Here is a 144,179-nt window from a genome sequence, read left to right as displayed (position 1 = left end):
TGCATACTAGAGGCCCGGTGCATGGGTCCCTTGGCCTGGCCTACACCCTCTCGCAATCCGAGACCCCTCAGGGGATGTCAGAGAGCCGGTTTCAGCCTGATTCCCACAGGCCAGGCTGAGGGACCCTGTGCACTGGGCCTCTAGTTAGTCCATAAAACCCCTATATGTCAGTGTTCACACAGCACATCTTTCATAATTGTTGAAAAAAGTTTAGATTTTGGAAGGTTTCTGCTGTGAAGGCCAAAATAAATAAAACTTGCAAAGGGCATTTGGTGCCCGTGGAGGTGGCCAAGCCCCCAGTGCACCTCCTAGGAGACGCCTCCCAGTGCCTTGTCACTGAACAAGGCTAATGTGCCTGCAGAAGTGGACACTCTCTGACCTCAGCTGCCAATTGGAAACTGGCTATAAATCGCCCCTCTAGGTCCTCACGCACAGGATGTTTCTACTTGGGGAAAATGCACGGGCTGCAGTTTTCAGCAATACATCCTCAAAAAGTCAATTTCGCCTCTTGGCAGCTCTGAGAGAATCCAGATTACTTTAAGTATAATAGCTCTGAATAGGGGCAATATTTAAGGGATGGGGAGGAAAGGAGCGCGAAGGAGTGACAAGCAGTTGTTTTTAATAACGGGAAAGTAACATCTACGGGAAAAGAATCCCCCGGTGTTATATTTATAGCAAAGTGATTAAAAGTTTGGTTGTTGTTGTTTTTTTAGTTCTAATTCTTTAGAAAAGAGCCATAGTGCTCCGTGATGAAAAATTGAAACAGCACAATGCCCTGCTGACTTCGAGATAAATGAAACATCAAAACTGCGGTAAATATTTAAGGTGCTCTGACAGGTTATCTTGGCATTAAAACCTCCTGATATTCTGCTTCTCTCCACTCCTTGTCTCTATCTTTGAGTCTCTCTGTCTCCGAATCTGTCTCTGAGTTTCTCTCTCCCTGAATCTCTTAAAAAACATCCCATATATAAAAACATTTTCCCTAAATATTCAATGATAGGGAACCAATGAAAAAAAATAATTGAGGCCAATTTGTAGAGAGAAATTGTAAGTGGGAGTTAATGTTGAGAAGGGAGCAATGGGGACACAGAGAGCATTTCAATTTTCCTCATGGAGAAGAGGCACTGAAATTATAAATAAACCATAAGGAAAGGACCTCAGACACTAAATCCTCGACTATAGGTTTTGAAATATAATTCCCAAGATGACTTTGCATTTACAAATAAATTTGACTCTGGTTTAGTGGAACTTTCTTCAGAGAGATAATTATATCCAGCACACTTATGCAATTTGGATTGAGGCTATTGAGCTGGCGGGGGGAGTCAGCAACGCATTGCTGGAAATTGATCTAAATAAACCAGGTGAACATTCTGATTTGAAACCCAGAACAGACCCTTGCACAGCGGCCGCTGCCTGAGTGCTGAGTTTTGCAATCAATTTCTATTCAAAAGAAAATACCATCGTGGTATGAGGTGAAAAGGTCTGTGTATGCACATCTCAGAATATTTAGGTAGAGTTGTGTGTCTTTATTTTTGATTTGGAAGGGTGGTATGTGTATTGTGTGAACTACTCAGCCATCATAGGATACCTACCAGATGATAAGTGAGCTCGAAGAAGGCATTCGAACGAACACCCAGCCCCACAAGGACCTACTCTCTTCTCCTTCAGTAATTAAGCATTCAAACCAGTAAACAGCTTGGTCGGAATGATTTTATGACAAATGACCGAGAGCATATCAACCGGAAAACTCAGCTCGGCAAAAATCCCTCAAGCCCAGAGAGCTCAATCAATGTGGGGCAGACAGCAGCCTCGGCGGTGGCTGTGCGCTCACTCTGAGCCGCATAAATCCAGCCAGGCCAGAACTGCTCCACTAACTTTGACACAAGAAATGAGTGAGGAGGAGGAGGAGGAGGGCGAGCAGGCTTGGGGTGGGAGGAACGAAAAAGGGGAAAGAAAAGAAATGCATTTCTCTTTCTCCCTTTTGATCTGCTGCTGCTTCTACTTATATGAGTTGATGAAGAGCCCACATCACACTGTTTTTGTTAAGACAGATACAACACATATCCAAAGGAAAGAAGCAAAAGGCAAAGAAATGGGACACGGGATAGAAGGGGAGATGTGGGTGATGCAAGATGATCCTGCGACAAATTTGGTTCCTAAAGCATCCTTGAGTAGAAGAATAGATGCTAAAGGCAAGCACACAATTTTTAACTCAGTCTATAAACTGTCAATGTGATTGCTAACTTTTATACGGTACTTTCCCAATGTTTTATTGTGAACCTTTTCAAACATGCAGCAAATAGCCATACTCCCACCACCTATATTCTACTATTAGCATTTTACTATATTTGCTTTATCCCAGATCTTTCCATCTGTGCATTCCCCTATCCATCCATCAACCCATCTTATTTTTGGTGCATTTCAAAGTAAATTTCAGACATCACCATTCCTCCCACATAAGTTGGAATGTATAATATTAACTCAAGATTAATATTGGTATTTTTATGGCGCTGCTTGCTGAAACTCTTTTGAGACAACTTTTAAATAATTAAAATAAAGTTTGAAACGTGGACAAATTTCCAAAAAGAATACATATTTAATTCAAATATGCATTTTTCCCTCTCCAAAGCAACCAAATTTAATTGATACATACCCACTACTTCTGAATACATTGCCAAGAGTGAGATAAAGGTTCTCTGGGAGAGCAAAGAAAGGAAACTATCTGATTCTATAAAATAATGAACAGAGCAGCTGAAAGTAAAGATCTTTAGCCCAGCCAGTGCGGCTCAGTGGTTGAGACTTGACCTATGAATTAGCAGGTCACAGTTTGATTCCGGGCCAGAGCACATACCCGGGTTGCAGGCTCCACCCCTCCAGTAGGGGGCGCGCAGGAGACAGCCGATCCATGATTCTCTCTCATTATTGATGTTTCTATCTCTCTCTCCCTCTCCCTTCCTCTCTGAAATCATTAAAATATATGTTTTAAAAAGAAAGAATATTTAATCCAAAAGTGAAGAAAAAACTTGGAGTAGAAACAAAGTGTGATGATTTCATTACCAGCACGAACAGGTGAACATAGGAAGCAATAGGTGAAGAGGGTAGTAGCAAAGAATCAGATCAAGATGGACGCCTGCCTTGGATGAAATGGACACGCAAAGGACTGTGAACTACAGATGTCACTTGTATTCCAGGGCAGGGGCCTGGAGGAACATTATGGTGAGCTGACCTGAAAAGCCTCAAGTTTATAAAGTTCAAATAAGAGTGTCTCCCTTGTCATAAGCAAACATGGGAAAGAACAGCGCTTCTCGCTGACAGCAGGACCAGCGATGGAGAGTGTCATCTTGGACCTCAAAACATACTTGGAAAACATAAATTTTTGTGAAAAATCGTGGCCAGTTCTTGCTTCGTGCTCCTGACTGTTCTCGCATGGACATAGCATATTAATGAGACGGAGACCATTCCGTTTCATCCAATAATGTCAAAGTTAGTGGAGGTTTGGCATGCGTCCAAATTTCATTTCAATCTATCACTTCAATGTAATAGATGACAAATCAATATTTTTAATACTTCTCCATCTTAATGTTTTTGGATGGAACGCGGCCAGCACATCCTGCAAGAAATATGCAGATTGCTAAAGCTACCCTCTGAACATAATGGAATGCAAAACACGGGTTTTATGGTCCAGGCAGGTGGTGGGTCACTGGAGTAGATGGACGCCCAGCGGGAGCTGGAGAAATTAACACCTTTCTGATGTGGGAAGCAGTGGTAACTTGTTACGGAGTCACCTATTCCAACTGGGATCCTATTAAAGTGCTTGATTTGAGGGCAGGGACATAAAATCTCAATTAAAAATATTGTTTGCTAACTCCTGGACTCACGCTGGCTCCCGTGGAAATTTCATATAAACCAGCAGCGCTTCTCCATCGAAAATTCAATTATGTAAGTCCAAGATTGTACCTGGTTGGAGACAGCTTCATTATAAAAATAATAATAACAAGTGGGCCACAATAATCACCCATTCTTCATAAGATCACGCGGGTACTAAATGGTGCGGGCTCCCCAGCCAGGATGGCCACCCCGGGCTTTATCAGCTCATACATTTTATGTATCCAGCCGATGAGAGCCTCCTATTGTCTGTCTTTGACATTGTGTGTAGTCAAAGAAAAATAAACTTCAAAACTCCCAAATCAGGTGATGGAGGAAGTATGGTATGTTCTACCTTTGTAGTGCTCTATCCAGCTAGTGACTCCATTACCATTTCATTAAAGATGTGGCAAACAGTTATTAGACATTGATCTATGTTATAAAGTGATCTCCTGATAAGTCTAGTACTCACCTGGCACCATACATAGTTATTACAATATTACCGACTGTATTCCCTGTGCTGTACTTTACGTCCCCATGATTATTTTGTAACTGCCAATTTGTACTTTGTGTGTGTGTGTGTGTGTGTGTGTGTGTGTGTGTGTGTGTGTGTGTTTCCATTGGGTGAGGATGTTTTTCCATTGATTTTTAGAGAGTGGAAGGGAGAGGGAGAGACACAGAGAGAAAAACATCAATGTGAGAGAGACACATTGATTGGTTGCCTCCTGCATGTGCCCCAACCAGGGCCAGGGATAAAGCCTGCAACTAAAGTACATGGCCTTGATGCGAATCAAATCTGGTACCCTTCAGTCCAGGGGCTGATGCTCTATCCACTGAGCCAAGCTGGCTAGGGCCAATTTGGACTTCTGATCTGGCAACGATCAGTTTGTTCCCTGTTCCTAAGAGTTGGCTTTTGTTTTGAATGTTCATTTCTTTTAGATTCTACATACAAGTGAAATCACACTGTATTTGTCTTTCTTTGTCTGATTTATTTCATGTAGTAAAATAGCTTCTAACTCCACCTATGCTGTCACAAATGGCAAGACTTTATTTTTATGGCCCAGTAATATTCCATTGTATATATGTACTACATCTTCTTTATCAAAGTGTATGTCAATAACCACTATGCTGTACAGTGGAAAGTAATAAAATATTGAATGGCAAATGTAATAGAAAAATAAGGAAACAATTTAAAAATTAGAAATAAAGGTCCAAAAAAATGAGGCAAATAGCTGCTTCAGATGGAACTAGATGTGGACGATCAGAATATAAAGTTATCAGTGTATAAAGGTTCCAAGAATATGGACCACATTCCTTCAGGACACTTCTGACTTATTTTTCTTTGGTAGCACTCTTCTGAATACATCTTCAGTCAGGCCACCCATTTCTCTGGTTTGGCCGCTGCTATTTCTCTTCTATACGACTGAAGAGAAACCTACCCCTCATCCATTCTACAGTCAGCGAAAGTGATCTTCTGATATTGTATATCAGAATCTGATACCCTCCATCTTAAAACTCTTCTCTTCTTCCCACTGTATTATGAATATCATGTAAACTCCTAACCTTAACATGCCCTTAAAGGCCCAATGTTTGCCTTTCTATTCAACTCCATTTCCCAACACCTCCCATGACTCATCCCCTATAATTAATGGCACTGGTTCCTTTTTGTTGTTTCCCACAGCAGGGCCTTTGCACGTGCTGTTTCTGTTTCTAAAATGATTTGTCTTCTATTTGATCAGCTGCACCTCTGCTTCATTAGTGCTTCCCAAGGAGGCCTTCCCTGGCCAACTGCTCTGAGAATTAGACTCGCTGTACCTTCCACCAGGGTTCACTATTTTAGCTCTCTGGTGTCTTCATGACACATATACCCTCTGGCATTATATACTGCTATTATTTGTTTGCTTATGTTTTTTCTGTGTCTGCTACTGAAGTAATTAGCCCATGAAAGCAAAGGCCAATCTCTAACACACCATTCTATCCCCCATGCATAGAGTAGACCCTCACCAATATCAATAAGTAATTGATGAATAAATGAATGCCTATGTTCTAGAGCAATTATCACTTTTATATCTATTGTTATGTTCATATCTATTACAGTGATGGATAAGGCATACCTTTAGCTGCTGGACTCCGGTCACCAGTTTATTTTAAGGCTCTTCCATCTCTGATAAAGTGCTGGTAACACCACACCAAGAAACATATGTCAAGAAATATCAAATTTGAACAAAAAACAGAGTGTTTTCTGCAAACACAAATTATGCTCAAGCTGGCCCAGTTTCAGCTCCTGCTGCTATTTTAAGCCCAGTTACAATTAAGTTTCTAAATGCCATAATATCACATCCATCACTGAGTTCCTCTCTCTGACCCACTAATAAAACTAAGAAGTGCTATGAATCTGTTTCTATTTTGTTTGTTAGTTTATTCTGTTCATTACATTCCACATATAAATGAAATCATATGATATAGACACAGAGAACAGATTGACAGCTGTTAGGGGAGAGAGTTTGGGGGGCTGGGTGAAGAAGTGGAAGGGATTAAGCAAAAAAGACACTCATAGACACAGACAACAGAATGGTAATTATCAGATGGAAAGAGGGGGTGGGGATGGAGAAGATGATAAAAGGGGGATACATGGTGATGGAAGGAAACTTGACTTGGGATGGTGAACACAATACAATATCTAGATAACATATTATAGAATTGAACACCTGAAAAAAAAACACACACAAGAGGTATTGTGAGTCTATGGGAATTAGTCAATGCAAATGACTTAACAGATATTGATAAATCTACCTTTAACAAATGCCCTCAGGTAGAGCCCATGATTCAATAGGTTTTCTTCTTGTTTTTCCTGGGATCTCAGTTTGCTTTGTCCAGCATGTCTCTCAATGCAAATACACCAGCCTCAGTTCTGACAGCAAAAGAAAGATCATAACCCTATACACCTCTGCTGAAATCTTAATGTTAGCCCCTGGGTGATAGCTACATCAATTTCAAAGATGTCCTTCCAACCCAGGACTGTTAGAGAGAAAAATTCATAAAACTCTGAGAGCACCTTCTTTTTATTTGTGTATCTACTAACTCCCAATAGCCGGAGACAGTTAGCTTGGGCCTTATTATATTCTGAGGATGTAGAGGAAGAGAAGTCTTTCAGCAATGTGTTTCTGCTGACTATTATTCCAAGGGAGACAGGAAGCAAGGGAAAATGAAAACATTGTACATTGCATTCTTCAGTGATTTTAACCATCAGGCTGATCTGTTGACACTGAAAAACTTTCCAAGCCGCTGTTATTCTTAAATAAGAATCTGTGCCCGGCAACTTCGTGGGATCATTATTCAATGAGGTCACTTAGATTTGTTCCCCGGGTAGACTGATCAGGAAAGAGACAAAGAACATCTAGGAGGTCGATAAACTATGCAAGGAAAGCAAAGAGAAGGAGCTTTGAAATCAGCCTGGCTCCTCGTAGGTGCACTCGTGGTCCGGCTACACTCCCCTGAACCTCTGTGTCCTCAATGAGGAAGACATAAGCCTTGCCTCCCAGGACAATCATGAGTATGAAGCACCTGAGTAACAGAAACAACAGCAAGAACCTGCATCCATCTCCTGATTCTTGGGAAAATCACGATAACACTCATGTACTGAGAGCTGGCTTGGAACCAGGCCCTGTGTGGAGTGCTTCAAATTTGCCTCCATTCCCTCATTTAACCAGGTTGAAGCCATCGCTGACTTTACTACAGAGGAACCCAGACTTAGGGGAGATGGGCAACTTGCCTGAACAAGGTCTTACATCTAATCCTTAGTAGACCTAGGACTCGTATTCAGATCTGTTGGAGGCCACACCTGTGCTCTTGAACACTATGTGGCTTCCTGGGTAGTTGCTCAGTAAATGGTGGCTCCCAATACCAACAGAGGACAGACTGTCAGACTTCTCATGAATACTCACAATAGCTCCACCTGCCATACCATGCATGATTTTTTATTCTCCCCTTTCACATACATTTCTCTCACTCACACTGTTCTTATGAGGTCTGTGTTCTTCCTTAGATAAAGCCAGAGAGTTCCGGTCTTACTGCTGACTACCCAGCATCTTGTAGGTGTTCATCTAAGATAAGCAATAACCTCTGGAAAGTTGTAGTACACCAAAGCCAAGTTCAAATGCTATACACTCCAAATGATGTATGTGCAGTAGCCGCCCCTTATTTGCGAGGGATATGTTTGAGCACTCCCAATGGAAGCCTGAAACCTGGGAATAGTGCCGAACCCTATTAACACTCCCTCCCCTCCACTTGCATGCATACCTTTTCACTTAAAGAAAGCACTTTACACATTTCCTTTGGCAGATCCAAATTGCCAGCATCACTACTCCTACTTAGGGGGCCATTATTAAGTAAAATAAGGATTACTGGAACACAAACACAGTGATACCTCAACAATCAGTCTGATAACTTAGATGGCTGATAAGTGGCAAAAGGGTGGGAAGTGTCTACAGTGTGGAGACACTGAACAAAGGAATGATTCACATCTGGGAAGGACTAGGTGAGACAAGGCAAGATTTCATCACGCCACTCAAAACAACATGCAATTTAAAACTTATGAATTGTTACTGTGGATAACAGGGACTACTGTATATACTGTAAAAGCATGTGTGTGAGTCTATCTATCTATCTATCTATCTATCTATCTATCTATCTATCTAGAGAGGGGGTGGAGGAGAAGGGAGAAAAAGGAGAAGGAGGAAGAGAAGGATGGAAGGCTGGGCAAATATATCTCTGGGTTTACCCACATTGTGGCACTGATCCTATACTAGTAATCAAAGATGCATTCATTGCCTAATTGAGTTATTTAGTAAATTACACCATTAGAAAAATAACTTCAGAAAAAATTATCTTACCAGATAAAAATTAGATATACAAGTTCAGTTAATACAAAAACGTATCAGAAAGATGGCACAACAAACATGCCACTATTGGTGAAAAATCCCCCGAGGCACGCTGCCTACGTCTTGTATATAACAAGCGTCTTTTAAAAGGGGAGGGCCTTAGCAAACGGCCTCCTCCGTGTGATGAAGATGTTGACAAGCTGCTGTGTTTCCACCAGCTTTGCACTTGTGAGGCTAGACAGAATGGGTTGCCCATGAAAGTTTTTTGTGGGGAGAATGACTTTGGATGGTGGGTCAGGGCTGAGAATAAATCATGATTCCAAGGCACCCTGGCGTGCAGGTTAACAACACCCAGGATCCTCTTTGCAGGAGTTGCCATCCAGGCGGTAGACTGTGCCCAGATGTGATTCCGAAAAAGAGGGAGTGATTGGAGGGAGTGGCATGGCACAGAGACTATTCTATTTAACAAGAGACAATGTCTGAGATGCTTAAAGACCAGAGCCTCAGAAGACACTGCAAATATGGCTTTTAAGAGGGGTTCCCTGTACATTCCATCAACAGGGCTTCTCACATGCCAGGTGACACAGTACAGCTTGCTAACGTCCTTTAACAGTCTCCCCAAAGTAGCATGAGGAGTACAGCAGAGGTCTCACACAACACTGGTGAGCTCACTGATGTCTCAGAAGCCTTGTGGAGAGGGAATGCCTGCTGAGTAGTAGAGCTAGCTCCAGAGGAAGAGACCAGATTAGAGTTTTCACACAAATAGGACACCTGCTGGTGTCTCCCTAATACTTAGATCCTATGGGCTAAATATCAACATTTGAGTAATTATGCTTAATAAGACCTCATGTTCACTTGCAGACTGGTAAGCACTCTATTTATTTATTTATGTCTTTCAAGGAATTTGTCACTGCATCCAAAAATTCAAATTCAATGGCATAAAGTTGTTTATAATATTCCCTTTTACCATGCAATATCTATAGTGATGTCACTTCTTTTCTGGCTATCTATTCTCTCAACTATTGAGAAACTAGTGCTGAAATTTATGTCTATTTATCCATACACTTTCATCTGTTTTAGTTTCATTTATTTTGAAGTTCTATTAATGAGGTGCATAAATAATTAAGGTTGTTATATCTTTTAATTAATTGACCATTTGTCATCATGAAACAACTATTTTTATCCCTAGGAGTAATCTTTTTTGCTATATATCACCTATTTGTCTGATATTAAGATAACTACTCCAGAATTCTTTAGGTTAATGTTAGCATGACAAACCTTTTTTTTTTTTTTATCAACTTACTTGTGTTTTTACATTTAAAGTCTTTCACCTTTCAGTACAATATTAACTTTAGGTGTTTTGCACATGTTCATTACCAAGTTAAAAAGAGAAGTACCCTCTGTTCTTACTTGTCTGAGAATTTTAAATGGGTCTTCAGTTTTGTCACAACCTTTTTCTGCATTGACTTATAAGATCATATGATTTTTCTCCTTTAGCCTATCAAGATGGAGAATTACACTGATTGACTTTTGAGTATTGAACCAGTGTTGCACCCCTAATATATTTTCCACTATGTCGGGAGCAGGATTCTCTTATGCATTGTCAAATTCTATTTGCAAATATTTTGATTACTGGCTTATGTCTATATTCATGTGGAGTACTGGTTTTGGCATCAGGGTATAATGGTTTCATAAAATAAATTCCATACTCTTTTATTTTCTGTAAGATATTGTGTCTAATTGGTGTTATTATTTAAAATTAGTAGAATTCTCCAGTGAAACAATCTAAACCTGAAAATTATTTTTGGGAAAATTTTAAATTTATAAATCCAATTTCCTTAATAGTTATAGGATTATTCAAATTATCTCTTGCATATTGGGCGAGTTGTGGTACTCTGTGCTTTTCAAGGAATTGGTCTATTTCATTTAAGTTGTCAAATTTATGTGTGCAGAGTCATTCATAGCATCCCTTTATTCTCCTTTTAATGTCTGCAGTAATATCCCTTGTTTCATTTCTGATATTGCTAATAATTGTCTTTTTTTCCTCTGTCTCTCTTGCTAGAGGTTTGTAATTTGTGTGTGTGTGTGTGTTGTGTGTGTGTGTGTGTGTGTGTGTTTTAATATATTTTACTGATTTCAGAGAGAAAGGTAGAGGGAGAGATAGAAACATCAATGATGAGAGAGAATCACTGATCAGCTGCCTCCTGCATGCCCCCCACTGGGGATCAAGCCAGCAACCTGGGCATGTGCCCTTGACCAGAATCAAACCTGGCACCCTTCAGTCCACAGGCCGACACTCTATCCACTGAGCCAAATGGGCTAGGGCAAGAGGTTTGTAGTTTTTAAAATCTGTTTAGAGAACTAGTTTTTCTCTATTATTTTTCTGTTTTTAATTTCATTTACTTTTACTGCAGTATTTATTATTTTTTGCCTCTACTTTCTATGGGCTTATGCAGTTCTCAATTTTCTTGAAGTGGAATTTTATATCATTGATTTTAGACTCTCCACTTTTTTATTGAAAGCATTTAACACTATACTTTTCACTCTCAGCACTGCTTTAGCTGTGTCTCATAAGTTTTAATAAGTTGTATGTTTATTTTCACTAAGTTCAATGTATTTCTAACTTTTTTCTTTTTCTTGAGACTTTTTAGACGCATGGTTACCTAGAAGTTTGTTCTTTAGTTTCCAAGTGTTGGGAGATTTTTCTGTTATCTTTATGTCAGGACATGGTCAATTTTGCTATATAATCCATTGGCTCCTGATAATAATGTGAATGGGGCTGTTTGGGGTGGCTTTCTATAAAAGTTTGTTACAACTGTTGGTTGATGGTGCTGTTCAGTTGTTTTCTATTCTTGCTGCTATACTATTGAGTTGCTCTAAATTATTGCAAGAGGGATATCTAAGTCTCCATTTATAATTATGGATTTTTCTATTTATTTTTTTAGTTCTATCTAGCTGTGCTTCACATATTTATAGCACTTTTTATTAGGTACATACACTTTTAGGATTGCTATAAATCCTATCCTGGGCTCTGGCACTCCTCTCTAGCACTTCGTCTTAAGTACGATAGGTGCCTTGGGCCCTGGACAACCAGCTCTGATTCATCAGGGCAGGGGGTTCACCAGACTTCCCTTGGGTTCCTCTTCTCTCTGCAGGGAAACTCTCTTAAGGCCATAAGCTGGCGCAACTGTAAGGCTCAGCTCCTTTGTCTCCTGTCTTTTAAGGCTCACTGTCTGTCATGCCTGGTGTACAGTGCCACAGACTGAACGTTTGAATCTCCTCAAAATTCAAACCCCCATCATAACGATATGATGAGGTGGGTGGGACCTTGGTGAGGTAAACAGGTCATGAGAGAACTCGCTCACCCCTTGAACCACATGAGGACACAATGAAAAAAGACGGCCCTATGAGCCAGCAAGCGGGTTCTCACCAGACACTGGAGTCTGCTGGTGTCTTGATCATGGACTTCCAGCCTCCAGAACGGTGAGAAATAGATGTCAGTTTCTTTGTAAGCTACCCGGTCTACTGTACTTTTTATAGCAGCCAAAATAGACTAAGATATACAGTCAAACAAACCACTGTTTCATGTATATCGCCTATTACATGGACATTTAAGATGATGGATTAAATCTCTGATTCTGTCTTGGCGGGAAGTAAAAGCCCAACCTCTCTTTTTAGAATTATGGAAAGAAAGAAATACTAATGTCCTTTGTGGTTTTCGTTTTCCATTGTGAAGACACATTATTATACATACTGGCAGTAGTTTGCATTTATTTAACACTTTGCTCTGGGCCAGGCACTCTGCTAAGGGATGTTCACTCATTAGCTTACTTAATAAATATTTTTAATTACATCGAGGCCTCATAGCCTCTCCCATGCTTAAGAAATACAGTGCATTTTGTTCAGGGAAAGTCTGAAATATCCTAAGTGAAAGGAGTTACTAACTGAATTATAAATAGCCTTGGCAGAAGACATTTTCCCTCTTATTAAAAATGGATTGTTGCTTAAATCCCACATTTCACTTGTCTATCTAGACACACAACCACGTTGCTGAGACATTTTGGGGAAAGAGACCAGCCCATCTTGAACCTGATTAACATTCCGCTCTCTTCCAAGCTGTGTTTCTTTTCTAAGCCCTCATGTCACTTACGCCTGGGGTGAGACAATGGATCCTGGAAGCAGAGTTCAGTTTGGAACAGGAATTCAGCAGGAATGACTACTGAGAAACTCATGGGCACCCGGCAGTAGCTTTTTTAGCCAACTGGGCAGGACAAGAAGCATCACGGTTGTTCTTCAAACTTACACATATCCCCATTCTGTTTCAATACTGTGATGCAAGCTTACAGGCACAGCCACGATCTCTCCCAGTCTCTGCCTGGTAATTTAAATCACAGGTCAACAGAGTTAACTTTTAGACTTCTAAAAAGAAATGCATAATAAATAAGAGCAGGGGAAATATAAATCGAATTTTCATGAGAAAACAAACAAACATGGGGGGGGGATGTACAAATAGTATAACTCCCTACCCATGAAAACTCTATTGCCTTATTATTTGCTTGTCCTGCCAAATATCTCTAATTCTTGTCAATATTCTTTCAAGCTTTGCCTCTCGTTTCCTCTATCACAAGCCCTGTGAGGGGAAAATGATGCCCGCCTCATAGACTCCTGATTCTTCAGTGCTGACCACAGTGTCTGACACATGAATACTCTTTAACTGAAATTACTTCTCAGACAGTCTGCAGGCCAGGGATATGAGGCAGATGGAGTCTGTGCAGGCAGCTACTCTTCTATGCTTCCCCAAGGCAGACATCACTAATCGATCCTGGCACACCTCCCTGCTGAATCTATACCCAGGCTCCGGATCCATTGCTTCAAACTCTAAGTAGCCCACTGGACACTTTTTTTTTTTTCCTTTCTGATAAAATCCAGAGCACAGGAATAAATTATTCCACACATGGTCTAAAGAAGGTAGAGAACAACAGAGACACGATATAAATACCAACCTCTCCTTCCAAACTGATTTTCTATGATAACAATGTGGGAGGGGATTCTATTTGCTCAGGCCCCATTCCATGGCTAACATAATTTGAAGCAGCCCAGGGACACTTAGACAGGTCGGGACATATTTGGATAATCGGGTTGAAGTTTGCCCCCACTCTCTTTCAATGAACAACTTAATCCACCTGAACAGCCCAACTGGAAACAGAAAAAATAATTATTCCAAAAATCAAAGCCAAAAAAAGAACCCTTGTTCTTCAACCATCTGCTTATTCCAAGTGGTCACAGGAGGAGGGCCTCTGAATTATGTAACTAATGATCCAGTTCCAGAATTCATTTCCTCATATTTCTGCTCTGCACAGTGGGAGAGGGCCACCACCCCTGGCTCAACCCCCTCCCTCTCGACCCTCTCGGGAGCCATTATAGCAGAATTCTTTACTGGGGCTTGAGCTTCTGGGGTAAATGCAGCCCAGAGGGGCAAGAAATAGTTAAAGAGCAAACAGCTCCTGCCATGCAGAGAGCTCTGAATACATGACGGTTGAATAATATCCATTTCCTGATATGAAGGGTATTCTATAACTTTCTCATCCTAAAGAAAAGCCTTGCATAGTAGGTGCAGTTTCCCCAATTGACAGGATTGAGTAACCACATCAGAGTTTAAGTAACTCCCCAAATCCACCCTATTGTTGATGGCTGAGTTGAGATTGGAACTCAGGTTTATTTAACTCCCAAATCCACATCCTCTTGCCCCGAGAAAGTAGAGACCATGTTCATAATTGCATCTAGCAATGTCACCGATTTTTAAAAACACTGTCTAATAACATTCACACGGCAATCAAAAATGATTGAAAAATTATTCTTCCTTTCGTTGTTGCAGCTGTTTGGTTTTATGTATCTAGGTTTTTTAAGAAATGTTTTGCACATAACGTATTTTAAGTGAAAAAGAAAGAGGAAGAAAACCCGAGTCTAGTACCTCCTGCAGACTCCTCCCTTGCAAAGGAGATATTTATATACAGAGAGAAGAGGACCATCAGAGAGAAGAGAACATCGGGGTGCTAGAGACTCTATCCTAAGTGCTGACGGAGAACACAACCTCATGACTCACTTGGACTGAACTCCAGTTGGGCCACTTACTCTGTGGGGCAATCTGAATAAGTTACTTAACTTCCTGCACCCAGGTCCTCCTCTGTACTGGGGGATATTAATACCTTCATCTCTAGGTTTATCGCCAGGATTAAATGAGATAATCCATGTAAAGGAAATGGCTACATAATCCCAAGTGTGCAGTAAATTGGAGCTGCTATGATCAGTGATTAGCAAACGTCTGAATTCAAAACTCAGCCCAGAGATATTCCTTTCTTCCTCTTGAACAAAGCAAACACATCTATACAAGCCTTCCCGGCTCAGTGCTCAACAAAGGGCACTTATAGACATTCAATGAGGGTTGAACGGAGGGGTCAGACTTCACACAACTGCCAAGCTGCATGGATGTGGGCCGGGATCCAAGGCACAAAAAGCCTTGAAATAAAGCTTTTGGACTCCGTGCAATTCTGGCAGAAGCCCGCACAATCGGTAATAAGATTGGAGCTTCGCATGCAAGTGGACTGTGTGGAAGTTCTTTAAAACAACCGCTGTGAGCAGAAACACAGCCTGTGCTGCAGCCTAAGGAAGCCAGGCCTAAGCACCAGGCCTCACACTCTCTCAGGTAGACCTGGCTTCATTGCAACCCTCTGGGAAGACAAAGATGCTATTCAGACTATGTAACAACCAGTCCTGCGTGCAGCCCCGCACTCAGAGCAGACTCTGGCCGTGAACCCTGCCGAGCATTGGCTCTGGAGTGAGGTCCTACTCCTCTGACCACCAGAAGGTCCCAGAGATGGGATTAGAACCCAGCGCTGTCAGATTCCAGGGCTCAGTTTGTTGTGGGGTTTTGTTTTTTGTTTGTTTTTTAATTTGCTCGTTGGTTTGCTTGGTTGGTTGTTTGGGGGCAAGTTGTTTTTTTAAGACTATTTCACATTACACTTGAGCATTTGAATCTAGGTCCTCTAGGATCTGGCCTTCGTTGCTTCCCTGAAGCCTTGTCCCCTTCAGCAACTCTAACGCCCTCAGCACCCCTCCAGCATCACTCTCTAAGCTAGGATGGCCCAGGAAGGGCCATAACGAGTCTTCCTCAAATAGGAACCTCGAGTCTGGCATCGCAAGCTCTGGGTTGCAAGATATCACCTCTCTTTCCTGATTGGTAACATAAAAGCTTCCAACCAGGCCGGTGGTTCCTGGATCACTATAGGGCTAGCTGGAAAGGCTGTCAAAAATAGGAACCCCCTGACCCTATACTTGGGGGTTCTGATTCAGCGAGACAGGCATTTGGAATTCTGGGCACCTTGAGTCTAGTCCACTGTGATTCTGCTCCTCAGCAGGTGTGAGAAAGCCCTAAGAAATGATATCTAAGGTGCCTTCACCTCTAGAATTCCATAATTCACTTGGATCTTGTTGTCCTTAATGATGACCCTGAAAATGGTTTGGGGCTCTAGAAGAGTCCTCACACTTAATCACTGGTAGAGCTTTGCCTCAAAATGACCAGTCTCTCTGTTAACCAAGGACATCACTTCCATCCCTCATCCAAAAGCTTCTTCAGGATTGAAAATACGGATCCCACATAGTAACTGCTTCCTAGATGATGTGTCTCATGGTCTAAAATTAACACAGTGAGATGGAGTGGGTTCTCATCATCCATTGCCCCCCGTATCCTGGTGCACAATCCTACCATCTCCCCAAACAAACACTTTCTATTTTTTCAGGTTTTGTTCCCATACCCCCTCCTCCTGTCCAGATAATTAAAGAGTTATAATTATTTCAGGCTTCTTCTAGCACAGCAAATGCTTACAGCACGCAGGGTTGCGGAGGTGGAGAAATGTATTTTTAACACGCAGCCCAGGCTTTTCCAAAGTGCATCAAGATGATCTCCTCAGTTATTTCAAAGCCCTCCAAGTGATTTCCTGGAGGCAAATGCTCAAGAAGTCGAAGCACCTGTCAACCACTAGGCCCTGAAATGTTGATAAGCCTTTCTCTCTCCTTAAAGCGAAGCTCCTGTATAAGTTTTAGGAAGGTCCCATCATGGGCCATTTTCTCTTCTAAATGGCCTTCTCCAAACCCTCATTTGTCCTACAAGTATTTTAGCACTTACCTTGATAAGGATCACTCCTTCCCAGAGCCAGAAACAAACTTGCCCCAACTTAACCCAGAAGGTGACTTCAAAATCCAACTTGCAGGTTAAGGTAGAATTCAGCTCTCACATATACCCCTCCCTTCCAACACCCAAATCTGTGATCATATGTTAGATTCATAGGTCCTCACTTAGAACAGAACGAGGTGATAAGCTCCACAGATAGCCAGGGCCCCTTTAGAAACCCATTCCTCTCTCAGTTTGAAAAATATTCCTGGAAGCAAACATATTAGACTTCCCAGGAAGCATGTATACACATTGCCTTTGACTCTGCAGTCTAAATCCCGTTTTTAAACCTTCCATTGGCTTTGTTTGAAAGTTCCTGGAGACTTCCTTGTTCATCTCGTTGGCCAGCAGAACACCTGTACAACTGCAGAGCGTGGCAGGTGCTTGATGAGCAAGTTTTGAATAAATGAGTGAATGAGTGAGTGAGTGAAGAGGATTCATCATGGTATCACTCCAGGCTGTGCATCAGAGTCAGTTAGGAAGCTTTTGGGAAACCCCAATTCTCAGGCCCCAATCTCAGAGCAAGTAAATCAAAACTTTTGGAGCTTAATGACTATATATATATATATATATATATATATATATATATAATCTCCCAGGTTATTCTGTTATGCAATTTTGGCTGAGAGCCAGAAAGAAGATATCAGAAGAATCATATAAAAAGCTAAGCTTTTAAGTGTAGTATTTCCATTTCAACAAAAGCTATTCATAGCCCAGGCCATTGGGAATATCTGAGAAACATGATCAAATAAATTAAAGTTATCCCCATATGACTTAGTGATTGTGTTAAATGAAATGAATGCTGCTAAAGCGACACTACATTGACCAAGTATGTGTGTGCCTAATACATATACATGTACTTAGATGCATACCTAGATACGTATGTATGGCATTGACTAAAATGCCATCAGTTCTCTTCTCCAATGTTTTGAATGGTATATGAATTAGATTCACTATCCCAATTATGCAGAGAAATTTAGCTTAATGGCCTACGATTACTTTAATGACTTTGAAATTCCGAAGGTAAGAAGACAACGTGTCTCTTCCATTGAGCATTAAGTATAAAATGCCTCTGATTGACTGTCATGAAAACCCAATTTTATTGCTATTTGAATTATTCAGAATCAATATCCGACATTAGGCAGCACGGGGAAGCTCAGATGCAAGGCAGTGTCTGCAAGCCGCGTTTCCCATGTTGAGTAATTGTGCTTTGTGTGGGGGATAATGAGCTGCTTGCAGCATGTCACCACTTCAGATGCATCAAGAATTAACAACTTTATCTTCCCTTTATATTATGTAATAAAAGGGACTACTTTGTGGAGATGAACCATTTTCAAGGTTATGAAACATTCAAAATACAGTTGGGCTCAAGCAAATCTTGCCTTCTCTCTAAGGAGAGACAGAGAACAAGACAGTGGATTTAAACTGTTTACACGAGAGAGAAATTTGCTCAAGTTATGTTTTCAGTTATTTGATGAGTAAACTGCAACCTTGTATTTCCCCAAGCTGAAATTGCTTAAAGGCACAAATACTACACCATAGCGGTCTCGCAGACGCTCCTCTTAAGAAGATACCGTGACCGCAAGAGATGGCGCTGCTTGAGGAATTTCCCTAAAAGCATAATGAAAGGGTCTGAGCACACTAGTGAAATAATCATAAACAGTAAAATGTTAGACATTTGTCATATGTTTACTATTTTCCTGGTCCTTTGCTATGAACCTTATCACACTGTGCATATGCATCTCACAAGCCTGGGGAGGCAGACTGTTCTGCTCCCCCAATCCAACAGGTGAGGATGGTGGAGAGACCCTAAAAGAACGTCCTTCCCACCGTCCCCAAGAGCATCAGTGGGATCGCAAACAGGCGGGATGATTTCAAAATGAAATCAGGTCAATACCCCAAGAAGCAACCCGCTAACATGCCACTAACATGCCATAGGGGAGGAAGAGAGATACAGAATAACTTCTAAGGGGAAATCTAAGGACTCCCAATGCCTTTCAAAGCAAAGACGTTTGGGTTCTATTGAAACCAAGGGGGTGCTCCCTGGAGGTGCTCACACGTGGCCACCTGTCGGATAAGGGTACCAGGGGCATCGGTGAGTGAGCAGGTTCCTCATTCCCACCACGAGGGAGAACACCCCAGCCCAAATTCATCCTGAAACTCTACATCTGCAAACTCCGCTCAAACAGAGCCCCCAGAGCCTTTCATCCTGCTTCCTCTCCCTTCATTAACGTCCTGGCTCGAGCTAATAAATCAGGGTACACATTGTTTATAACCTAATTTTTGCCTTGGGCTTCGTCTGGTGTGGGTGGAAGCAGGGGGGAAATGAAAAAAAGAAAGAAAGAAAGAAAGCAAAACAACTATAAAATGAAGACTAATGAGAAGCTGGATCCTTAAGAAAATGGCCTTTACTAGTAGACATGCCCAGAAATGTCCAATCTGCAGTTTGGGTTGTGAGAATTGCAGGGGGAAAAAATGAGCCTGACCTCTTCCTTCTGTGGAATTGTGACTGTGAGGGCAGATTTTCTATATGTGCGTATCTCCAATACATATACATGCAGAGACCGTCATGGTGCGTTCTCACTGGATGCGGTTATTTCTCCGGGCCTGCACTGCCTCTGGTCTCTGGGTAGCGCAGGCTCTGCGACATTAGGAGGTGTTAACTGAGTCCTGGGGGTGTCCCTTATTTCCCTTCCCAGGCATTTATAGCACAGCCAATAATAATTCCAAAGCCACCCCCAAATCATCCCACAGAGAAAACTTAGTGTTCCTTAAAACCAGCCAGATATATTAGGTGCCTGGGTAGGGAACATCGCAATTACATAAGTTAATGGTATGCAAATCTATACGTGGAAGGAGGAAGCAGCTACAGAGAAAGAAAAGGAAAGTGCCTTTGCCAAGGGTTCCAGTCCGGAGAGGCATCAGTAAGCCTGTGCTTGGGGCGGGCACACGTGCTGGAAACCCGGGTGTTTGCAGAAGCAGTGGTGTGTTACAAGGAAAGTGGTGGAATCCTTCAGAGGCTCTATGATGTCCTCTCATTTTTCACAAGGACCTGAACACACCCAAAGCTTGTACTTGGACGTCAGGTTATCTGATCACAAGTCCGCCTTCACCTGCCTCTGAACCTGAAGAGCAAGATGGGCCTCAAGAGAAGTCATTCATTCACCTCATTTACAAAGTGAAAACAAAAAGACTTTTTTTTTTTTTTTTTTTGCAAATGCAAAATGTGTGTTTGTCCATTTACAGGAAGTAGTTTAAAGGGACACTAATTAAAATCTAATGGGACTGTTTCAGAAATTTTCCTCAGTGGGGGAAAAAACATTGGTCAAATTCTAGAGAAAACCGGTGAGATCTTGCCTAGGAAACACAGGATTCATTTTTAATAGCAGTAAAAAAAAAAAAAAGGCAATTTACTGCCCCCTCCTGGTTCTGTAAAACCAAGTTCTATTATATGTAACGCTGAATAACATAATTACTTAGGAGTCAACGCTGAACAAGGCTTAGTTCCTCTCTCTGAGCTGAGAGGGCAAGGTTGATTTGCAATTCTGAAAGAATAACAAAAGGACCAGTGTTATTATTTAATACAAAAAAATAGATTTCTCGGTTTCTCTCAAGTGTTTATCATTGGATACAGGGAACAATATCAACCTGAATTACCAAGTATCATCTATGATAAATCAAATGAAGAAAACACCACTGGAGAAGGGAGCTGTGTGTGCCACCCGATGCCTGAAGAGAATAAGCAATCCCATAAAACAGCTTAAAACGATGGGATTTTCAACGTGTGCGGCTCCTTTACATAGGCAAGAGAGAGAAATATGCCCTGGCTGTGGAATTTTGGAACTGATGGCTAAACTGAGCTCTTAAATGTTGACTTTGAGGGAAATACCCACTTCTCCCAAATTGCCTTCAGCCAAGGGCCACTGGGGGACCTTCCTGACACCCCCCCACCCCCCGCTTCTCCTTGGGTTATGACTGGGTGAGTGCTCTTTGCTCAGTCAGAGAGTGGGGCTCAGAAACAAAGGCGGGAACCTAGTGCAGGACCCCGGTCCCTCAGCTGAGACCTAAAGGCCCTCAGAAGCAGCAGGTCCAGGTGAGACCCAGAGTCTCGGTTCAACTGCAAAAATGTAGCTTCACCTGGGACAGAGCACATTTCTTATATTATTATTTGTTTTTAAAAATGAAACTTTTTCCTTAAAAATGTTTCTAAAGGTATACAAGAAAATAAAAATAATGCCACAATATGAAACAGTAAGCAAGACCCCCCACCCCCACTGCCACTCACTTCCCTGGAGGAAACCAGTTACTTCTGAATGTAGAATCTTCCAGAAATGCTACATATATGCAAACAGTACAGCTATAATTATAGTAATTTATTCTACTCAAGTAGGGACCTACTATGTTGCATTTTGCCCTTCGTATTTTCATCAATAATGTATGTTTAAATTCACTTCATAGAGATACCTCTAAATCTTCATCTTATTTATCCACAGTGGCATAATACTCCATTTCATGGCCCACATATTCTCAATGAATTGTCATCACCATTTTGCACAGTAGGTACCTACATTACATCATGGACCAGATGAGGAACATGAGGACTTGCCCAGTTATGTACTACTTAGTAGGGGAGCCAGGAATTCAGCCGCTACACCCTGCCTTCACTTTTACCAACTGTCTTAGTCTAGTCAGGCTGCTATAACAAAAAATACCATAAATAGGTGACTTACAAACAATCATTTATTTATCGCAATTCTGGAGGCTGGGCAGTCCAAGATGAAGGTGCCAGCAGATCCCGTGAGGATTTGTAGACCACTGTCTTCTCCTTACACCTCACAGTGCAGCAGAGGCTAGGAAGCTCTTCCAGGTCTTTATAATAAGGCCACTAATCCCATTCATGAGGCCTCCATCCTCATGGTCTAATCACCTCCCCACACCCTAGCTCCTTATCTATCACATTGGGAATTAGGTTTCCATATATGAATTTTGGGGGAACAACAGACATTTGTATCATATCACCTACTGTATTTTACTGCTTTCCTAAATATTAGTTCTTGCTAGTGTGATAATTTTATATTAGCATTAAAAACAAGATGAGTGGGCTGTGAAAATATGTCACTATCACCACTCAGAAGACTGTATCCTTCCCCAAAGCCTGGGCATCTCTCAGATCCTCTCTACTCTGCTCTGATGGGAGCTACTTAGGGGTGACTAATCAAGTGTCAAACAACAAAACTCGAAGCACTCCTGAATCGCCTCGAAGCAGAGGGCCCCTTGTCCCCAACTACAAATATGCACGCTAGCCCCGGGTGGACAGACCCCGCACAGATGTCAGTGTGCCGAAACTGCATTTGGATTTCTTACTGATGAATATTACAGCCAACATACCCATCTGGCCACCGAGATAAATAATGTAAAAATGAAGACATGCCCACATAATTCATGCAGTATTGATGAACGGGGACCTTCATTCAGACTGCTCCTACAAATCATTTAATTATGGGCTGTGCAACTCAAAGAGAGAAACAGCATTTTAGCCATGTTTAAATGGATATGGTTGGATATTTTCAAGTTCACAAGACAGAAACTCAAAGCCCCCTTGATTATTCTAGAGAAATCTGTGGATTCTCACAAATACCAAACGCAGTATTGAGTACAAGAGACTATTTTTGTAGGCAAAATGCCACATTTTTACCCAGATGGTAAGAATTTCATCAATGGCATATGCCAATTTCATCAGGAAGGTGCGGATGGAAGGAAATTAAATGTTGCCGGCTGCTCTACAATGACATATTCCCAAAAGAGATAGCCAAATTCACATCAAGCAAATACCTCATGCCCATTAGGGTAGCTATTAAAATTTTTAAAAGGAAAACAATTGTTGGTGAAGATGGGAGGAATTATAATAATAGTGCACTGTTGGTGGGAATGTAAAATGGTAAAGTCACTGTGGAGAGTAAGATCAAGGTTCTTCAAAAAATTAAGAATAGAGCTAGCATATGATCCAGAACCCCACTTTTGTGTGTATACCCACCAAAATTAAAAGCAAGGTTTAGCCCTAACCAGTCTGGCTCAGTGGATAGAGCATCGGCCTTCGGACTCAAGGGTCCCAGGTTTGATTCTGGTCAAGGGCATGTACCTGGGTTGCGGGCACATACCCAGTAGGGAGTGTGCAGGAGGCAGCTGGTTGATGTTTCTTTCTTATTGATGTTTCTAACTCTCTATCCCTCTCCCTTTTTCTCTGTAAAAAAAATCAATAAAATATATTTAAAAACAAAAAAAAAAGTAAAACAAGGTTTAGAAGAGATATTTATACACCCATGCTCATAGCAGCATTTTACTCATAATAGACAAAAAGTAGAAGCAACCTATGTGTCCATGTAGAGGTGAGTGAATACACAAAACGCGGTATACACATACAATGGAATATTATTCAACCTTAAAAAGAAAGAACATTCTGACATGTGTTACAACATGAAAGAATGTTGAGGATATTATGCTAAGTAAATAAGCCAATCACAAAAGGGTAAGTACTGCATGATTCCACTTATATGAGTTACTCGGAGTCCTCAAACTCCTGGACCCACAAAGTAGAATGGTGGGTGCTAGGGGGTGGGAGAGAGGAAGTGGGGAGTTGTTTTTAATGAGGATATATTTTCAGTTTTGCAAGGTGAAGAAGTTCTTGGAATTGGTTACATAATACTGTAAATATACTTAACATAACTGAATTGTACACTTTTAAATGGTTAGGATGATAAATTTTATGTTATGTATATTTTATCAGAATTTAAAATTTGGAGGAAAAAGGATTACATGAAGTGGAGACTGCACAGTCCATGGGGGAAATCACATTGTTTATCAGGCACTGACTTTGCCTGACACTCAGCTAAATTGATGACCTCATTTTAACCCTCATGATAGTTATAATAAATTGTCATTCAGAGGCGTTTCCCCATGTTCTACTGGATCCGTCTGTGGCTTAGGAACCACATGGTGGCACCCGTTCAGGGTGAAGGTGATGGATCCTGCAAAGAGAACTATGTAGTGAATCATTGTTTTGCTGCCCATGAATGGTATGGCCTTTAGCAAAATCCTTCATTCTTCAGGAGTACCTAGGTCATCCACCTATATTAAGAGCAAAGAAAGTAGGCACTCACGAATGAAGCCCAAGTTTCCTATCATTCTCATGGTTCATGGCCTGACTCCACCTATCTCTCTAGTCCTCACCCGATAGACTATTGAAGTACATACTGACCATTTCTGTTCCATCACCAAGCCCTTTCCAGCCTCGGGGACTTTGTCTTAGCTCTTCTTCCTGCCTGAAACATCCTTTCTAGAACTGTCCTTGCTCCTCCTCTACCTGTACAAAGTTCCCTTCTCAGAGATGGATTCACTTTGAAACTAATGTTCTAAAGACGGGCCTCTCCTACCACCAACAATCACCATCATCAATCACTCTTTTTAACACCTCACCCTCTGGGTTCCTTCTGATCACTTATCAAAACCTATAGTTATCTTGTTCCCATATTGGCTTACTTCTTTATCATCCATCTATTCCACTAAAAATACACATTTTATGAGGATAGGTCAGGAGTACTGGCATTCCTGCCAATGGAAAGAACCAATAAATAAACATTAGCTGCTGTTATCTGGGAGGGAAGGCAGGGGAAGGTGGGTGGGTGGTAGGTAATCAACCAAGGACCTTGTATGCATATATGCATGGCCCATGGACACAGACAATGGGGCAGAGAGGTACTGGGGTGGGGAGCAGGGGCGGGCTGGAGGGGGTCAATGGGGGAAACAGGGGGACATATGTAATTCTTTCAACAATAAAGATTTATTTTTTTAAATATATATATTATATATATGCACACATATATATATGTATATATATATATATACTAGTAGCCCGTTTGCACGAAGATTCGTGCAATAGACCTTCATTCACCTGGCTGCCTGCACCAGTTTTCTGCCGGCACCGGGGACCCAGGCCTTGGCTGTGGCCACCGCCTTCTACCTTCTTTCAGGGTCCCGGTGCCGGCAGAAAACTGGTGCAGGTGAAAACTGCACCCTAGTGTCCCTGTGACCCGATCGCAGGAGCGAGCCGACCCCCAGGTCGGCTCGCTCCTGCAATCGGAGCACGCACCCGGCTGGCGCCCAAGGCCCGAGAAGCCGCCCGGGGCTTCCCGGGCTTTGGGCCCCGCCCGCACCCCAGCGTTCCTGCGATCGGAGCACGCACCCGGCTGGCGCCCAAGGCCGGAAAGCCCCGGGCGGCTTCCCGGGCCTTGGGCTCCGCCCGCACCCCAGCGTCCCTGCGACCCGATCGCAGGAGCGGGTTCAGCTGGCTCCTGTGATCGGAGCAGGTGCTTCCCTGCAACAGTTTCCTGGTGGGCGTGGTTGATGGGCGTGGCTTGGTTGGTGGGCGTGGCTTGGGCGTAGCGAAGGTGCGGTCAATTTGCATATTTGTCTATTATAAGGTAAGATATATATATTAGCTGCTGTTATAATTTTATATGGTGACTCTGTACTGATAAGCCAACAGATGTGAAGGACTGAGAAGTCTTAGCAAGAAACTCTATGAGTAGGTTTTCTGCAGAAAATATCACCGGCTGGGTGAGAACTAGTCACTTGCTCTGAAAGAAGACAAGGACATAAATTCTCATGCCTTCAACTCCAGGAGTCCTCTGGGCAGAAGCCATTCTCCCTCTGGGTGAATCAAGGGAACGGCTGAAAACCCCAGTCTTTTCTTTGGCTCCATGAACAGACTCACAGCCCCCAAAGCACATGGTAATGACACATCCCTGGTCCAGCAGCATCATCAATAACCAAGCAACTGGCTTATCACTTGTCAGCTCAGAAGACACTCGCTGAGCTGACAGAGTTGATCAAGATGTGACATAAAAATCACTATATTTCTGGGTAAAAAATGACTATGTGTCTCAGGCTCATGGGCTATCTTAATTCATCAGGTTACTATGCATGGTTTTCGTTTGTTAAATCTCTGCCTCTGAACTCTGAGTTTGGCACTTCTGAATTTGACTTATTGAGTGCCAAAACGGATCATGCACATCCCCCATCCTGCCCCCAAACACACCGTGCTCTCTGCGGTAGAGGGGACTCTGCTGGAGGGTACACAGTTCAGTGCTTCATTTGAAAGTGCTTTATACACAAAAACGTGGGAGGGGGATCTGATTTCTCACAAAACTGAGAAGTTCAGGGCTTCAGGCTCAATTAGATGCAGATGTGGATATGCAAATGATTTCAGAAATTAATATCTTTTCAACATTTTGCTTTGTGTTCAGACTCAATTTTCCCATTGTCTTAGTCCATTCAAGCTTCTATAATGAATTACCCTAGACCCATGGTCAGCAAACTGCGGCTCGCGAGCCACATGCGGCTCTTTGGCCCCTTGAGTGTGGCTCTTCCACAAAATACCACGGCCTGGGCGAGTCTATTTTGAAGAAGTGGCGTTAGAATAAGTTTAAGTTTAAAAAAATTTGGCTCTCAAAAGAAATTTCAATCGTTGTACTGTTGATATTTGGCTCTGTTGACTAATGAGTTTGCAGACCACTGCCCTAGACTGAGTGGCTTAAAGAACTAACACTTAGTTTTCACAATTCTGAAGATGGGAAGTCCAAGATAAAGCACCAGAAGAACTGATATCCGGTGAGAGTACACCTCTTGGTTTGCATATGACCATCTTATCGCCGTGTCCTCCCATAGAGGGTGGGATGGAAGGAGGGAGAGAGGAGAGAGCAAGAAGAGAGGAGAGGAGAGAGAAAAATCTGTCTCTTATTAAAAGGGCACTAATCCTACTCATGAGGGCTCTACCCTTATAACCTAATCACCTCCCAAAGCCCCATTTTCTAATATGAAAACATTGGGGGTTAGGATTTCAACATAATGGAAGGGTGGGGACAAACATTCAGTATGACACCCATGTACTTCAACATGGCCATCAGATAAGCCTATATCATATTAGTTTTGTAACTTGAGGAAAAAGGAGGCTTTTCCAGAAAAAAATGTCTCATTGGATGGAGCCAGTCACACGCCCATTGGTGAACCAATCAATCACTATGTCCAGAGGAACAGAAAAGGCTGATTGGACAGCCTGAGTCACAGGCAGATACCTGGAGTCAGAGGGAATCTTCAGTCCCATCAGAATGACAAGGACTGTGACAGCAGGGAGGTGCAGGTGCTCCATTAATTCCGAGATGGTCCCATTCCCAGAAGATGCAAGAGTCAGGCAAGCACGCACACAAAGAGATTTAGCTATAGCAATGGGAATGTAAAATTTTAATTGGTGACAAAATATGAAAAATGCAGTGAAACAAAATGGGAAAAAATATCTCCTCTTTTATGGCACTTCCAATCTTCCAGTGGTATATGTACATTCAGAGAGAGTAAAGAAAAGAGAGGGGAGGAGGTTAGCCATAGAGCAATACCAAGAAGATTGCAAAGGATATGGGTTATGAAACATGAGGAGATATTTGCCCAGGTGAGCAGTCTAGGCAAAGGAAAAGCATATGCCAAGGGAATTTCTTACATCATTTCTAACAGCAATGCTATGAAGAAGATATTGTTACAATCTCCATTTTAGAAATGAAGAAACCTGCCCAACATCACTCTTTTTGTTTTTGTTGTTAATCCTCACCCGAGGATATTTTTCCATTGATTTTTAGGGAGAGTGGAAAGAGAGGGAAAGACAGAGAGAAATATCCATGTGAGAGAAACAACAGCGATTGGTTGCCTCCCCCACAAGTCCCGACCACAGGGCCCGGGCCAGGGAGGAACCTGCAACTGAGGTATGTGCCCTTGACCAGTATCAAACCCTTTGGTCTGCAGGCCAAGCCTCTATCCATCAAGCCAAACCAGCTAGGGCCCGATATCACTCTTTTTGTGTGTGATTTGCCTCAGGCCAATATAACTCCCCAAACTCATCTTTTCACCAGGACCACCTCATACAATCCAGCTGGGTGAGCTCACACAAAGGTAGTGGCTCCATTCACCCAGGCTGTGAGGTCAGTGGTGCCCCCTAGAGGTGGGCACTGCTCATGTGGCCAACTGTGCATGCTGGCTCATTGAACAGAGGAAAGAGGTGCAGCATACTTCAAATAGTAGGCAGAAACTCGATCCCAAAGGACCCTGCTAAGAAACCCAGACAGGACTAGTTAATGTTCTCATGAAACACCTTTTTATTTTCTGTTTTCTTGCAGCCCACGAGGATTTAAAATGAATCCTGCAATGCAATGCACTTCTTTCCAACTTTCAGGATAAAAGCCACCCACAAACAACAAACCAGGCATCACTGGGCCAGGTGAGCAGCTGCATTTTAAAGAACTGGGTTTTTCCAGCGTCTTATCTGGGTGACAGATGAAGCCCCAGAGAAAAATTCACTAGACGAACCAACCTCAGCCAATCTGGGCGGTTAGCTCTTAAGACTCCTCAGGAGTTTTCTCGACAGAGACAATGAAGTTCTGTGAGAGAATAAATTGGCTGGGACACAAAGCTCCTTATAGATTATAACCTCATTCCTTGCCCATTACAAATGTGGCCATCATTTGTTGATTAATCCGATGGCTTGCTACGTTAAATAGCATCACATATTTATAACGCTCGGAGCGAGATAAGCTGCAGTGTTCCAAATCACTAACCCCACCTTCCTTCCTCACCCTGGTCCCACACACTCACAAGCACTTTTGAAGGTAATTCAGTAGAGCAGGGTTTTTTAAAGTTTAAAACTTTCTCCTGCATTGCCTCAGGGAAAGGTTTCCTGTTACATGCGGGTGTAGGTTTAGCCCCTTAAATTCATTCTGAGGAACATTTGTTAAGATATTTGGAAATGCTATGGCTTAGTCCTCAGTGGTCATCCTCACTGCATTCCCCACTGCCCGCTGCCGCACGCAGATGTGAGCAGAAGGACCAAAGCTAATCTTGAATGCAAATTCTTCTCCAGTTACTCCTGCCCCTTATACTCCCAACCCTTCTGACCACCTCACCCATCTTCAGAGCTTGACTACCCTCCCCACAGAGCTGTCTCCTCCGCTAGATTCCTTGACCTCAGCCTGTCTCCACTCCTGGCTTCCCCATGTCCAGTTGCCTTCCAGACACCTCCATCTGCCTGCCAGTAGACCTCACAGGCAGCCTCTCCGGGATGCAGCACTTAGAAAAACCAAGAAATAGTCCAGCTTCTCCAGAGGAGTTCTGCTGTTCTGAAGTGAGTTGAAAAAAAGGCAAGATCGGGGAGAACATGAGACGGGTGAGGGGGATACTGTACAGATCAGCTGGGTGATGGAGTCCTGGACTAAGGCTGTGGGAAAAGGAGGTGGAGAGAAGTGAACAGCTTGCTCCAGCAGAGGAATAGACAATTCAAAGATCTTGAAGGAGACCAAATCTGGCACTAGGGGGCCATTGTGGCAGGGACTGGATCAGTGAGGAGTAAAACACAACAGACAAGGTGAGAACGCTGGTAGGGACCATAACGTGGGGGCCTTTGGGGAACTGGCAAGGATGTTGGCTGCCATTCTCTGTGAGATGGAAGCCATGGGGGAGGGGAGGTTTCCTACAGTGAAAGTACAGTTAGGAGGTCATGTCAGGAATCCAGGTAAGAGGGGATGGGACCTGAACCAGAGTGATAGTCGCAGTGGTGGGAAGGAACACATTTCTGGATACGTTGTGAAATCAGCTGGATGTCCTGGGGGAAGAACCAGGTGCGCAGTATTTAAGAGATAAAGGCATCCAGAATGCCTTCGAAGCTTTGACCTGAGCAACCCTCATGACACCTTCACAGTGGACTGTGTCGTTCCGTTGGCAGTGGGCGTGTCGTTTTTGCTCACTAGCGGCCCTTTCAGGGGATGTCCACGGTATGCTGCCTTGATGGACTGGCCGTCATCTGCTTTCCTGTCTTCTGGAGGGAGGTCTCCCTGGACCATGACGAGCTAAGCGCCCATCCATTTCCCACTGAATTTGTCTCTGCTAGAACTATGGGGGAAGATGATGCTCATTCCTTGGAGTCACGAAGGTAAGAGCATAGAGGGGTGGGGCTGCCAATCTAATGGTCCGCATAGGAGCAACCAGAGCCTACACATCCAGATGCTCCTGAAGCAACATTTGGGTCTTCAGTCCCAGTCGTACTTGCAACAAAGGGTCCTTTCTTTCTGAAGCTAAGTAGAACCTACTTCCCCTGTCTTGCAACTGGAATATCCTGACCATGCAGCAGCCAGATTCACGCCACCCCATATGGTAGCCGTCACCATGCAAGGTGACTACTGAGCCCGGGAACATGGCTGGTCCATTGGGGAAGGGTCGTAAGTGTAAAAAGTGGATCTCAAGGGATTCCTGTAAAAACAAGAACGCAGCATATTTCCTCAATGTTTATATTGGTGACAAGCTGAGAGGACAATACTCTGGATACAGTGAGGGAAGTAAAATATGTTATTTAATGAATTTCACCTGTTTCTTTTCATGTTTTAATGTGGCTACTGGAAAAACTAAAATGACATGTGCAGCATGAAGCGTGTTCTCTGAGACTGGGTTGCTATAGATAAGAACCGGGGTTTTGAGAATTTCAACCCTAGTCAGTCCAACTCAAAACCCATGGTACTTCTGCTCTGCTTCCTCCCCGGACACCCTACTATTAGGCAAATCGCCTCTTGCATCGCTGTGCATCTCTCAAAGGATGAGGAGCATATTCCAGACTAGTAGGTTGCCTGTATCTCATTTCACATTGAGCACAGGTGGCTGTACCGTCTGCCAACTCACAGAACTGCCAAGCGATTCACCTTAAAGGGCCCCCTTAGAACAGCCATCCATGTGGCCAGCCCCCCAGGCCATGCCCTCTCCAGTGGTCCCTTGCCTTCCGGCTGAGCACTAGCCAGCATCCTGCTCTGGCCTGTGAGCTCCCTGCCTCAGAGATATTTGCTGCACTATCTCCAGGGCTGAGCGAGCTTCCAGAGAGTCAAATCCACACTTAAGGTACCAGGGAGCTGTTCCACCGAAACCCACAACTATAATTACCATAAACCCTTCAGCACCACTGGCTCTGAGAGGTGAAAGAAATTAAATCAATGGGCACAGATCGAATCAGGAGCAATCTTATGGGAAATTCATGTAAATGCACAATCTTACATTGGAAATGAGTTTTAAGATTAATACCCTTCACAAATGGAAACGTATAAAGAAGTTCGGAGAGAATGTGCTGTTGCAACAATAGGTCAACCCTTCCTTTTACGAGCCGCCGGCTATATTGTATGAAGAACTCATGAAGCTTAACATTCTCAGTCCTTTTTTTTTTTTAAACCCTGTAATGCAAATTCTTCAAGAGAATAACAAGTGATGCGTGCTTGAAATTTATTTTTAAATCCAGAGCAAAATGAAACCCTTTAATTAATCTCAGAGAATTTAGCTCCTTCCCTCTCAGATCTGTCTTTTGCACAGTTAGATGCTTAAAATAATTGCACCCGCTCGTGTGAAACTGCAGCCGTATTTCCGCGGGTTTATACTTGTGCAACTTTTTCAAAACAGGCCTTAAAACATTCATCTGTTGAACCAATTTACCAGCTTTCAATAAAGCATCTTTAAGATACTTTCTGCTACATTTATATGACATAAGCTATATTATTTTAATAATCTGTGCTTCAGATATATGGTGATGAGGGAATTATCGCTCACCTGGGGAGATGGTGTAATTAGAAAAGAGACACAGTCGGGAAATAAAAATGATTAAAAAAAAAAAAAACTTGCTGAAATTAACCAGCCACTGCTCCTAGAATGCTCCAACGTTGGCTTAAGTTGTTGGGAGAGCATTGGAGTGAGAAGCAGAGTAGAGGGAAACCAAGCAAACTTCTGTTGCCTGAAATAATTACAGTTTCTTACCCATCATTTCTCAAGGCTCGCGGCGAGCGAGGATGCGCACCCGGCCAGGGCAGACAAATGAGCCCTTCCCCACAGCCAGTCCAGGGGCTGCCGGAGCTGAGCTAATGTGCTGGGGCAAGACGACGGGGACAGGTGTAATTATACTAATGATTTATTGAATGTTTGATTAATTGGAAATTAAGTGAATGCATAGTGGCAGAATTGTCATAGCAAATCGCTCAGCTGTTGGCTGAAAGGGTGTTTTATTTCCCTCCGGTAAAGCAATTAAGAGCATCTTAAATCATTGCGGGGAGGGGGCGGATATTCCTAGGGAACTGCCCACCACAGGGGTGAGAGGAACCTGGAGAAAAGATCTCCATGGACCCTCCTTGGATGGTGTGTGAAGAAAAAAAACATTTTCTGCAAAAATGTTAGCTATAAAAGCCTACCGTTTCAGATGTTAACTCCCACGTCATTTAAGACAAGAGACGGAAAGTAAGAAAATAGACTGTGGGCTGAAGGTAGCTGGGACCAGGGTGGGTTTTGTTAGTCTGTGGCTAACAAATGTGGCTCTTTAGGGAGGATCAACCCCGAGAGCGCAGTTGCTTGGTGAGAAAAGACAGGCTCGACCTTCAGCCCCAACACGCATGCGCAGCCAGGTGTGCATGGGTGGGAAACATGCAAAATCTCACAGCCTTTCCTACGCCCCTGCAAGAGGAAGTCAAGATGAGGAATGATAACGGGTGTCCCTCCTGAACCCAGGGTTGGAGATAGTACCTCACATGATCCTCAAGAGCTTGAGCTGGTTATTAGCTGATCATTATTCCTAGACGTTACTTTGCAGTGCCTCATGATCCTTCCATCCCACACCATTTATCCATTCTCCCCAGAACCGCCCTTGCCCCTCTGTCAGAGGAACACAGCTAAGAATTACAAGTTCAATGATCTCCGTGCAGTGCCTTGAGCTTGGGGAAGGAAAAAGGCAGATGCAAATTGAATCCATAAATAAGAATTTAATAAACTTTCTCTTCGGGTCTCCTACATCATCACCAAAGTTGCAGAATCTGGAATTAAAAATGTACTTCAAGGCAGAAAAGGGGTGGGGGTGGTCTTACAGGTGCCTCGTGGGTCTGTAAATGCATGTGCGCTTTTGCAGACGGTCATTCACCTGGGCTGGTCCCGAACCGTAAAATATGCATGCGCTGTGACCTCTGGGTCTTCTACAAATTAATTCCAATAAACTATTAGATATGCAGAAAGAAGTATATGTAAGGATGTTCACTGCAGTGATATTTACAATAGCAAAACAAAATAAAACAAGAACGGAAAGCTGGTTAGATGTTCAGGCCCGTTTTCCCAAGTACAGCTTAAAGGAGAGGTTGCCTGGATTCTTATCTTGTAATGAAGGGGAACAATAGCAATTTCCCCAAATGATGTTTTTAATGTTTCAACCAAAATCTTCAATGCAGGCATGGTCATTGTATGCTCCCAAGAGGGAGAGAAAAATGCATTGCGTCTCAGCTTAATTCTCAGAGCACAGATCAGCGACAAGCTTCAGAGGACGATTTTAGAAAACCTGGTGTAGACCTGGTTCCAAATCCATTGCTGAGATCAAACAACCTGTTCATAAAATAGTCTGCACCTACAATCCCAGTATTATAAATAGAAACCCCACCTGTGTGCATGTGTGTGTATGCATGTGTGTATGTGTGTGTATGTGTGTGTGTATGTAACTGGAAAGATATCATACCAAAATAATAGTGTTTATCACTCAAAGGATGAATAGGGATTGACTGTTCTTTCTTCTCTGTGTTTCTGTATGTGTTTTTTTGTTTGTTTGTTTTGTAAAAATAGCACACCTCATGTTTCCTGGTTTTGTTTTCTGTGACCATGCAGGTTGCACACTCATCTAGCATTTTATTGTAAAAAGCAGGGGTGCCCTGGGACACAGGAGGAAGTAGGTCCCTATGCATTATTGCAGATACAGGAAAGAGAACAATTTCCTGTTGTTCCTAAGAGCATGCCAATTCTGGCCATATGTCTTGGAAGAAGGGAACTCTGCTATTCAGACTATCAGAAAAAAAGGCTACCTTGTAGCCACTACAACAACTCAGTCAATTAAAGAAATCTCTAACGTGTAGCAGTGGGAGAAGTTCTTCATGGACCTTTCAAAAGGCCGGTGTTGGCAAGACCAGAAAACAAGCACAAGGCTATTAGATTAGTGCCACCTCCCAGCCTCTAGAAACAGGCGAATCTGTTTTGCCCCCTGCACAGAAAGATACAATTAACACGGCTGCAAAGTGAGTGATACTGCCTCATTACCAGCATCAGGCCGTCCTGCCGGGGCCTCCATCCAAAGCGGGGAGGGGAGGTTACTAATTATCATGCCAAATTAAGCCTTGATTATTCCCCGAGAGACACCTGTTAATTGGGCTGCTACATTACATAACAGTTCTGCACATTAATAATTGAGTTGCAACGACTTGATTTTCTCCGTGGAAATGTGATTTATTTTCCACTCTCCTCATTTCTAGTTGCCCTGTCTTCAAAATTGGGCTGTGGACGCCCAGGGAGTCGCTGGGGTTGTGAACAGGAGAGGAGGCCAGGTGTCACCAGCTCACAGGAGCAGCAGGAAGAGGACTGGCCTACACCCTGTCCCAGCAAAGAGCGTCTGAAGTCTGCCATCCGGGCCAAGCGCCCAGGTCTTAATAAGAGTGGTCAATGAGCGGCTGCCCATCTAACTCGGGTTAAGCCTCTTCATTCCTCATTGATGAGCCATACTGCACTATGTGCTTTCGTTGCTGTTGTTTAGAATACTTCTTCTCTCTCTCAAACTGTTCAGTACCAGGTTCATCTGGCACATTTCATGCCCAATCCTAAAGCAGCCATTTCTCTAAGGGGCTCTTGTTCCCTTGACTGGCTCATGGTATTAGAAACCACGACCGGGGTGCTAGGTGTGCTCACTGCTGCTGGGGTATCGCTGCTGCTAGTTCCTCGGACAGAGCAAGATGAGATCTGAGCATACTAACCCATATATGCCTGCCTATAACTATGACTTCATACTGATGTCCAACTTCCACTCTTTGCATCATGGGTCATTCTGGAGTTCTTCCTTTGCCTATCTGAAACCACCCCCCCAACACACACACACACACACACACACACACACACACACACACACACAGAAACCTTTGCTTAGAGTGTTCTCGGTAACCTCACTGGAGTTGCACTCCCATTAGATGAGTGCCAACCCATTTGTCCCTTTAAATGGACTTTGGATCTGTGTGGCAATGCCCCAGCTTGCTCCACCAGGCTCATCTCTCAGAAGCATCCCAGCAAGGCCCTGCCAAGAAGCCCAAAGACCACAGGGCCCTCCCGCTTCCTCATTACTGACCATCAAGCTGGTCGGTGCATCTGGTTGGAGCGTTAAAAACAACAACACACGCACCACTCCAAGTTTCCAGATGAAGGTTAAAAAACACGGTCAGGAGGCAGCGGCATGCCAGATACAGAATCTGGCACAAGTCTGACTACTGAGAGCTGGTATTTCTTTTTAAAAACTAGAGCCCAGAAACAGCTAAAGGAGCAAGAAACTGAAGGCAAAACAAACCCAAAAAATGCAGCCAAGAAAAGATGATGGAAAGCACAAAAAGGTTGAGAAAGGAACACAACCAAATTAAATGAAGCCACAGTTCTTGGGAAGGTTCTCAGAGAACAGATGGCAAAAGGAGTGATTTATCCCTTTGCATATTTCTGCAATACTGCATGTTCCAAAATAATATATGGATTTGGGATAAATACAGAGGCAGTAGGCATTCATTCTCTCTCTCTCTCTCTCTCTCTCTCTCTCTCTCTCTCTCTCTCTCTCTCTCTCTCTCTCTCTTCTCCCCCCTCACCCCATCCCCTGGCTTCAGCTCTGTGGAAGGGAAAGCTGCCATATTACAAATGGGCTGGTGTTCCCGCCTCCAACAGCTTCCAGGCCCAGGAGGGCAGTAGAATGGCGAGGCAGCTGCAGTGGCCTCAGGGTGTGCTGCTCAGCCTGCTGCGAATACGGAGACCTGGGCCCAGCTGGAGCGCGAGGCAGAGATGGCGAGCAGCAGGCTCAGGTGGATAGAACTTGCAACTCTGCGTTTGTCTGGGCCTGGCTGCAGGGTCATTTCTTAACTCGGAGATGTTGTGTCTATAAGCGGACCTAAATCTGTGAGACCATGCAGGAGGCAGGGCTGTAGCCTGGTGTGGACCACAGACGGCCTGTGCTCAATCCTGCCAATTATTAGCTGCCAACCTTGGGCAAGTCTTTAACTTCCACAACTCCACTGCCTGAGGCACAACACGGGATGGTAATAATAACCCCTGCCCCATTGAGATAAATGCATTAGGAATTTAGAAGAGTAAGAGTAGTGCCTGGTAATGCTGGTTCCCTCAGTGGGAAGGAACTCAACAAGGAGGAGGAAGCAGATGAGGGGCAGTGGGATGGAAGTCAGAGGAGAAAGACAGACAGAGAGGGTTCAATGGGAGGTGGGCAACACAGCCTTGCAGAGCTCTCTATGCTGGAGGGGAGCCCAAGCATCTTCCATAGGAGAGAGCAATGGCCTGTGGGGCCTTGGGTACCACAGAGCCTGATTAGGAGACCGGTCTTGTCAAAGAAGGGACTCTGGTGACAGGGATCACAGTCAGGAGCTTGGACGTGGATGGATGTGTGTTAGGTTGCTGGCCCTTTACCTCTTGATTTGTCTGAGTTTTCAATTTCTTATCTAGAAAATGGGATTAAGAATATATTATGTATTATATATAATTATATATATATATGCATCATATGCATATATATTATATGTAAGATTTTATATATTATATTTACATGTATGTTGATTTCTATTTATATATTCGTATACATGAATACATACACACATAGATATGTATTAGATTTAAATCTCACGGAATGTTTTTCAGCCATGAGAAGGAAGGAAATTCTGCTGTTTACAACCACTTGAGTGAAGCCGGGGGGAATATGCTAAGCGAAGGAAGCCAGGCAGAGGAAGACAAATGCTGCAGGATATCACTTGTATGTGGAATCTGAAAGAGCTGAACCCAGAGAAACAGAATAGCATGGTGGCTGGGGGAGCCTCTGGTAGGGGCGGGGAAATGGGGAGATACTGGTCAAAGGGTACAAACGTCCGGTTATAAAATTAACAGTTGTGGGGATCTAATGTTCAGCATGGTGATTATAGCTAATAACACTGTAGTGTATATTTGGAAATTGCTAAGAGAGTAAATCTTAAATGTTCTCACCACAAAGAATATGGTAATTACGACAGAATGAAGGTGTTAGCTAATGCTAGGGTGGTGATCAATTGGCTATATATAAAAGCATCACAACAAGAAGTTGTACCTTGAACATACACAATGTTATATGTCAATCAAATTGCGATAAAGTTGGAATTTTAAAAAAAATAATATTATCTGTTTATACACCAATGCTCAAAGCTGCATTATTTACAATTGCCAAAAGGTAGAAGCAACTCAACTGCCCAGGGACAGATAAATGAAGAACAAAATGTGCTACCTACAAACAATGGATTTTATTCAGCCTTAGAAAAGGAAAAAAGAAAAATCCTGACTCATGCGACAATGTGGATGAACCCTGAAGACATTGTGCTCAGTAAAATAATCCAGTCATAAAACGATATTATATGATTCCACTTGTAAGAGGTACCATATATTATTAGAATGCTTATTATATGAGTAGTCAAGTTCACAGTGACAGAGAGTAGAATGGTTGTTGCCAGGGGCTGGAAGGGGGGTCGGGTGGGAGAAAAGGGAGTTAGTGTTTAATGGTAGGGAGTTTTCATTTGGAAAGAAGAAACAATCTGGGAAAGATGGTGGTAATAGCCACACAACAACAATATGACTGCACTTAATGCCACTGAACCGTACACTTAAAAATGGTTAACATGGTACATTTTATGTTATGAATATTTAGCACAATAAAAAATAATTTAAAAATGTAGAGGCTGGGAAAATAAAAACACACACACAGAGAACAGTATCTGCTCTCTATCCTTAAATAAAAGGATCATTGAGCAATTATTCCCTTCAGTCACTGGGCTGAGTATCTTAAATGGATAATCTTGTTTAGGCCTCGCAACTCCTCAGGCATAGAGATGGCTGTGGGCTGTCTTCCACTTTAAGGAGTGAGTAACATGGAGACGCAACACTCAGGTACCCCTTCATGGCAGGACAAGCTGCCCAGCTGCGGAGGGAGGTCTGCAGGCAACCCCAGCTGCCACAGCTTCCTTGCTCAAGGTCAGGCCCTTCCTATATCCAATGACTGAGAGGAGAGGGGGATAAAGGCCTGTGTATTTCTACTCAATGTGGAGAACCTGATGGGATATTCACTCTAGAACTCCCCAGTGGCTTTGCCATGTTCACACCACGGCCCCACCTCTCCCTCTACCCAAACCTGCTTCCTAGTTCTTTCTTTCATAGGTATGAGTCCCCAATAAGCCCCCGCACCCAAGTGCTTTCTGCTCATCTGCTTCTGAAGTACCCAACTGGCAACACTGATTATGTAGTCTAAAAATTTGGCCAGTATGGGGAAAGAAGACATTTGGTATATATATATGTATGTATATACACACACACACACACACACACACACACATACACACACACACACTAGAGGCCTGGTGCACGAATCTGTGCACCAGTGGGGTCCCTCAGCCTTGCCTGCGGGGTCAGGCCAAAACCAGCTCTCCAACTTCCCCCAAGGGGTCTCAGATTGCGAGAGGGCGCAGGCCAGGCTGAGAGACCCCATTGGTGCATGATCAGGGCCAGGGAGGGACTCGGGAGTTTGGCCAGCTGGGGAGGGACTGCAGGAGAGCTCCAGGGCATGTCCTGCCCATCTCACTCAGTCCTGATAGGTCAGACCCCAACTGCAAGCTAACCTAGTGGTTGCAGCATATGCCCCCTGGTGGTCAGGGCATGTCATAGCGAGTGATTGAGCAGCCTTAGCATATCATTAGCATATTATGCATTGATTGGTTGAACAGACAACCGGATGACCGGACACTTAGCATATTAGGCTTTTATTATATAGGATACACATATTAGAGGCCTGATGCATGAAATTCATGCAAGAGTACAAGAGTAGGCCTTCCTTCCCCTGGCTGCCGGCACCAACTTCCCTCTGGCACCCGGGACCCAGGTTTCCCTTGAAGCCCCAGCTTCATCTGGAAGGTCGTCTGGAAGGACGTCCGGTCTAATTAGCATATTATGCATATATATATATATATATATATATATATATATATACACACACACACACACATTTTATATATAAAATCTAGTTGAAGTGCTCATCACAGTGCTAGGTGCATCATACATCCTCAATGTTGTTAATGATTACTTTTTATCACTTATTGAGATATTGTATAGAAAATATGACATATGTAATATTAGTGAAACTTTGTGTTTCAAGATCTTCACTAGCTTCAGAAATCCACTAACGGGCATTTTGAAGAGTAAGTCTTTGATGGCCATGCTCATTTCTCATTTCAAGGAGCCTTGGGTTCATCTACTGAGACGAAGGCCTGAATCAGGCTGATGATGAGATATGGGCTCTTCCAACTTCCCCCAACCAAATGGGAAAACTGAGTGAGTCCCCAACTCTGACTTTGATTACAAAACAAATTACTTTGGGGGAACGCCTCCACCAGCTCCAGGTGCCTGCCTGGCTTGTGCAGGACTGCTGCAGTGAGGGGCAGAGAGTTGTTTAATGAGAGAGAAGTCTTAGGTTTTTCTTGCCAACCATAGAGAAGTAAGGATACCCTATAGCATTCACAACAGCTCCTTCACTCCACGTACCACAGCAAATTGTTTTGACTCAATAACGCAGAACAATCTGTAGCTGTCCACCAATCTGACATTGCCTTTGAGCAAGAATTGAAGAACCTAGAGCAGAAATGGCTACACATAGTGCCTGGCCCACTCATCAGGCACGTGTACACAGCTAACTGTCACTGTGTCTGTAAGTGTTCACATCTTCAAGCTTCATTTTCCCAACTTGGTCATAACTCCTTCAGGGCAAGGGCCATGTCTTATGGTCCATTTAATATCCCCCGACATCAACCCAAAGCCCTGTCCATAATTAGAGCGGGACAAAGGCCAACAGGCAGGTACGTACCCATGTCAATGAAAACACTCTTCCCACTGTCTAGTTTTAAAAGCCCATCTGTCTGTTATGGCATATAGCTTGCTTGATGTCTGTTCCCTGAGTGCCTGACCAGTGGGCATGTACAGCCCCCTCCCCTCCCACATTATATAATGTGCTATATCAGTTAACATAGCCAAATGGCTTGGCTTTTCAAGTCAGTCTTCTCCTGCAAAGACAGGCAGCACAGTTTTGACTCTGAGAAAAAGTCTTTGCTTCTATGTAGAAAAATACTTACATACCATGACCACTATTGAGAATCTTATTTTAGCAGATAATTCTTACTGCAATTTTAAAAGAAGTAATAGAAGGAGGATGATAACTTAGGAGAGGAGGGGGACTGAATGTAATAAACTTGAAAAGAGTGCAAAGCCAAGGTCCACCAGAACAGGAGTTGGTATTCTGATAAAAAATGTTTTACAAATGACATGACAGGGGTTCCTGGATGTGCTTTTGAAATGGGTTGAAGATGCTGCTGCTAATGGTGACGCTGGCTGCCTGTTCATTGTGTTTGTCACTCACCTGCCCATTCTAATCCATAGGTGACATCAGAAGTGTCCGTTTTTTAGCACTAACTATGTGCCAAGAGCTATGCCACACTCTCTAGCTCTAACCTCATTTAATTTTCAAAAACCATCCAAGTCTCTAGAATCTGCATACCATGTTGACATGCATATATCTTTTTTATGGGAAAGGATGAAAAATGTCAGAAAGGTCCCAAAAGTCTCCCAAGGTCATATAACCTAGAAAGTGGTGGAGCTGGAATTCAATATCCGAGTATGAGAGCTAAAGTTTTCACCATTGCATAATGCTGGGAAAGTCAAATGATGGAGGAGGACAGCAGGGAAGAACAGAGAGGTGGGATTTGAGAATGCTTGGAGGACCAGGTGGGAGATGCTGAAAATAGCATAGAATAATAATGTGATTCAAACCAAAAAGGGGTGGGACCCCCATACCTGTATTGGTGAATAACAGATGGAGAAGTGACATGTTAGACCCTATGGGCCACAGGCAAATATTAATTGATGGTGATGACTTCAGAGGAGCAAACAAAAATTTGAAGAGACAAAAGAAAGAGTTAAGTGCACACGGGGAAAGGCAGGGGCCAGCCAGGGGAGAGATTCTGACGGAATTGATTTGGGTCATGGCAGCCACAAAAGGACTTCACAGGAATGCTCTTCCTTAAGCATCTCAAGTTTTCTGTAGCCGAAACATCCGTTACCTCAAAAAAAGTTGCACTTGAGGACTGATGCCGGTTTTCCCCCATTCTTTTACATCTTAGAGAAATGAATTGGCTTATATGTAGGAATAGATCGCTCCACACTCTCTGTTTAGGTCCTCAAGCTGTGTTCTTCTGCCTAATGATATTGACATGAGCCAATTGGCAAACTGGAACATGAGGAAAAATAAAATTTTAAGTGAGTTGGAAGAATGTAAGTAGATTTCTGGCTTCCAGCTCCTAATCCATGAGTACCAGAATGCATATTTTATGACCTCCAAAGAGCTGAAATAGCTCCAAATTCTCAGACAGTGTGCTGTGGGACAAGAGACAATCCTAGTTAGTTCAATTACTGAGGAAGGTGATCAATCAGGACATAGTTATTGAGTACCTATCCTGGGCCAATTGACTCTCTGGTTGGTTCCTTAATAGAAATAGAACGGATATAAATAATAGACTTTTGGTCGTTGGGCCACATCCTGCACTCGATTAGAATTGCTTTTCGAGTATCAATCTGGCACCCCGGAGCAGGCTGAAGGCGGTCCCTAAGGATATCATCCAATACCAAGGTTGGGTCTTCTATTAGACATCTGTTGTTTTGGTTTCTCCAGGATCTATTTCCCTCCTGCTGTTGACAACACTCTGTTTGTTTAGTGAACGATCATCCCAAACTCCATTTGTTAAAGATGACTCACCCCTGTTCCTTTAGCTCCAATGTGAACAAATGACCTTGGCTTGGTGCTTCAACATACTCCATCCACCCATCATAACAGTAGGTTCAGGGACAAGCTGGTTCAGTGTGAAAATCAAGTGGCTGCACAGAGGACAATGGCTTTACAAGAAGGAGGTGCTAGATTGTGTACAACACTGAGTTTCTGGATTATTCTCTTCCTGCAGTCAGTACATCCCTGGACTTTTCATATAAACCACAGATTTCTCTTTTATGTTTAAGTTAGTTTGAATTGGGTTTCTGTCACTTATACCCAAAAGGTTCCTGATTGGGAGAATGTTTAATATTAATTTCCCTGGAAAGTACAATGAGCAATGTCAAGGGTCACAAATAATGTGGGAGGAAAAGGGCCAAGTATGTGGCTATATTAAGAACATAGTGTCTGGCTGGTGTGGCTCAGTACTTAAACATCAACCCGTGAACCAAGACGTCACTGCTCCAACTCCCAGTCAAGGCACAAGCCAGCATTTAGGGCTTGATACCCAGTAGGGGGCATGCAGGAGGCAGCCAACCAGTGATGGTTCTCTCTCATAGATATTTCCATCACTCTATCCCTTTCACTTCCTCTCTCTCTAAAAATCAATAAAAACATTTTTTTAAAAGAGCATGGTGTACTGTTGTAGCCACTGCTCTGGTGACCAGTGTTATCACCACCATAGTAGCCTGATTTGTTTAGTAAACTCCTAAATACATATGAATTAAAATTTAATTAAATATTAATTTTAATTGTAATGATTTAAAAGTAGGTATTATGAAAAAACATACTACATGTGAGTATATCATATACATTTTCCATATGTATAATATATGTGTGTATATGTGTATATATATATTTTTTCATTACCTGGAGGAAACTCTGAAGGGAAAGGAAGGAAGAATCTTGCATTGGACAAGCAATAGTTTGAAATTCCTAAGCTTTTCTTATGGAAGTTTTTAGATGCAGTCACTTTTGATTTAGTACAGAATTATAATCAACTAGAGGCTATAGGCATTTTAAGCTGCTGGAGTTTATTTTGGGAGTTTTGCAAGACAGCAATCTCCATTTCTTAAACATGTGCTTTAGTAAGACAAAATACTACTTCTCGGTAGAGCATATCCTTAAAGAAAATCAATGTAAATGTTATTCTACTTCTCACCTCTTTTCCCCTATAAAACTAAACACTCCAAAACACGGGCACAGCAAACTCCATTTCTAAAGGTTTTTTAAGTTAAACAATCCAAGTCAGTTACATGAAAAAAAAATCCCCTTTGAGATATAAAAGTGTTCATATTGGAACAAGACTGCACAGATAGCAAAAGGGAATACAGTAGAACATTTGATGAAGAGAAGTAATTATCCTTTATGAATGAGGAAGCTCAATGTTTTCCTAAATTACTCAAATTAAACCTCAAATAAATATTTGAAGTTCTCCATTTAATTCGTCTACAATGAAAAATTGAATCTCATTACCTTTGGATTTACATCAACCCTAATTTCAAAGATTATAGTTATTTCAGAAAGGATGACAAAGCATTTTTTCAGTAGGAGGAAAATGAATTGGAGTTCCAATATAAAACCATGCTCATTGCATATTATAAAGAAAGTGCCATTCTAAAACTTTCTCCCAAAGATGTCTAAGAAAAAGTCATGGATATTTCCCTTAGCTCAGAGATTAAAACAGATAATGTAAATATCAGTTGTTCAATGAATTATCATTAAGTGCATATAATGATGGTACATATAGATACTGCACGCCTCACTTTTAGCTGACCTATTATATAAACTAGACACTATTATTCACTTTGCAAAATAATCCCCCCTCTACAAAAATACTCAGAATAGGATTTCATTTAATAATGAGTTCCCCAATGTATTCAACCTGTAATTCAAGTCAATTTCCACAGTTTTCTAGATACAACAATTGCCTCCAGGAAGGTAAATTTCTTTGCCAGTGTTGGTGCACTTACAGTAAAAAAATCAGAACACTGTATGTAAGTCCAAACCTCTCTTTAAAAGCATATGCAATGTGATTATCAAAAGAATAGTCAATTGGTCACCATTTCCAACACATCCAATCTCCTGCCATTGTTTCGCAGCCAGAAGGAGATGTTCACTGGAAAGCCGCCTTAAATTTCAAGCAGGGAAAACAAAGAAAAAACAAAATAGGACCTCCCAATACAAACAAAAGAAGACATGTTATTTATTTTTGCCATAAGACATAGAGAGAAGATTTGTGATTATTAAACTACATCTCCCAAAGTAAGCAATAGTTATTCATTTATCGAACAAATATGGATTGAGTACCAATTATACGACAGACACTATGCCAGTCTCCTGCCAGGGAATTCGCCCTGAAGACAGGGGGAAACAGAAGAGGCCAAGGGGAAATATTTAGAGCGCGCATCATTCTATATCCCTTCTTGGGAATTCAGAATAGTTTTGTTGATCTCTTAAGGGCTCTGAGAAATTTTGCAGTAAAGAAACTTCTCTCATCCAACAGTTACCAAACATATTTAATTGTGCTACTCTATTTTTCTTTTTAATAATACCCATTAATATTCACTGTGACAATGGTTTTCTAAAATATCAGTCATCTAAAAGTTATATATATATATGTTACCTTTGGATTTACATCAACCCTAATTTCAAAGATTATAGTTATTTCAGAAAGGATGACAAAGCATTTTTTCAGTAGGAGGAAAATGAATTGGAGTTCCACAGTACAGATGTTACCACTGTATCTGTACTTATATATATATAATTTAAAATATTTTTTCAATTATAGTTGACATACAATATTGTATTAGTTTCAGGTGTACATCCAAGTGATTAAACATTACATAACTTCTAAGTAATCATCCTGATAAATCTCGTACCCATCTGACACCAGGCACAGTTATTAGAATATTATTGACTATATTCATATGCTGTACTTTACATCCCCATAGTTATTCTGGCATGTTCATCATAGCCTGCCTGATTTAATACAAAATCTCTTCATGCATCTCTTGGAATGCCTAGATATTATTTTGTTGTGTTTTTTTTTTTCCCCTCTCCACCAAATACTTCTACTTGAGTGACACCTGTGGTTTCAATCCTATTCCCCAAAAGTGCCTAATTTCCCATCCTGCCTTGGGGTTCCCAGGCTCCAGGAGTGCGAACATAGACCAGGTGTGTCCAATCAGTGTATTCAATCACAGTGATTGACACAGAGGAAGGTCCATGTCCCAAAGTAGTCAAATGAGAGGCAATTCCAGAAAGTCATTTCTATGACTGTAGCCAATGTAGTTGCCAGGATGGAGCCTTTGGCTCCTGGTGGCCATCTTGCTGTTATGTAGAAAAACAAGAGCAGTTACAAAGCCAACACAGAGAAAAGCAGGGACAAGATATAGAGTGAGACTCTGTGGGTCACTCTATCTTAGTACAGATGCCTTTAAGGACAATCAAAATGTCTAAGGGAACAACTTTAAAGAGATGTAACTAAAATATTTTGGAATTTCCATGGGCCAGGTAGTCTTTGATAACATTTCCCATTTGCATCCAAAATAATTTTTTTATATAATGAGAAAAGTCAGTCATCTCTTCTCTTTATAATGGAATTCGGATGAGGACTCAGGGCATAATATACATAATTAATATGTGCCAACTCCAAATGGTGGATAATTTCTTAATTTTTTGTCAAGATAGATAGGATAGAATTTGGATTCATGCCCCAGCCTCTGCTCTAATTTACCAGACACTGGAGAATTGTACAATAGATAGAATATTGACAATGTAATATAATAATAGCAGCCAAGACAAAAAGGGATTATTTAATAGGGGCACAAATCTCAATAGACAGTAGATAATTAAAGTTGCATCTCTAGCACTGGCCGGTGTTTCTCAGTGGTTAGAGCACTGGCCTGCCTACAAAAGGGTCTCAGGTTCGATTCCTTAATCAAGGGCACATACCTGGGTTGCAGGTTCAATCACCAATTCCTGGTCCCAGTTAAGGCGAGTGCAGGAGACAACCAATCACTCTCTCTCTCTCTCTCTCTCTCTCTCTCTCTCTCTCTCTTCTCTCTCTCTCTCTCTGTCTCTCCCACACAGTGCTTTCTACTCTCTCTAAAAATCAATGGGAAAGTAACACCCTTGGGTGAGGATTAACAAAATAAAGTTGCATTCCCATGACAATATCTGTTGTCACACCCTCCCCCCCTCACCATAACAAGGGAAGGTTCTCAGCTTTTAAGGACTCTTGTGCTTGCACTGGGTCCACTTGAATAATGATGAATAATTTCCCCGTCTCCAGGTCCTAACTGAACCATAACTGCAAAGTCCTCTTTGTCACGGCAGGTGAGTTGTACACAGGTTCCAGGGATCAGAAGGACATCTGGGGGTGGATTATTCTGCCTGCCACAGTCATCTCATATTTGTCATGGGGTCATCTTGGATAGTGGGGACACACATTCTTACTTCCTAGGGTTGATATAGATGATGTGAAATGTTGTATGTATTGTAGATAATGTGATATCTGCTGCACAGCATTTACTTAGTATATGTTTTTCCAGACTTAGGTGGCATCCATAAAAAAAATAAAAAGAATATGGATGCCAGATGTAGCAAGGAAGTAGAATGAATAGGTCTTGAAAGTGACAAGTAGGGATCTGAGGACAGGGGAAAGTAGAAGGGGAGAGAGGGTGACAGCCAAATGAGCATTCTTAAGATATCTGCCACACTTATTATGTGCCTGAAGTTACCCTCTCCCCTCCCTTCCCCAGTCCCAGCATGCGCGCGCGCGCACACACACACACACACACACACACACACACACACAGTTCTGGGAACCACAGGAATAAATTCATAGGGGCAGGAAATCATCTTTTGGTGGGAGTGACATCTAGCTCCCACACAGCAAATAGCAGACTGTTTTTGATACAAAAGACATGGTTGGGAGATTTCTATCCGGAGCTCTATAATTCCATTTCACTTCTCCTAACATACATCAAGGCAAAGTGACATCTCTGTGTTAACAATCAGAACGAGCATGATGTAACGTGAATAACAAAACGACCGGACGTTGCACGGGCTGGTACCTGTTTCCACCCTACAAATACGAAAACATTTCGCTTCATGATGATCCCCAACCAACCTCATCACAGGTTGACAGATGTAGCCGGAGGTGAAAATGAAAAGCCAACCTTGCCAATTTTGTTTCAGAGCCCAAAGGGGGAGGTAGCCGGTAATGTGAATTTATAGGCAGCACAAGCATGGCCTCAAGACAGTGCATTTCTTAGCTCATGGTACTTCTAAAGTCAAGAAAAACAAACCTGAAATATCTTGGGGTTGGAAATACCATTTTTGGTTCAACCCATTCCTTACCAGATGATAATTGGTTAAAAACAGAGGTTTATGGGTCACAACCAATCAGTCAATGAATCTCTGCCTGGTCTTGGTTAATAATGATGCATCAGATCATCTTAGTATCTCATGATTATAGTTTTGAAATGATGATTTTTGAGGTTTCATCTGTCTTTCATTACATACCATTTTTAAAACAAATGGGTTGATTTTTCTTCTCTTTAATGTTAAACTATCTCAGGCAATATCATTCTGCATTTTAAATAGCTCTAGTTTTTTTTAAAGTGTGATGGTTTTCTCATATCAATTTATCCCAATAAAACAGATTTGTGAATTACCTTCTATAGGAAGACATATTGAATGGGTGATGTTATCACTGTATCTGTACTTAAAAACATGCATATTATCATTATTTCTCCACATTGCAGACTTCCAATAAAACAAAATAAAATATCTTGTTAGAGAGTAATGTTATTTAAAGTAAACTGCTGATGAATTACCCATGTTTTAAGCCATGGGTAATATAATATGTATTGAAATCTTTATAAGCTCAAACCTAAGAATGCCTCCTAAGCATTTTTATTTCAGTCATGGATAATTCCCCACAGAAAAAAAAAAAAAAAGATGATATTAATAAATAAATAAAGCAAGCTTTATTTTCAAAAGATTACCCAAAGAAGATTAACTTGTGTATAATCAATACCCAAAACTAATTTTCTATCAGCTTGCCCATATGCTCTGGGGACCAGTCAAGTCTGACACACCATAGTTGCTGATTCTTAATTGACAAACATAGGCACACACTCAAAAGCACAGCACACACAAAAGAAACAGCCTTCAGAATCGAATCGCCTTGTACGAGATGAAGTGTGCTGCCCTCGCTCAGGAGTTATGTGAAGCGAGTCTCCCTCTAGGAAGGCAGAGAAATAAAACAGCTGGGCTCTCTGTGCATGTCCATGTGGGGGGAGTGGCAGAGAGGAGCCAAACAGAACATGAATGATGGACATGCCACCAAAGCACTTCCAGAGACTTTTCGTGACAACTGTCCCCAGCGAATGTGTCCACATCCAGGCAGATATCAACCACAGAAACCCTTTGATGTCATTTAAATAGACATGGCTGTGGACAGGTTGGGGCACTTTTATGAAAGATACATCCCTGATAAGCATCTCTTACATCATAGTGCAATTATTTGGTGCTTAAATAAAATGTATAGAAATGCATGAGTGTAAGTTGCCACTTAAAAAGTTTATTTTTTCTTGTTGTAAAAGAATTACCCATTATCCACATCTAATAAATCTAGATTTTCCATTATAACAAATGTAGAGGCTAACACTTAAGAGAAACATCTTTCTTATATTTCAATCTATTTTATTACCTCATGTGAGTCATAAACACCTATAATAAAAGGAGAACAATTCAAGCTAGAGATACTATAACCAGTTTGTATAACAACTTCAGAACAATCAACCTCAGAGCGTGAGTCTGGGGTCTTTCAACTCTCTAATAAGCACCCAAAGATGGAATGGCTGGGTGGAAAATGACACAGGCTTGGCCTTTGGCAGAGCTGGGTTTGATCTCAGTGTTCCCAATACATGTGTCCAAAAGTTATCTGGAGAAAATGATCACCACCACTGCTATTGCCATGGGGTTTAAATGGATAATGCAGGTAAAGTGTGTAGCAAGCACAGTGCAAGGCACATAGTGTTTTCAAAGAATATTTTTGTTAACATGTGGCACCTTCTATTTTTAAAGCTTATACTCAGGAGACCCATTTTGGTAATGTGGCAGAGATCAATGATAGATGTTTACTGAGTCTCAGTTCATTCCACACATTTTCAGACTCCCTTGCAGCTACGTTGGGCTCAAGCAATTTGTTCTGGCCAATAGGGAGTGGGAGTGTCATGTGACAACTCTACCCTGACAAATAAAGAGTAGGTGTGAGCTCTCCATGGTCTTTCCTTCCCTTACTACAACCCTGCAAAGTAATTTAGGATATAAATATAGCTACAGAAAATAGAAGCACCCTGAATCCTCGCATTTTCTCTTGGAAGCTAACTGCCTTGGGAAGGAGATACAGAATATGCAGTGGACTTTGTGTGGAAATAACACATTTGCAACTGATAAGCCTCTGACATATCAGGGTGTGCTGTTACTGTAGCACAAACTAACCTATCCTGACGAATATAGATTACCCCCTGACTTTAAACCAGGAATTCAAAGGGTTCATATGAATGTCCCAAGTCACAGAAGTGTCTTTCTTCTATAAGCGCAATTCTTTTAGGAACCCAATACCTGCTAGTCTTATCCTATATAATAAAAGCCTAAAATGCAAATTGTTTGACCAGGAGTTTGACCACTCGCTGTGACATGCGCTGACCACCAGAGGTAGGCGTGGAACATGGTGGACATTGGCAATGCAGCACTGGCAGTGGAGGCGCTGCTGGCCCCGATGGTCCCTGATGAGAACTGGACCACGGCGGGATGGTAGAGCAGGTGAGCGGGCGGTGCCAGGCCAAGGCAAGTGCGAGTGGGGACCCAAGTGCCCCACTGATTGCCCTGTAGACAGCGACCAGCGGCAGTGGTGGGGGGCGGGGCCACCGCCTGGCTCCCAGGCATTGAGGGAGCTGGATGGGCACCCCAACCCCTGGCCCTGATAGATCGCCCCTCAGGCAGGATGGTGGAACAGGTGAGGGGGCGGCGCCAGGCCACAGCAGAGTGCCAGGCGGGGCTGTGGGCCTGCGAGGCTGGAGCATGAGCTGGGGCTGCAAGTCTGGTCCACCCTGAGGGACCCCACCCATGCACAAATTCATGCACTGGGCTTCTAGTATGTTAATATGGAGATTTGTGACATGAATTTAGCCAACTTTCTCCATGATGTCATCTAATATTGGTTTGTGTTTACATATTGAATATTTTAAAAACATATCATCATGAGCAGAATCTGCACACACACACATACACACTCAGTGTAAATCAGTTACATAAAATTATTCAATCAAAAGCATTTCTTGGAAGATCATTTATCATTGTCACAGGCACTCAAAACACAAGAGAGTAACCACAGTCTAGAGAATGTTTGGAAAGAACATGAAATCTGTATTACCAATAATTTCTTTGGGTTTCTTGATGTGTGAAGAGGGGGAAGGAAACGTATGTGATGGGGGAGACAGGGGAAAAAGGAATGAGTCACTGCTGGGTACATTACAGGAAGCTTACACTTGCATTTTAGTTGCCTTAGAATTCAAAGAGCAAACGCCTGCCTCTGTGTCAGAGGAGCAAGGAGGGAGCGGCGCTGTGTGGGGTGAGCTCTATCTAGTCCGGCTGCCTCGCCCTCTGAAGAATGCCTTCACCCTGTAGGAACTGGAAATGTTCCCAAGATGTACATAATTTCATGGATGGGAGAACACCAATTTCACAGAACTTAAACGGCAAAACCACGTAGTGCTTAAATTATGCAAAAACAAGCGGCATCCCAGCACCAGGGAGGCCTGGGCAGAGAGGTCCTTGGGAACCTTCTCAGCTACGTGCAACCCACGGCCCGCAGGGCTTCCAGGAGCATCTGCAGAGTGCAAGGGGAGGGACGAAGGCTCAGAGTAAGCCGGTGTGATTCTGCAACGTTTCCCTGAGGCCTGGGATTGCTGGGAAAGGCCCGGACCTTAGGGTAGTGAGACAACTACCCGAGGGACCACCCATCTCAGACCTGAAAAGGCAGGTCTGAGACGGGTGGGAACCAGCCTGTTTCTGCTGACGGGATCTGTCCCTCATTCTCTCCGTTCATTGTGTGGAGGGAGCGATCGCACCCAGGGCTGTTGCTTTTGGATTTAAATGAGATAATGCAGGTAAAGGACACAGCCCGGTGCATAGCATGTGACACATTTTCAAAGCACATTTTATTGAGAAGTGACATCTGTTTTTCAAAAGTCAGAGAGAACCTACTTCTCCCAAGTTGGAATCCACCTAAGTGTGCACAAATAGAGAAATCCTTTTTTAAGTAGGAAATAGTCGTATAATGAAAGAAGATATGATGCCATTTAAAAAAATAGTGGCTTTTAAGATATTTATTGAGGCAGGATATGCTTTTGTGGTCTAATACAAACACAACAATGAGTTAATGCTGTTTGTTAAAATTACAGGTTGGTTAGGGGGAAACGGTTACAGTTGTTATTCCTGTGGGCCCAGACCAACTTACTTTCCTGTACTTTTCCATACTTTTCCAATGTTCTGCAATGAGCTTATATTATGTTTGTGTAACTAGAAATGCTATCTGGGCTGGATTTATTTTTAAAGTGTGAGTAGAATAGCCCGAAGCGCTCCCTCTATCGGTAGCGAATTCAGACCATTCATTGCCAATGTAATAATCACCAGCACGTCCTGCCCCATTCCATCCCGTACAGGAAGGAGGCTCAGCAGAAAAATAAGGACGAAGGAGCCAGCTTTGCGCCTCACCCCTAACTATTTTCATCATCGTGCAATGTTAGGCCATTTAGCCACTGTTCCTGAGGCTCAGTTTTCCTCCGCTCTAAGGTGGTACTCACTTACCAGGCACATAGGTTAATTTGAAGAGTACCCTACACACAAGCAGGAAATGTACAAAGTGGGTCTGGCACTCCGTATGGACTGAGAAGGTACTAGCTCCTTTCATATCTAGCTTTTCTCACTGGAAGGACAAAGGAAGCAAGCAGAGGAGAAATCATGCTTTAAGGAGTGTTTCTTTCCCCCCAGCCTCTCATGTTGCAATTGCTTTGCGACCAGTTAATGGTAATTCATTACATTACAGGGGGTTTAGGCATCATGTACACCTTTAAGGCGATCTTTAATTTCCTCCTCTAGGGCCCCAGACCAACGCCCAGGACAGTGATACAGAACCCGCCTCCCATCTCCAGGACTGTCCCCTGATCCCACCCACAGAGCCAGCTGGCCTCCTTTTCAAGGACGAGGAGGATCCGGCCCCAGAAGTAATTGATAGCTCCCTGCCTCCTTCCACTGCAGCAATTTCTAAGATGGCACAAGCTGATGATGTTTGCAAGACTGCAGTTCAGGGGGCTGCCGAGGCCAGCCATCGATTGCATCTTGATATTCTCTCTCCTCTGCTACTTCAGCCCGGGGGAAAGGATGAAAACATCTGCCCTCGATGGCTGCTCAGGAAAATTACAAAATCAAAAACTGTATCAATGCCTACCTGTCTTGCTTTTAGCTAATTACCAATCCGGTGGCCAGCTTTTTCTTTGTCGTGCACTGCCATCTTCTGGCCACAGGAGCCTCTACACCAGCAACCCGCAGGTTACATGCCGGAGACTATTGATGGACTGCGCAGGTGAGTTTAAAATCAGATCTTGCAGTTGAACTCTACAAACACACTGAGAGCCCCCAAAACCATAAGGAAACTCAGCCACTGTCTCTGTGTTTAAACATACAGTGCACACACAAGAGAAATGCTAACAAGTTTAAAGTGCCCAGCGGGAGTGGGTACTAACTGGGTCCCATTCATTATCTCCCCCAACACTGGAACCCGGCCCCCTAACCTGGAGGAAAAGAGGGGGTGGGTCTGAGCAGACACCTACCTGCTACATGACAGGTGCTTTCATGCACGTTACCTCCTTTCTTTCTTATGGCCATCCGTGTAAGGGCAAGTGTGACTGCCCTCTTACTGAGGCTTCAAACTAAGAAACCCATCAGGAGGCAACTAGCTGTTAGCGGATGACAGGAGGGTTAGAATCCAGGTGTGTCTGGCCACGAAGACAGGAGGGTTAGAATCCAGGTGTGTCTGGCCACGAAGCTCAAACTCTGATGGGCATTACCTGAGCCTCTGCACCCCTCATGCCCTAGGCCTGAGTATGCACACCTGAGGGTTTATTCTCACCTGAGACCTGATACAATCCTCTTGGTTTGTGAGCTTGCACACACACACACATACATACACACACAATGTGTGTGGATACATAGATATATTTGTGTATGCAATAAATATGTACACACATATATAGGTACATATATGTACCCATGTGTATCTATCTCTACTTATCTTTTTTTTTTTCGAAGCCATTTGCAGGTAAGTTGTAAGTATTTCACCTCTAAATATATCAGCATGCATGTCCTTAATAAGAAGTCTCCTATATTACCACCATTCTATTATCACAGTTAGAAAACAAATTTTAATTCAAAATCATTATCAGACTGGGGGGGGGGAGGGTTAAGGGGGGTGTCCCTCAGCCCAGCCTGCATCCTCTCCAATCTGGGATCCCTCTCACAATCCAGGACTGCTGGCTCCCAACTGCTCCCCTGCCTGATTGCCCCTAACCACTCCCCTGCCAACACCTAACTGCTCCCCTGCCAGCCCGATTGCCCCTAACTGCCCTCCCCTGCTGTCCTGATCACCCACAACTACCCTCCCCTGTCGCGGCCATCTTGTGTCCACATGAGGGTGGCCATCGTGTGTGTTGGAGTGATGGTCAATTAGCATATCCCCTCTTTATTATATAGGATATCTCATATCTAGTGTCCTATGTAAATGGCCATTTAGAGCCATTCTGAAATTAACCTTGGCATTCATTCGATTGTTATGCCCTCTTTATTTAATTTAGATCACACCCACCCATCCCCCAGTTTGCCTGTTTATTTTCATAACATTTTAACATAAGTCTTCTGGGTAATGTCCTGTGAGAACTAATGATTTGCTAGTCATTAAATAAATAAGTATTAAGTTGGAGTGGAGTCTCCAGTATCACCTATGCCCATTCCTCTCCTACAGGCAGCCCTCACACACCTGCAGTTTACACCAGAGCATCTGAGTGGGGGCTTGGCCACCACACTGGGCCTGATGTGACTTGTAGGCAAGTGAAATTTAGCCCTTATAATTTGTATATGTATGTATGTGTGTGTGTGTGTGTGTGTGTGTGTGTGTATATGTGTGTATATATATTCCTTTTCTTTTTTAAATTGTGATACCTCCCCCCCTTTCTTTTCCTTTATGGTTTTGCCTTTATTTTACCTTTTTGTTTGTTTGCTTGTTAAACCATTTGAAAGTTGTAGAAATTTCACCCTGAAATGCTTTGCTATGAATCTATTTATTACTTATTGAAACACTAGTAGCCCGTTTGCACGAAGATTCGTGCAATAGACCTTCATTTACCTGGCTGCCTGCATGCACCAGTTTTCTGCCGGCACCGGGGACCCAGGCCTTGGCTGTGGCCACCGCCTTCTACCTTCTTTCAGGGTACCGGCTTGGCCCTAGGCAGTGGCCTTGGGCTCGGCTGCACCCAGCGTCCCTGCGACCCGATCACAGGAGCGAGCCGAACCCCCAGGTCGGCTCCCTCCTGCGATCGGAGCAGGCACCCTGGCTGGCGCCCAAGGCCCGGAAAGCCCCGGGCGGCTTTCCTGGCCTTGGGCTCTGCCGCACCCCAGCTTCCCTGCAACGGTTTCCTGGTGGGCGTGGTTGATGGGCGTGGCTTGGTTGGTGGGCGTGGCTTGGGTGTAGCGAAGGTGCGGTCAATTTGCATATTTGTCTATTATAAGGTAAGATTCTCTTACAACCAGGGACAACTTTGTCCCCCAGGGAACATCTGACTCAAGTCTCTGGTGAAATTTTTAGTTGTCAAGACTTGAGGAGAGGGCATGCTGCGTGAATCTAGCGGGTGGAGACCCAGGATGCTGCTAAACATCCTACAGGGCACAGAACAGACACCTACAACAAAGATCTGGTCCAAAATGGAAATAATGCCACGGCCCCTGGGAAGCCCTGTTCTAAAAACACACAAAATCATTATTAAACACATGAATGATAAATACATTAAAAATGCAACCATCATTAAATACATTTCTAATTTCCTTTTTCTATAAAATGTAACACACTTTCCAGTTCATAATTCCACACACAAAAAAAAGGGCAACCAGCTGCAAAGTTTGAAAATAACTGTGAAGGGTGCCCCTAGTGGCCAGCTTGGGGACCTGCACCTGAAAGCTCCCTTCCTCCTGTGGAGACAGGGCTGAGAACTCCAACATCTGAAAACACAAGAAGAAAGCCCTGAATCTGCTGTGCTGTTATTTGCTGTCTTTGTTTCTTAATTACCCTAGTCCAGACGCACCAATGATGCAATTTATATGCAAAAAAATCCACACCCAAGGCACAGGGATTTCACTATTCCCCAGGAAGAACCGTAAAAGGATTATAATATTTGCTCTGCAGAGAAAAACATACTCGATCTAGAAAATAGGTCACAGTGAGAAGATTTCTGAGTCAGGGGAAACTCGACATCTTCTTCAGATAAGGGCAAAATCTGGGAGAAGAAATAAGGGTTAAATAAAGTAGAAATATAGTAATATCAATACTGTTGTTAAGGAGCATATTTACTTTTCTAAGCGTAATCCTAGTGAATTACACAAAGGACTCAATAAATGCTTACAAGATTGATCATCAAAGCAGCTCACCCTGTCTTCTGAACAACCTGGTTAAGTAGAAAGGGCAACTAGTACCTCCACTTCACATATGTGAGAACTGAATTACAAAGACAGAGGTTATTTTATGACTTCAATATGATCAGATAAAAATTGAATACTTAGCCCTGGCTGGTGTGGCTCAGTTGGTTGGGTGTTGTCCCATGCACCAAAAGGTTGCCAGTTCAATTCCCAGTCAGGGCACATGACGGGTTTCAGGCTCCATCCCCAGTAGGGGGCGTGCAGGGGACAGCCAATACATGTTCCACTCTTACATTGATGTTTCTCTCTCTCTCCATTTCCCTTCCTTTCTCTCTACAAACCCACAAAATATATATATTTTAAACTGAACCTTTAATCCATTAGGCCGAGATTCTATTTGTTGTTAAAATGATTTGATTCTCTGTGTGTGTGAGTGTGTGTGTGTGTGTGTGTGTGTGTGTGTGTGTGTGTGTGTGTGTGTAGGACATGGGCATTGTGATTGTGTTTTTTGTTTCTTTGCTTTTGCCTCAAACTAATGAGTTAAATTAAGTTTGTTATTTTGATTATTGTCTCAACTTACTGTATTTTATGGATGGAAACTATCTGTATATGTCACAAATTAATCTCAGAACTACTTCTGCTAAACCTGGTTATATCTCTGAATCCTTCTCAACATGGTTTGCTAAGTAAAAATTACTGTGTGATTAAAGTTTGCTGTGAAGAAAAGAAGCACAGTTTTGTGTGTTTCTTAACCAAGATAGGATGAAAATTAGACTTCTACTTACTCTGAGACCAAGACAGAAACGTGAAGTTTTCTATAAACTATGTTAAAAGTTACTCAGGCCCATTTGCATTTATATTGTGATCTCTGGGTAAGCACTGAGCGAATCCTGTGCTCACCATGGTGGCTGAAACAGCGGAAGGCACTTCATTAATGCTTTGATCAGGAAGCTTCTAATATTGGAATGTTTGCTCAATGAATAGCTTGGGAAGTTAGGTGGCCACCTACCATCCTTTCTGCCTTATAAATATTAAACAAAGATTGAAATCATAGCCACAGCAGTCATTCTGGTTACACCTCTACAGCCTGATAATGATCAACTTGATTTTTACATTAGAAAAGTACAGTAAGAGGATAAAGCCCCAATGTTATATTAGAATAGAACCTAAATCACACTATCCACTAGAACAGTGGTTCTCAACCTTTCTAATGCCGCGACCCTTTGATACAGTTCCTCATGTTGTGGTGACCCCCAACCATAAAATTATTTTTGTTGCTACTTCATCACTGTAATTTTGCTACTGTTATGAATCGTAATTTAAATATCTGTGTTTTCCGATGGTCTTAGGCTCTACTGCAGTGGTTCTCAACCTGTGGGTCGTGACCCACAGGTTGAGAACCACTGCTGTAGAGCCTAAGACCATCGGAAAACACAGATATTTACATTACGATTCATTACAGTAGCAAAATTACAGTTATGAAGTAGCAACGAAAATAATTTTACGGTTGGGGGTCACCACAACATGAGGAACTGTATTAAAGGGTCGCAGCATTAGAAAGGTTGAGAACCACTGCACTAGAAGGTCAAAGAAATGAATGAAGTGAGTAGTAATAATTATAATTCTACCACTTATTGAGTATTTACACTGATTCATACTGAACACTATCCTGTTTTAATGATTAAGCACAATCCAGTGTGATCCTATCTTATCAGCCCATTTTACAGATAAGGAAAATGAAGTTCAGAGAAGTGAAATCACTTCCTCAAGACCACATTGTTATGAAACAGCAAAACGGGGTTGAACTCCATCATAGTCAGGAGTCTAAATGTTTAATCACCCTGTCTTGCCTCTCAGGCAGAAAGCAAACATACTGATTTAATAAACTCCAGGAGAGTAAGAAGTAAATCTCAGAAAAATATGAAAGGAAATAAACAGCTAAAACCTGTGGTTTTCTGAAGAAATCTGTAGTATTTGTATAGCCTCTCTCTGATGAGTTAACCATTAACAAATAGAACTAGAAAGCAGAAAGGAAAGGAAGAAGTTGCCCATAAAAAGACATCTTTTCTTCCTCACAGAACACACTGGGGTCCTGTTAGATGGCTAATTTGGGCTCATTCGAGTCCACTCTTTGTGTAAGCATTTTAAATTTGTGAGCAAAGGAAATCCTCCAAATGTATTCCTCCCTTTTGCAATCCATGAGTACTTAGCATAAGAAGATGAAGAGCCCACTGACTGGAAGGGGGGAACCATGGTCAATATTCTCCCATTAGTAGCAAAGGGTCTCAAGCCCTCTTCCCACAGGTCCCTCGTAACCAGGAAGCATCATTTGTGGAAACTGGCCAGGGCTAGGAAGGGAAACTGAGGCCCAGAAGTGAAGCAATGCAATGATGTCTGGAACAAGCAGAGAAAAATCTCCTTTTGCATCATGATTACAGATGAGTATTTCCCCAACTTCAGTTCATTGGCTTATCAACTTCACTGTTTTGGCATTATGCATGGGTCACCTTAACAATGATTAAGTGATTTTCTTTAAAGTAACTCTTTTATGCTTCAATAAAATGTAAAACACTATTTTATATCACCACCCAAACTGAAAACCAGTCTAATTTGCCATAAATAGATGGAGACTATCAGACTAAATGAGTTGAAAACACAGCAAATGCACCTCAATTGTTAAATTCCAGCTGGATATTTTGTCTGCTGAAAATTCTCTCTATTGAAAAAAATTAGCAAGGGTTAGAGAGGTGTTACAGACATACTGGTAACACAGAGAGATTGTTCTCTTTGACATTCAAAAAACTAAAATGGATTTGAAAGGATAATTATGTCCTTGCTCTATGATTCCATTACATTAAATGACAAATCTATGCACCACCCAAAATGACTTCATCCAGGAATGGTGGGGTATCCTATATAATAAAATGCTAATATGCAAATCGACCAAACAGCAGAATGATCAGTCACTATGATGTGCACTGACCACCAGGGGGCAGACGCTCAACAGAGGAGCTGCTCCCTGGTGTTCAGTGCATTCCCACAGGGAGAGCGCTGCTCAGCCAGAAGCAGGGCCCTGGGAGACTCTCCAGCCTCCACGGCAGCACTAGGATGTCCTACTGTCGCCATAGGCCCACAGGAAGTGGGCCTAAGCTGGCAGTCGGACATCCCCTGAAGACTCCCAGACTGCGAGAGGGTGCTGGCCAGGCTGAGGGACCCCTCTCCCCCGAGTGCACAAATTTCATGCACTGGGCCTCTAGTATGCTATATACACTTAGAAACTCTATGTAAACCACTCATCTACCAACCCCCCTGGATGAACTACGTAACAAACCCTATCAATTATTCAGTCAGTGAGTCACCTGAAAATCTTAAAGTGGGGGAGATGCTATCACTTCTTGAAATCAATTGGTCTGAGCCTCTTATTCTGAGATACACTGGGCTTGAAGGATTCCTACCTCAGTTCGGCATAGCTTGTGTCTTAGAAACACTGTTTCCCAAAAGCACATCACTACGGGAAAATCTAGTACACAACTGCTTCTCAAAAGGGAAAGTCTTCTGTTATAGGGAAACCTCTAAAGAGACCTCTCAGATCCGTGGTTTCTCTTTTAAATGACAGGAGTGCCTCCTACCTGTGCTGCCCAATAGAAAAGTTACCTGTGGCTACTGAGCACTTGGGATGGTGCCAGCCCAATGTGAGAGACATCCTGCAAGAGCTAAATGCACACCGCCTATTGAGGACGTAGTACATATATATAACAGATCATCAATAATTTTATATTGATTACATGTTGAAGTGATAACATTGCATGAATGTTAAATAAAAAAACAGTATTAAATTTAATTTCATCTGTTCATTTTACCTTTTTTATTGTGGCTACTTGCACGTGTGACATTATATGTGCGGTTGGCATTCATTTTCTGCTGGGTTAGATGGGAGATGTCGATTGTGTTAGTGCAAAGTTAGATGCTCTCTGTGGTTCCTTGCTGATGCCCAGCCTAGTAACATATAAAAATGATCCCCTAAAATGGCAACAGACTATAAAAGCAGGCCCTTTAATTTTAGGAGGTAAAAGTCACTGGCAGGTATTTAAAAAGCTTTTCCATCTCTGTTCAGTCTTCCTCACTATTAATAACCTTGATACTAATGTCTGAGATAAACAGCCCACTGCCTTTAAACTTAGAAAAGAGGAAGTTTTCAGAGCTCATATGTGTATGGATAAAGCGAGCCAATCAATTCTAGACAGTCTAAACTTGTTCCCTAATCAAAAGCACAATCTTCATGAGATTTTATCTTTGCTTGAAAATGTAAGGCTGCAATGAACCGCCGGGTCATTACTCTGCTTCTGGGCTTAATTTGTATTTATCCATGCTCCCTGATGTTTTTGATATAGAGCGCTTAGTTTATGCTAGAGATTTAAAACTTTCTTTTTGGGATCTTTTGATGTGGGTCCCCTTTGAGGGCAATAAGTCTGTTTTGAACTTATAGTAACAAAATAAAGATGTTTAGTCTCCATAGAAATATGTCATATACATCAGTGTCTTCATAGGTGCTTATACAGGTCAAATGTTACAACACGGCCTCAAGTATGTTGTTCCCTCTTAATTATGGGGCAGCTGGGAGTAGCTTGAGAAATGAATGGTCTTTGGGGTTAAGGGACCGTCAGCTGTAATTATGGCCCTGCTCCCTAACCATTGTGAAGGCTTAGAGCTTTCATGCAATACTTCTGGAATGCCATTTCATCATCTGAACAAAGGTAGGCATTTAAAAAGCTATCTACTTTAGTTGGGCATGCAGATTAAATGAATCATGCTTATAAAACACACAGCAATGGTCTTGTACGTTGGAAATATTTAGTGCTCGAAAGAGGTGGTTATTCTTTTTGAAGTCTTTCCTCTTCTGGTTCTGTGCAGGAAAACAACTAATCTGGAGCCTTCCCAGGTGTGTTCACCGCCAAGGGCATGGGTCCGGGTCAGGCCTTCGCACTTTCCCCGTGGGGTGCTCTGACACCTTTATTTACTACTAGAGGCCCTGTGCACGACATTCCTACACAGGGGGATGGCGGGTCCCTCAGCCTGCACCCTCTCACAGTCCTGGACCCCTTGGGGGCTATCCACCTGCTGGCTTAGGCCTGCTCCGGAGGGATCCTTAGCACTGCTGCGGAGGCGGGAGAAGCTCCCACCACTGCTGCTGTGCTCACCAGCTGTGAGCCAGGCTTCTGGGTGAGTGGTGCTCCCCCTGTGGGAGCACACTGACCACCAGGAGACAGCTCCTGTATTGAGCATCTGGCCCTGTTGGTCAGTGCGTGTCATAGCAATCGGTCATTCTGCCGTTTGGTCGATTTGCATGTTAGCCTTTTATTATATAGGATTGCAACCTTGCCTGGGGCTACCACATGGGGAAGTGCTATAGTTGCAAACAGGAGGGCTCAGAACTTCCCAGATTTGTAGGAAGGAAGGAGGGTATTCTGTCTCTAATGCATCTTCTCCCCAGACCTTTCAGATCATGATAGGCCTTCCTCAGAACTCCCAGTAATGCTACTTCTCACCTCGTGGGCCATTGTTCTCAAGTACCTGATAACTTTCCTGCCTGCGCTCACGGCTCTCTATAATCTGATCCCAGTTGACCTAGGGAAGGAACTGTGTATGCATGCATGTGTGTATGCATGTGCATGTGTGTATATGTATGTTTATGTGCAAGTGTGTGTGTGTTCTCTCATGTTCTCAGCTACTTCTGATGAAAACATCCCCTCTCCTCCTTGCTTGTCTTCAGTTTTCTGCTTGGAAACCTCTCTCCTCCCATTTCTCTTGGAATCCTTTTGAGTGGACACTTGGTCCAAGTTCCAGGGATGCACATGGGACTCAGGCGTAGCCACAGACAGCATTCCATACCAACAGTGTCAGGAGCTGGTGTCAGCAATGAACACAGGACGCACGCCTGACTAAGCCAAGGACTCTTTCACTCCAACTGGTCAAAGGTAAGTCTGGAATCAATCTTTGGAGCCATCTTTCTTCACTTGGGAAGAGCCTGCCTGAAATTAAGTCAACTTCAAGATAAACAGAGTCCAGAGATGGAGACAGGCATCTTCCTGCTGACATGTTATGAGCACCCGGATCTAGCCAAGCCTGAAGCCAGATGCCCTGGATTTTCAGAGGTGGGAGTGTCTTAGTTCCTAGGGCTGCTGTAACAAATCATCACAATCTGGGTGGCACAAAACCACACAAAGGTATTTTCTCCCAGTTATGGAGACTAGACATCTAAAATCAAGGTGTCAGGAGATCCATGTTCCCTATGAAGGATCTAGGGAAGAATCCTTCCTTGCCTCTCCCATCTTCCTGTGGTTGCCATCAACCTTTGGCTCTCCTTGGCTTGTAGTCTCATCACTCCTATCTCTGCCTCTGATTTCACACTGCCCCATCCTCTGTGTCTCTCATCAAAATCTTCTTCTCCTTTGTTTTATAAAAACGCTATAATTGGATTAGTGCCCTGGCCCCCAATCCCACATGACCTCATCTTAACTTGATTAGGTCTACAAAGACCCTATGTCCAAATAAGGTCATGTCCATAGTTCCTGGGGACTGGGACTTCCAACATATTTTTTGAAGGTTATCATTCAACCCATTATATGAAGTTAATCTATTATATTTTTAGCTTGAGGCACTTTGGATTGCATTTCTATTACAATCATAAGAGAGTTGAATTTCTCTCACTTCTGTCCTATAATAATAATAATGCTAACATACTCTTCCCTTAATATATCCCGAAAGGAAGGGATTGTGCTCAGACTGGATTCCTTTTCCTTCATTCTTTCCAGCCGGGCTAGTCTTTCAGGGCCCATCTGCTGTGGCACTCCTCCAAATTCTACACCTCGTTTTACCTCTATCACTGACTTGGCTATTATCATTCCCTGTCCATGGCTGCATGTTGGCCCTCTATGTACATATGAATATCTCATCTCCTGGATTGACCATAAATTTCTGTCTTTGCATTCATTCATTGCCTCTTCTCTGCCTCAGACAGGGAAAAAAACAAAACAAAACAAAACAAAAAAAAAACAACACCCAAATTCCTCCTTCTTCGGACTTTTGTTCTATTCAGACCCTCGATGGGTTGAATGATGCCCACCCACATTGGAGAGAGCAATCTACTTTACTGAATGCACTGGGCCACACGAATCTCATCTGGAAACACCCTCATAGACACATGAAGAAATAAGGTATCATCCCTTGGCCAGTCCAGTTGACACAACATTAACCATCAGCATGAGTTACTTTCTAATTCTCAAATCACAAATTAATGAAATTATGTTTGAATACAGAAAAATAAATATTTATCTTTACCCATGCAACTTTTACACATGATCATAATCAGGAGCACTTGCTATCTTATGGAATGTATTTTTATTTGACATCATATCTATTACTAGTCCTTGACCTCTGACATACACATATTAATCATTTTTAACAGCATGTACACTCCATCAGGTTCTGTACTCAAGCCATTCCCTAAATATTGGACATTTAAATTATAGTCAATCTTTTTATATTGCAAATAAAAAATGATGGTGTCTCTGTTTAGGTGACCTTTTATTTCAATTAAAACAATATATTCATAGGATTAATTCATAATAATTCATGGGTTTAAGATTGGGATCAAAAGAATAATTATCTACATGGTTATTCATAGGCATGGGAACTCTGGTTTTTAACTGATTTCACCAAGTTGCAACAAAACCAGAAAAAAAATGTGGGAGCCAGTGTCAGGGCAACCTAGCCAAATGGGAAGAGGTAATATTCTCACTTTATGCTAATGTGGCTAATTTAGTAGGCAGAAATTAGTAGCTCACAGTGGCTTTAATTTGCATTTTGATCAGCTACCAAGGACAGGTGTTCACCATGTGTCTGATTCTACTTATGATTTCCCTTGCATGAATTTTCTATTGGCTCCTTAGTGATCACTCTCAGGCTTTTATGATTTCCCCATGAAAACATTCCTATCATAGGGGCACAATTAATATTTGTTCATGTGTGAATCAATAAATTGGTTCAACAGAAAAATTCAATCTGAATAGATCAAATTAAAAATTATATTTTTCTGTTGTTGCAAGTTAGGATGCTATTTTGAGGAGATGCAGAGATGCACTTAAATTTTGCAATTACTTCTTTGACTTGATTCTCTATGAACCATGGGAACCAGTTATTTAACGGGCTCAGATGACTGAGAGAAGCTGTGAGGCGCCCTGGCTGAGTCAGATCCTGCAAGCCAGGCTCATGGCAGGCATTTATTCCCTGCCCCCAAAGCTAGAACAACTGGAGCTTGAGATGTTTTCTCTTCTCAAGGATCTGTCCTTCAATCCACCCAGAAAACATTTTGGTTAAAAAGAAAATATGAAAAACTTCAGGTCGACCAGAAGATTCTGAAAGCTTTTAATTTGCAATGGCCACAGTAAAAGGTAATGCATTTTTTATGTCTTCATGCAAAAACAAAATCTAACCTACAATTGGCCCCCCAAAAAGCCCTAGTAAAATAACAATTCAGTATAAAATGTGCATAGCCTTGTTTGTGTGTGCACATGTGTATACATACACATGCTTGAATGTATGTATGCATGTTTCCTTCACTCACCCTGGGATTCTGCTGCTGTGGCATCAAGTTCCATCAACAATTACTTCAGCAGTCTGGCTGCTGAGATGGATGGCACAATCCCTGGGTTTTCTGACCTTGATCAACACGAAGAAAATTTCAGCTGAACTGTGCAAAAGTGCCAGGACGACATAAATCACACTTGGACAGGGCATGCTTTCTATCTAAAGCATAAAGTCGCCCATCACATATCAAGAAGTGGGATCATAAAATACACCAACTGGAGAGCAAAAATTAATTAACGCTCACTCCACCCATCACAAAAGAACTAATGGTCATTTTTTTTTTTTTTTCTGAGAAGAGGTGACAGGACTTTCCTAGAAAACTGGCTCTGCATTCAATTAAGCATTTTCTAAATACATTTTAATTTAGAGTTTAAAGAAAGAAGTGTCACTAAAAATTAGACAAAAAGAATAGACTTCTTTTGTGAAATAAATGACAAATGAAAACAATAGCTATAATTAATGGTATTAAAATGTAAGGAATTCTGTCCAATTAATACATAACTGCAGAGAGATGACAAATATCATTATGAATAAATCACATTTTTTAAATTCAAATTTTAATTATCAAGAACATAACCCTACCTAACGGAGGCTGAAGTCAGGTAAGTTATCACTGAAAATGTAATCGACAGAGTAGACTGCTCATAAGGCCCTTCTGTGGTAAATTGCTTCCAATCCATGCACTGTCTATAAAACACCAGTGCCTTGATAGACACATACCCATAACGTAATAGGAGAAACAGGTGGGCCTAAACATAAAGACCAAGGAGTGAATGCAACAGAAGCATGAAGTCCCTGTCTTCTCTTCACCTCTGGGCTTCAATACAGAGATTTGGAGTTTGTTTCTCTCAACAGTTGCCAGATTCAGTGCCAGGAACCACCTACTCCTGGCACACTCACTCTAACTCACCTCATTCACCCTTGGCAGGCATCACCAATCAATCACACACTCTCTAGTAGAACTCACATGGCAGACTCCTCATTAACACCGCATTCTATGCAGCCACTATCAATCTACATTGACACCAGAGATTGAATCGCTTCCCAATCACAGGCTTACAGGTTTAGCTGTTTCCAACCCTCTCTATGCACCTTTTTCCAGATTGATAAACACCTGCAGAGACACCAAACCCTAGACTTGTCATTGGAGACCTGGTATCCAGTCTCAGCTTTGTTCCTTACTTTGCTGTTTACTTCTTTGATCACACCAGAGATCTAAGAAACTGAGACAAGGATTGAAGAAGAGTAGGAGGGAAGCAAATATAAGAATGGCATAATAAGGCCGCTTGCATTGACTATGCCAAGCCAGGATGCTAAATTCCCAAAGTGTATTAGCTCATTGAGTTGCACTGTGACCCCAGAAATTATCTCCTCTCATCCTTTCCATTTTATATGAGACCTTAAGCATCTGAGAGGTTAAATAACCAGGAAGCGAGCAAGCTGGGATTCAAACCCAGGCCTTTGAGAACCCTGAGCTAAAGCACTTAGCCACTCTGTGGCACCTGTGATTTATTCCATGCGCTTCCCACAGCCAACTTCAAGGCCGATGGGAGGGTTACCAGACAAAGGGCCTGATCTAGCTCAGCAGCTCTCCACTGACTCCCTCTCTCACATTTCCGTCCACGGCACTGCCAGCCCCCTCATCACCGTCATGGGCTAATTGAACTCCACACCAAGTCTGTTTCAGAAGCTCTTCCACGTGTATGCGCTTTCCCCAGGCCCCGGCCCACCACCACCTTCAAATTTTCCTAAAATAAATCAAACAGGAAAAGTACGACGAACACCTCATTTTCAAAGTTTCATAAAAGAGGAGAGCGTCAGTTAACCTGCAGATAAAATATAAAAGGCCAGCGCAGAGACCCGTCCTGGAGTAAGAAGCCCTGGTCTACGAAGATAACTCCATCACGCAGAGCCGCGAGGCCCTGGCTGGAGCAGGAGCATTTTGATCATCTGGAGAGCAGACTACTGGGGACCCCGCTTAATACCTTACGGTGAGTGATTAAGGGGCAATTAAATGCAGGCACGTCGCAGAGGGCCGTTCAGCATTGGCCCAGCTTATGTCTGTTCTGGTGAGGCCTCCGTAGCAGTCATTCCCATAAAGAGAGCTGGCTTTTCCTTGTGGGCCAGGCACTGAGCGTGTGCCATGCGCAGGCCCACCTATTGCCTTCCCCTGAGCAACATCCTCAGTGAAAGGGGCATAGCCTACTGGTGAAGACTCAGACCCAGATCCCCTGGACTTGAATGCCAGCCTACACTTACCGCCCGGTGATCTCAGGCACATTAGCTAACACCTCTCTCCCTGGGTGTTCTTCTCTATAAAATAGGGATATAAATTGTATGTACCTTAAAGGATCTTTATAAGGATTCAGTAAGAGAATGGCCGTGCCTGGCATATAGTACATGCTCATTGCATGCCGGTTGCAATTACTGTTGACCATTTTCTCTTCCAGAAAAACAATCAATTATGGTTACCTTTAGGGACTCCACTTTTAGTCCATTTAAGTTTTTCAGCTGGGCCCATCCTACTTTTTGGTTGTGGGTGAAGGCAGAGGACTGCTATGCACAGCTAAGTGACTTGAGCTAAGCCAACGAGCGTCAGCCCCAGGAATTGTACTAAAACTACTGAAAAGGAAACTCTCTTTTCACGGGTAGGATTTCAGCCTACAGCTAGTGGTCACCTCATTTACATTTTAAACACTGGGATCAAGCAATACCAGAAGGCAGACCGATTTTACTGTCATTTCACTCAGCAGCTGTCTTTTTCTCTCTGTCTTGAAGCTGGTCCAACCCGGTTTCCTATTGAAGATACCCTGACTCATCCAGCCCACAAAATATGCATGGCATGTGTTGTCTAGCCCCATGTTACAGCTGTGTGTCTGTGACTCGGAAAGCTAATGTGAGTTCCCCAAGATCTCTCAGTTTATAAAGGGCAGAACCAGGATTCAAACCCAGGTCTACCGCACTGTCATTTGAAATAAATTGTGTAGATGTGGACAAAATGCTGATGAATTTTTGGCAGCAACCAATTTGTTGACTTCCATCCCCTTCAACTTGAGGCTCCACACACATATTTCCAGACACTGGGATATATCACCTCTACTCTTGGCTACATAAAAATAATGTTGAGTCTGGCCGTCGGTGGCTGCGTGTGCAGCTCTCTCTCTGATGATGCCCTGTTTCCTAGCAGAAAACAGGGTGCACAGCAAATCTCACCCAGATCTCTGCCACAGTCCTTGCTGAACAAAGGAGTGGATGCAAGTCTGCAAATGTGAGCGGCTTGCAGGCACTGAGAGGCACCGTTCTGTGGCTGGAGGTGGTGGGAGGGAGAGTGAGCACTGCTCTGCACACAGCCCAACCACAGGCTGGCGAATGGCTGTGAATTCACTTGGAATGAGTGTCTTGCCGCCAGGAATGATGGTTAATAATCTCAACAGGATTCACAGTCCTGAGGAGTTTGCAAGAGATGTAGTCCATTGGCACAAACAGCATAGCCAAGCAACACAAACAAAGGCTTTGCTGGTGTTAAATGGCCAGGACAGTGGGGCCATGGGTGACTTGCTGAAGTTGTTACTGGCCAAGCATGGACTATGCGCAAGTGGACAGCGTAAGGCAATGGGTCTGTCTGCATGCGTCTGGCTATTCCATAGGATCAGATCCCATTCCAGGTACAACAGATTCCATTCTATGTTAAAGGACAAAACACTGCTCTGCTCATAAGGCTTCAGGTGACGTGGCCCTCGCCTGCTTCCCAGCCTCCTCTCAAGCCACACAGCTCTATTCAGTTCACAAACCATGCCATGCCTCCTTCAGACCTCCATCTCTGGACCCGGCTCAGGCGTGTCTCCTTGCTTCCCCCTCCAAATACAACTCAAATACCATTCCTCGGGGATACTTTCATTTTCATTTCCACAGCTTTGGGGAATCTCGGAGAATTTTCCCATTTAATGCACACATATAATTGGCCTCAAACAAAGGACATTTGGAGCAAAAAAGAAACCCAATGCCCAGGTGAATTCTGTGAGGCTCACCAATGGTGCTCACTGCAGGCTTTGCCCCTGTCTGCCTTGATGATCTCATTTTGATCTTTAATGAGACACTGGTCCATGAACGCGCCCCATCCCTGGGAGAGGCCCTCTGAGCAAGGAGCATGCCTCTTCCTTCATCTCTGTTCTGCCTGTCAGAGCCCAAAGGACTAACTCACTCCCATCCCCACAGCAAGAGAGCACTGTAATAGGAAACCAACTCTTTTCAACTTCACCGGCATCCAAGCCTCTAAAATCCAGGAGATTAATTTATTGTCCACGCTTATCAACTCATCAACTTGTCTCCTCAGGGCATCAGTGGTACACTGACCCTTAAACTGAGCAGTGTCTGACATGTTCCTGGGAGGAGCTGCCCATGACCCATGGAAGAGTTGCCAGACCACATGGATAGGACTGACTCACTCCCTCCCAAGCCTAGAGCTTACTCTGCACCTCCTGCGTGGCTCTAGGTCCGGCCCATGCCCTCTTGTCTGCAGTCTAGCCCAGGCCCTGATTCCATCCATCCTGTCTCCTTCCAGTCCCCCTTGCAGATGAGTAGATCTTGAAACTTCCCAAATGCAAACCCAAGTCTCTCTTCCGATGGCAAACCCACCATTAGAAAACAGTGTTTCTTAAACTCCAGTTATTTACAATCCATGTACACAATTTTTTTCTATATCAATCTGACTTTCATTTAATGAACACTTTTGTTCTTGATGAATGTGTTAAAATTGTACAAATAAGCCTTAAGTGGGATGTTTTAAAAGGAGGTAGTTATTGAAGTCAATGGAAAGAGCAGTATCCTTTGTCATTCATAGAATATAACCCTAATCAAAACTAAAACAATGTTAATAAATTATACTGACAGAGTGGAATTGTCTGTCAAAGTTTTAGGTCTCTTGGTTAAAAAGGTAGAGTAGCATCTGTTTGATACCTTTTGGTTTGTTAAACAAAATCCCAAATTATTTCTTTTTGATATAATCCCACCTTTGGAAAACAATTGACAAGAGAATGACTTCAGCTTGTCACTAAGTGGTTTGATGCCATGTCCATGAGCCACCTGAAGGCACCTCCTTTATGGGCAATGCTGGCCTGCAGGAAACCACGGTCCTCCTGTGTCACAAAGCGGATGCCTGGCTGGCAATCCAGCCCCACTATTTCTCAGAGTCCTGGTCGACTTCACTGTGTAGCCAAAGCCTTCATCTTCACTCCTGCACTCCACCAAGCCAGCTTCTGCCCCCACCTCCGTGCTGTGCCCCCACCTCCGTGCTCTGCCCCCACCTCCGTGCTGTGCCCCCCCTCCGTGCTGTGCGCCCCCTCCGTGCTCTTCCCCCACCTCCGTGCTGTGCCCCCCCCTCCGTGCTGTGCCCCCCTCCGTGCTCTGCCCCCCTCCGTGCTGTGCCCCCCCCTCCGTGCTCTGCCCCCCCCTCCGTGCTCTGCCCCCACCTCCGTGCTCTGCCCCCCCTCCGTGCTCCGCCCCCCCTCCGTTCTCCGCCCCCCCTCCGTGCTCTGCCCCCACCTCCGTGCTCTGCTCCCCCTCCGTGCTCTGCCCCCCCTCCGTGCTCTGCCCCCACCTCCGTGCTGTGCCCCCACCTCCGTGCTCTGCCCCCACCTCCGTGCTCCGCCCCCCCTCCGTGCTCTGCCCCCCCTCCGTGCTGTTCCCCCCCTCCGTGCTCAGCCCCCATCTCCGTGCTCTGCCCCCACCTCCATGCTGTGCCCCCCCCTCCGTGCTCTGCCCCCACCTCCGTGCTGTGCCCCCACCTCCGTGCACTGCCCCAGTCCTTCTTTCTCATGACTCTCTCTTTGGCTGCTTTAGTCACAGTTTCATCTCCGGTTCCATACAGGTCCGGCCCCACCCAGTAAGGACCTGCACTTCCACTGGGAGAGGAGATGGATGCAAAGCCCCAACCCACTGGCATGGCAAACACTACCCTTCACACCTTCTGTCTCCCCCAGGGCCACTGGAATGTGCACACTGGACCCTTGTCTGCCTTAAACATTGGGTCCGCATCTCCATGCATCTGCCCATGCTGTTCCCTCTGCCAGGAGGGCCTTCCTTCCCTACACACAGACCCTGGAATCAGGCCCAGGAGAGCTCTTCCTAATCCATCGAGTCACCAGGCTTGAGAGCCTATTGACCCACTTCTGCACACGTGTTTGGTTGGCACAGTGTTTTAAATACCAGCGGTTTTACATTAAAGTCCAGATTTTCAGATCGGCTCAGAAAATGGCCACACTGCACCTACGTTCCACGTGGCAACAGGCAGCTGTACACCGCCCGGCAGGTGGGGCCGTTTCTCTGGAGTCCATGGCTGCCCCGCCATGTCACCTCACCCTGCAGCGGCCTCCGTCTCCCTCAACTAATGCGTGATGTCTGCCTGAGCCTGGCAGACAGGTGAGTGTTGTTTCCTGACTTTGGCCAAGCACCTCTTTCTCTCTAAGATACTCCAGAGTTCTCCTAGGTCTCATCGCGTGTCCAATTCTTGGAACCCCCAGGACACTTTCTTTGTAAAGGTATTTCCTTATAGATGACACGGAATGCCTGTCAGTGAGGCCATTAGCAGAAACGCAAACAAAAGTAGCTATTGTTGGTTATTTTGTGGCAGGCATCACATGGACTGTTTTGCAGTGTTATCTTCTCAATCCCTCAAATCAACTTTTCAAGAGGATTTTTTTTTATCTCCAAGTCACAGACAGGCAAGTGGAGACTGGGGCAAGGGAAGAAAGCTGTCCAGGCCACGGAGCTGCTAAGGAGGCGCAGCAGGACAACAGCCCAGGACATCCTGGCTCCCACCTGTGGGTGTAACTGCATCTTGTTGACTCCTTTGCTTTGAGCGTGGAACTTCTTCCAACTCTTGTAGGACACCCTGCTGGCAACGCACAGGCTAGGAACCGAATCAGGTCTTTGGGAAACTGAAGCCAGAACTGTGCTCTGAAGCCACTATCGCTTGTCCTCAAGACCAGAGCCAGCGGCCACCCCCCAGGCAGGCGCCAGGGGCTCAGCAGAGGGTCTGGGGATGGTGAATCTACAGCAAGCCAGCCAGAGCCAGGACATCAGGGGCTGAAAGGTTGCCCCTAACTGAAAAACAGATTCTTTACTTGGCAATGGGGGGAGAGACTCACCTCCGTGCAAATTCTCCCATCGGAAAGGGCAATTCTCATATCCTACACATTTAATCATCTTTGTATATACATGTGTGTGCATGTTATGTGCATGCATGTGCATGCATGTGTAAGGCATTAGAGCTAAGAGCATAGCCTCTGAAAGAAAAAAATCTCAGAATCCAAATCCTGACCTATGACGCAACTTGAGAGATCTCGGGCAAGTCACTTAACCTCACCTGTGCAGTGAGGTGTGTTGGTGCCTCCGCGCACAGCTGTTCTAAGTACCTGCAGGTGCATGTGATGACTGAGCTAGAGGGAGTGTTGCAAGAGGAAAAGCGCAGAACTTTCTGTGTTACCCACGGGGTCTACCTCCCGGGCAGGATCCCGTTCAATCAGACCCAATCTGAGAGTCGCCATCACTTGGCAAACCATTCAGACCCCGTACCTGCCATTTCACCGCGGCTCTGAAACTGCTTAGCTGCACCAGGCCAGTCAGCAAGCGAGGAGAGGGAGCCTGCCTGTGTTTACCGCCTTTGACAAATGGGCGCTCATCTCCTCCTGACAGATTCTCCCCCTGACTGATCCATCAGCCTCTCCTCTCATCACCCGAATCGCAGTCTTCATAATAGCATTGAATGCGGGCGCATTTTACACCACAAATAAAAATGAATTTAAATGCCTCGGTTCCCCACCAGCAACACAGGTGCTGTAAATGTCAGGCGCGTGCGGTTGCGCAGGGCCGTAGAGCCGCGCTGAGTGATGGGCTGCCTGCCTGGTGTGGCCTTTGCTAAGCCGGCTTGAGCTCCGTGGCTCTCCCCTGTGGGAGGGAGCGACCTGGGCCTCTACCTGCCTCTTCAGGGTGCAAACGCGGCCAGCCTCTCAGGTCTCCCTGGGACATCTCCAGGGGGTTCCAGAGATGGCCGGGAAGCCATCCAAACGCAGGTCCATCCTCAGGGCTCTGCTAATCGGTGGTCTCGGGAACAAAAGAGAAACAAAACACAACCACATTCCAATGTGCACCATGCATTTCTTCATAAACAACCAGGCAAGGTTCTCCCAACGATCAGTAGCTTTCTGTCTGCCAATGGAAAACAGGATCAGAGGAAAGAGAAACAGGGACACAGGAGGGAAAAGAAACGTCTCTCATTCCGTCCACAGTCTCAGATCGAGCCCAGACTGTGCCGACCAAGAAGAGCGATTTTCTTTATGATGCGATGAGAGCTTTCTTCGACTCCTGAAGTTCAGTTTGTCCCCCATCATTACATCTGGTCTAGGATTCAAGGGGAATGGGGTTCATCTCCAGGTAAACAGCCCACCCAATGGGATCAGGTATGACATGGGAGGGGCCGCCAGAGAGAACTTGTTAGACTCCAGAGAAAACCTGAGACCGTGTGTTCCCTAAAGTCCTTTTATCAAGAAGGTACTCAACAGTTACCCAGACAAAGAATAAATGTGAGCATGCAGGTACATCCAGGGGGAGACCAGAAGGAAGGGAAGGTGAAAGAAATAAGAAAATAAAGTTTAAAAGTAAAAGGGTGTTTTTCTTGGGAAGCCATGGAGCCCTGGAGATCCGTGATCGGCTGTCTCAGCGAAGGAGGCTTTGGAGAAATGCGCGCTCTCCTTCAGCGCTCTCGGCGCTTGCTCGGTAAAACCTGCTGGCCATGGGCGGCCTCTGCAGCCGCAGGCTGACTTATTATTTTGGCACCTCTGTCATCTCTTGTCACTTCAATTCCACTTTATCAAATCACTGATGTTGCCAGAAGCATCCGGATTACATGGAGAGGGACACACACATGCAGGAGCGAGCATCACCACTCCTGCAAATTTCATAATTATACGTCAGGGTGGCGGAGTGCCGGGGTGACGTCACTGCCATCACGTCATGCGCGAGGGGAGGGCTGGCATCCCTCTGCTGTGGGGGTGTGGGGGGGCACTGCCCTCTTAGGTGATTAGGTTTTGCATCCTGACACTTTCAATAAGAGACAGGACCTTCATAGATAGACTACCTCCAACACCTCAGGCCCACTCCCAACCACATCGGGGAACCCAAAGCAGTAGCCAAATGTACACGTCACAGAAATAAATAAATCAGAAAATAATCTAGATGGAAAGCAAAGTTCTGTGGAACCGAAGAAAGACGAAGTCCTCAGGGAGAAAGACAGTAAAAACAGACCAAGTATTAAGGTAGTTGTATCTCTAGGAATCATCACCACCAACTGCAGCCAAAGGTTGGGCTAATTCCTGTATCATTCGTCCTATGAGATCAAGTTGAGGAAACAACAGAAGAATGATTTTTTACACATATATTTTTATTGATTTCAGAGAGGAAGGGAGAGGGATAGAGCGATAGAAACATCAATGATGAGAGAGAATCATCGATTGGCTGCCTCCAGCACTCCCCGCACTGGGAATCGAGCCTGCAACCCGGGCATGTGCCCTTGACCAGAATGGAACCCGGGACCCTTCAGTCTGCAGGCTGACACTCTATCCACTCAGCCAAAACAGCTAGAGCCAGAAGAATGATTTAGAAACAAGACTTCCTTTTAAGTGTCTGACTCAACCCACCAGTCCATGACAAAGCAGAAAAACGCACATGTGTGCATGCACGTGTGTGTCACCCTTTTTAGGAAACCAGCTGAAGCTTGTACAGAATGATCAATATGACTCCCCACCAGTAAGCACCACAGAGCAGCCATGGGCTGGGGCGTCGCTCCCATCCTGACACAGGGCCCGAAGGCCGCCGGAGGCACGATGGAGCTCTGGGCCAGCTCTCACTGCCCGGAGCTTGTCTGAGTTGCTCATTTATCTTGTTGGTGATGGGACTGATGTTGTTTTAACAGCATCAGTTCTGGCATTTTTCAAAAACTACTGGCAATGAAAGTTTAAATAAAAAAGAAAAAAAAAAAAGTATTGGGCACACACATGTTTGTGAATTCCATAAAAGCCCAAGGGGAGCAGAAACATCCTGAACTTGGAAGCAGGGCAGAACCTGTGTTCACCTTGCCGTGAGCGAGTGTCTGGGGCAGCTCACTGAGGGCAGGGCTGGTGGGAACGGGTGAAAAATCCCGTGGACATGTGGTCAGCCTCAGTGGCAGTTTGTCCCATTCACAAAGCACATGAACCCGAGCAACCAGCAAGGAAACGTGCGATGAATGCAAACCTGAATGGAAACACCTTTGCCTGCCGGCCAGAGCAACACCCAACCCCAACTCTGAGAAGATCACGCAGAGGGGATTTAAGCTGCCATAGCGTTCCACTCCTTAAGTAATGTATGGCAATTGTCTTTATGGAAAAACAAAATTTTGTGTTGAGACGTTTTCCACCACCTTACCCATCAGCAGGCGACGGAGCTATCACAAAATCAGGGCTGGACACCTCTGCTGGAAATAATGATGGCATTGACAACAGTGCTACAGCTGCAGAGAGAAACATCTTTGGAAATTGTGGGATGACGTCTGGTACAGAGCCAGGAGGTATGTGGCCTCAATCCCCTTATTTGACCTCTTTGGATTCAAGGTGTTAAAGGTAAAATGTTATCTGCTTGGGTGCACTCTGGACAGAAACTTCTGCAAACTCTTGTCAATAAAGAGGGACCGTGAGAATATTAAAGTGAGGAGCCAGGTCTAACAGGGCCTTTGCCTGAGGGGATCCACACCAAGTGCAGCAAGAAGATAAGAGGGGGGCCACTAAATGTGCAGGCAATGTCCTCCTCTTGCTGCCCAAACATCTCATGGAAATAGATGTTGCCACTCCTTTATTGCATCAGGATGGACATGGAGGCAGACTCTTTCCACCCAAAGCACATATTTCAAATATAAGGACACACCCAGAAAACCCCAATACTGTATTATACATCCTATATATTCTATTTAATATTATTTAATAACATGCACAATGGGACATTATAATCAACCACATTCAACTAAAATCAGCACCAATTTTTTAAAATAAATTGCATTATACACTCTTCATCAAAGTATCAGAAATAACACAGAGCAAGGAAGAGTATGATGAACCATTTAAAGCATGATTGTCTTAAAAAAATTAATTTAAAAAAATAAAGCATGATTGTCTTGACGTATCTAACATCAGCACACACATCACCTCTGCAAGCCACCCTCCAGCAAGGCATGCCTTAAACACTGCTTTAGATCACTGCGTTCTTGTTTTGTTTGAAACCAAGACAATGAAAAATATCGACTTACCTTTCTGTCCTCTATTTCCGCACAGGTATTGCAGTCTGCTTTGATATCCTGAGAGGAGGAGGAGGAGAGAGAGAACAAGAGTCAGACCTATGGCCAGGGAACACAGCAGCGTCGTTGAAATGCCCTTTAAAATAATAAAGAGCTCACCCTCCCGGCAGTGCTTCTCGAGCCATTGCTCTTTATAGCGCTTTTCAGAAGTATATGCCTTGGTGTTTGCATTAGAGACATATGGACGTCATAACTAAGCTTTATCACATGCAGATGTGGGTAAAGGCAAAAGCTATGGATCAGAGGCCACAACAAAGAGAAGCTGATGGTTCATATAATAGTATGCTCCCCAGACACCTTTGTTCACATCAGCAGACTGCCCTCAATCAGACATAATGTCTCTCTCCCATTCCAGATGTAGAATAGTCACATCATCCTCCCTTTAGCACAAAACCATCACTGTCTACTTTTTTATCTTTCCATCCATCCATCTATGCACCATCCATCTGTCCATCCGTCCGTCCATCCATCCATCCATCCATCCATCCATCCATCCATCCATTATCCTGCGATCATCCACCATCCATCCATCCATCTATCAACCATACACTCATCCATCTATCCATCCATTCATCTATTCATCATCCACCCATTCATCCATCTATCCCTTCATCTGTTCATCCATCCACTCATCTATCCAGCATCCATCCCTCCATTATTCATCCATCCATCTATCCATCGATATTTATTGCACACCTACTTTTCTATGCATTTTTCCTTGTTGCTCTTAAATGTAACGGTGGGGGGAAAAAAACCCACATGGTTTCTACCTTCAAGGAACTTGCCAGTTAGACAGAATGGCAGATACACACAGAAGCAACTGCGACATTCATTTACTCATTCAAAAGATATGCATTCAGTTCCTCTGACTTGCCAGGCTGTATTCTAGGCAGAGAAGATTCAGTAACATTCAAAACACATGGAGGGCCTGCCCTGATGCTACTGACTTTCTGCTAGAGGAGACATACAATAAAAAGAAATGTGAATGAAGAATTGCTATTTTAGAAGAGGATGTGTACTATGGAGAAAAATAAAGAGGGAGATGAGGAAGGGAAATGCTGAGAGGAGGAGAATAAAAATTACAATTTTAAAAAGAAGCAGCAACTGAGTAAAGGCTTGAAGAAAGGTGTGGAATGAGCTTGGGGCCAGTTGGGGAGGAGCATCTTGGGGGAAACGCACTGGACATGGTCAAGCCGCAGGAGGGAGGCCACTGGCTGGGGGGGAATCAAGGTAGGGAAGCAGTGGGAGGCGAGATCAGTGAAGAACCACTCAGAATCACTGTTTGTAAAATGTTAATAAAATACACATAACATTTACTATTTTAACCATTTTTCAGTGTACAGTTCAGCAGCATTAAGCACTGTTGTGCAACCATCACCAAAATCCATCTACAAACTTTATATATGTTTAATTTGCACCCAAGGATACTTTTTAAAATTGAGTTTTAAAGAGAAAGAGATGAAGGGAAAGGGAAAGAGAGAGAGAGAGACATTGATGCGAGAGACAAACATTTATTGGTGGCCTCCCCTAAGTGCCTGGACTGGGGATCGAACCTACAACCTAGGTGGTGCCCTGACCGGGAATTAAACCTGCAACCTTTTGGTGCACGGGATGATGCTCCAACCAACTGAGCCCTAACTCCCAGGGTGGCTATATTTTGGAGAAGGGCCTCTAAGGAAATAAGTAATAAATGAGGTGATAAGGATGGGGCCCTAATCTGTTAGAATTAGTGCCCTTATAAGAAAAGAGACCTCAGAGATTGCTTGCTCCCTCTCTTTGCAGGCACACAGGGAGGAACTGTCATGCAGGACACAGAGAGAAGGTGGCCATCTGCAAGCGAGGAAGAGTCCTCACTAGAACCTAGCCCTGCTGGCACCCTGACTCCAAATTCCAGTGCCCAGAACTATAAGAAAATACATTTCTGTTGCTGAAGCCATTCAGTCTGTGGTATGTTGCCATGGCAGCCAGAGTAGATTCAAACAAGGTGCCGATGATCTGCAAGGCACAGTCGGAGGCCACGGTTTTCTCACACTCCTGTGTTCACCCCCAAAGTCTCCGACTGACCCTGGACATTGAGTCAGAGAATGCCCCTTACTCTCACTAAGAACCCTCTTTGGAATTCATGCTCTAAGAACCATAAAGAGAAAGTAGAGCCCTGACCGGTTTGGCTCAGTGGATAGAGTGTCGGCCTGCAGACTGAAGGGTCCCTGGTTCGATTCCGGTCAAGGGCATGTACCTTGGTTGTGGGCACATCCCCAGTAGGGGGTGTGCAGGAGGCAGCTGATCAATATTTCTCTCTCATCGATGTTTCTAACTCTCTATCCCTCTCTCTTCCTCTCTGTAAAAAATCAATAAAATATACTTTTTTAAAAAGAGAGAGAGAAAGCAGAGTTTATCTCGGTATGGGAGTGGTAAAAAGCATAGATTATTTTTAAACATAAACGGTGCTGTAAAGAAACAAGGTAAGAAAGAGTAGCTCCCTGCGGCTTTGGTGCATGTGTTTCCGCTCTTTCCTCCAGTGAAAATGTGTTGAATTTGCAGAGAAAGGCCCATATCCGATTCTGATTCACCCACACAGAAGTGGCAGGCGTTAACTTCCTAACCAAGTCAGTAACCCCGAGGCAGGTTTTGTTTCTAATCTGCCACCGAGGACCCACAGGCTCGGAAGAAAGCCATCTGGCTGCATCAGCGCTCTTGCCACCTCCCTAAGATTATTCGATTTCTTCTTGTCAGGATTAATTTACTAAGCCCAGGCTGGATTTTTTTATTTAGATGATATTGTTGGTTTGTCATCCGCTGCAGATCTACGCAGGAGGCGCCCCGGGGGATGGCACTCGCTTCGGAACAATGTTGGACTCAAATTGGAAAAATGCCACCTTGGTGGGAACAAATTATTGTTCGAATTGCTCCGAGTAGAGCTGGTGTCGCCAGATGGGCTCCGGCCTGACCTTTTCCGAACCGGAGTGGCTGCCTAAGTGCCTTAGTCCCACCGAAGACTTCGCTGGGAGGACAGCGCAGCTACTTACACGCTAAGTAGGAATGGGGAGCTATGCACTTATTGCCAATCAATTTCCCTACAATCCAGGGTGCTCCTTTCCACAGCCGGACACCCCAACAGTGACTCAATCACCGGCAACCCATGGGCTTCCACTCGGGCTTGGGTTCCCATCACAGGGCCCCACCACACTTGTGGTGAGACGGTGCCTCAGTATCCCCATCTGTAAAAGGACGATAATAACCATTGCCTCATGTGTCCCCACGTGAGGCAAGTCATTGACCAATGTTGGCTGCTGCCCTGGCATCCTCCAGACATCTTTGCGAGACCTACTTCCCATGGAGTAATGAGACTTAAAAATGTCATTTCTCTCCTAAGGCTCCTGAGTTCTTCTGGTTTCGTCATCAAAGCGCTGGCTGTCTGTTCTCTCCCCAGAGAGAGAGATTTCTTTTTTCTGCACGTTGAGTGTGGGTTGTTTCTAAGGATTTCTGTAGGTGAGGGTTATGTATGCCCACTGTGTAGGGCCCCCATCAGCATGGATCCTGGATCAATGGTCCCGGTGAACAGGTGGATATGCTGATATGCTGGAGGCCTCGGAAGATTCAGAAGGTAGGAGCCTGTGGTGGGTTGAATAGTAACCACCACCCCAGGACCCCCCAATCCTGGGAAAGGTATACCCAGGTCCTCTCTTCTGAAACCTGTGCAGGTGACCTCATTTGGAAATAGGTCTTTGCAGATGTGATTATGGATCTTGAGATGAAGTCATCCTGGGTGATTCGAGTGTCCTCTTAAGAGCCAGGGAGAAAAGATGGCCATATGGTGACAGGCAGGGACTGGAGCGATGTGGCCACAAGCCAAGGAATCCAGAGCTACCAGGAGCTGGAAGTGGCAGGAAGGACCCTCCCCCAGAGGCTCTGGCAGAACTACACCTGCTGACACCTTGGTTCCCGGCTTGCAGACTGTGAGAGGATAGATCCCTGTTGTTCTGAGCCACTACACTTGGGAACTAACTGAGGCCTCAGGGAGCTTCCAATGCAAATCTCCTTAGTTTGATACTTATCCCTGAGCAAAGGAAGGGGTGACCCTGGGACCACTCATGCAATCCATGCCCTAGGGGAGAAGAAAAACCCTTTAACAAGAGACCCCAGTGCAGCCCTGGGTTGTGCTCGGGGGCCCTGTGTTTGCAGAAGACAGTCCCTGGAACTGGTGAACGATTTCAGGGGTCAGTCCTGGCGGGACAATGGAAAGAAGGGACCAGGAGCTTGCATCTGAGTGGGAGCTGAGTAAGGATCCTGCATCTTGGACACAGCGCTGTTCTCCTGGCCTGGGACGCTCACAAAGTCCCCGAGTGATTCATAGGAAACACTTGCAGCTTACGTCATCTCTGGGGACCTGGGGAGACACAGCCTAGGGTTCACCTGACAAGGCCGATCAGGCTTATGATCAGCTGCCCTTCTGCTGAGGAAGAAACCCGAGCGTTTCCCTCTTCCTTTTCAAAGGGAAATAAAAGCTATGGCAAGATGGGTTATAACACTACAAAAAAAGTACCTTTCGACATCACACTCCAAAACTAATGCAGGAGCACATTTCACATTTGGAATCAAAGTTAGGGAGAAGAGAAAAACTAATTTTGCCTCCACCCTTCTAGGTTCTTGGCTGAAGGCCCCTCCCATAACAAAAGACAGATTAACAGGAGAACAATGCAAGGAGAGACCCAGGAAAACTAAGTAACTCCCCACAGGGAATGGCCCAAGCCACCACCTCAATTACCATCCCCAGCTAAAGACAAAAGATGCTGGGGGGTGTTCTGGGAAAGCAGAATAATCAAGGGAATGGCTGCTGTGCAGATTTAAGTCATTGTCTCCATTGGTGAAAGTTTCTGGACATTTATCATCCTTCTTTCCCTGGGACAGAGGGAGACACCCTTACAAGTGTAGGTTTCCCTTATAAATATAAATTTCTCTTACAAGAAGGCTACTTCTACTCTGTTTTCAGAGCTTCTCCTGAGTCTGCTGTTCCTTAAAAATAATCACCCTCAAAAATCCTTATGCCAAAGAGGCGTATTTGGGGTGACAAATTCTGCTCCCCTTCCATTGTAAATGGTTTCCTTTTCAACATTAGTTTCCATGATAGTTTGGACTTAAGTTTCCTATTGTTCTAAGGAAAACAATTACTTCTAATTTAAAAGAATCCAACCAATACGTTTAAATTCTTGGACTTGGAACACAGTGATTTACTGAAACCTGAATTCTTAATATTTTTTTTACCTAAATAAATGTGCTGTGCTCAGCACGGCCCGTGGTGAACCTGAGGGGGGTGGGGGCAGTGAAGGATTAAAGAAGACAAACAAGAGAATAAAGCTGGGGCTAGGTGGGACACTTCTTTCGGATGGAGAGACAGTGCCACAGCCTGCAAGCCATGTCTTTATTTTATAGCCAGATTCCAGTAGGCAAAGTAAGGGCGTAGTCAAGATGTTTACAATGTTCTTGCAGGTTTCGAAGCTACTCAATTACATGCACCAAGAAGTCTATCAAGCATTGTTTTGGTAGCACTTGCTGCACCTCCCGCAACCTATATCACTTAGCCACTTGGGACCACAGGTTTGGACCAAAAGGTCAAGCTTACAACTGTAGCCTTTGGCTATAATTGTGCTGGGAGGGCTTTGCCCTCCAAGCTTGGACTTGCATGTGGCTTTGCCACGAGAGGACTGTGCCCTCTCATTAGTCCGAGGCTTGAACCTGTCCAAACGCTGTAGCTGCTCTCCACAAATAAATACTCAGACTTAAAAAAAATAAACATAAGCCATAAGGACCATTTGGCCCAATGCTTCCATTTTGTAGATGAGAGAACTGAGAGTCAGAGAGGGTAGGGAATTGGGCTGGACAGCTAAAGGCATGAGAGGGATTGGAATCCATCTGGTCTACCTGCTATGTATTTTATATTTTCCTACACACCACATATTATCCTTGAATCTGAACATTTAAATCATTGGTCTAAATTTAAATGCCTTAATTAAGAATAATGATTTTGACTCAACTTTAAAATAAACTGAATAACTGTATTGTCTTGTAACCATCATTTTTCCAAATTTGAAGTCATGTATGCCATTTGGATGAATTCTTCAGTCTGTGTTCAGTCAACTAAAAACACCAAGGTTCCAATAAGGCCGCTTGAATATATGAAGAATAGTCTAAATCGTGTGCACTGACTTAACTTTACCCACTTCATAACATGTCTCCATTCACAGTTGCTCAGTTCCTGCAATACCATATGTGGCCAGCAGATGGAAGCAAATAACTTCGCAAAACATCAAAAGCTCCAGGCGATAGACCAGAACATCCAATTCCCTGGGTCTGCAAACTTCGTGAAATACCACAGTCTTTCTGCTCCTTCAGAATTTAAGTCTCAAATGACGATGTGTTTTAATTAATCAGCCTTAATTACTTACCAGGGATGTGATAATTTGAGGAGGCATTTTATTAGTATGTGTTAAAGAAGTTTCATTCTGATAGAGATCCCTGTTTCAAGGCACAGGGTATGATTCTGAAAACACTGAGGTTTCCACCTAAACGTGAAGAAGACCAAGAATCTAAGCGCTACTTCACCTGGAATCATACAAATGGCCAAAAAAGTAAGTAAACTACAATCTCAACATAAACCCATTCTACCAAGAGAGCCAAATCTGGCTTAACTGGCTAGGTCAGAATGCAAAGTTGCTGACTTTATAAGTATTTGGAGGGACTTGAAGGGGGAATAGGAGTATTTTATTTGGGAGAGGGTAGCAGGAGAGGTTTGTACAGCCAGAAAGAGCACAAAACAATCCCCACACCCAGCTTTTGTGCATGTAAGAGAGCAGGGCATTCGTCTAAGACGTCTGCCTTCTTTCTCTGAGGATAACACATTCTCCCCAGGAATTATTTTGTTGTCTTCATCCTAATTTTTTTGCCTATGGGTTATGCTCATATGTTCTTTGGCTAATCCCGTCACCTTCTTTCATTCTAATTTTTTTTTTCCAGCTTGGTTCTCAGGGGACAAGAGCGAGCTGGCAGGAGCCCAGGCAACCCAGGGCTGCTGGCTCAGCACAGTTAAATGGGATGTGGAGGAAGGCGGTGCCCCTCAGGTAGGAGCCCTGTGTCAGGAGGTGAACTCAAACCAAGGGTCTGTTTGCAAATAAGAGCTATGCATAGGCATCACAGCGGGAGTGTAATGAGAGCGCTTTTAATTAACTGTAAAAGTAATTACCCATATTAGATGTAAATCGCACTTGTTTTTACATGAGGTGAGTAATTTCAGTGCAGCTTTTAAGAATAATGCTGGTGGAAGAGCTGTCAGCTGCAAACCCTGCCTACAAGCCAAGGTGCTAAACACAGTTTGGGGAGAAACACCACAGCCAGCCCTGGCTCAGCCCCTGCTGCTCCCCTTTTCATTTAGCTCACCCTGTACCTGTACACCCCTCCACGCCGTACCCCCGCATCTGCACACCCCTCCACGCTGTACCCCCGCATCTGCACACCCCCTCCACGCTGTACCCCTGCATCTGCACACCCCTCCACACTGTACCCCCGCATCTGCACACCCTCCACGCTGTACCCCCAGCATCGCACACCCCCTCCACACTGTACCCCTGCATCTGCACACCCTCCACGCTGTACCCCCAGCATCGCACACCCTCCACGCTGTACCCCCAGCATCGCACACCCCCTCCACACTGTACCCCCGCATCTGCACACCCTCCACGCTGTACCCCAGCATCTGCACATCCCCTCCACACTGTAGCCCCGCATCTGCACACCCTCCACGCTGTTCCCCAGCATCTGCACATCCCCTCCACACTGTAGCCCCGCATCTGCACACCCTCCACACTGTAGCCCCGCATCTGCACACCCTCCACGCTGTACCCCCAGCATCGCACACCCCCTCCACGCTGTACTCTGAGAGGCACCCACACAAAGGCTTCCGAATCTTAGGTTGGTTGGTTGGTTTGTGGCTTCTGGCTTTACCTCCTGGATGATCCCAGCACTTCCTTTGATGGGCTCTTGGGAATACTGAAAGAATAGGAACCAGGTGAAGAAAGAAGCCGACCAGGCCAGTGGCATGTGCCCCGTGAGCTAAAGTGAATGCAATACCAAGCAAACAGATTATGGAGGAGGCAGGTGTGGGAGAAAGCGAGCCAGCCTCACAGCGATCCCTGTGCCCTTCACAGAGGCTGGCATTGGACCTGAAGTTCCTGGGGCAGAACTTCTGATGAGGATGGATGTCTGCATCGCCTGCCCCCAAGCAAAAAGGCAGCGCTCTCTTGAATTTATAAATAGCAGGAGGAAAGGACAGAGGTCCGGCGCTGGGAGGCAGCGATGGCAAACCCGGACTCCCTGGGTGGGGAACTGAATTAAGATACCTGCCTTTGGCTCTGAAATTTCCCTGAGACAAGACTGAGGTGGGTCCCCAAACCTCCCTTTTGAACCAAGGTGAAGCATAAACAGTCAGGAAGGAGTTTGCAAATACGAAATTACAGTACTGGGTAATTATTTATACTTTGATAGGCACCTTCATTAAGGGATTTGAGGATGCAATTATCAAATTGAAGTTCAGCACACTCCAGTTAAGCAACTGAAGATCAGGAGAGAGGGCGCAGGAAGGCGGGGCGCTCCCACCCTTCAGCAGCAACTTAGTGGCCAATCAGGGCCCTTCTGAAAGGAAACTGGCCTCCTATTTGAATAGCATGAATGGGATTCTTTTCCTGCCTGTGGCCTCCTTTGGGTTTCTGGTTGCTTTGTGTTGTTATTAATGCCTCTTTGCCTTAAAAGGACCCCAAGAGGGAGCTAAAGCAGGGAAGGAACTGGTTTGATATAAAGCCCAGAGAACTTAATCTGGTTCAAGATCAACCAGGGGACAAGTCATACCTGGAATTTGTATCTCCAATTCTTGTTCCTTTCTATAGGGCCACACATGTTTCCCTAGGTCTCCTATAGCTGATATACCCTATAAGTATCTGCCTCCACACTGTCTGTATAAAGCAGTGACTTTCAACCAGTGTGCCGCAAGATATTTTAAAACGTGCAATACCGGACTATTGAGTGAGAGGCATTGATCTCTTTTCCCTTAGATTATCACAAAAAAAAATAGCAAGAGTCAACACAATGGTCATCCAATGTGAATGAAGCAGAATTATACCTTTTTTTTTTTTGTCAGATCCATAAAAAATATAATACGTGAGAAACCTCAGGAATGGGTCTCCCTTGTTTCAAATCCTGGCTCTGCCACCTAACCCTACGTGGCTTTCCAAGGTGACTTCTCTGTGCCTCAGCTTCTGTCTTTGAGAAAACGGGTTAATCGTTCCCTGATGTCATCAGGCTGGTCTCAGATCCAGTGAGACCTGGTGCATAAAGTGCAGGCACATGGTCAGGGGTCAGAATGCTGTTATTACAGTTGCAATTTTTACATTTTATTTCTATAATAATAAAAGCACAATATGCTAATTAGAGTGGATGTCCTTCCAGATGACCTTCCAGATGAAGCTGGAGCTGTGAGGGAAGCCAGGGTCCTGGATGCCTGAGGGAAGCCTGTGCTGGCAGCCGGGGGAAGGAAAGCATACTCTTGCACGAATTTCGTACATTGGGCCTCTAGTTTTATTATGTTTATAAATATGTGGATTATATATTCTTCTGTGCATTGTATGGCTTTATTGTGGTTATTCTTCTTCCCTCTCAATGTATGGTGCCTCCAAACACTGCTGTGTTCCTCCAGGTCATAGCCATTCCAGCCCATTCAGTGATCCCCTTGGAGGCAGCCAAAGATGCAACTTCTAAAAGGACCAGTCTCCTGGGAACTAATGCTGATCGAGGGTCTGTCTCAGCACCCACCACTCCTGCAAGGACCCTCACACAACGGCTAAGCAAAACCACTCCACTTAAAGTTTAATTTCCTCTTAGGAAAGAGATATTCCATAAGGCATCCAGTGGTCAAGGCAAGATGTATGTCAACTAGAGAAGGCACAGCACAGCTGATGTTCAACAGAGCCCAGAAAACTATGTGAAAACCCCCACCAGCATTCTATGTGACCTGTTGCACTTAAAGAGAGAAGCTGCCAGTTTCCAAGAAATGGCTCTAAGATACTGACGAAGCTTTTGCTGACTGTTGGGTGGGAAATGATATTTGTAGCTCCCTGTGGCTGGTGGCCATCTCGTCAACCACAGTTTCTTGGGAAGCAAGATTTTCTGTCCCTGAGATCTTGGTTTGGCATTTTGGTTTCTGGGAGAAAATGGATAGTAGTCCTTTGCACAAGATTAAGTAATCACCCCTTTGTTTCAGGAATACACATATATTATCTACAGCCTTAACCCTTTGCACTCGCTTGCTTTTTTCTCGAGCTGCTACCGATGCTAACCGTGTTGAGTCACACTCGACATCCGAGTGCAAAAGGTTAAGTAATCTGCGTGGCCAGAATGGTTGCCCCGACTCCCACCTTTGCTCAAACTAAACCATCATGGACTTGCAATAATCATGGATGTCTCCTTGTTTCCGTCAACTTCCGACACTGGAATGGTACGTGTAGGAAGAGGATGATGCTGTGGGTAGAATATCTGCTATCAGAGAGCTAAACGTTACACAAACTCCCATTAAAGAGAAAACTACTGTAATTCAGTCTTTGTGTCGATCTCTTCATTCAGCAAAGAACATATAATAATTTTCTTGGTTTAGCTTCCAGTGGATATTTCTAAGTTTGACAACATAGGACTAAGAGTTAGTATATAAGGGGTAAATGTTTATTTTGTATTATAATTAGCGTTTAAATCTGAATGCTTGGACCCTGAACATCTGATATGCAACAGTGCATTAAAGAACCATCAGATAAATAACCACTTAGGCTTTTTCAGAAAAGTAAAATAGAAAGGGAAAACGAATGAGGTTCTTTCCCAGGCCCTACAATTTACTAGTAACCCTTTCTGCAGAATCTCGTATTAATCAATCCTTAGGATGATGGCATGGCTCTGCTCCTCTCCCGCTTTCCCGAAGGCCACGTTTACTAACAGAACCTGCCATTTGTTTTTGTTTCGTTTTGTTTTTGTAATGTGTTTTCTTTGATTTTTTTTTTTTTTTTTTTTTTTTTTACAGAGAGAGAAAGGGAGAGGGGGAGAGAAACATTGATGTGAGAGGTGAGAGTGTAACATGGATCCGCTGCCTCCTGCACAATCTCTACTGCGGATTGAACCCGAAACCCAGGCATAAGCCTTGACAGGGAATTGAACTGGTGACCTCTTGGTGCATGAGATGATACTGAACCAATTGAACCACACCGTCCAGGGCTGTCATTTGGTTCTGATCCATAATACTGATAGGGGGAAAGGCATGTAATAAGAATAGAACCATAGTTGTTTAATGATTATCCACCTTCATAACTATAGATAAGAGGTTTTCTTACAGACCCTGGGAAACTTGAGGATGAAACAGCTGTGTAAGATAAGAGGCCTTGGAGCCTAGATGGGTCCATTACTCAGAAAAGAAAATACTTTTTGAGAACAGACCAAGGACAGGACACACTTTGATTTGGTGGCTGTGCCTGGAAGCTTACCCCCTCTGGGAGTTTGCCTCAGGAACGCTGACCATTCTCCAGTCCCAGGAACAGGCTGAGCTGTTTGTAACATCACAGAAGATTAGCCACCTTGTTATGGGCCTTAAAGCTCCTAGAGGCTAGACTGCAGACCCTCCCCAACCCTTTCCCTGGTACGCTCCCGGCTGCACATAGCTATCTTCCCTCTTCCCTAGTAATCAGCCAGCTGGAAGAAAGAAGGCAGGGCAGGGTTTTCAGGATGACCTGCTGCTCTTCCATACTGCTGGCATTATTGGAATAAATGCTCATATATGATTCAACCCTGTCTCTGCTTAATTTCGCTCAAGTAGTGACAGGCGGCCTTGGACCCATTTAATATCCAGTATCAATACGAGAATTAAGAATATCCCCTTGATTGTCTAACCCAGTGGTCGGCAAACTCATTAGTCAACAGAGCCAAATATCAACAGTACAACGATTGAAATTTCTTTTGAGAGCCAAATTTTTTAAACTTAAACTTCTTCTAACGCCACTTCTTCACAATAGACTTGCCCAGGTCGTGGTATTTTGTGGAAGAGCCACACTCAAGGGGCCAAAGAGCCGCATGTGGCTCGTGAGCCACAGTTTGCTGACCACGGGTCTAACCACTAAGATGTACACCCAAAACCAATATATCATAATAAAACACTGACTCTAAAAAAATAAAATAACTAATGACCACAACAACAATAACAACAAAAGGGATATTCCCTTCAAAGATTTGGTTATTTTCTCTTTCCCATTGGCAGGCCCTTTGGTCTATAGGACGATTACATTGTGTTGAGAGAGAGCCCCAGAAACATAAGCTACCCCTCAGGATGTTTTAAATATCTCAATTATCCATATTGTTCTGGATTGAGGGAAGAAAGTAACTGTTGACTATTCCAAATTTTAACCATTCTGGGTGAAATCTCTGTGAAAGGTATTTCACTGTCTCTGCTTGCTAAAACATGGAAGGTTGATTTTGGTATTGCAACTCAGTGCAAGACCACCTCCTGGCTTCTGACACCTCGGGAATGCCCCGCCCTCCTGCTAACCACTGCAGACTGGCATGTGCTCTAAGAGATGCAGGGGGATTTCAAGGCTCTCCTAGCGCCTGCCTTCATGGTCAGCTGTTCTTCCTGCTGTCTCTCATTCCATTCGGTTCCTGATTCACTACCAGGGACTGCTTTGGCGGTCCACTCTCTTAAACATAAATGTTAGTGTGTGTGTGTGTGTGTGTGTGTGTGTGTTATATGACTTCAATTTATGTGAGTTTCAGATGATCAAATATAACAGAAATCTGTCTGATTCCTGGAATATTAATGAAAGATTAGTAACTTTTTTATGTATATACATTTTTAAAATGTATTTTTTTTTATTGATTTCAGAGAGGAATGAAGAGGGAAAAAGATAGAAAAGTCAGTGATGAGAGAGAATCACTCATTGGCTGCCACTGGCATGCCCCACACTGGGGATCAAGTCCACAACCCTGGCATGTGCCCTGACTGGGAATTGAACCTTGACCTCCTGGTTCATAGGTCGATGCCCAACCACTGAGTAACACTGGCAGGGAAGGATTAGTCACTTGGTAAAATTTTTGTCATTTTCTGATCAAATGAAATAGATATTGGCCTAAATGTATGCTTGATTTGTCATGTGCATTAAAATAGTTTATGCTGGGTAAGATATGTAAATACTTAAGAAAAAATAAACCTCCTTTTTGGTACCATCATTACGTGGAAATAATTTTGAATTGATAAAATCATGAGATGACTTGGATTTATTTAAATTACAGTGACCAATCCTACTTACTTCCCTGGACTCATAGTCTATGACTATGATCCCCAGATCCTGTACTCCCTCTGAACCCATTGGTTCATAAACATTTTTTTTTATGTCCAGGAGCTTGGCTTCCTGTGTTCCTTCAACCTGAATCACCCTTCTCTGCTCACCCAATCACCTACCTCCCAAAGCTAACCGTCCTTCCTCCTTGCTCCACACATCAGAACTGACTGCTCTTCCAGGGACCATGCTCCCTGTTCCGCACATCTACAGCAGGGCTGGTTTCTTAGGACCTGTATTCCCAGTGCATTTTTTGTGTCCCTATCTCTTCCATGAGCTTCTTGGCTCCTCAAAGGACAGGGTGGTAACAATAGCTAACCTTCTCCTAAGAAGCCATTATTAGTGATTATACATATTACTAGAGGCCCAGTGCATGATTAAATCATGCACGTATAGGGTCCCCTACACGCTTTTGCTTTCGATCACGGGGGAGCTGGGTGCCTGTCCGCTGGTGCATCAGGCCTTTGAGAAGCCTCTGGCGTGGCAAAGGCTTCTGAAAGGCCTGGTGCCTGAGCAGACAGGAACCCAGCTCCCCCGCTTTTGATGGTCCACGGCAAGACTTGAGCTCGCTGCCCCAGAGGCCCCTTCTGTGCCGCAGCACAGCCAGGGCACAGACGCTGAGCTCACGCCCGGCCACCCCGAGTCCCGCCCCCCCACGCCTCCTGGGCATAGCGAAGGTACAGTCAATTTGCATATTTGTGTATTATTAGGTAGGATATTTAACCTTATGCATACTATCTATATATATAAAAGCCCAGCAACCAGAACAGTGGAACAACCGGAATGACTGGTGGCTATGATGCACACCGTGGCATCCAACCAGCCTGATCTGGGCCATGATTGGCCCCCAACACCCTGATTAGGGATGGGGCTGGCCAGCCAACTGCTCACAGCCCCTCCCCCCACCTGCCCAGCCCGATGGGCCCCACCTGTACATGAATTCGTGCACTGAGCCTCTAGTAACATTATTTGTATTATCACATCTATATATATAAAGGCCTAAGTGACCGAATGACCAGTTGACCAGTTGCTATGATGCGCACTGACCACCAGGGGGCAGACGCTCAATGCACAGGCATAAAAACATGGAACAAACTGATGAATCTCAGAGGCAAGGGGGAAGGGGGGAGGGGGGGAAGAGATTAACCATAGATCTTATATGCATATTAGAGGCCTGGTGCATGGATTTGTGCACTGGTATGGTCACTCAGCCTGGCCTGTGGGGATCGGGCGGAAACTGTGCACAAAACCTCCGACATCCCCCAAGGGGTCCTGAATTATGAGAGGGTGCAGGCCAAGCTGAGGGACCCTAGTATATAATAATATATTATGTATATTATATATAATGCATGTAATATTATATTATGCATAAGTATTTATTATATTAAAATATATATATATATATATATATATATATATATATATATATATATAACTTTACTTAATTCCATGAGGCAGGCACAATAATTACCCCCATTTTCAGAAACACTCGGAGAGTTTCAGCCATCTGTCCAAGATCAGAACTGACACACATTGGCTCTGGTACTTGAACCCGGATTGTTCTACTCAGAAGCTGGTAATGATCCTAACTACTCGGTACGTCTGCTTCCTGTTGTACTTAGTGTCATCTTCTTACAATACCAACACAGTCCACAGGGGGGTAGGGGGGTCTTAATGGAGGAGTAAACAGACACACTACAGAAGGCAGTTTTGCCAATTATTTCCTTTTCAGATCATTTTGAGCCTCCATCCATTGCTCAGTATAACTGGTATAACAGTGTGTGTGTGTGTGTGTGTGTGTGTGTGTGTGTACATACACATGCAATTTGTGACTATGAAAAATGCATACAAAGAGTTTAACAAAGAGCCTAGATTTTAAAGTCACTAATGCACAGGGCCAATTACAGTCACTACTAATTGCCTTGAAACCAGGTAACTACTTATCTTTCTTGAGCCCGGCTAAAGGGACTATGGGCTCAAAATCTCATGAGCACTTCCTGCCTACCTATGGAAGAAGATCTGTTCTTCATCTCTAGCCTTGGTCTGCATGGGGAAATACGGTACACATCTCAGGAAAATACACCAGGAATGTATTCTCTCTCTCTCTCTCTCTCTCTCTCTCTCTCACTCTCCCTCCCTCCACCCCCCTCAGGACCCCAAACAACAGGAAGCTCTCAGCCTGTCTTGGAGGCTTGCAATTTCCCATCAGATTCTTGTCTGAGTGCTCCAAAGCTTCCATCCCCTTGTATAAGGTTAACTGTTTTTAAGAAGGGAGATCAGCCCCAGTAATAGCAAATCTAATAGAAAAGAAGAGCCACCACTGGTAAAGTTGACTAAGTCGCTCTCTGAGGTCACAGGCCTTCAGGCCGCATATGCTTTATCAGTGAGTTCCAGGGTAGGCCTGGTTGGCACTTTAGCCAAGAGGAGCTTTGACAGGTGCCATGCAGGCACAGCATCATCAAAGGAGTAGCTCAGGCAAACACCTGTGCCAGACAGCCTTCTCACCTCACGAGGATCATGTTTGTTCCGCTGAAATCTATTAATAGTGGCAAGAGGCATTATGTCTCTACCCCTCCCCCCAACAGATGAACTTCCTGCATGTGGATCAGCGACAAACACTCGGGCAAGGAAATGCAGTCACACCATTCTAATAACCATCGGTCTGTGGTCTCAGTGAGATAACTGATAAAAAAAGATATGTAGCTTGGCCAGCATGACTCAGTGGTTGAGCATCGACCTATGAACCAGGAGGTCATGGTTCGATTCCCAGTCAAGGGCACATGCCCGGGCTACAAGTTTGGTCCCCAGTGTGGGGCATGCAGGAAGCAGCCAATCAATGATTCTCTCATCATTGATGTTTCTATCCTCTCTCCCTCTCTCCTCCTTTCTGAAATCAATAAAAATATACTTAAAAACAAACAGATATGTCATCTCCATTCTGTTTATGAAGTCTCTTTATTTCTCCAGAATTCAACTCTTCTATTTTTCAGATAGCTTTACAAAAAAATGGTCCAAGGTTCCCCAAACCTTTTGTTGTTGTTTTGACTTTTAGCTAGCCTGCAGTTCTCACTGACTCTTGCCAGGCACAACCTCAAGGGGTTCACAGCGCCCACCCCTTCTGAAGCGCCCGCACCCAGTGGGTTTTATTACCATCTCTAGGTCAGGGAGGAGGAAGCTAATTTCGGAGAGGTGAAGTAATTCTGTTCGGGACATGCAGTTAACAAGTAGTAGGAACAGAAATCAAACCTGCGTGTATCCTCATGAAACATTCATTAAACTATGGAATTTCTCTATTTGAAACTCTCCTGGATGAACAAGTGGGTCCTAGAGCAATTAAGCCAGAAACATCGCTAGAGGCAAAAAGGACAAAACCGAAGCTGTCCTACTTCCAGCACATCGTGAGAAGGCAGGGTTCTAGGGAAAAGGCAATACTGGCGAGAAAAATAGAAGGCAGCAGGGAAAGAGGAAGACCAAATCTGAGAGGGGCTGGCTCCATGAAAAAAGCTGTAGGCGTGAGTCCACAGGAGCAGAGCAGGCTGCTGAGGACTGGGCACTGTGACCATCACTCATTCACAGGGTCGCCAGGAGTCAGAGCTGACTTAAGGGCACGTACCACACACAATGGCTTCCTATCCCACTGAGATTGAAACCCGTTCCCTAATGCTGTCCCTACCTACTCTTGCTCACAGTGTGGCTCTCCCTTGGCCCACACTGACGTTCTTACAGCTTCTCACACGCAGTGGCCTATGCCCACCTTGGGCGTTGCTTGCCCTGTGTAGGCTCCCCCTGCAAAGCTCCTGCTCGGGACCCCAAGGCTGGCTCCTTCGCCCCACTCTGGGTCAGTTCACACATGAACTCACCAGTGAGCTCTGCCCTCTGAAGCCGGTAATGCTCTGCCACCTTGCTCTGTTTTGTGTTCTTCTTTGTAGTTACCATTATTTGCACTTATAACAGTGACCTTGTTGTTTATTTTTCTGTCTCAACACCACTAGACTCTTAGCCACGTGAAGGCAAAGTCTTCCCCTTGTGTTTTCCATGTTGGATCCTCGCCTAGGATTGGTACCTGGCACTTAGTCCATTCAGTAACAACTGGAGTAAGTTACAGTGCATGATGTTGCTGCTGCTTTTTACCCGCCTCCCTATACATCATACCCTTTTATTTGGGTCTTTTTAAAAACGTTTCTTAATAAAGTGGCTTTAAAAATTATTTCCACTTCATCTTCTTGATAAGATTCTTCCTTTTCTTAAAGATGCATTCTTTTCCTCTCTCTCTCTCTCTCTCTCTCTCTCTCTCTCTCTTTATAGGCACATAGCTTTTTTGGTTTTATTCTATTTGTCTCTTTCCTTTTCCTTATCTTCCTATTTACCTACCCCTTAACCTCTAATTCTTTCTCAGATCCACAATTTCCAAAGTCTATTTCAATTACTATGGCTTTGACCTTCCAAATTTCTATCTGCCTTTTCATGTTAGTGTTTCTTTCTCTTCTCTTGGGCACGCACCCTCCCTCCAATATCCCATATCCCCTTTTCTACTTGCATCCATATTAAATGTCCTCTCTGGTTTATTTTCAGCCAGGTTGACAACCAACTAGTTAAGTCCAAGTGCATCCCCCGCAACTCCCTGCCAAATTCATATATATTCAACAGGGTACATGTAAACATGTTTTAATGAAACTTAATGTACACAGCTAATGGGTTATATATCACAGCTGTTTAGTCAAATGTCCCTGGGGAGGGGACCACTGCCCTGGAAAAAAAATAAACTTCCTCTGTCATTCACAGATCAAGAGATGTAGGTAACATTCAATTTGGACATCCTCCTCATGAAACTTTCATTGTACATTTTAGGAATATAAACTTGACTACAAACACATAGATATCTAACAGAGATACTTTGGGTACCATGAGTATAAAGAATCAGGTGGTTATGGACTCAAATGAAGCTTTTGATGCCAACTAGCTACGAGATTTGAATAAATTAATTAACTCAATTAAATCTTAGCTTGCTTTCTGTGAGGTGGGGATATTACTAGTGCTTCCCTCCTAGGGCTGTTATGCATATTAAATAAGACCATGTAGGAAAGACACCTAAAACAATGCCTTACATTCAGTGATGTCATCATTACCCTCAAGAAATAAGATCTTATCATCACCATCCTCAGCCTCATCTGCTTTGAGTACAGTCCCATTAAAAACAAAACAAAACAAACAAACAAACAAAAAAAACCAATGGGCTCCAGAAAAGGACAGATTGATTAAGCAAACAATATCCTCACGTGTGCTCCCTGTTCCTCTCTCTCCCCTTCCTTGGGGGTGAGCAGGACAAAGCAGGCAGGAGGCAGTGGCAGGAGGGCAGAGTGAAGCTGCATCCCCATCTCTCTCTGTCACGGGCAGGGGAATCAAAACTGAATAATACATTCAATGAGTTACTTAATTAACGGGGTGAAGGTGAAGTCGGAGCAGCTGAGTTAAATAATGAGATGTCAGGCTCAGAAGCTCCAAGCAAGGAGGGGTTTGAAAACCCTCTTCCTGTCAGAAGAAACCACAGGATTGTGCAGGCAGATGACACTAAGGGGATTAATCTTCCCATTTTTGCCCTTCTTAAAGCAATGGTCTTCCAAAAACAAATAAATTTTAAAAATGACTGAAATCAGGCCAAACGTAGAATTAGCATTTATGTAGCAGAGGTCATTAACATGAGTTAGCCCAGGCCTTTGATAACATTAATCCAGGACTAAAATGAGAAGACTAAAAAATAAAAAAAAAAATGAAAGGTCCGGTTAAAAGGACCATAAGTGCGGAGGCTGTTGCTAATAGCAAGGCTATCTCAGAAGGACTAATTAAGCTAGAAATGAATGTGGTTCAAAGGGAAAGGCTACAGTGTGATCCCCCTAAATGTCAGCTGGCTGACCACAAGACTCACCTGCTGTTAATTAAAACCCAGTTGTCATCGCTAGTTAAGGAGCTCTGAGCCTCTCTCTCCGTTCTCTGAGAACACTGCAGCCAGACACCGCCCTCCACACCCTCATCCATCCTGCCAATTAATGTTGATTTTTATCTTTGTGTTTTTGGGGTCAAAAGATGAAAGCATAACCTACTTTTCTGAGGCAAGGCAGCTGATCCCAACTTAAGTATTTGTGACATTAATGAGTACTTAAAAAATAAATCCTAAACAAAGGCTGACTTTGAAAAATGGTAGCTGTTGCTACTCTCAGAACAAAAAAGTCATTAACCATCCTCCATTAGATAAGTAACACTGTGTTTCCTGCCATTCCTCTTGGACATTACAGCAGTGCAATCTTGCACGTTTTTATGTGCTCACCTTCCTTTTGAAGACAAGGCCAATAGGATCCGGTGGCCTCTTCCCTAGGTCTGTACTTGCCAAACACAGGCAGACTGATGGCACACTTACAGTTTTGTCTCATCTGCATACCACCTGTCCTATGTATCCAATATGAATTATGCACACACACATATGTATACATACCAACATATACACTGAGTGGACAGATTATTATAATCTCTGAATGCATAATAATCTGGCCACTCAGTGTATATCCTATATAATAAAAGGCTAATATGCAAATTGTCCCCTGGACCAGGAGTTCGACCAGCAGGCAGGCCAGCCAACCGCCCATGTCCCCTCCCGAATTCATGCACTGGGCCTCTAATATATATAATATATACATATACATATACATATACATATACATATACATATACATATACATGTATATATGTATTATATATGTATATGTATATGTATATGTATATGTATATGTATATGTATATGTATATGTATATATTATATATATATTTACTGAGTGGCCAGATTATTATGCGTTCAGAGATCATAATAATCTGGCCACTCAGTGTATATGCATATTCACTTTTTAATTTAAGCTAGGCATGTAATCATAGGTTTAGTATGCAAAGTCTTTTTCAAATGCACATACACATTATACCAAAAGTTGGGGGAGCGATGGTTCTATAGCTTCACAGACGTTCATTCATGTTATACAAGACCTCACAGTTGTCAAACCTCATCAAATGGTGTACCTGAGATTTGTGTATTTCAATATAAATGTATTTTACATAAAAAGCAAATCACGAACGAATAGTGCACTCTGTTAAAAGATCTGCATCCTGAAGTGTTCAAGAGTGAAGGGTTCTGTTTTTCTTTAACTCGCCATGAAATGCATAAAAGAGGCATTGATAGCTGGATAGATATTCAATAAAACACATATAATACAAATGTGAGTAACTTGATGGCAGGTATGTGGGTGTTCGCTACTGTTTTTTTATTTCTATATTTGAAAAAATATATTTTTTAAAACACCTAAAATTCAACAAAATGCTTACGCACACACTCTGAAAAGGAAATCATATCTCACCATTGGAACATACTCCAGTGGTTTGTAATCCATAAACCCTTCATGGGAGCATTGCCAAATGTTGAACAAAATTTACTTCCACTATAATTAGGTGGACATCCTTAACAGTATCCCCCAAAGTGCAAGGTGAGCTGAACAGGAGGCATGAGCTCTATCAGGAACAATGTGACAGGCAACTGATATCCAGAACGACGCCTCATCTACAGCAAGTGGGAACTCGGCCTCGGGAGCCTGGTGAAGCGCCTGCACATTGATGTTCAGACAGTGACCCACAGATGCCCTCTGGACACAAGGGGACGCTACACTGCAGCCACAATTATGTTTTTATTGCTGTTGTCAAGTTTACTGATGCTCAGTGTGGGCCTTGAACAGAAAAAGGTTGAGAATGACTACTTCAGAGAGTGATCTTTTAAAGGACTCTGTATTATAGAATGTCTAAATGTCTCTCAAAAGGTCTCCTTTTATTCTGAGACATTCTATTTTATTCAAACATCATCCCTGCCTGTGGGACTCACCTATCCATTCACAGTGTAGCTCTACCTTCATCTCCCACCAAATCCCCATCCTCCACCCAGCCTCAAGGAAAGAACGGTTGGCCCTTCCCACTACCAAGCCTTTGTTTTATTTAGAAAGTGTTGCTTATTTGTCTGGAAATTTACTTCATTTGGCACATGTCATGGATTCTTAAGACTCAGTCTAGGGGTTAACGGTTCCCAACTTCTCTTTCCTCCGTGCATTTTCCCATGACCACAAACGAGGGACTTACTCTAATCTCCTCTGTGTTATGAATGTTGGGAGAAGCAAGAGCCAATCTCCACCCTCACCCAATCTACCCCATGGGGGCTGGAAGGACTTCTTTTCTGATTTTTCTAATGGGCTCTCTCTCTCTCTCTCTCTCTCTCTCTCTCTCTCTCTCTCTTCCTCGCCCTGGCCCTCACCCTCTCTTTCTCTGCCTTCAAACTCTAAACAATACAAGTTTTTCTATTGACCTCTGTTTCCTAAGCTCGCCTAAGACAGCTAAGTACACATGGGACAGGGTCCAGGGCCCCCACTTCTAGAAGCCAGCTTCCTGCTCCCCCTTTCTGGACCTCATTCCCCTACAGTAAGAGGTGGATCGATGCCCTCCACACTTCCCAGCCACTTCCACGTTCTAGATGTAGCGGCAGGGATAAGGGGCTGGTAGTGACAGACAGCCAATTTCCTCTTGGGGAAAAGCAACAGGGCATCGTGTCTAGAAGCAGGGCCTCTGCAGCCAGACCACCTGCACTGGAATCCTTTCACCTGTCAACGGGGTGGCCTTGGGCAACACAGTCCAGCTTTCTGTGCCTCAGTGTCTTCGTCTGTAAACTGAGGTAATAATAGCCAGTTTTTAGGTTCTTAGGACAATGAAGAAGGTTTTTGTCTGTAAAGTTCTTTAAATCGTATGTGGCACACGATACATGAAATGAGCGTCTGCCAAACAAATATAAAAGCACCATTGCCAAGGCAGCCTCCTGGGTGATAAAGTGGGTTCTGTGCTTCAGTTCCCATGGGTGTGTGTACTTATTTCTGACTCCATTGAGGAAGAAGGATGATGCTGCTCCCTCCAAGCCCAGCATGGGATGCAACTGTTGAGCACCTGCTCCATTCCACAGACCTTCCCTCCTATTCTTTTATTATTATTATTATTATTATTGATTGTTAGCTTCATTGATAGTGAGAGGAAGGGAGAGGGATAGAGAGTTAGAAACATCGATGAGAGAGAAACATCGATCAGCTGCCTCCTGCACACCCCCTGTTGGGGATGTGCCTGCAACCAAGGTACATGCCCTTGACTGAAATCAACCTGGGACCCTTGAGTCCGCAGGCCGATGCTCTATCCACTAGGCCCATGGTCAGCAAACTGCGGCTTGAGAGCCACATGCGGCTCTTTAGCCCCTTGAGTGTGGCTCTTCCACAAAATACCACGGCCTGGGTGAGTATTTTGAAGAAGTGGCATTAGAAGAAGTTTAAGTTTAAAATATTTGGCTCTCAAAAGAAATTTCAATCGTTGTACTGTTGATATTTGGCTCTGTTGACTAATGAGTTTGCTGACCACTGCCCTAGGCCAAACCAGTTGGGGCCTTCCCTCCTATTCTGAGGAGACACTAGACCCAGTGCTGTGCCCAACACAAGGGACATCAGACAACATATTCTCAACAGGATACAAAACTCAAGGGGTATAAATGTTCAATCTGATTGATATCAGAAGATCAGGATCCACTCTACAAGTTGAAAGTTAAGAAAATAAGGAAGGAAGGAGAGTAAGTTACAGAGTTTTGGACTGTGATGAAGTGTTGGTACAGAACTCAGAGGCGCCCAGTGGTGGGAGCAGGCAACACTCTCATCAGCAGCTAAATTAGGTGAAGCTGTTTCTTTATTCCTGTAATTTGATTGCACATAAATCAACTTTGATGGGATTCAAAAATTACTGAACACGCACCTCCATGAGCTGTCGAGTTTTATCTGATAACGTCAACTTTACATGGGATCAGTGCCGCTCTCTACCTGGAGCCAGTGCAAGCATCCCCAACAACAATGGCAGACATCATTAAATGCTGCGAAGGTAGACGTCTAATTAAATTAGCTGATAATCATCGTTCTCCTTCTACGGAGGCTCTCATTTAATGCACTTGCAAATGTAATGAGGCTGCATTGAAAAATATGATGGGAATAACAGAAACAAGATTACATTAATTGGAAGAGATACTGATAAGGCAGATCGCTCTCCCCAATTTTTTTTTTTTTGAAAACCACATAGTTCTGAAAACGTCAATGAGACTGGCTGCCACCATAGTTGGAAGGAACTTAGGGAACATTCTTGTGAGAAGCGATAAAATAAGAGAGAAGAGAGAATTCTTTCCTCAAGTTCTAGCAAAGTGACTTAATTCCATCAGAAATACCTGAAAAGGGAAAAGAACCTCAATTTTATATCCCACTTTATGAACATCAATTTGGCTGCAGGAATAGTTGTACTGGGCATGTCTTCTCACCATCCATGCATTCATTCATTCATTTTCATTCATTTTCATTCATTTACATTGTTATTATTTTTCTTGACAAGCATCTCCTATGTCATGTCTCAAACTCTGGAATTTCAGGGGTGAAGGAGAAAAGCTGTGTTTTGGGGTCTTCCTAACTTAAATAGATTTGGCCCTCTGTACCTCTCACTTCAGCACTTAACCCAACGGCAATGAAATCGTTGACTGTGGGATTGTTTTGGGACTGTGCCTGGCTCTCACTACCCACCAGAATGCAATTTACTAGAAGACGAGGGCTAGTCCCTGGAGTCATTCACGGTGTTTACACATCGGATGTGCTCATTAGGTGTTTGCTGAATAAATAGAAGAATGAATTTTGAAATTACACTCATGGGCTTAAGATTACAACAGTGAGATGGGAAGCCAGCTTTCTTCTCCTATTGTTGTAGTTCCACAACCACCTCTAGGAGTTTCCAGGGACCTCAAGGAATCCTCAAAGCTCACCAAACAGAACAATTCCCTTCACTCGCATTTCAAACACAGCTGCCCTGCGCTTCTTTTGGAAGAAGAGATGGTCTGGGGAAAATAATGCAGAGCAAAGATGTTCGAACTCCCAAGGGGAAGAAGGTCCCAGTGGTGGGAACACGGTGGATGGGAGGTGAGATGTTTGGTTCTGTAGAATGTGTTGTGGGAGATCAGCGGGTCAGTGGCTTCCTCGCCATCGTCACTCACATCTGAGCCTCCTGACAGATGTAATGAAGGATACAGCCCTGCAAAAAAACTGATCTCTCGGAAAACAGAAAACAGCCAAGAATCTCAAACAGGCAAGGGACTCAGGATGGGCTACACATGCGCAGACTTGTAAAGGAAGGAAGGAGGCATTCCACTGGCCCAGCTTCTCCCCCTGGCTTGTGCCATAGTAAAGGGAGTGACCATGTCAGCCATGCATTCTGCTTCATTCCTTCACAGACTAATTTTTTTTCATTCTCCCCATATCTTCTTTTCCTGTGGAATGTCATTGTAAGGCAGACAGATCACAGACAGAATTTCCAAGTAGCAATACATAGCATGGGCTCACTATCAGTGCTGGTGTAAAACTGGTAACAACCAGATACCTCCCTTCCCTGTCATTTTGGTGTGGTCTCTGCTGCCCACTTCCATCACAGCAGCCAGCAAACACCAGCCTTCACAATTCAGGTTAGTCTTCTTCCTACACAAAGCTCCCCGCTCCCTCCCACCTCCCAACCCCTGAGATCTCATACTTATTAACTTGTTTGTGTGCATCTTTTTTCAAAAATATTTTTTGTTGATTTCAGAGAGGAAGGGAAAGGGAGAGAGAGAGAAACATAAATGATGAGAGAGAATCATTGACCAGCTGCCTCCTGCATGCCCCCCACTGGGGATAGAGCCTGAAACCCAAGCATGTGCACTGACCAGGAATTGAACAGTGACCTCCTGGTTCATAGGTTGATGTTCAACCACTGAACCACACTGGCCAGCTGTTTGCATGTACCTTTTGATCTGTTCCTCCTAGAATGTAAGGTGATGGGAGGAAAAAGGGAAAGAGCCTTTGCTAGTTCACCAATATGGTCCCAGTTCCCATAACACTTCCTGGGAGACCGTAGGCACTTAGTAAATACATCTAAATGGCAGATTGGCAGAAACCATTAAATAATAAATTTAGTAAAAGGAGCTTTGCTAAAGATGTGGCATGTCCATTTAAATAGCTTTTTCTTTAATTGTTTAAGGATGTGGACAAGTCTAAAGAAAGAGGTCCAACAAAGAATGAACTAACTAGCATCTACTGAGGGTCCACTGTGCTGTCCATCTTGGCAGAATAACAGCATGGGCAAAAGCAAGGAAGACTGAATTCTGCATTTGCTCTATGCCTGGAACTCTGCTGCTAGTTTTAACCATGTCAATGTCACTGGTGATTAAAATTTTAATATAGGGTGAAAAAATTTTAATGGTAGGTGTGCTCAGTGATTAGAGCATCAGCCCACACACTGAAGGGTCGTGGGTGTGATTCCTGGTCAAGGGCACAAGTACCTGGTTTGCAGGTTTGCTCCCAGTCCCCTGGTCGGGAGCATGAGGGAGGCAACCAATCATTGTGTCTCTCTCATATCCATGTTACTCTCTCTCTCCCTGCTCCCTTCCTTCCACTCTCTCTGAACAGTCAGGTGAGGATTAAAATTTCTTTGTATAATATAATAGCAAAAATTCAAGCACAATTTAGGGAAACCCAGGAGGAGAGGGACAAAAGCCCATTCACTTATTCATTCAATTGTGTTATTATTTTATAGGAAGGTATTGATTTAATCTTATATACTTTCATTTAATAAACTTCTTGAAGGGTTCTACAATGTGTCAATAACTCAGGAAAAGATTCCAATATTCCATAAATGTTCCTTTGCCACACCGATACCCAATCAAGCCAATCTGTCATTCTTGGATCTCCTCATGGTCTGAAAATGATGCAAGTGCCTTTGATAATATGAACTGTACAAGTACATGGACCTTTATGTGACTTCTTCCAAGTTCACTTCCTCTCTATTCTTTTTCCAATCAATTCATTCACATGGAGGGCACCTCTTCTCTATTGGGTCCCTCGCGATGCTGTGTTTCATCTGTGGTTTCTTCAAACTGATAAGATCATTATAGAGGGTCAGCACATGGCCAGGGCGAGCTCTGAGTCCTTCTAGCTGCAGCAGTGAGCATGGATGTGGACACAGTCCGTAAGCCAGGCAATCTGAGCGAATGGGCACCATCCGGGACTTCTGAGGTTTGCTCTGTTTGTCTTGGGGTTGATACATTGACCGTGTAGTGGGCTGACTTGTGCCACCTCAAAGATATACCCAAGTCCTAACCCCTGGTAACTGTGAATGTGGGCTTATTTGAAAAATGGTCTTTGCACATGCAACTAAGTTAAGGGTCTTGAGATAAGATTGTCCTGAATTTAAGGTCAGCCCTAAATCCAAGGACTAGTGTTCTTATAAGAGAAAGGCAATGGAAATTTGAGGCACAGCAGAGTTGGAGTGACGCAGCTATAAGCCAAGGAAAACCAAGGAAAGCCAAGAGTACCCAAAGTTAGGAGAGTGGCCCGGGTCAGGAGAACCGACCCGGCAGACACCTTGATTTCACGCTTCTGACTTCTAGAATTGTGGGACTTTTTCTGTGGTTTTAGGCCACTGGTGTGAGGTAATCTGCCCCAGCAGCCCCAGGAAACGCAGACCGTGGGGTGTGAGTCCGGAGTTGCCAGTGACCATATATAAATAACCCTGAGAATAAAACCAGCCACGCTAAGGACAATTGTGAGAAGTGGAGAAACAGAGCTTCGTAAGGGCGCCCGAGGTCTAGGCAGGCTGAGACGCCAGTCCTGCCCTCAGATTTTTTGGTTTCATGCACGTGAATAAATCCTTGGCGTTTTGCTTGGCTCTGCTTCAGCCAAGTTTAGTTAGAATTTGGTCTATTGCAACCTAAAGGGTCCTCACTGAGCGGAAAGCCATTCGGTTAATGAGGAAAGAGGTCACCGGAGAGCTGGCTGAACTGTCACTGATGTAGTTGCACAAATTGGTCTGCTGAAGAGGGTGCCTCGCCAAGCCCACCCCTCTCTAGGAGATGCTTGGCATGGTCACTATTTAAAGAGTCAACCAGACTGAGCCTTTTCTCTTGTGTCAAGATGCGCTCGCCAGAGTGAGGAGGCCAACAGCTCATCCCCACGGAACTGAAATTACTAGAGTTGGTGTTGCACCCAGTGCTGGACAGGGCGTCCCAGCGCAAGGGGACGGAGGTGCCAGCCATCAGAACTTGTTTTTCCTTCCCGGCCAGAACATGTCACTGTAGCCAAGTGCCGTGTGTGCTAAGTGTCGGGAAGTCACTTTAATTGGTTTGCAACCCTGACCCTTTGGGAGCTTTTTATTGCCACTGTTCCCTGTTCCTCCCGGATTCCTGGGAGGTGATTAAACCCCGCGTGCACTGTCTTTTCAGCCTGGGCCCCTGCACTATAAATAGCCCCTGCATCGGCTTGCGTGGTGTTCTCACCTACAACTCTGCCTCTGTGGATGGCCCTGCTCATTCCTCATCTAAGGAAGGACAACAGCACGAGTAAACAGTGTTCCAGGCGGTGAGTTCTTCCACAGGAGAAGCAAGACGCAGCCGCGCCTGGGACACATGTCGTCTCCAAGGACACGGCCTTGGTGGATGGTGCTGAATGTTTACCTTGAGCTTCACAATAGGCGGGTGAGGGCTTTTTCTTCCCTTTCAGATGCCAACACACCACATTCAAGTGCGGGGGTGAAGGCAAGGATTCTGGAACCAAGTGCCCATGAAATTTGAACCCCAACGCTGCATGTGATCTTGAGCAAGTTACAAAACAGTTCTGCAGCTCGCTTCCCTCCTCTGAGAAACGAGTATCGTAGCACTACTTGCTCCCGAGGGTTGTGTGAGGATTAACTACAACAACCCACAGTGAATATGTATTGGTGATGCCACTGTCATTAACTAATTGTCAATAATAGGAAAGGAGCAAAGGGAAGGCCAGACATTGTAGGTATGTCACTTGGGCAGCTCCGCCAGGAAGCTACAACGTTACACTTGCCTGGGGTCCAGCAAAGGGGAGATAAGCACATGCCCAGTAATGCTGGGGTGACACAGAGAAGGTGCCTGCTGTCAGTCACCTGAAAAGGAAGGTCACTGGTAGGAATGGGCGTGGCCACTGCAACGGCACAGCATTTGGGATATCTAACCCCCTGAGCAAAGGAGTTCATGCTCTTGGTTTGTCTTGTGCTCTCGCTGCTGCTCCTGGGACTCTCGGGACTTGTGCGACTCTGGGTTTGAGGGGCTCCCTTGCATTCACCCACGTGGCCAGTCGTGAGAAGGTGTTTGCCAGCTGGATGGATAGGAACACCAGGCAGGCCTTCCCTGCCCATGGGAGACACAACAGGCACCAGCGCAGGTGCACAGAGGGACGCTTGGGAACCACCTCGATGTTTATGTTGGAGACGCTTCCCTTTGGCTGTCCAAGCTGCCCAGACGCTCTCCAGGGCTCCGTGCTCCTTTCCATCCTTCTCCAGATTCAGGTCGCCTCCTGGGGAGCCACTCCCTGGCCTTCCTGAATACCAGAAGCCTCCATCACCCACTATACACGGCCTTGCCTTATGTCCTCCACTGAGATTCTATAAAATATCCATGTTGAGTCTATTTACTCATTGTCCTTTTCCCACCACCACACTGGAGGCTCCCTGAGAGTGAAAGCCATGTTTGTGACGTGACGCTCAGGGTCCTAGCCTTTGCACCTGGAACCCCTGCAAAGCGCTCAGGAAATGTTTATGAGGGGGTGAGTGCAAGGATGCTGTGGCTCCTCGCTGGAGGTTCATGCGTCCAGACAGGCCCACATCTTCTAGGGAAAGGTGAATTTCTGAGGCTTTCGCGACCTCTAGGGAGGAAGATCAGGATCCGTTTCTGGGCATTAATGGTTTCATGTAACCAATACCAAATTCGAATCTTCCCAATGAAAGTTTACACAGAACCCTATGGGGACGTGAGGTGAGGTGGAGCTGCCTCTGTAGAAGGGTTGCAAGGACCCAGCCTCCTACCGTGGCCCGAAGCATCTCTAGGTCCTTAAGTGCCCCGTTTGAAGGCCAGAGATGTGGCCCAGTGAACAGCAAATCTTTCCAGTGAAGATGTAAATACCTTCAAAGTCAGGCCACACAGTCTCTTGCAAAACTCAGTTCTGCTTTTGAAGCATGAAAGCAGCCATAGACTATATATAAAAAAGTGAGCATGCCTGTGTTCCAATAAAACTTTATTAACACAAGCCAGCTGCAGCCCATTGGTGGTAGTTTGCCTCTCCTGGTGTTAAGTCATTCCAAACTTAATTAGAATCATGACCTTGGCTACAATGGTTTTACTCTTCTTGGGAAAGTTCTGCCTCTTGCAATAAAATAAGAAAGTTTACTAGAGTAATGTTTAGCATTAATCTTTCTGAAGTCACAGGAAGTCCTGCTAGTTGTGATTTGTACTTGTGGTTATTATATGATAGGTAACTTGAGATACATTAATTTGAATCAAACATTAGAGAAAATTATGAATCAAATATAAGGTTCCTAAAAACCCAGTTATAGTAGATTCTATTCACTCTTCCCCAAAATTCCTATTTTTTTTTTCTCTTCTTCCGAAGTGCCCAGCTAGACCACATTTCCCAGCATCCCCTTCAGAGAGGTTTTCCACGTGACTAGTTCTCAACAATGACATAGCTTCAACATGTAATTGGATCCCAGGCGGAGTCTTTTAAATAAACAGATGTGCTTTCCAGGCTCTTTTAGTTCCTCCATGCTTTTCAAAACCCCTTCCACTTGCCCGGTGCAGATTACAGTGATGACGATGGTGGTGATGATGATGATGGTCATGAGACTCTAGGAAGGCAGATCCCAAAGATGGACGCCTGAGCCACGGCAGGGCAGGAAGCTGCTCACCCATCAAGCCAGCCCCACTTGGGCTATTTAGAAGATGGGGAAAAAAAAAACAAAACAAAAACTTCTGTTGCATCTCAGTCTTTATCCTTTGTGGGGAGAGGGCTCTACAGATGGTAGCATATCATTGACTAATTAAACTATAGTTAATACACTCATATATATATATATATATATATATATATATATACATATATATATACATATATACATATATACATATATATACATATATATATATATATATATATATAATTTTTTATTGATATTAGAGAGGAAGGGAGAGGGGGGGAGAGAGAAAGAGAGACAGAGAGAAACATCAATGATGAGAATCACTGATTGGCTGCCTCCTGCACCCTCCCCTACTAGGGATGGAACTCACAACCTGGGCATGTGCCCTTGACTGGAATCAAACCCGGGACCCTTCAGTCTGTAGGCTGACACTCTATCCACTGATACAAACCAGCTCGGGCAATACACTCACTTTTTAAAAGAATGTGGAACATGAGCACAGATATACTTTTCCTGTTGACTCATCGGGTGCCCACAGAGCAGAATGAAGGACACGGGAAATGATGAAAAACTGGCTTCTGCATGAAAGCCTGATGATACCCACAGAAGGCCTCGGGGTTTGAGAATAAGGTCCTGCCTCCATGCGGACGGCAGCGGACTTCCCTGAAAGTGAAACTGGGCAGTGTCCTTGTCTCCCTGTATAGATTCAAGTCCAAACTCAGCACATCAAGCTGTACTGTCAGGGGGTGGGTACAACTGGCTCCCAGGGGGCCCCTGGAACCGAGGGAGGTTATGGGGGTGGGGAGTCTCACATCACAGGAGGATGCTCCAGCGAGGAAACGGCATTCCCCGCGCCAAGCAGACAGTGCTGTGAGCAGGGAAGGGTGGCTGAGCCCAACCCATCTGCTGCTAATGGCAGCGCTCATCTCTCCAGTAAGTACCAGTGCACAGAAGCTATAAATAGAGGCTTTGAAAGAGGGATATGAGGGTGTCTACAGTGTTAGTCTCTGGGTCAGGAAAGGGTGAGGGAGAGGAGATGGCCATTTCATGTAAAAGAAGTTCTTTATTTTGAGGGAAAGATGACTTTTCTGGTCACCATGCTTACTGGGAAGGAGGACCGCCCATGTGGATGTTTCGGAATGATCAGCATCGGGGAATGAAATTCCAGTTATATCCACTGGGGAGCTCTCTGTATAAAAAAGTAGTTCTTCTTTAATGCAGTGGAAAATGCCATTTTTAGAAAGTAAATTAGCCACCCGCAACCTATCTGTTTTGTACATGTAAACTGCATCTCATAGAATTGATGTGCATTAAGCAGAAACACAACTGTGTTCCGGATACAATCCCAATGGCCCTCAGTCAGCAGCGGGGGGCTTGTTAGACACCACCGTTGTTATTTCCTTTAACAGTCACATCTAGGTTCCGGCCCCAAATATTTAGAATGAGCAGTTGCGTTCCAGGCATCTAGATCTTTTAAGTGTCTGTCAACAGCAAAAAAGTATGTTGAAGTCCTAACCCCTAGCACCTCAGAATGTGAACTTATTAGGAAATAGATTCACTGCAGATGCAATTGTTAAGATGAGGTCACACGAGAGTCAGGCGGGTCTCTAACCCATATGACTGGTGTCATGTGAAAATACCCCAGTGAAGACAGGGATGCATGGCAAACACACAGGAAAACAGGCAGAGATGGTGGCACACCTACAATCCAAGGAACATCAAGAAGGGTGGGGAACCAGGAGAAGTTCAGAGAGAGCAGATCTCCCTCGGAGCCTCTGAGAGGAACCAGCCCTAAGGACACCTTGATGCCACACTACTGACTGCCAGACTAAAGGAGTACATTCCTGCTGCTTTAAGCCCAGTTTGTGGCATCCTGTTTCAGCAGCCCTAGGAAACTAACAGAGTATCCCACACATAATGGGCTTCTCCATTCCTGGTTAAAACAGGCCAGAACTAGCCATCATGTCTGCTTCTATTCTCTACAATAGTCATGTTCGTCCTGGACATGCCCACATTCTTCATGGACATTTCTCCATGATGTTACTCCTTGACCCTCGCCATGACATTTCAAGATGGTTAGGAGGCAAAAAGTGCCTCCAACACAATACTTAGAGATATTCTTTATATCTTCAGTTTTATGTTATCCATCTAAAACATCCTTACTTGTAGCAGATGATTTGAAATGCATCAGAAATGATAATCATTTCATTACGAAGAAGAATCATTTTCTGAACGATACTGTTCTGTAAAGAATGTTATATTACACGTGGCATTCAATATTTTTCTGAATCCCCAAAATATTACATGTTCTTTATAAAAATCCTCAAACAATAAAGAAATTGACAATGTAGAAAGTGAAAGTCACTCCTAAACCCACTTCCCAAAGAAGAACTCTGGTTAGTAACTCTTCTGAATTTTTGGAGAATCTGTACCTACGTATCTTCACACGGTGCATTTAGATTTCTACCTCATTACGTTTACTAATCATCTGGTATCCCATAATAAGTGGAATATCAGTTCTCGAACTTAATTCTTTCCCAAAGGCTGTTTGAGAGGTGATTTAAAAAACAAAACAAAAACAGAATCATTTTTTTCCCATTAAAAATAATGTAAATTGAATTAATCTGTTCTGGACACCCAAATGATTCCCTATTTTAACTTTTCTTATATTCAGTACATGGCTGATGTACTGTTTAATCTATAAACAAACATTTCTTTTCTTAAATTTATTGAACCAGCCCTACTAGCCTTAAACAATTTTTTCATGTGTCACTGCCTCCTTGATGCTATCCCTGGCTAACTGCTTTTCCTTTATCCAAATGAAGAACAGTTTTTCTACCTCTTCAGTTGCCTTCCATTACTGTTTTGTGAGCACTCTCACACCCTTAGCAACATTAGCACTCTTGATGGCCTCTTTATGTTTTAAAATTGTGCTAATCATCGATTTCACCAGCAACAAAAGCATTCTCTCCTTTGTTTGTTGCCTAAGATGTTTTTTGTCCTGCTGCATCAGCATGAAAGGGTTGTCAGGTGGAGAACTGATGTTTTGTTCCACAACCAAGACCTTTTTTTTCTGTGAACAACTTGGTCGAGAACTGAATTATTTGAGATGGGAGACTTTTGAGAAAGGAGGTTTGAGTGTACTGGATAAACATGTCATATTGTATCTAGCAACCACTGGGATTGTGTTACATAGTTGGCACTGAATAAAATCAACTGTCCTTATATGGCAATGATGTCATTGGTCACTTTACTGCTTACGTTTGGGGGTGGAAGACTTTGTGGGAGCCTCTGGTTTAACTTGCTAACTGCCTTGCTGCATAAAGAAGCTACTCAGCCCTAGCTGGTTTGGCTCAGTGGACAGAGTCTTGGCTTGCGGACTAAAGGATCCCAGGTTCGATTCCTGTCAAGGGCACATATCTGCATGGCTGGCTCAATTCCCAGTAGGGCGCATGCAGGAGGCAGCCAATCAATGATTCTCACTCATCATTGATGTTTCTATCTCTCTCTCCCTCTCTCTTCCTCTCTGACATCAATAAAAATATTTCTTTAAAAAAAAAATAAGCTACTCAGCTCCTCCGTTGCATGTATTATTACAAGAAATTTTTACCAGTTATGAATTGGCCCCCACTGTGGGCATTCACATGAAATTGCTCCTCATCTTTCCCACATTTATCCTGTAGCAAATTATTTTCCAAACTGAAAATCTCTTCGCAAAGATGACAACAGAGCATATGACAGGAAGGAGAGAAACTCAGTGGGGGTCGCTGGGGATTGAATGCTGAAGGCACTGTTTGGGGGACCCAGGCAGCAAGCATGATGCCTACAGATCAAAGCACATGCACGATGAGTGCAAAGGATTAACCAGGCCTGACAGTCCCTGTATCACGGTATCTGTCACGTGAATTCCAAACACACAGATGCTGAGCCAGCACATGCCTCCTCTCTCCGCTCATGAGTGGCCTGGGGCTCCATGTGTCAAGCTGAGCTTGGTAACCTGGGCCTTTAGTTCTAAGGAAACACCCCTCTGGAACAAACAAATACTTGAACTATCCAGGAAATTAATTGCCTAGCCCCATGGAAACTCCAACTGTCTTGTAAAAGTAGTTTCCCTGGTATGGTAACATACAATTGACATTTACTTAGGCCAATATATTTAATTAGAGATTTGCACACACACAACACACACACATGCACACATATGACATGGGCGTTTATGTAATGCAGTTGAAAGCAGAGGCAGTATTTACTCTATCATAAAATCATACAGTTGTTACTCAATACATACCTGTTGAGTGACCAAATGCCTAGTTTCACCCTTTGATGAATGTGATAAAGAATGGCACAAAAGAGGGGGAATGCCATGTGAAAATTGGGGCCGCCTCGGGGAGAAATGTCTGCTTCTAGGGCTGGGACAGGAGAAGGCAAGGAGCATGAACCACGTGTTAATGCAGAAAGTAAGGAAAGTCTCAAACACAAGAGATGGGGGCAGGTCAACAGGACAAAGGCACGAACATGAAAGGGCTCCCAGTGCCCAAAGCTGGAACCAGTTGAACAACCAATACTTTGAGATTATAACCCAAAGTATAAGATAACTACAGGAGTCCACACTGGTATAAACACATCATTGAATAAAAAATAGAAACAAAAAGTACAAATATTTTTATCAACATTTCTAAATCATATAGGTATACAGATAACCCCCTCTTTGGGGAGCCCAACTGTCCTCACCCTGAGTGTGGGCTACACTCAGTCACTAACATTCAAAAGATCAAGTGTGGGAAAGGAAATAAATGGTAACCACAAAGTGGGGGACACCTGGCAGATACCACCTCAACCAAGTGTGGATGGCATATGCGTCCCAACATGATGTGCTGGGAGGGGCATCCACACAAATCTAGTCATGAGAGAAGCATCAGACAAGCCTAAATCCAGGGACAGGTTATAAAACACCTGACCATTATGTCTTCAATATGCCAAGGTCATGCAGAACAAAGAAAGGCAAAAACCGACCCAGCCAAAAGGTAGTTCCTGCATGTGATGTGGTTCCTGGACTGGGAGTTGGAGCAGAAAATAAGGATGCCACTGGGAGAAGTGGTGAATTCTGAAAAAAGTCTGGAGTTAAGTCAATAGTATTATACCAATGTCGATTTATTCGTTTTTATATAGTATATGCCATGGTGATGCAAAATTATCAACATTAGAGGGAACTTGTTGAGGAGTTCTAAACTTACTGTAAGTTTAAAATTATTCCAAAATAAAGGTTTATTAAATTAAAACATGCATGTATTCTCAGGAGTGATGATGCCTAGACCTACAATCCTCTGTACACAAGGGGGAAGTGCTTTTTCAGAAGTACATTTATCAAGGTGACGCAAGAACAGAAACTACTCTAGGCCTTTAATTAAAACCATGAGATACCACCTCACATCTGTCAGAATGGCTATCATCAATAAATCAGCAAACAACTGCTGGCGAGAATGTGAGGAAAGGGAACCCTCCTGTACTGTTAGTGGGAATGCAGACTGGTGCAGCCACTGTGGAAAGCAGTATGGAGTTACCTCAAAAAAATAAAATGGAACTGCCTTATGACTCAGTGGTTCAACTTCTGGGACTATATCTGAAGAGATCTGAAACACTAATTCAATAGAATATAGGTACCCCATGTTCTTTGCAGCATTATTCACAATAGCCAAGATCTGGAAATATCCCACATGCCCATCAGTAAATGAGTGGATACAAAAAACTGTGGAACATTTACACAATAGACTACTACTTGGCCTTAAAAAGAAGGAAATCTTATCCTTTGTGACAGTATGGATGGACCTGGAGAGCATTATGCCAAGTGATATAAGCCAGTCAGAAAAAGGCAAATACCATATGATTTCACTTATATGTGAAATCTAATGAACACAGAAGGAGCAGACTCATAGAGAGAACAGACTGACAGCTATCAGAGGGTTGGGGAGTTAGGGGGCTGGGGTGAAAAAGGTGAAGGAATTAAGCAAAGAAAAAAAATAACACACACACAGTATGGTGATTACAGAGGGGAAGAGGGGTGGGGAAGGTGGAAGAAGGTAAAGGGGAATAAACAGTGACAAGGAGACTTGACTTGGGGTGGTGAACACACAACACAATACACAGATGATGTTTTATAGAATTATACACCTGAAATCTATGTAATTTTATTAACCAATGTCACCCCAATAAATTCAATATATATTTTAATTTAAATAAAAAATTACACTAATATAAGCAGCTCAGTGCAGACTTATTGAGGGTGGCAGTCCAGAGCCATCCTCATGGCCTTAGCATCCCCATCTACTAGGAACCAACATGTGTTCAAATACTGAAAGTGTGCATCCTCACGTCATAGGACTAACCTGGCTGGCATGCGCCAGGCAGACCTATGATATCTATATAATAAAAGGCTAAGCGACCGTTATGGTCGAATGACTGGAATTAATGGTCGCTATGATGTGCACTGACCTCCAGGGGCAGAAGCTCAACGCAGGAGCTGCCCCCCGGTGGTCAGTGAGCTCCCACAGGGGGAGCAGCCATTCAGCCGGAAGCTGGGCTCATGGCTAGCAAGCGCAGCGGTGGTGGCAGGAGCCTCTCCCACCTCCACAGCAGCACTAAGGAGCAGTGAGCCTAGTGGTAAGGAGCCTGCCGCTAAGGAGCAGTGAGCCAAGCAGTAAGGAGTGAGGAGAAGGGCGGTAAAGAGCGAGGGATCACAGATTGCCAGAGGGATGTCCGCCTGCCGGGTTAGGCCCGATTCCCAGGAGGATCGGGCCTAAGCCAGCAAGTGAACATCTTCCGAGGGGTCCTGGACTGTGAGAGGGCACAGGCTGGGCTGAGGGACCCTCCCGGCCCCAGTGCACAAATTTTGTGCACAGGCCTCTAGTACAACAATAAAAGAGATTCACATAAGAACATTTTTTAAAAAGTAGAAGTATCATCAAAATTTGTCCTATGAATGCAGACAAGAAAAAAATGCCTGGACAGTTTGTTTTTGTGTCTGTTTGTGTTTTTTTTAAAGATTTGTTTTCATTGACTTTTGGAGAGAGGGGGAAGGAAAGAGAGTGAGAGTAAGAGAGAAACATCAATGTGAGAATAACATTGATAGGCTGCCTCCTACATGCCCCCTGTGGGGGACTGAGCCCAAAACCCTAGCATGTGCCCTGACCAGGAATTGAACTGGCAACCTTTCAGTGCAAGGGAACACCAACTGAGCCATACTGGCCAGGGCTGTCCAGACAGTATTGCTATGGGGTACCCTGGAGTGTTTAGGATAACAATTTTCCTGGATGCATGAATTCCGGGAGAGAGAGCTTTCTGATACACTGGTACACAAGGAATCAAAGCTATACTTTACATAATCCCCATCTCAGTCTCTCTTGACCTTTCCAAGTCCACCTATCTCTCTCCCCAACACCTGTATTCCTGTGCTCCTAGAAATACACTTAGTATTATGAGATGCACAAACATGAGCAAGCACAGGAATCAACTCCAATGACAAATTCCCTGGATGATTGCATTTGGGCAAAATGCTGTCCCTCTGGTTTCCCTCTTCAGGGCTTATTGAAGATTGTAAATTCAAAGCAGCTAGGAAGCTGATATTGCCACAATGCAAGATCCAGCCCACAGTCGGTGCTTGATAACACCATCCATAAATAAATCAGAAACCCAAATGTATGTACAGCAATGAAAACAACGCCAGAAGGCTAACTGTAAGAGCTAACATCAGTTACGTTAGGAAGATGAAATTGTGGGTGATATTTTCTCTATTTATTTTCCTAATTGCATGCATTTTTTTAAATTCTGAAACTATTCATGTATATTTAAAAAGGCATCCACTCATTTCTTTTGCAGTTATATCAATCTTTTTTTTTTAAAGATATTTTATTGAATTTTTTTAGAGAGAGAAGAAGGAAGATGGGGAGAGAGAAACATCAATGTGAGAGGGAAACATCCATCTCCATCAGCTGCTGCCTGCATGCCCCCTAACGGGGATCCAGCCTGCAACCAGGGCATATGCCCTGTCCAGGAATCGAACCAGCAACCTTTTGGTATAAGGGTCAACCCCCAACCAACTGAGCCACACCTCCCAGGGTGCAGTTACACCAATCTTAAGCACAGCCTAATTAATACGAAAGACATAACTACAGAATCTTGGGGTCACATATTCTTATCAATGCTTAGAATTATAAACATGTGTATAATAAAATATTTAAACATGCACAGAAGTAGAACACATTTTATAATGAGCTCCTTGTGCCAATTGCCCATATTCAACAGTAATCAAGAGTTTGCTACCTTTGTTAAGTTGCTATTTTTTCATTCATTTATTTGCTAAGTAAACTCCAGAGTTCATATCATTTCAACTCTACTTCCCAATCACTTTGTACCACTAAAAATTATGGATATATTCCAATATAACCATAATACCAACATCACAAGGGACAAAATTAATATAAGAGTCTCAGGGGTTTTAGAGATCCTCTATGGTAGCCTCCTGGTCCACACTGTCTTTTATTTTCTTTGACATTTTGCAGGGCTCGCTGGGGTTATCACAGTGCCTCCGGAAAGCTGGCAGGGGAAGGCGAGGAGAGTGTGTGTGCAAACAGCGAGGAGAGGAAGGAGGAGCAGATGGGACCGGAACAGGAGCTGCAAAGGGCTCAGCAATACCAACAGGGGCTCCCGGCGTCTCAAGGACGAGCCTGCACATACATAAGGACAAAGGCAGCTGTGCAAAGCATCACGTCTGGCTGGAGAAAACCCCCAGGCTGAGAGATGAAAAGGAGATCAGGGTTAAGAAGCTACAAACAAACTTCAGCGAAGCCCCCGCTCGCTCGGGAGGTCAGATACATCGCAAAGTTTGGGATCAAAACTTCACAGAAGAGACACATGGCAAATGAAGTTCAAGGGACATCTGTCTGTGTCTATAAAATGCCCAGCAAAGGCCAAGAAATAAGACATGCAGCCAATTATCCAGATGTGAACCCTAAGATTAGGGCCATCTCGATGTCCTGCAATCACAGTTCAGATGTTCTTCCTGGAGGGAAAGAGGTGGATGGAGTAGGATCCTGGCTGCAGACACTGCCCTCCTGCACAATGCAGTCAGCGGGGGCATTCATGAGTCTCCAATCCCTAAACCCACCCTGGGAGACTCTGATGCATTTGGCCTGGAGTCAGGCTGACTGGCCCAAACCCTTTTTAAAAGCCCACCCTACGATTCCAATGTATGTGTTTGGAGAGAAACTGGTCTAACTGCAAAAGCAAAGATCTTAACATCTACAGTTCATATCCGTGGCACACAGAGTTATTTTATTTTGTGCAGGAGACAGCAACATTTATATCGAATTTCAAAAAATTGATTCCTTAAAAATTTAAGTTAAAAAAATCAAGATATTGCACAGGAGAATCTAATTGCCAGGTTCTCTGAAAAATCAGGAGCTCTGGCAATTTGGGCTTGGATTCCCATATGCCCACTCAGCCCTCTGAACTGCCCTGTGCAGCCATGACCTTGGCCCTGAGACACCCGTGTTGGTGACCCTTATCGCTAAGGAATGCTGCCATGCAGACCTGTCCATGGCCACTCCTCACACCACCTCACATTCAAACATTAATCCACTAACACGGCAGAGGCAATAATCATTTTCTATTCGCAACTCTTCACTTATGATTACTTTGTGCCACTAGGATGAAGGCAGAGTCTGAGCAGGCACAGAAATGAATGCAATGATGAGGCTTCTTTTTCGTGTTGATGATAAGAAGAAGGAAGAAGGGCCCTGGCCTGAGTCAGACTCCAGTGCCCAGCTCTGGTTCCATTGCTCATTAGTCACAGGAACCTGGGCAGAGGTCTTCACCATTCCAGGCCTCAGTGATTTCATTTGCATGCGATGGGGAGTGGCCTTCACTTGCCTTCTTGTTCTGAAATTCGATGGTTTTCTGAGTACTAAGTGATAGCCAGAAAACGCACAAAAGGGACGAAGCAGTGAGAGGAGCAGGGAGAAGCGCGTCTCCAGCCCATCCTGAGCGCCGACGTGGTCCATGGGCGAACAGATGAGCTGTCCATGCCTCAGTGAGCACCCGGCCACCGTGGAGGTGAGCCAGTGGACCTGGGACAGAGGTGGCTTTCCCAGGAGCCCCGGCTGACCTGCCAGCATCACACACACCCCGGCCAGTCAGGTGGCCTTTCTGCAAGAACAAGAACATCAGGACCCCCCGGGGGCGGCAGTGGGGTGCACACTGCTCTCTCTCCTGCTAGCTGGTCGTCTAACCACCAAATCCCGAGATTTAGCTGACCTTTCCTTCTTGTTCTAGAGAGGGCACCTCAGGTTTGGACAAATACACAGTTTGCTGCTGTTTTTAGAGAGAGGTTAGGACTAAATCCACAGGCAACAGAAAGAAAAAAAATAGACACATTAGACTTCATCAAAATTTAATTCTTTTGTGCATCCAAGGACACTATCAACAGAGTGAGAAGGCAGCCTACAGAATGTGAGATCCTATCTGCAAGTCAAATACCAGAAAAGGAATCGGTATCCAGAATATATAAAGAACTCCTAAAACTCAACAACAAGCAAACCCAATTTAAAAATGGGCAAAGGACTGGAATAGGCAGTTCACCAAAGAACATATACAAATGGCCAATAAAGGGCTTAGGAAATCAACAGCAGAGGGAAATGAAATTGCAGTCCTGTCCTCATGCCAAGCCTGCTCTGTCTAGTTCACTTCTTGACCCCCTGCCCCTCCCGCAAGAGAGAATGATCTACATCAGTGGTCACCAACTGGTGGTCTGCGGACCACAAGTGGTCCGTGAGGTCCGAAAGTTTGGCGACCACTGGTCTAAAGTAATGATTGGACCCTGCTCCCAGCAGACAGGTCACTGTGCTTTAAGAGGCATGACCCTGGGCTCCAGCCCCGCCTCTTTCACAGGCCCTATAGTCACACGGGGTAGAATTGGAAGCCTGAGTGAAGTCCTGTTTGCCTGGCTCAAACCCAGACATCTCTCTTCTGCTTTCTTCCTCTTGTCCTCAACAAATACATCTGGGAGGAGAAGTTATAATGGAGCCACGTCTATAGACATGATCTCTTCCCATCTCTGTATGTGCACGTGAGTGTGCTTGAGGGAGCTGGTCCTGGGGGTCAGATCGGGGAAGCAAGGGAGGACTAAACAGATCCCCTTACAGCCTTTTACTAGAGCTGACTTCAGGTACGGAATCCTGGGAAGCGGCTACTGGAATGTTCCTAAGACTCCTATCCTGGTATTGCCCCTCATGTCCAGAATGCCCCAGGATTCCTACAGGAAGAGAGGGACACTGCAAAGATCAATTCATGATACGAACAAAAGTACAAAAACCTCTTCCCTTGATGTCCATTAAATCATCCCCAACTGAAGGACAAATGCTCCTGAAAGTCTGTCAGAGAGGGCGGCCCTTTAAGAGGCAGAAATGCTAGAGCCGGAGCTCTCAAATGATAACCCAAGTTAGAATCCTATTCTGGCTCAAGGAGTCATTTGGCAAAAATGACTCTTCCTTTTCATGATCCAAAATCTATTGGTCTTAAAGTCCACATTTTCCCCTTCTTGAAAAACTGGATATTTGCTCACCTATTTTCTTTTGTCATCTTGTCATTCTCCATGATATTTTTCAAATATTAGGATTTTATATAACACTAGAGGCCCGGTGCATGAATTTGTGCACAGGTGGGGTTGGGGCTCAGGGCCTATCGGGCAGGGCCAACTGGGGGGAGGGGCCACAGGCAGTTGGCCAGCCAGCCCCACCCCTGGTCGAACTCCTGTTCCAACTCCCAGTCGAGGGGACAATTTGCAGGTTAGCCTTTTATTATATAGGATTGGAAAAAAGTTTCATGTCACTACTATGAATATAGTCTTCCTAATTCTAGAGGCTGAATTGCTCTACCCTTATCTGCTAAACTACCTTTGAGGCTTGTTATAATTTTGCCAGTTCAAAGATCATTAACTTTGGTGGTGACTTCCTTTGTCTAGTTCCTATTTTATACAGTTCTACTAGGCTCTAGTAGAACTGTATAAAATATTTAAGTAAAAAAGAAAAGAAAAGGGCTTTAAATTTCAAGTTGAACATTCACTTGCTAAATAAATGTGTCCATATTATTTTTTAAGTCCTAAATTGGATATCTCATTCCTTTCTTTTCTTCAATTTAAAGCACAAAGGCTTAAAATTGGGCTTACGGGGTTATTTAAATGCCTAAGCTTCTGCTACTCTATAATTTCTGGTCTGACACCAAAGTTTTAAAACATTTTTTTCTCTCATTTCTCTCTTTCAATGCCCTTTCTCAGGGAGTGACTATACCTCTGACTATAATCACATTTAAGAGGCTGTATTTTCACTCATTTTTCTGATTCAGAGCATCAGCTGGGGGACATTGTTTAGTCATATTAGAGGCCTTTTCACAGATCTAATTCCCCAGTTAATATCCTCAGGTGTAATTCACAAGGGTCATATTTAAGTTCCTCTTAAGGGATTTTTTTTTTCCTCCTCTTCTTTCTCACGCTGCCTATGCCCTTGATCCACATAAAAGGATATAATCTTGCTTGTTACTTATATTGTCTGCCTGGGAGGACGAATGTTTCATAACGGGGCTGTTTCTTAAATGGGAAATCTATAAACTTGTAATTCTATCAGACCAAGATATTTAGGTGGATTCAGATCCGTCCCATTCGTTGTTTCGGCTCTGATTTCCCCAGAAGTGATGACAGGTTTGTAAGTAATATTAACTGCCCTTTGTGGTAAATTACATCTTGTAATCAACGGCGGCGTTCATCTCTGGCCAGAGCAGTTATCAGCTGAAGCAAATAAAGGGTTTGGAGACTCTGCTATCTGTTTCCTTTCAGAATGCCAGAAGTCCTCTATAAACACGAGTGCGCAGAATGAGAGGTCATCTTTTGAAAGCTATAATAAAACATGATTGTAATAGAACATGTGACAGTCTGCTTAGCCGAGCAGCCTCCTGACAGGGCTCAGCTGGGGCAGGATATGGGGGGAGGGGGAGGGCCGGGGGGAGGGGGGGGAGAAGAACAAAACCACCAGGAGTCTGGCTGTTGCATGTCCGTGCCCATCAACAGCATAATTAATTTTGAGAAAAATTTGTCTGTGAGAAGACAAAAAAAGAATCAGAGTCTATGTCCCACAAACTTGTGTGATGGGCCCTATAAGAGAGATGAGAAAAATGAGACTACAAAGCCCACGAATGGACTCCTAGTCTGTCTCCTTCCCCGACTTGTCCCAGCAATGACACCAGGCTCTCTCTGTGGTTACTCCAGCTCTCTGGGGAAGACGATGCTATGACAACATTCCACACGCACTTCCCACGTGCCTTGGCCTCTGTTCAGTACCATGCTTGCATATCTGACTTGGTGTGATTGCCTGGCACTTAGTAACACTCATTAAACATTTGCTACATGCTAGGTGCTGGCCTAGTTGTCTATGAACGTTAACTCATGTAAGGCTTGCAGCCCTCTAAGCTAAGTGCTCTTGTTTCTGCACTGGAAAAATGCAGAAGTGAGAGCTGTCCTATTCCAGCACCTGCTCAACATGACCTAGACCGGAGGTGAGCAGCTGGGATTTGAACCTGTGCAGCCCAGCCCCACAGTTCCAGCCCTGAACCCCCCTGCCGCACTGCCACTGAGCCACTGAGTGGTGTTACAGACCAAATGTGTGTTCCCCCACCCCCAATTTATATGGTGAAATACTGACCCCCAATGTGATAGTATGAGGAGTTGGGGTGGGGATGGGGCCTTGGGAGATGATGAGCTCTTCTAAAAGAGACCAGAGAGCGCCTTTGCCCCTCCCACCAGGTGAGGATACAGAGAAGACACATCTTTGCACCAGAAGTTGGGCTCCCAGAAGACAATGAATCTGCCAGCACCATGATCTTGGACCTCCAGCCTCCTGAACTATGAGAAATTTCTGTTGTTGTTAAGCTACTCAGTCTACGGTATTTTTGTTATAACAGCCTGAGCAGCCTAAGACAATAGGATACTATGATTAGCACCATTTACCAAGGACAAAGCAGAGTCTCTGCATGTAGTAAAAGCAGATGGCCCCCTGCTGGTTGAGAAGGGAAGTTCCTAAGGGCTAGACTCTCCTGTTGCCTGATCAGTGGCTGAGCCTCTTTAGGTGTGTGTGTGTGTGTGTGTGTGTGTGTGTGTGTGTGTGTGTGTAAAGCTTTCTTGTTATTCTGAGATAAGCAGGAGATGCAAAGATGGGGTGTGTATGTTCCCAGAACACTTTAACTTACAAGTGAGAAACATTCCAGGACTGGAAAAATAGGGTGTCCCCAAAAAACGTTTACACACTTTGGATAATTATTAATTCCATTAGGTTAAATCTGGAAGGAAACATCAATGGAGCTAGCAGAAAAAAAAAAGTGTGTATACATTTTTGAGGACACCCTGTATTAGGGGAGGATTAGCTTGAATTCACCGAAACCCACATTCTATCTCCAGAAGAAAATGCGATTGTTACACCTCAGGCCACAATTTCACGTTTACACATAACCATTATAGAACCCCTAGTTAGTTGCACATTTAAAATGCATTCAACAAATGTATATTTGTTTTATTTAACTTCTGTAAAGCAGCAAGAAAAGCACAGTTCATCAACATTGATGTTCTGAAGAGTGATTTGGAATGTGCTATGATGGGAAGGAACGTTGGGTAGGAAAAGTAAACTTATTCAATACAAGGTCATGGATAATGTCAAATGTCCATGTCAGATTATCTGAAACAAAATATATTAAAAATTCTTATAATTCAATAATCAGAGACTATCTAATAAAGAGGGAATATGCTAATTGACCATCACTCCATCACAAAGATGGCTGCACCCACAGCTGAAGCCAAGTTCCCATAAGGAGCCTTAACAAGCAATCAGCAGGGACCTGAGGCTATGCCCTCCCCTGCCCCTGTGGGGCTTGACAGGGGACCTTAGGCCTCACCCCCCACCCAGCAGGGCTTGACAGGGGACCTCAGGCCATGCCTCCCACCCAGCGGGGCTTGACAGGGAACCTCAAGGTACACCCCCAGTGCTGGGTCGGGGGAATTCAGGCTGCGCCCCCAACCCCAGCACCAGGCTGGGGGACCTCAGATTGCACCACCCGCCTGGTGGGGCTTGACAGGGGAGCTCAGGCCACACCCCCTGCCCCAGCACCAGGCCGGGGGACCTGAGGCTGTGCCCCCCTGCCTGGCTGGGCTTGACAGGGGACCTCAGATCACACCCCCCGCCCCAGCGCCAGGCCGGGGGACCTCAGGCCATGCTCCCCCACCAGGTGAGGCTTGACGGGGAACCTCAAGGTGCACCCCCAATGCTGGGTTGGGGGAACTCAGGCCACGCTCCCTGCCCAGTAGGGCTTGATGGGGGACCTGAGGCTGCATCCCCCTGCCGGTGGGGCTTGACAGGGGATCTGAGGCTGCGCCCCCCTCCGAGTGCCGGGCTGGGGGACCTGAGCCTGCACCCCCCTGCCTGGCAGGGCTTGACGGGGGGCCTCAGGCCATGTCCCCCACCCAGCAGGGCTTGACAGTGGATCTCAGGGCGTGTCCCCCACCTGGCAGGGCTTGACAGGGGACCTCAAGGCATGCCCCATGCCCCGGTCTGGGCTAGGGGACCTCAGGCCATGCCCCCGATCCTGGCGCCGGGCCAGGGGACCTGAGGCTATGCCCCCTGCCCAGCGGGAATTGACAAGGGTGGGACTGGCCAGGTCTGGATCTAGCCCAATGGGGGGGGCGTGGCCAGGTCTGGGTCTCACACGATTTTGAGGCGCATGTGGATGGGCGGGGACTTGACTCTGGGTCCCATGGTGCACCCCAGACTCTGACAGGAGGAAGATTTTCATATACATTTTACTAATTTTCTTTCATCTCTGACTCTTCTATTATAGAGAAAGGGCAAATAGCAATATTAAATTATTCCCTCTAATTAATCCCCTTTTAATGTGCACAAATTTCATGCACTGGGCCACTAGTTCAATAATAAAAGGCAAATACCCAGTTATTTTTTAAATAGATAAAGGATTCAGGTAGGTATTTATCCAAAAAAGATACACAAATGGCCAAAAAAGCACATAAAAAGATGCTCAGTACCACTAGTCATCAGGGAAATGCAGATCAAAACCACATTGAGATATTTTGCACTCACTAGAATGGATGTAATCAACAATACAATAAATGCTGGCAAGAAGAAATTGAAACCCTCTGATACTGCTGGTGGAATACTGTAAAATGGCGCAGCCACTTTGTTTTGTTTTTGTAACAAAAATTATTTATTGCATTGTTTATTTCATTGTTCAGGGTGCAGCCACCTCTTCAGAACATTAAATATAGAGGTAGTATGTGACTTAGAATTCAACCTGTAGGTGTATATCCAAGGGAGATGAAAGTATGACCACAGAAACACTCACACATGAATGTTCACTGAATCATTGTTCATCATAGCCAAAGAGAAGAAACAGCCCAAATCCCCACCAGCTGATAAATGAATGAAAATTGTAGTATATTCATATACTGGAATATTTTTTGACCACAAAAGGGAATGGAATTCTGATACCTGCTGGAACATGGGAACTCTAAAACCCTAATCTCAGTGAAAGAAGCCAGACACAAAAGACCACATACTGTGTTATTCTATTTACATGAAATATCCACAATGTGCAAATCAATAGAGACTTAAAGTAGAATGGTGGTTTCTTAGAACTGGGGGGTGGAGTGTAATGGGATGGGGTGGGGAGTGACTAATGAGTACAAGGTTTCACTTTGAGGTAATGAAAAATTCTAAATTTAGATTGTGTTGATATTTGCCCAACTCTGGGAATATAATAAAAAACATTGAATTGTAGACAAATCAATGGGTAGATTTGTAGCATATGGATAATGCACAGTATGTGAATCTCAAAGATTAAAAAAAAAAAAGTACAAAGTTTTGTGTGCATGGACCTCTAGAGTCGTCCAGTATCCAACCTGAACACATTTACTTAGTGGTCCTGGCCCTTTGATGATGGCCCACACAGTTTAAAGAAAGGAATTAATACTGATAATTAGAAAATAGGAAGATTTCCCATTAAAAACCCAGATACTTGGCTTTTCTTGGATAATCAGAAGATCTGGCCCGTGGGTCCTTCATCTTTACATGTCAACCATCTGCTACACCTGAGCAGTCTATTCACCTGAGCATTTATTGTCCAATTTGCTATGGACCCCACCACACCCTTTTGTACCCTAACCTAAGATTAAAGTTAAAAGTCAGCTGCCATCGATAATCACACCTGCATAGCTGCTTTTCTCCTAAAATTGTGCAGGACAAGTGAACTACGTGATGTGGTCGGCCTCCCCGGGTCTGAGTATGGCTGTGTAGATTGTTCTTGTGAATCCTGAGCTGTATGTCTCCTCATGCATTTATCAGGCACTAACATCTTCTGATTTGCTGACTGCACCTTCCTGGGCCCTTTATCCTCTCACCAGACAAAGGCTTTGCCTCTATCTGTTCTTGATAAGGTCCTGTCATTCCTTATGAATTGCTTCTCCACTTCAATAGGATGAGGACCCCTCCTGGGTGTACAGATCAACTCAAGTGTCCTCAAATGGTCCTATGTTCCCTGGGAAGTTAATCAATATTCAGGCCACGCTGCCACATTAGGAGGAGGGAAGCTGTAGTCCTCCAATGTGCAAGATGGATCCTAAGGACCAAATGAAACAGGAGGCAGTGGGATCTCAGGAAACAGACAGGCAGTGGGAGACCGACACCTCAACATTTCCCTTAAATTTCCATCATTTATGAACTGCCTTCCCAGTGTTGCCAAATCCGTGGTCCTCATTTGAAACCTGACATATGCTCGCTCACACCACCTGCTTTGTAGGTACCAACCAATCACTTTTACTAGGCATTCCAGTGCTATTGAATGGCAGGTCTTTGTCAGATAAAGACAAATAAAAGAAAATCTTACTTCTTCCAAACAATTCAATGAAGTAAACATAATTTTAAAACATCAAAAGGGAACTCTCCTATTATTAGCATAAATTAAAAATATAGGAATGTGATCTTAAAGAGAGGATAACTATAAAAAGTAAAGCAATCCCCACATAAAACAGTGAGCAACAATGCTAGCTGGATCACACTGCCAGCCGGAGCCCCAACTCTCCTTTCAGTACCAGGAAGATGGTAAAATTTCATTAAAGGCAAACCATTTCCAAACTGAAAATGTCCTCTTAAGGTGATCAGGAGGCTCGTAAGAAAAATGAAAGGCTGATCAGTTCCTTGCTCTGGGAGTCGAGATTATTTTAATCCTTTCCTTCAGCGCCTCAACTCATTGCAATGACCCCTGGTAAACTCACATTGCATGTCGAGCAACATATCCTAGGAAGATGTAGGGACCCAGTGGAGCAAGGAGAGGATGCCTGGGAGGAGACAGCCCATATTTTCTATCCGCAATCCCGTGCTCACTAAACCCACGAGGAGGAAAGCTAGTCATCAAAGCCCGGTGAGTGGGAGAGCTGGAAACGCAACATTAACTTCCAGGGTAAATTTGCCTACAGGACAATAAGCCTGCAGACCTATTTCAGTTACTCAGAGTGCTCTGTGCACACACACACACACACACACACACACACACACACACACACACACACTCACACACACATTCACATACACAATCTTGCTCAGGAGACTATGAGCTTCATGGCCAGACAGTGCACAGATTCCACCACTTATTAGGTGAGCTTCAGTCTCCCTGTATGTAAAGCAGGAAAAAGATAGTCATCATGGAGGTGATTATAATTAATATATATGCAACATCCAGCTTGCTGCCCAGCACCAATCAGGAGTCTAATAACTGATAGCTATTATTCTTCCAATTTTCTTATATTGAAATACTACAAAGTGAAGCTAAGGAAGGAACAGAAGGAAAGGACATTGGTGAAATGTATTCCAAATACAGACTGAGTGAATCTTCCTACCCTGTGACCTGTGGCAGGTGGCTGAACTCTGCATCTCCAATTTCACGTGCATGAAACAGTATAAGAGTGTTCCATTTTATAACTAATAACTCTGCTATTAGATAACAGGGTGGTTAGAAAGTCACCTAGCACATAGTAGGTGCCCAGGGAATATGAGCTTTCTATATGCTGTTGAACCTGTTACAAATATAACAATGCAGGTTCCCAAAGCAAATGCATTCTCTGATCTAATTGTTCAAATGTCTTCAAAGAGATTTCTGGGTGTACACATTGATCAGCTGACTTCACTTTTTGTAGTGAGCTCTGTTAGGGCATTTAAGATGCAGCCCCTTTTTTATTTAGAACTAGAGACCCGGTGCATGAAAATTCATGCACTGGAGGGGGCATCCTTCAGCCCAGCCTGCCCCCTCTCACAGTCTGGGAGCCCTCAGGGGCAGGAGGTGACCCGGTGATCAGGGGAAGGCAATGCCCCCATCACACCTCTGCTGCTACCACTGCTGGCAGCGCAAGCCTCGGCCAGCCCTGGTTACCTAAGCCTCGGGCAGCCCTGGGCGGCTGGGCAGCGCCATCCAAGGCTTGCCTGCACTTCGGGCCAGCCCTGGGAGGCTGAGGGGCTGAGGGGACTGGGGGACTCTGGAGGCAGGCGCCCCAGCAGGGCTGAGGGGACTGGGCACTGCCATCTTGTGGCTGTAGGTGCGGCCATCTTTGAGGGCCTGGCAATCAATTAACATATTCCCTCCTTATTGGCTGTGGGTGCCGCCATCTTTGCAACTGTGTGAGGGTCAATTAGCATATTCCCTCTTTATTAGATATGATTGTAGATCCTGCCTTCTGAGCATTTCCCAGGTTAAACATAATACCACAAGGTAAGGACAGGAACTGGGTAGCAGAGGGGGCAGATGTTACCAGAGCAGGTAAAGAAGGACTTCAGTGCTGTGTGTGCTGCTGCAGCTGCTAAAACTGGGACTGAAAGAGATGGAGGGAAGTTTCTGTCATCTTTCGGACAAAAGCAACTGGGGAAGTTCAATGCAGGTTCTGCCCTCCCTGCCCCACCACCAGAAGCTCAGGCAGGGAGAATCCTGCTACTCTTTATAGAAAGATCCTGGCGTAATATATTGAGCACATAGTTCCTTCACTTCTTATGTATAATATGCAGTGCACCCACTCTTAGAGAATGAAATCCAAGTGTAATGAACATGGTTGTTATGTTCTGTACTTGAAAAGTTCATATACATGTTGAAATGGATGCATATGTATCAATTACAGACACAGAGAAAAAGAAGGGAGCACGCTGCTTCCTGTACTCGTGGCCAAGGGCAACCGCTCAGCCTTGCAACTACCTTCTGTTGGGGGGTGAGTGGTCCCCTAACCCCTGGAACCTGTGAACCGGTCATGTAACATGGCAACAGGGACTCAGATATAATTATGGTTGTAGACCTTAATAGAGGGAGATTATAAGGATTATATCTAATCTAATCACACAAACCTTTAAACAAGGGGAACTTTCACCATGGACAGTAGGTGAGAGGGAGGAGACAGAAGAGGAATGATGATGATGCCTTTTGGTTCCCTTCAACATTTTAGTTTTTTTATGGACCAGTAAAATCCCAAAGTCTGAGGACCACGGTCACACATTGTACACTTTCTTCTTTGAAGCCCAGAGTTGCAGAAATGCTACCCAAAGGGACACAAGAAAGACTGATGAATCATTTGAGGAATCTGAATATTGAACTTGCTCATACCCTTCTCTTTAGGAAGACAGGTGTACCTTATTCTACAAAGTAGGTCTATTCTCAAAACTGTGGCTCTAAAGTGTTTTGGATTTTGTCTGAGAGCATGTGTGTTAGTGTGGAGTGCAAATCTAATTATATTTAAAAGAAAGAGATAAGATGCTATGCCAACAAAATGCTATTCATTCATTTGCACATTCATTCATGAACACTTTTTATTGAGTACTTACTATGTGCCAGGAGATGTACCAGGTTTGGGGAATCAATGGTAAACCAAAAGAAAGTCATTTCATGAAAGTTAAAATCTCACAAAGAAGATAAAAATCTATAAATCAATCTCACGGGTATATGCCAAACTGAAACTGCCATAAATAGCAGAAAGAAAGAGGCACATAAGCCACGAGACAGGATATCTCACAGTAGGGCTTCATTTGGCCTGTCTGGAGTGTCACAGATGGCTGTCCTAAGGGAAGGATGCCTTAGTGAAAATCCAGAGGGTAGTGGGAGGAAACGAGGCAATGCAGAGAACAAAAGTTGTATGCAAATACAGTAATCCTTATGTGCATGCAGACATTCTGAAGATGAGAGATGGTGGCTCCATTTTTTATTTTATTTTTTGTAAGTGGAGCTATTCATGCGGAAAGAGGCAAGAGAGAGCCCTGAACGACAAGCCTGGAAATTGGGTCCTCTTCTCAATGTTTTAGTATAAAGGTGACTCAGTCTCTGGTCTTGGTTTCCTCAATTCTGGTGTGTTGGAGTGGGGCTCCACAAATTCTAAACTCTACTGTTCTCAAAATCCCAACACTTCTAAATCATCACTTTCAGGAAGAGATAGAACAAACTGATACAAAGCATGGTAGCAACCATTAGCAACGACTAATGTATTTCATTGTGCACTTACCCTGTGGCCAGACACTGCTGAATGTTTTTCATGAATTATCTCATTTAAACCTCATGACCACCTATGATGTAGCATTGAGTGGCAGCAATTGATATGGGTCCCTGATTACTGTGAGCTCCCAGGCCCTGGGCACAATGTAGGACTGGAATTCCCGACCCTTTGAGGTTTGGCAGCACTCCATGATCTACGACGCCAGCCAATGAGCTGTGAGCAGAACTGGTGTGTGCCATATCTCGGCTGAGCATTGCTTTGGGTACTGTACCTTCCAGAAGACCCTTTTCCTCTGCTAAGATGACTGGTGATCATTTAGGTGTAGCTTCTCCCTAAGTCCAGGTCCCAGAGTGCATCTGACATGCAGACTAGCCCATGGAGCTGATGAAATCTGCATCTGTGAAATCTGAACCTACTGAACTATGGGGCTGATTGTGACTGGAGCGAATCCTAGCAGACCCCGTCTAGCACAGAGTTATGTTTATCTGCTTCTTACAAAGGCCAGAGTCAGGTTCAGAGAAGACAGGTGCAACTTCCCAGGGTGAAGACAACGATTAAGTGGTAGAAGCCGCATTTGGACTCATGCAGCCTGACTCTGGGTTCTTTTACACTAAGCCAGGCATGTGAACGCAGGACCCACGGTGCCACTGGCCATTCCTTAGAGTTCCGCAATTCCTGCCTTAAAAATGCACCCACCAATACGGCATCCATGTCCCAGCATCATTCATCAAATGCTCTCGCTGAATGTAATTACAACCATCCCAGGACCCTTTGGGGATAGTAAGAGGAAGTGGTGGAAATGTACATAGGCGGCACATACTCCCCTTTCCAGTTTTCTAGAAAGATTCCTAGTATGTATGCAAATACCCTCAGAATTCAGAGATGAAGAGGCCTCCAGCTAGGCACAATAAAACCAATTTAGCTACTTAAGTGGAGCACTGCTTTGCAAAATAATCCTGCAGAACTCTCCACCAAATGAGTCACAACTAGTTGCATGGGGCTTTCTTTGAATTTCCTATGAAAGCTGCAAAGGACAATTGTCTCTGAACCAGGTACATCAAATACAGGCCTGCTACTGTGTAAAAGCATGGAATTCTACACCACCCACACACAAAGAAAATTAGTGTTTGATTGAAAGGAAGCACTATTGAACAACCCCAGGGGAGGAAAGAGAAACAACACAAATGAATGACACCTACAGGCAAATCTAAGGTTTGAGGCCATTTGGCTAAGGACTTTCTTAGTCTGAAAGGAAGAGGAAAGTACAATTTCAGAGGACCGTGAAAGATAATCGAACCAAATCAAAGGAAAAGTAGTCACTCTTGAAATTCTAAACAAAGAGAGTTTAAATATGCCACGTGGACATAAAATAAAAGTTTTCCGTACTCCATCCTGAGTATTTAATGCCGGGGGAAATGGCAGCATGCACTCTAAGCTTTCATTCTTCTTTTGACTGTCATTATTCCACTTGTTTCTTTCCTCTTTTCATTTAGTTTAAGATTCTAAACAAGACTTAGGGCTACTTCTGAGTCTTTCAAACGCTGTTAGAAGAAGGAGAGTGAGTTGTAACCTTGGTCATTACTGATGTTTTCCTCAGGGTCACGATGTAGCTACAAGTGGAGTTCTATCATTTTTGCCAAATTCTATTGACATGGGTTTTCTTTCCTGGCAGTGATATTGCAGCTGGGTGCTATGGTTCTGCTGAAGAGGTACAGGCAATACTTGTTTTCTTTAACATAAATAAAATGATAGAATTAGAAACACAGCGTTTTATTGTTCTCAGTGTAGTAACCAATTGGGATAGGTAAAAGGGTGATGAAGGAGATAGCTACGTAGTCTCAAAGTATGGGACCACAGATTACTTTCTAAGCACTAGATTGGTTTATACATTCAAATATATGCTGATTTTTGAAATATTCTATGAGGAAATTGTCCAGGACTGTTAAAAATATCAATATTTTAGAAGATTTATAAAAAACAGTGGTGGAACTTTTCTGGATCAAAAGGGGAAAATAAATGGTATAAATGCAATGCATATTCCTTAGCTATATCCTGGATTAAAATAGCAATTGCATTGTGGGTATGTAAGAAAATAACATGTTTTCAAGAGATGCATGGTGAGGTCTTCAGGTATGAGTGCTCATGGTGTCTCTAATTCTCAAACAGGGCAAACTATATAGAGGAGAGAGAGTAGAAAGGGATGGTCAATGTTACAAAATATTGACAATTGGTGAATCTAAGTGATAGATACATGGGTCTTCACTATTCTTTAAATTTTTCTACAGGTTTGCATTACAGAAGTTTGGAAAGAAGAGCCATTCTTTCCTAATATATCACTCTTTTTTCTTCTTTTTTTCTTTTTTTTTTTTTACAGTTAAAACCTGTCCTTTTTAATAGGCTTCTATTTTTTTCTTGTCCACCAGGCCTCTAGCTTTTGCTAGTATTAAGAATCCTTGAAGAAACCCTTCCCCCTTTTCCTACAATCAGTTCATATGGCTACGGTGGCATTCAGCCCAAACCTTGCTTCTCGGGATATGTGAGCAACTGATGTGTGGCCAGCACTTACCCTGCACCACTGACACAGGGTCTCATTTCACCAGGCTGCTGAGCTGGTAGGATGTTCATTTGCACCTGGTGGCAGCCATCCTGCCATTTCCAGGGAGCAGGTTGAGAATCCAGCCAATGCAGAGGGATGTGTAACCATGGAAGGAGCTATTCCTGGCAACATCATCTGAGCATCTTGATTCAGCCTTGCTCCAAACCTGCTATATATCTAGACACATGAGCCAACATTTCTTTGTTCATAAGCCAATTCAAGGTGAGCATGTGTCACCACAAAGATCTCTGAGTAACAGAAAGAACCAGAGAAAGCCACAGATGTGTGATACACAGTTATGATGCCTGGGTGATTTACTACGTTAGCTTGTGCTATTAGTTTAACCTGTTTTGTGGACATTAAAGGAATCAAGGCTTCTTCAGCTATAGCCGCATAATAAAGAAATAAAGAAATACCCTGAGCGTGCAAGGTGGGCTGTTAAAGGAAATCTGGGTTCTCACATCTGCCTTTCTGAGTGAACTGGAATTTTCTTGATACTGTAGGTGCAATACACATACAGCTGCCTACAGCTGCGTCCATTACCACCTGACTGTAAGTATCTAAATTTATCCTAACAGACTCATGGTTTTTGTCAATGGATGTATAAGCAAATGTTACACATCCCAAGTTAAATATAAATGTTTACTATTAAATACAGCTAATGCCAGTTTTAACATATTGCACTATATAATTTCACTTGTTGGGGAGAATGTATCCCACTGTTTTAGAAGTGAAGATCCATGGTTTAAAGCTATCTGTAGACACTTTAATTAGAAGAGAGTTACATACAGCCTCTACCACATAGGTCTGCAACACCCACAAGTACTCATTTTACAGAACTTCCCTAAAATCCTCAATGTTAATGCCCAGACTTCTACCCAAATTGTCCGAGAACCAGAGAAAAGCCAGCTAAGGCGGTTTTGCAGCGATGGCCAGCGCGGGTGCATCCATCTGGGCTCCCTTCGAACAGCTGCAAGCAGAGGCCGGATGCCAGCAGCATAGAGTTATCATTCTGGTCTTCGCCATTGTTTACTGCATTATTCTCAAACGGAAACCTGTGTGTCTTTGCTCCACCCAGCAGCCCGCACAGCAACATCAGAGGAGGGGAAGGCCCGGCGCAGCCCATCCCGGTGAATTAGATGGAGCTCAAAGTCAGGAAGGCAAGCGCCTTCCAAAACATGTCAAGATGAAAAATGGGACCCGAAACGTTTATTTTGAGTGTGACATGGGGGATCTATGATTCTATTCAAAAGGGACAGGGAAGACAAGTCAACCTTAGAATGTAAATTGAAATAAAGTCAGAGTAAATGCCAAGCAAGGCGGAGGAGGTGCCAACGTTCTCAGGAGCGGGAAGGCGCGCCTCCCAGGCAGCAGGTGGAATGGGAGTGGGGAAGGACGGCTCTGCAAAGGTGCCGCCCATTCACACACACCCAGGAGGACAAAGGGTTCCCCTTCTCTAAGACAAGGCTGATGATAACTCTCTATTAAGGAGCTGCTCAGGAAAAGCACCCCCGAGGACACTAGGGTTCCTGACCCTGCCATAGAATGAGTCTTCCTTTGCTAGCAATGACTGGGATTAAGCTTCTGACTTTGGTGTATGTTTAAGGCACATGGAGAAGCAGTGCCTCTAAAAGTGTGAGAAGGAGAGGTGACACCCACAGCCCTCTCTAGGTGTCTCTCTGCTTGGGAAAGCCATTTGCTTGTGGCTTGGTGTGAGCATAAGGACTAGATTCCCTTTATCACAGGAGCAAAGGGGAGTTGTCATCGATTTTCAACACCATGCGCAATCTTTGCATCAAGGAGGAAGAAAATGACCAAACGTTCCTGTGGGTTGCTGAATCTATAGCCGAGCATGGAGGGTGTGCTGGGGGATGCAGGGAAAACCATTCTGGCTTGTCCCCCATCGCAGTGGCCCTGCCACCATGAGTGAGGATGGTCACCTTCCAGCTGAGGGTGGAGGACTGGGAGTAACTGGGGGCGTGGGGCTGGGGGAGGTGTTGCATTTTCAAAGGAAACACAGCATCAGAAGCCTTCCTGCTGCCCTCACATTCCCATCTCATTGAGGTCAAAATAGTGAGTGTCTGGTGTGATCACACACAGGACGCCACCTCTGTGGGACCGACGACTCCATCTCACAGACTGCTGTTACGGTCTACTGAGGAAATCAATGTGATTCCACTGGGCCCGATGCCTGTCACACAACAGGAACGCACAATGCACCAGGGGATGCTCCCTTAGCGAGGTTTCCTTCGAAATGGTCTTCATATTTGTGATTTATTTCTTTATTTTTAAAAGAGACCTAGACGCAGGAATCTCATCAATTTTTTTCATTGTTTTTATTCTATTTTTAAAATTTTTTCGTAGCTTTCTCATCAACCAAACTGGATTGACAATGATACAATCGCCTTTCTTTACAAACAAGTACAGCCAAACTCATTAGCCTTTCACATTTTCCAATCCTATTATTTGTAGATTCTCTTACTTTTCAATGAGTAAATAAAACAAGCTGGGGATGAAACATTTATTTTGGCATCACACCAACCTAATTAAACTGCAGTTTCATTAGGCTGCAGCAGGCGGCTGAAAAATAATGTAATTGACCTATTAAAAGTTACTGCTTTGGTTCAGTTTTCTGAGCTAGGAGAAATTACAATGTGATTTAAAAATGCCTAGTTACCTTGACAAAACCAGCCGAGAGCAAAGAACCAAGAGTTACAGAGAACAGAGAGAGTCCAATTAGGAAGGAGACAGGTAACAAGACACTCTCCCCAATCACAATTGCTAGAGGAGAGCAATAAAATGTAAAATGGAAGTTAATGGTCTAGTTATTTCTCCCATTGACTAAACGTTGTTCATACACGTGGGCTTGTGTGAGACACTCTCCCAAAATTTAGCAGCGAGGTGGTTTAATGAGCAGACATTTGTTCTTTGCCCAGAATCACTTCACTTCTTTGGTATTTGCAGGCCAAATGCTATATGAATTTCCCCCTTTTCCCAGCCTCAAACCAGAAGTCCAGGTGAAGGTAATGCCATGTCCTAAGGTTGTGCCTGTGTTCCAAGCTGACCGATCAGAGCATTGCATACCCCTGACCACAATGATTGGCTCATTCTAGGACCAATCAGAACTGCTTCTGGGCCTTCTGCTGAAGTGAGAGGAGAGACAACCTCTGTTGTCCAGTTGGCATTCAGAGTGGAGAATGCCTGTCTCTGTTGATTAGCTATCTGTCATCCTGAGAACCCACCTGAGAATGAAGTCAATGCCAAAGAGAGAGGCCCAGTGAGAATGAGAGGGAGAGAGACAAAGCGAGAACAATAGTCCTTCCAATGCCATGTTTAACCAATACTCCCCATGGGGTTAGAACCTCTGTCCTAGGTCTAGGCCACCTATGAATTACTGAATGAGTTTCTCCAGCTTCCTTCACCAGATGGCCTTCTCAAGATCACTCAAATCACTTCATTCATTTGCTTATTCATGTACTCATTCATTCAACATGCTTCACTTCCCCAGTGGATCAGGCCCTTTGCTAAGCATAGAGGATCTAGTCAAAAGCTACCCACAATGTTCTATAATGTTATACAGCTTAGAGCTGACTGGTTATTAGTTAAATACTCACATCATAAATACAGAATTGCATGGTGTTATAGGGAGATTTGAGAGGAGATCTAATTTAACACAGGATTGGCTGAATCAGCGATGGTCTCTCTGAAGAGGTGATGTTGATGTGGGAATATAAAGAATGAGATATAGCCTGGCCGGCGTGGTGCAGTGGTTGAGCATCGACCTATGAACCAGGAGGTCATGGTTTGATTCCAGGTCAGGGCACATGCCCGGGTTGCAGGCTCGATCCCCAGTAGAGGGCATGCAGGAGGCAGCTGTTCAATGATTCTCTCTTACCATTGATCTTTCTACCTCTATTCCTTCTTCTCTTTGAAATCAATAAGATATATATATATATATATATATATATATATTTTTTTTTTAATTTTTTTTTTTTTTTTTTAAGAAAAAGAATGAGACATAGCCAAATATTGAATAGGGGAGGATAGAGAAGTGGCCCTGGCAGAGGGCAGACAACTAGTTGGTGATGTGGGGTGGAGTGACATGAGGTGAGGCTGGAGAGCAACAGTGGATCAAACAGATTCTGGTAGGAAAGGAAACGACCATATTGTAAGTGCAAAGAGAAGTTATAAATTCTCACCCTACCATCCAAAGAACCCTCTCTGGTGATGGCAGCAGGCTGGTCTGCTAGCGAGTGTGTGGTACCTCTTTAAAAACATCTTAAAACAACCAGTGGTGTTTTGAGGGGCGATTATGTCTGACAATTGGGCAAATGTTGGCTTTTGATGTCCTCAGTAAAGTATTAGAATAGGTTTTGTAATCCGTGATAGGGGAGCCTCAATGGGTTTAAGGATGTTTTATCCGCCTGACTCTGGGGGCAGGAGGAAGGCCTTTGAGTTCCAAGGGCATCTGGAAATATGTGGAAATTGAAAAATAGGATGTATTAGTTCAAACTTTTTAAGCAGCAAAGTCAAAATTAATAACTGCTTAATTATATTTCGCCAAAATGCAATATTATGTCAGCATCATTAATTGTTAAATTTAGAATTCATAAATATTTTATGATGTTGGCAGGCAAGTTGTAAGCTATTTTTCCCCTCTTACAATTATTTCCAAGTTTATGCGATGATTGCTGAGGAATAGTGGCAACTCATAAATTCGGTGAGTTATTAAGAGTTAATTCACTTCAACAGCAAGCTTATAAAAATTCCTTCAAGCCTATAGTGAAGTAACATTTGTTTTATATAAAATTGGGGGGCGTTTTAAGACAGTCCGTATCAGGCTTTCTCAACCTCAACACTACTGACATTTGGGGCAGACAATTCTTTCTTTAGGGGCTCTCCCGTGCCTCGTAGGGTGCGTGGCAGCATCTCTGGCTTCTGCCTAATAGATACCAGTGGACACTCTTCCCTCAGCTGTGACAAGCAAAAATATCTCTGGACAAACATCCCTTCGGCAGGGGCATAGGAGCAAAAGTGCCTCCTTGAGAACCACTGGCTGGCTTATATGAGTGCCCGGGGCAAAAGAAACTCTAGAAGTGGTTCTGATTGTATTAGATATATAATCAATGACTGCCTCCTGCAGAGACTTAACACCAATGCTCTGAATCTGGGACACATACCCAATTTTCACCAAGTTCAAGAGTGTCCAGGAAAGCCTACCTCTGGTTCCAGATGACCTCCATCGACGACACAGTGGAGAGCCCCCACTAACGAGCTGCGCAGGACACAGGAGGGAGGCTCCGCACAGCTGGGGGACCAATAAGTCACCTGTTTATGAGAAGGCGCTGCAGTATTTTCATGGAGAGGCAACATGAGCAGAATGGGAAGATCGATACCTGCCTTCTGCAGGGGAAGGGCGGTCCCTGGCCAGCACTTGCCTGTTGTTTGTTTCACCTCAGCTGGGCCAGAAGGCCCACAGCAGAGCCAGGGGTGGGAGAGAGGTGGGGGGAGCCTTCTTTCCCACAGCAGCAGTCAACACGATGACAGCGGGAGCCCTGAGCCAGCGGCCAGGAACAAAAGCCCTGAAAGCAGCCATATCAAGAGCCCGCCAGGACTCCTTAAGAAACCACCTGCCCTTAACAGTTGTCAGGGAAGCAAAGAGTAGGAAATAAAGACTGAAGCACAGCCAGACTTTGCAGCCCACCAAAGGGGCAGCATCCCTAGGTCAGGAAACCTCAGTGGAGGAGGCTGGCAGGGCACACACCCTGTTGGACTCCAGCTTGCTTGCCTGGCCCCTTCCAACCCACAGGTTTACCAGGGAAGGCAGGAGTAAGGAGGGGAGGAAAAAGAAAGGAGGTTGGGGAAACGTTTAGGACATCCTTCTCAAATCAGATTATTTTGACACTCTTCATCCAAAGCAAAACGTATTCTTTAAAAGACTTCAGAGGGTCACCTTTGCCATGATTATTTTAGAGAAAGAAGAGCAAAAAGCCCAAATGAGATGGCCAGAGGCTGCAGCTCTGCTCACTTTCATCTCGTTCTCGAAGAGTCTGATGGCCCTGGGGCATCAGGTAAGCCTGGACATGCGTGCAAGGGCACAAGCTTTGGACAAAACCAAATGTGGGTTTGAACCTCAGCTCGAGTCCTGGATGGGCTGTGTGGGGCCGGGGACTGTACTGAACTTCTCTGAGACTCAATACTATCACTGCTAGAATGGTTAGGCGAATACTACTACCTTTCGGGTGGATATTTGGGTTTGCTTTATATATTCCACAAAATGCCTTAACGAAAGTGGTCCCTCCATACGGTTCTTATTCTTCACCCCTCCTGTGAAGTTTCCGGTTTGGTAGTATTGAGAAAACATGTATTTATGTCTTTTTCCCTACTTGTGTGTTTACGAATGGGATCATAAGGGATTATACTAGTATCTTAGGGGGCTTTTAATATTGTGTGTTATTATTGCAGCTTTGCACAGCAGTGTGGCTTAATGATCAACCAGTCATTGCCCACAAAATCAGAAAGTAGCATTCCTCTCCAGATAATTGGTAGAACTGTACTATGACACAGAATTACCTGGAAATAGTTATCAACAGCTGAGGCAAAGAAAAGTTATGATGGAAAAGAGAATATGTGTTTTAAAGGGGACTGAAGGTAAAGAGTTTGGCCTAAGTATGAAAAGATATGGAGGTTAAAAACAAAGTAGGAGAAAAGACCGTTTCAGTAGTTTCATTTTTTGAGCCAAGATTTCTTTTAGTTATTAGAAAACACTTTAAAACTATTTTATGTTGAGTAAGTGTATGTTTGTTATCTATTTGGTTCTGATCTTAATGAAAGCGGGGAGAAAGGACATGAAATAAGAAAACCCCGCCCCCCTCTTCCATTCAGCACATTGTGTGAGGTGCAGGACAGAATGTTTGTGTTGAATAAAATGCAAAACGTAGCTTGATTGTTACCATGGACCTTGATCTATTTCTCCAAAACACCCTTAGGAGCACATCAGTGCTCCATCAACGATCTAGCCAAGGGCAGAGAGGAGAGAACAGCATCCATCCATAAGCTGATGAATCTAGAAACCCTTTCTCCCCACTGGTTATTCCAGAGACACTGCTTTGCTAGCTTCCCCCTACCCTGCTCTCAGACTCTCACACCGGGGTCCGCTTTCCGTGTCCCCAAGAAAGAGTGTTTTTCACTGACTTGCAAAAGCTTCCTGAGACCTTCACATCACTACAGAAAGACTCACTGTATTGTTAAATCTACAACTGGTCAGAATGAAGTTCTTGTTTGTCTCCCACACGAAACGGTGAGACTCTTGAGGACAAGGACATCATCTCATACTTGGCTCTAACATGGAGAAGGGATTCAACCAATGGCTCATAAAGGAAATGCTCACCACTGCGTGACATCCTTCACGACGAGACCTGCTCTTTACTGGTTGGGTAACCTGGTCTAAATTAGTTAAGCTCTCTAAGCTCCAATTGTATCATTTGTAATATGATCTGCTTTCCCTTTTCTTCTGAGCACATGGAGGGTAATAAGATGGCAGAGCAGGCCATGTGACTCGTTCTGCCCAACTGGACCTGGTGGAAATGTAATGTGTCACTTCCTGGCAAAAGCACATAAGGGCCCGTGTATGCCTTCTGGGCCAACATGTATCACTATGGAGGTTCCTTAAAAATGAAGCCACTGGCCATGCTGAGCTACTACATGGAGGAGAGCTTCCCTGGAGAGTGGCTCAGACACTCAATGGTCTTGCACACCAGGAATTAACCTGTGTTGAGCTATGCCAGTGGTCGGCAAACCGCGGTTCGCGAGCCACATGAGGCTCTTTGGCCTCTTGAGTGTGGCTCTTCCACAAAATACCACATGCGGGCGCGCACGTACAGTGCAATTGAAGGAGTACCCTAATTAAGTTAATAACAATGTACCTACCTATATAGTTTAAGTTTAAAAATTTGGCTCTCAAAAGTAATTTCAATAGTTGTACTGTTGATATTTGGCTCTGTTGACTAATGAGTTTGCCGACCACTGAGCTATGCCATTGAGATTTCATGGCTGTTTGTTTCCACAGCATCATGGAGCTTTCCCTGGCAGATACAAACTAGAGAGCTGGAAGGAAGATGCACACCACATGCAAAGGGCTTGGCATTGGGCCTTGTACTTAGATTTTATAAGCTATTATTGCCAGATACTAGGGCCATTAGTCCAAAATCTAAACTTTTGCTTTTAGTAAAAACGCAAAACCACACCAGATGAAAGTATGCAGTGACCCATCAGTATTATGTAAGGCATCACTTAGCTACTAGGACAGAGGCCCCTCCTCCACACATTATAGATTAGATGCCCAGTGCATGAAATTCGTGCACAGGCAGGGTCCTTAGCAGCTGCCAGCTGTTGGCCGGGGCCTCCCTTCCCCACCTCCCTTCCCCGGTTGCTGGCTGCTGGCTGGGACCTTCCTTCCTTCTGTGCCATCCCCTGGTGGTCAGCACACATCATAGCGAGTGATCGAACTCCCAGCTGGTCAAACTCTAGAGGGGACACTTTGCATATTAGGCATAGATAGATAGATAGATAGATAGATAGATAGCACAGGATATGAAAGGGTGGGCATGGCCTTGAACCATACAGTCATTCAGGGACCCAGGAAATTCACCATTTTTAACAAATGGCTTGATCTACTTGGGGAAACTGTGGACCCCAGCACATGTCTGAAAGTGACCACATATGGGATTCCTGCTGCTGGTTATTAAAATAAGACATGGACAGGAAACATTGCCAACCAAGATCCACCCCTGGAGAATAGATAAACACCTTTATCCCACATCGTGGTGCTATTTCTTCTGGTCTGAAACTTCCATTTTAATGTGTGTTTTTTTGGTATGTTTTTATTTATTGACTAGAGGTCCGGTGCATGAAATTCATGCACGGGGGGGGGGGGGGGTCCCTCAACCCAGCCTGCACCCTCTCCAATCTGGGACCTCTCGAGGGATGTCCTGGTAGGATCAGGCCTAAACAGGCACTTGGACATCCCTCTCACAATCCAGGACTGCTGGCTCCCAAGTGCTCATCTGCCTGCCTTCCTGATTGCCCCTAACCGCTTCTGCCTGCCAGCCTAATCACACGCTAACCACTCCCCTTTCAGCGTGATTGATGCCTAACTGCTCCCCTGCCAGCCTGTTTGCCCCTAACTGCCCTCCCTTGCAGGCCTGGTCACCCCTAACTGCCCTCCCCTTGCAGGCCTGGTTCCCCCCAACTGCTCTTTCCTGCAGGCCCGGTCGCCCCCAACTTCCCTTCTCTGCCAGCCTGGTCAACCCTAACTGCCCTCCCCTGCAGGCTTATTCGCCCCCAACTGCCCTCCCTTGCAGGCCTGGTCCCTCCCAACTGCCCTTCCCCTGCTGGCCTGATCGCCCACAACTGCCCTCCCTTGCAGGCCTGGTCCTTCCCAACTGCCCTCCCCTGCTGGCCATCTTGTGGCAGCCATCTTGTGTCCACATGGGGTCAGTCATCTTTGACCTCATGGGGGCGGCCATCTTGTGTTGGAGTGATGGTTAATTTGCATATTATTCTTTTATTAGTTAGGCGGATTAGATAGGATAGAGGCCTGGTGCACTGGTGGGGGCTGGCTGGTTTGCCCTGAAGGGTGTCCTGGATCAGGGTGGAGGCTCCCTTGGGGTGTGGGGCGGCCTGGGTGAGGTGCCTGTGATGGTTTGCAGGCTGGCCACGCCCCCAAGCGACCCAAGCAGAGGCCCTGGTATCTGGGATTTATTTATCTTCTATAATTGAAACTTTGTAGCCTTCAGCAGAGCCAAGCCTCCTGCTCGCTCAGTGGCTGCAGCCATTTTTGTTGGGATTTATTTATCTTCTATAATTGAAACTTTGTATCCTTAAGCAGAGGCCAAGGCAGGCCAGGGCAGGCAGAAAGCTTGGCTTCCTCCATTGCTAGGGAAACCCAAGCCTCCTGCTCTCTCCATGGCCACAGCCATCTTGGTTGGGTTAATTTGCATACTTGTTCCTGACTGACTGGTGGGCATGGCTTGTGGGTGTAGCAGAGGTATGGTCAATTTGCATATTACTCTTTTATTAGATAGGATTTTAGAGAGAGGAGTAGGGAGATAGAAACAATGATGAGAATAATTGATTGGCTACCTCCTGCATGCCCTACTGGAGAGAGACCCTGCAACCAGGGCATGTGCCAAGGCAAGGAATGGAACCAATGACCTCCTGGTTCATGGGTCTACTCCTCAACCACTGAGCCACATCACCCGGGCTGCCAGTAAAACTTTTGACAGTGACTTGCAGGGAAAGATAATGTCATAAAAGTAGAGAGTGGCCCTCACGTTCACCTGGGCCACCCTCAGCACACCTGGGCAGAGATAGAGTAAGGGGCACAGCTGAAGTGAGCAGTTATGCTACAGGTGCGAAGGGTAACCCCGTTTTACAGATAAGAAAACTGAGCCGGAGAGAAGTTAAGTGACTTGCCATGATCCCACAGATAATAAGTGGCAGGGCCAAAATGGAAACCAAATCTTCCCGAGTTTGTAGCTCACACATCAGTTCCCCTCTCCCCCCAAGCTTTCATCTGCCTGCTGAGGAGCTAAAATTCTCCAGCGGGAAAGGACATTCACAGGCATGAGAGAGGAACTGGCTGCTTAACAATTATGCTGCCCGTCTGGACACCGATGGAAGGTGTGTTTTAGAAACAAGCTGACAGAGTAAGGGAGAGCACACCCTGGAGGGAGGCTAAGTGTGCCTGGGGTGCATTCACTGACGGTCCTTCAGCACACCTATCCCGTCCACACTGGTGAAAACAGGACAGCAGAGGACTGTCCCTGCGATGCCAGCGGGTGTCACTGCATCCCCACGGTGCGCAGAAGGGAGCGTGCAGTGAACAGCAGCCTGTGACATGCCAGGATCCCAGCTCTCACGGGGCCGAGCGTGAGCTCCACACACCTTGCCGTCTCCACGAGCTGCCCCTGAGGTGTCTCACCCGTGCCCGTCACGGAGCAGGCATCCACCTGTGATCGCCACCAGCAGAGCTATCCAGGCTTCTCCAGCTCTCCTAACACGCTGCTTCCTTCTAGAGGTCCCGCTGCACACATCAAGACAAGATGGATGAAAGGGGCAGGATTCTCAGCGACCTGGATTTATGTTGAATGAGATGAATTTGGAAAGCCTTTCCCAAGCCCCAGCACACTCCTGGAGTGTTACCTGCACAAATGGCTGACTTCCCCCAGGCCTGATACTTAAGAGAAAAGCCAGGGCAAAGGCATAATCTTTAAAGAAACTCCTTAGAGCAGAAAGAGCCCCAGTCAGGGGCGGGATGGAGCCTTGGCCTGTCACTTACTTTCCCGGGGAGGGTCTGGTGTCTGCAGGCACTTAGCCAGGGATGTTTGGAACGGCCATAGCCACTTCACCGCACTCCATGTCTGCTGGCCGCTTTCATAGCATCTACTCAACGGGCAATGTCCACATGACAGTGGGTAATGGACCTCTCTCTCTCCAGTGTCAGAGGTCTAGGGGGATAGAGGCTCACTGAAAGGCTGTCCTATCTGTGTCTGTAAAAGGTTGACCTGCTCTCTCTTTTTTTCTTTTTTAAATGTTTTTTATTGATTTATTTTTTTTTAAGATAGAGAGGAAGGAAAAGGGATAGAGAAATAGAAACATAAATGAGAGAGAAACATCGACTGGCTGCCTCCTGCATACCCCCTACTAGGAATCGAGCCCCCTACCTGGGCATGTGCCCTAAATTGGAATGGAACTGCGGACTTCTTGGTTCATGGGTCAAGGCTCAACCACTGAGCCACACCAGCTGGGCTTGGTCGGCTCTCTTGACAGAGAGACCCCACCTAGACTGGAGTATCAGGTACCTGAGGAAGGTATTTAGTTTGTTCACTGCCAAGTCCTCAGCATACAGAAGAGTGCTGGGAACACAGTAGGCACTTAATAAATATTGACTGAGTCAACATCCACAAAAGCAAAAGCAGGAAGATATGAAAATGTACTACCTGTCTGAGAAGACCTAGCAAACATGTCTGGTTATGGTTCATGCTAAATAATGCAATTACTTAGAAGAGGTAAAATATAACACAATATATTATATACATATCCTGTATATATTTATATATGTATGTATGTATACATATATCTATACACTATATACTTAGGACAGAGTTTGTAAGATAAGTGTCCAATAAAAGCTAGACATTCTTATTATTTTCAGGTGTACAGCTTTGATTTTGTAAATAGATTTAAAAAATTGTAATCCATTAACATTTTAAAAGTTGCACATACTCACTAAAGAAAAAGTGCAAAATACATAATTGGATATTCGACAACTTGGGGTGTCATGAGCTTATTCTGTATCCCTTTCAGAGTTTGATACAGAATAGCTGCTTTAAAATATTCATTATGAAATCTAATATTGCTACAAATTGCTTAAATAAATGATGTTAAGCCCCTACTATGGGAGGTGATGTAACATTTTGAAATCATATTTTGACAGACCTTTAAGGACTAATATATAAAGGACCCAGGACACTTGCTAAGCATGTGTTTGAAGAAAAATACTCATTATGTCATTTCATCTATATTTGCGTTGACGTGTATACTGACACACTTGTAAAGCTATAAAGAATGTGAAAGACTATCACCCAAAGGTTAATGGGATGGGGAGTGGCATTGTGTTAGCGCTATATAAAACAATGATCATACTCATAATCAAGTTAATTCATCAAACATTACAAGGTTGTGAAAACTGAAAAAAAGCATCCCCCATCAGACCGCCCATGGAAATGACTAGTGTTTCCACATACCTTTTTTTATAAATTTATTCAAGAAATAGTCACTGAATGACTGCAATGGGCCCGGCACTCTTCGGGTGCTTTCCTCTTTCTCTGCATAATAAATATTTTCTGACAAATACCTTCCCCTTATGTGATCAGTTTAATGAGGCATGCCTACAGGAGGCTCCTGAGAACCCCAAGATTATCCATGAGGAGCTGGCTAGCTGCGAGGACTCCTGAGGAACTGGCGAGCAACCGGTCCTGAATTTTCCCTCTGAAAACCACCCCTCCCTTCTCCACCACCCCAACACGCACAGCCTTGTTTCGTCAAAGCAGAATGACTCAAGTCAGGAAAGAAGATGCATTTGAAACATCCACAATATAGTACTGGGTTCTATTCTGGTCAAGGCACGCACGTTGGCTGCAGGCTTGATCCCTGGCCATGGTCAGGGCTTGTGCAGGAGACAAACAATTGATGTGTCTCTCTCACATCGATGTTTCTCTCTGTCTCTTCCCCTTCACTCTCTCTATAATTCAATGGAACACATATCCTCAAGTGAGGATAAACAAAACAAAAACAAAAAGAAACATACACAATGTAAAAATCACTCAGGGCGCTGGGTCCCTGCCATAGATCATGGTCACCTGATATAGATGGCTGACAGGAAGGGCCTTCCAGGGTAGAATGCTCCACTCTCTGGGTGGACACCACCCCCAGGACCCCCTGCAGAGTCACCCCCCCCCCAGCACCCCCTCGCACCGCCCCCCTGGGTCTGGCTCTCCAGTCCTGCCTGGGTCCCCAGGCTGGCAGAGCCTAGCCTGGCTGCAGCTCACACTGTTAAGGGGAAGAGCCTCTGACAATTTCCACAGAGGCCTTGAGGGAATAGACCCCCTTTGTTTATCGTTATCAAAACAAATTATGCGCTGCATGCCTGAGATGAGGCCTACTCTGTGAGGTCCCCCCAGGGGTCCTGCAAACTCTCAACGTGGATTCCAGCCTCTTGTAGTGTAAAGGCCCATGGAACCAGCACACTGATCTGAATGGAGCCGGCTCCTGAACGGTTCTGGGGGAGTCTGTATTTAGAGTACAGTAACGTGGTTCTGAAAATGGGGTGCTCGGGGCCCCGATTAATGAGCTATCACTGTCATTTAATCCAAGGCCCTGGA

The sequence above is a fragment of the Eptesicus fuscus genome, chromosome 4 (genome assembly GCF_027574615.1).
Source record: "Eptesicus fuscus isolate TK198812 chromosome 4, DD_ASM_mEF_20220401, whole genome shotgun sequence".
Classification (NCBI taxonomy): domain Eukaryota; kingdom Metazoa; phylum Chordata; class Mammalia; order Chiroptera; family Vespertilionidae; genus Eptesicus; species Eptesicus fuscus.
Note: the sequence above shows the minus strand (reverse complement) of the source record.